At 53.0% G+C, this 138523-nt stretch overlaps 6 protein-coding genes and 2 pseudogenes across 9 annotated transcripts; 3 read left to right on the top strand and 5 right to left on the bottom strand.

Moving 5' to 3' along the window:
• Positions 1-21260: 21260 nt before the first annotated feature.
• LOC134389632 (transcription initiation factor IIA subunit 2-like) lies at positions 21261-21575 on the bottom strand (annotated as a pseudogene).
• Positions 21576-23116: 1541 nt separating this feature from the next.
• Positions 23117-24502, top strand: LOC134387679 (elongation factor 1-alpha 1-like; annotated as a pseudogene).
• A 3152-nt stretch (positions 24503-27654) lies between these two features.
• UPF1 (UPF1 RNA helicase and ATPase) lies at positions 27655-61522 on the top strand. 2 transcript variants are annotated; one of them, XM_063109382.1, is made up of 24 exons: positions 27655-28132; positions 40318-40457; positions 41906-41995; positions 44191-44358; positions 44793-44973; positions 46206-46367; positions 46978-47095; positions 47243-47341; positions 48062-48170; positions 48316-48475; positions 48571-48689; positions 49218-49382; positions 49461-49575; positions 50189-50332; positions 50710-50923; positions 53691-53808; positions 54277-54433; positions 55132-55274; positions 56127-56301; positions 56950-57031; positions 58533-58694; positions 58808-59025; positions 59305-59427; positions 59725-61522. In XM_063109382.1, the coding sequence occupies exons 1-23, from the start codon at positions 27905-27907 to the stop codon at positions 59422-59424; spliced, it is 3387 nt and encodes a 1128-aa protein (XP_062965452.1). In that variant the 5' UTR covers positions 27655-27904; the 3' UTR covers positions 59425-59427; positions 59725-61522. The 2 variants fall into 2 exon arrangements, with proteins under 2 accessions (XP_062965452.1, XP_062965453.1); XM_063109383.1 differs by having other exon boundaries at positions 27656-28132; positions 46978-47062.
• A 421-nt stretch (positions 61523-61943) lies between these two features.
• GDF1 (growth differentiation factor 1) lies at positions 61944-63605 on the bottom strand. The gene is made up of 2 exons (XM_063110659.1): positions 63260-63605; positions 61944-62722 (listed from the first exon to the last, which is right to left on the bottom strand). Exons 1-2 carry the CDS (start codon positions 63588-63590, stop codon positions 61953-61955), a joined length of 1101 nt encoding a protein of 366 aa, XP_062966729.1. The 5' UTR covers positions 63591-63605; the 3' UTR covers positions 61944-61952.
• Positions 63606-63868: 263 nt separating this feature from the next.
• On the bottom strand, positions 63869-81590 carry CERS1 (ceramide synthase 1). The gene is made up of 7 exons (XM_063110660.1): positions 81342-81590; positions 79402-79561; positions 74068-74248; positions 71785-71946; positions 71145-71292; positions 70822-70931; positions 63869-63959 (listed from the first exon to the last, which is right to left on the bottom strand). Exons 1-7 carry the CDS (start codon positions 81588-81590, stop codon positions 63917-63919), a joined length of 1053 nt encoding a protein of 350 aa, XP_062966730.1. The 3' UTR covers positions 63869-63916.
• Positions 81591-84459: 2869 nt separating this feature from the next.
• Positions 84460-100972, bottom strand: COPE (COPI coat complex subunit epsilon). Its single transcript, XM_063110261.1, has 10 exons — positions 100818-100972; positions 94720-94782; positions 93648-93748; positions 90374-90526; positions 89252-89305; positions 88574-88655; positions 87395-87550; positions 85642-85710; positions 84743-84817; positions 84460-84624 (listed from the first exon to the last, which is right to left on the bottom strand). The coding sequence occupies exons 1-10, from the start codon at positions 100929-100931 to the stop codon at positions 84577-84579; spliced, it is 915 nt and encodes a 304-aa protein (XP_062966331.1). The 5' UTR covers positions 100932-100972; the 3' UTR covers positions 84460-84576.
• A 334-nt stretch (positions 100973-101306) lies between these two features.
• Positions 101307-108868, top strand: DDX49 (DEAD-box helicase 49). The gene is made up of 13 exons (XM_063111970.1): positions 101307-101429; positions 102290-102413; positions 103449-103534; positions 103631-103752; positions 104070-104257; positions 104376-104516; positions 105422-105497; positions 105797-105873; positions 106075-106172; positions 107080-107154; positions 108018-108106; positions 108196-108267; positions 108356-108868. The coding sequence occupies exons 1-13, from the start codon at positions 101315-101317 to the stop codon at positions 108542-108544; spliced, it is 1452 nt and encodes a 483-aa protein (XP_062968040.1). The 5' UTR covers positions 101307-101314; the 3' UTR covers positions 108545-108868.
• A 602-nt stretch (positions 108869-109470) lies between these two features.
• On the bottom strand, positions 109471-117561 carry HOMER3 (homer scaffold protein 3). Of its 3 annotated transcripts, XM_063110176.1 has the most exons (11): positions 117452-117561; positions 116793-116882; positions 115615-115691; positions 115366-115522; positions 115002-115133; positions 113121-113228; positions 112113-112234; positions 111460-111616; positions 111000-111110; positions 110827-110913; positions 109471-109916 (listed from the first exon to the last, which is right to left on the bottom strand). In XM_063110176.1, the coding sequence occupies exons 3-11, from the start codon at positions 115626-115628 to the stop codon at positions 109725-109727; spliced, it is 1080 nt and encodes a 359-aa protein (XP_062966246.1). In that variant the 5' UTR covers positions 115629-115691; positions 116793-116882; positions 117452-117561; the 3' UTR covers positions 109471-109724. The 3 variants fall into 3 exon arrangements, with proteins under 3 accessions (XP_062966246.1, XP_062966245.1, XP_062966247.1); XM_063110175.1 differs by lacking the exon at positions 116793-116882; XM_063110177.1 differs by lacking the exons at positions 116793-116882; positions 117452-117561 and adding an exon at positions 116473-116768.
• Positions 117562-138523: the final 20962 nt, after the last annotated feature.

The raw sequence follows: 138523 nt of genomic DNA, 5'->3' as shown, positions 1-138523 counted from the left end.
CATCTCCCTGAGGCTCTGCTTTGAGTTATTTGGGGTTCATACCCGGGAGGGAAATTGCTGGATCACATGGTGACTCTATTTTTAACTGTGTGGGGAACCTCCCCACTGTTCTCCACAATGGCTGCACCGTGTTGGGTCCCCACTGGCTTTGCCCAAGGGCTCCAGTTTCCGCACATCCTCCCCAACAATTGTTCTCACCTGTGCGTTGAATTACAGCCATCCTCATGGGTGTGATGTGGTCAATCCCTTGCGGTCATTTTGTCGCCTTCTGACACACTGCACCAGGTTCTTGTTTCTGATGACTTTGCTTATTGTTCCTCTCCCTGCTGGAATGTCAGTTACAAAAGACCACACGGCCATCTCTGAATTAGGGACAGGGACATCCACCTCAGTTGTGTGTCTAGGGTGGGGGTCACAGAGACCACTGAGGTGTTATTTTGTTCCTTATCCTCACACCTTCTAAAGCAGCCACAGTGAAATTCCACCCAAATTATATACCAGCCCGAAACCTGGCTCAGGAACAGAAGGGGGTCCCCAGGGGCCACCTTCATCCCCAGACATGCTGGATGTCCTTAGCCACCCTCAATAGCAGCCTTGAATTTCTGTGAAAGCAGAAACTTTGAGGGCAAGCCAAAACCCACCTCCCCGACGCCCCAGCTGGTTCCCCCCAAAAAGCAACTTGTGGTTGTGGAATCAAGGTGGCTGTTGGCTGTTCCCCCGACCGAGGTCTGCATCGTCACCCTCAAAGAGGGCTGTTCAAAGAGAGGAGAGGAGGCTTTAAAACACACACACGCCTGTCTCCCCCCCGCCTGGCATGCCCGGGTGTGCCCAGGGCTTGGCCACATATGTACGTCCTACAAGGGCCTCCTTTGAAGCAAAAACCGGGCCACAGAGGAGGGGCCCAGAAAAGCCCAGAAAAGCCCACAGTACCCAATGTTCCTGGGGAGGGGGATTTCAACCAAAGGGTCCAGGGTCCACTCGGGCTGGCCACGTCTCAACAAGGGCAGTGATGGGGAGGGCCACGTCTGTGCAAGCCAGGAGCCCAACAAAGGGGGTTTCAAAGAGACCCAAGCCTGGGATGGGAAAAGCAGCCCCAGAAGCTAATGTCCTTTCCCCAAGCTGTGGAATTTCCCTGCTGCAGCCAGAATTGCTGCTTACCCTCGAGGGACCTCTCTTGGTATGAGAGAAAAGTTCCATTTTCCTGGCCCCAGAGAGGCTGGCATGGATCTCGATGGGGGCCAGGCTCAGGTGGAAACAGTCAGGACCTGGGACAGGTTGTGAGTTCAGGACTCGAGGTTCAGGGGTGTGAGCAGGCTGGGTTGGGTCACCAAGTGGGACAGGCCTGGGATTGGCCCTGTTCTCCCTGAAACCTGGCCTGGGCTGGGAGAGAGAGAGACGCCCACGGTGGAAGGCCATGGGGACTTCCACATGCACTGACAAATGTTTCGTTTGGGGTTTTTTTGTGGTTAGCTGATACGTGGATCCAAACCCTTGACCTTGGTGTTATAAGTCTGTGCTCTAACCAATTGAGCTAACTGGCCATTCTCACATGTTTTTTAATTTCAATAATGAGTTCTTAAAATGTTTGCTGCTGCCCTTTGTCCTTCATGTACCACACTATGGGGAGTTGGGGCCACTAGAATCTCATTTCACAGATGAGGCACAGAGATGACAAGACATTCAAGAGAAGTCACACAGCAGGCAGACGTGAAGCCAGAGCTTTTTTTTTTCTTTACCTTTTTTTTTCTTTTTTCCTACCTTTTCTTTTTTCTTGATTTTTTTCTATTATTTCAAGTTCTTTTTTTTTTTTTTAATTTTATTTTGTCGATATACAATGTGGTTGATTATTGTGGCCCATTACCGAAACCCCCCTCCCTCCTCCCTCTCGCCCCTCCCACCCCACAATGTCCTTTCTGTTTGCTTGTCATGTCAACTTCAAGGAATTGTAGTTGTTATGTCTTCTCCCCCCCCCCCAGTTTTTGTGTGTGTGTGTGTGTGAATTTTTTAAGTTCTTTTTTTAAAAAGTCTTTTTTCTTGGTTTTTTTCAGAACTATTTTAGTTAATCCAAACTCAGCAAGGTTCATTCTCTGTGGTTTGTTTCTTCCTTCATTATGGCAAGGATCTGAACCCTTGACTTTACTGTTATAACCTCGTGCTCTAACCAACTGAGCTAACCGGCCAGTCCCCCAATCCTCTGTGGTTTGAATACAGCCATGTGTCACATTTGTGGAGGACACATAGCTGGCTCCATCCATGAGGAACAGACCCTTATCGGACACCAAATCTGCTGGCACCTTGCTCTGGACTTCCAGCCTTCAGAACTGCGAGAAATACAGCAATAGAGCTCGGTTGGTTAGAGTGTGGTGCTGATAACACAAAGGTCCAGGGTTCCATCCCTGTATCAGGCAGCTGCCAAAAAAAAAAAATAATAATAATAAGGGTAACAACAGAACTGTGAGAAATAAATTTCTGTTGTTTATAAATTACCCGGTCTAAGGTATTTTGTTACAACCGCCTGACAGACCAAGATGCTCTCCATCCTTGCCAACACCTAGTGTGGTCAGTCTTTCTAATGTTAGCCATCCCAGTGGCAGGGCAGCAGTGGCAGACTCTGTCTTTTGGGTTGTGAGATTCTGGGTGGTTTTATTTTCTTTCGACTTTTCCTGTTTTGTTTGATTTTTTTCTTGCCCAGCATCAAGAACGTAATACTGAACAGTAAGAGCTTCCCCCATACACAGAAGTCTTTTCCCTGCCCCGCCCCCTGTAGAAAAAAATGAACAAAAATTATGTGCCAGTTTGAAATCTGCTTAGTTTTGCTCAAAAATTACATTAAGGGTGCATGGCTTCCTTTTGGGGTGATGCAAATGTTCTAGAACTAGGTAGAGGTGATGGCTGCACAGCATTGTGAATGTGCTGAATGTCACTGAATTATGCACTTTAAAATGGCCAGCATGTGAGTTTTGGTATGTAAATTTTGCCTCAATTAAAAGAAACTGTGTTAGAATCACCCGAGCACCTCAGTGAAGTACCACTGTGCATTGGTCAGTAGACACCAAGTCCTGAGTGAGGCCATGCCCACCCAGTGCTGGCTGGGAGGTGGCTCCCTGAGAGTCTCAGACACAGCCTGGGGTGGGGGTATGGTGGTGGCCACGTGGAAACCAGCCAGTTCCTCCTACTCGGGGTGAATATTCCCTAAGACACACCCAGGAGAAATCGCTGGACGTGTTCAAGGGTGATCAGAGCAGCAAAACCTGGATTCCTCCTGGATGCTGAATGGAGGTGGTGGAATAGTATACAGCCATCAAAAAGCAAGTGCCAGAGACACAGGCAACCACGTGACCACAGCTCATAAACAGAGTCACCATGAGAAAAAGAGTAAGTCCCCCCAAGATCACAGACAGCATGATGCCCTATTACAATAAATACCTCTGTGTACTCTTAGTAATTCATGGGGGTGTAATAAAAATATAGAGCAAGGAGTACAGGGTTGAGTGGGGGGTTGGAGGTGAGGGCCGCCTGGGTGGGGGTGTGAGCTTCCTGTGGTCACTGTCACAAGTTAACGCATCTGAGTGGCGTAAAGCAATGGAAATTTATTCTCTCGTAGTCCTGGAGGCCAGAGTCTGAAATCGAGGTGTTGACAGGCCATGCCCCCTCTGGAAGTGCTAGGGCAGAATCCTTCTGGCCTTTTCCAGCTTCTGGTGTCTCCTGGTGTTCCTTGGCGTGTGGCCGCATCACGCCAATCTCTGCCTCTGTCTCCACGTGACTTCTTCTTGTCTTCTCTTCTGTCTTTCAGAAGGACACTGGTCGTTGGATTTGGGGCCTACCCAAAATACAGGATGATCTCATCTCGAGAGCCTTCCCTTAATTACATCTGCAGAGACCCTTTTCCAGCAAAGATCACCTTCCAAGCTTCCTTGGGCCAGGATGTGGATATGCCTTTTCGGGGACACCATTCAACCTACTGCAGGGAGGTAAATGTTATTTACTTGTTAGGTTTTTAAAAATAGCTAGTGAGTTCTGGTCAAGATTGTGGAATAGATGGTCCCCAGTGTCACTCTCTCCCACAAATCAACCAATTTACAACTATAAAAATGCAACATCAGCCAAGCTGGGGCCCCTAGAGCTCAGAGGAAGAGGAGGAGAGACCTACGGAGTTCATGAAGGTGGAGAAACCACGATGAGAGAAAGAAAAAACTGCTCTGAATGTTTCGGGCTGTGGCCGCTTTAAGACTGGAACTGCTGAGCACATGGAGCAGGAGCTGGCAGAATCCACAGCTGTGCCCTTCATATGGAGTTACTTGGAGGCGGCAGGGAGAAGAGGACTTCGGTGGCCCCCAGGACAGCAAGACCACTAACAGGGTTCCCGTGGACCCACACAGGAGTAAGAACCAGAACAGCTGAAAAAGGGGACCATTCAGAGGCCAGTGAGTCATTGCAAGGGACCAGCGCAGGGCCTGTCCCATGGGAAGTGTTTGGAGCACAGGCGGTGGGGAGACAGGCCCACCGGGAGAACACTGGGACACAGCAAGGACAGATGACCTGCCCCCTACTCAGCACAGGCCCACTCAGAGGAGACTGGTGAGGAACGCAGAATTGCATGGGGTGCAGTTTGATGAGAAGACTCAGGCCCAGATCAGAGTTTCTACACAACCCAGGTGCACTGAGTCTCTGGAGAGCCAGAAGTACCTATAAGGTCAACTGTTAAACCCCAAGCTGCACAAAAAACCTTCCCTAGGGAAACAGCAGCAAAGCAGCAATTTAAACAACCACACAGCTCAAGTACTGGTTCCCACAGGAAGTTCCCCTGTGTTAGAAGTAAGCAAAGGACAAAAAATTAGTTCTGGCCCAGGCACACCACCAGCGCCTTCGGGCCCCCCAGGGGACATGAGGCATGGAGAAGGGGACCGGAGCCCCATCCCACAACCAGGCACACTGTGCCAGCACCTTGGGGCCCCCCTGAGGACCCAAGGCATGGAGATGGGGACCGGACCCCCCCCCCCACAACCAGGCACAGCGCCAGCACAAAGGAGCATGCCGAAAACATCACCTCCATGTGGGTGGCCCACCACAGCCACCACAATAACCACGGCTGCCGCGAAAGTGGCTGAACACCACAACCACCATGCAGATGGTCCACCAGCCACTGGAGTGCATTGACACAGGACAGTCACCAGCAGAGATAAAGAAAAGAAGAGGACGTCTCTCCCCACAAAGCCCATTTCAGAGTGACAGAAGACGCATCTGCTCTATGATAATATTGGGGAACCTGATCACACCTCTCAGCATTGGACAGATCATCTAGGCAACAAATTAAAAGAGTAACCATTATTCTTTCAGAAGGAGAGAAGAAATCTAGGGTGATTGGGGGGGGAGGGGGAGGGAATGGGGGAAGGGGAGAGATTGGACAAGGGGCATAAAGAATAATTATGATTTGTAACAATATATATGCTAGTAATATTGATTTGATCAACATATCTCAATGTTGAATCCTGAAAATATGTATAATCAATTTTGATTCAATAAAAATTAAAAAAATAAAATAATATAAAAAATAAAAATAACTAGTAACCAAGTAAACGAAAGTGGCCACAGACCCTCCAGTGATGAGTAACCATACCAAGAGTTCTTTTTATTCTCATTCTATGTAAAATCCTAAAAAGTCCTTCTGGAGTGGGATTTAAATGCAGATGCCTGGGTCTGCCCAGGATCTTCTCAAGCTTAGTGCCTAGGTGGGGCTGGAGGTAATCCTCAGAGACTGAGCCCCTTGAATCTGAGTTGCCTACATCCAGGCCCCCTTGAAAAGTCCCTTTGTCCATTTTGTGACAAATTATCCTAAATGATTTTTTAGAGTATCCATGTGAATCCCACCCTCACTCCCATACCAGATTGAAAGACAGCCCACTTCACTGTCACAAGTCTGAGTTTCCAGTCCTGGAGAATGGGCTGATACTTCCTGCTCTCAGAGTTGCTAGTGGCATTTGGCAATGGATGTTACCTCTGCATTTGTTTCACACTTAGGTTTCTCGTCCTCAGCCCTATTGACATTTTGGGCCAGATTATTTGTTTTTTGTGGGGGGCTGTCCTGTGCATTGCAGGATGCTTAACAGCATCTCTGGCCTCTACCCACTAGATGCCAGTATAGAGTTGCTGTATTCAGCAAATACAACTACAGGACACTCAGTTAAATTTGAATTTCAGTTAAATAAATGATCATTTTTCAGCATAAGTACATCTCAAATTTTGCATGGCACGTACTTATGCTAAATAGGCATTTGACAAGGGTGCTGAGATCATTCAATGGGGAAAGAACAGCCTTGTCCATAAAATGGTGCTGGGACAACCAAGTAGCTACGTGCAAAAGAATGAAGTTGGACCCCTGTCATATATAGGAATAAATCTCGTGACCTTGGGTTAGGCAATGTTTACTTAGATATGACACCAAAAGAGCAACAAAAGAAAAACAGATTAGTTAGATTTCATTAATATTAAAAAGTTTTCTGCTGAAAATGATACCATCAAAATAACAAAACAGGCAACCCACAGAATGGGAGAAAACATTTGCAAATCATATACCTGGCAAGGGAATTGTATGTAGAATAGAAAAAGAATTCTTCCAACTCAATAATAAAAAGATAAAGAACCCAGTGTAAAAGGTCAAAGGACTTGAACGGACCTTTCTCTGCCGGAAAACAATCTTGAAAAAGGACAAAGTTGGAGGTCACGTACTTCCCGATTTTGAAAATTACTCCAGAGCCACAGAAATTAAGACAGTGTAATTTTAGCACAAGGGAGACCACTATATCAATGGAAGAGAATTGAGAGTCCAGAAACAACACCTTACATTTTTCATGTTAGAATCCTAATGCCCAGGGTGACAATATTAGGAGGTGGGGCCTTTAGGAGGTGGTTAGGTCATGTAGGTGGAGCCTCATGAATGGGATTAGTGTCCTTATAAAAGGGACTCCAGAGAGCTGACTTTCCCCTTCCACCATGTAAGAACACAGCGAGAAGGTGCCATCTACAAACCTGGAAGTGGGCCCTCACCAGACACCAAATCTGTCAGAGCCTTGATCTTGGACTTCCCAACCTCCAGAACTGTGAGAAATAATTTCTGTTGTTTATAAGCTACCTGGGTTATGATATTTTGTTACAGAAGCCTGAATGGACTAAGACAGGTTGCTGTAACAAAGTACCATAGGCTGAGTAGCTTAAACAACAGACATTTATTTCTCACAGTTCAAGAGGGTGGGAAGTCCAAGATCAAGGTACCTACCAATTTGTTCCCTGGTGAGTGCTCTCTTCCTGACTTGCAGACTGCCATCTTCTGACTGTGTCCTCACACGGGGAGTGGGGGCAGAGGGAGAGAAAGAGAGAGAGCTCTTTGATTTCTTCTTATAAGGGCACTAATCCCATCATGAGGGCCCTACTTCATGACCATAGCTGACCCTAATTACCTACCAAAGGCCCCATCTCCTAATACCATGCCATTGGAGGGGTTAAGGCTTTAACATATCACTTTGGGGGCAACACAAACATTCAGTACATAACAGGTGCCAAGACCATTCAACAGAGAAATGAACATTCTTTTCAGCAAATAGTGCTAGAACAACTGGACATCCGCATGCCAAGGAATGAAGTTGGACCCCTACCTTACACCATACACGAAAATGACTGATCAACATTGGCAGTGACTAGGGTGCCATCAGAGGAAGTTCTTGGGGTGACAGGGAAGGGAGAGGTTAGGAATTATCCTGGGATTCTGGTTACCATGTCATTGGGGCAATGCTGGAAGGGCCTGGGGGCTCAGCTGGTCAGGACCATGTTCTGGGGCTCGCCTCCCTCCTGAGGCAACAAAGCTAGGGAACTGTGCAGGCTGGTTGCTTGCCCATGGGAGCCGAGGCTGCCCTGCTCTTAGGGGTGTGATCATGTGATCTGAGTTTGGGGTGAGACGTTTGTTATTAGTGGACACCTAGGTTGTTCCCAATCTTTAGCTTTTACAAACAAATCTGTAAGTAAAGCCCTCGTACGTTTATCTGTCTCAGTTATCTGTTGCTGCATGACAAATGGCTGTTGTCCCTCAGTATCCACGGGGATTGGTTCTAGGACTCCTTCGGATACCAAACCCTTGTATGCTTCAGTCCCTGAGATAAAATAGCACAGTATTTGCATACAACCTACGCACATCCTTCTGTGTACATTAAATCATCTCTAGGTTACCTGTCATACCTAATACAATGTAAATGCTGTGTAAATAGTTGTTATGCTGTATTGTTTACTTATTTATATTGTTTTTAATTGACATATTAATTTTATTGTTGAATATGAAGGTACTTTAAAAAGTTCATGAGGGCTGGCTGGTTAGCTCAGTTGGTGAGGGCGTGGTGCTGACAACACCAAGGTCCAGGGTGCGATCCCTGTACCAGCCAGTGCCAAAAAAAAAAAAAAAAAAAGTTCATGGAAAGATTTGTATTATCTTAATTCTATTTTTCCACAAACTTTTTGAAGTACCCTCATATTTTCAATCCATGATTGGTTGAACCCAGGGATGTGGGACCCATGGATATGGAGGGCTAACTGCATTCCAAAAATGAGTAGTTTAATAGACTCTTGTTTCCTCACCGTTTCTGTAGTGTGGAATTCGGCAGCAACTCAACCGGGAGAATCTGGCCTGGGGTCTCTTACAAGGTTATGGTCAAGAGGTCGAGGGGAGCCAGAGCCAGCTGGAGCTCTTTGGAGCTGGAGGATTTGATTCCAAGGTGGCTATTGGCATGGGTGACAGACAGGTGCTGGCTGGTGGTGAGAGGTCTCAGTTCCCCCCAACCAGGGCCCTTCCACGGGGATGCTTGAGTGTCCTCATGTCAAAGTGGCCTGTGTCCCCCGAGTATTAGTATCCAGGAGAGAGGGCCAGGTGGAGGCCACAGGGTCTCCAATCTCACACACTATCACCTTCTGTCATTAGATGCAACTCACTAAGTCCGGTCACACTCAAGGGGAGAACAATTGAAAAAGTGTCAGAGAATTTGAGGACATATTAATTAATTAATTTTTATTTTTATTAAAAAATTTTTTTTCTTTGAGGACATATTTAAAACCTCTACAATGTCAATTTTGGGGGGCAATTTTTTAATTAGGATAAAATTCCATGACATAAAGTCATCATTTTAAAATGTACAATCCAGGGTTGACCCGTGGCTCACTTCGGAGGGTGTGGTGCTGATAACACCAAGGCCACGGGTTCAGATCCCTATATAGGGATGGCCGGTTAGCTCACTTGGGAGAGCATGGTGCTGACAACACCAAGTCAAGGGTTAAGATCCCGTTACCGGTCATCTTTAAAAAAAAAAATTAAAAAATAGAGTGTACAATTCACAGCTTTTTAGTATATTCACAATGTCATGCAACTATCACTACCAATTCAGAACATTTTTGTCATCCCCCAAAAGAAACCCTGTACCTGTTACAATTCCCTGTCCCCCAGCACCTGGCAACCACTATTCTACTTTCTGTCTCTGTGAATTATCTATTCCAGGGACCTCATATCAGTGGAACTGTATGATGTCCATCCTTCTCTGTCTGGCTTATTTCACGTAGCATAATGTTTTCAAGGTCCATCTACGTTGTAGCACGTGTCAGAATTTTATTCCTTTTTAAGGCTGAATAATATTCCACTGTATGGATATACTACATTGCTTTTATCCACTCATCTGTTGACAGACACTTGGGTTGTTTCCGCCATTTGGCTATTGTGAATAACGCTGCCAGAAACACTGGCGTATAAGTATCTGTTTGAGACCCTGCTTTCAATTATTTCGAGTATCTACTGAAAAGTGGAATTCCCAGATCATACAGTAACTCTATGCTCAACTTTTTGATAAACCACCAAACTGTTTTCCACAGTTGCTGCAGCATCTTTTCCGGCAGCAGTGCACAGGGTCCCAATTTCTGCACCTCCTTGTGGACACTTGTTATTTTCTGTTCTGCGTGTTTTTTTTAAAAAAATAATAGCCATTCTAATGGGTGTAAGGTGGTATCTCGTTGTGGTTTTAATTTACTTTTTCTTTCTTTCTTTTTTTTTTTTTTAAAGATGACCGGTAAGGGGATCTTAACCCTTTTTTTTTTTTTTTTAAATTTTATTTTGTCGATATACATTGTAGCTGATTATTGCTCCCCATCACCAAGACCTCCCTCCCTTCTCCCTCCCCCCCTCCCCCCCAACAATGTCCTTTCTGTTTGCTTGTCGTATCAACTTCAAATAATTGTGGTTGTTATATCTTCTCCCCCCCCCCCGGTTTCTGTGTGTGTGTGTGTGTGTGTGTGTGTGTGTGTGTGTGTGTGTGTGAATTTATATATTAATTTTTAGCTCCCACCAATAAGTGAGAACATGTGGTATTTCTCTTTCTGTGCCTGACTTGTTTCACTTAATATAATTCTCTCAAGGTCCATCCATGTTGTTGCAAATGGCAGTATTTCATTCGTTTTTATAGCTGAGTAGTATTCCATTGTGTAGATGTACCACATTTTCCGTATCCACTCATCTGATGATGGGCATTTGGGCTGGTTCCAACTCTTGGCTATTGTAAAGAGTGCTGTGATAAACATTGGGGAACAGGTATACCTTCGACTTGATGATTTCCATTCCTCTGGGTATATTCCCAACAGTGGGATAGCTGGGTCGTATGTTAGATCTATCTGCAATTGTTTGAGGAACCTCCATACCATTTTCCATAGAGGCTGCACCATTTTGCAGTCCCACCAACAATGTATGAGAGTTCCTTTTTCTCCGCAGCCTCGCCAGCATTTATCGTTCAGAGTCTTTTGGATTTTAGCCATCCTAACTGGGGTTAGATGGTATCTCAGAGTGGTTTTGATTTGCATTTCCCGGATGCTGAGTGATGTTGAGCATTTTTTCATATGTCTGTTGGCCATTTGTATATCTCCCTTAGAGAAATGCCTACTTAGCTCTTTTGCCCATTTTTTAATTGGGTTGCTTGTTTTCTTCTTGTAAAGTTGTTTGAGTTCCTTATATATTCTGGATATTAATCCTTTGTCAGATGTATATTTTGCAAATATTTTCTCCCACTCTGTTGGTTGTCTTTTAACTCTGTTAATTGTTTCTTTTGCTGTGCAGAAGCTTTTTAGTTTGATATAATCCCATTTGTTTATTTTTCCTTTGGTTGCCCGTGCTTTTGGTGTCATATTCATGAAGTCTGTGCCCAGTCCTATTTCCTGAAGTGTTTCTCCTATGTTTTCTTTAAGAAGTTTTATTGTTTCAGGGTGTATATTTAAATCCTTAATCCATTTTGAGTTGATTTTAGTATATGGTGAGAGGTATGGATCTAGTTTCATTCTCCTGCATATGGATATCCAGTTATCCCAGCACCATTTGCTGAAGAGGCAGTCCCTTCCCCAGTGAATAGGCTTGGTGCCTTTGTCAAAGATCAGATGGCAGTAAGTGTGTGGGTTGATTTCTGGATTCTCTATTCTATTCCATTGGTCAGTGTGTCTGTTTTTATGCCAGTACCATACTGTTTTGGTTATTATAGCTTTGTAGTATAGCTTAAAGTCAGGTAGTGTTATGCCTCCAGCTTTATTTTTTTTGCTCAGCATTGCTTTGGCTATGCGTGGTCTTTTATTGTTCCATATAAATGTCTGAATAGTTTTTTCCATTTCTGAGAAAAATGTCTTTGGAATTTTGATGGGGATTGCATTGAATTTGTATATCACTTTGGGTAGTATGGACATTTTCAGTATGTTGATTCTTCCAATCCAAGAGCATGGAATATCTTTCCATCTTCTTGTATCCTCTCTAATTTCTCTCAGCAGTGGTTTGTAGTTCTCATTATAGAGATTTTTCACCTCCTTGGTTAACTCAATTCCTAAGTATTTTATTTTTTTGGTGGCTATTGTAAATGGGCAGGCTTTCTTGATTTCTCGTTCTGCATGTTCACTATTGGAGAAAAGAAATGCTACTGATTTTTGTGTGTTGATTTTGTATCCTGCTACTGTGCTGAAATCATTTATCAATTCCAACAGTTTTTTTGTAGAGGTTTTAGGCTGTTTGATATATAGGATCATGTCATCTGCAAACAGGGACAGTTTGACTTCATCTTTTCCGATCTGGATGCCCTTTATTTCCTTCTCTTCTCTGATTGCTCTGGCTAGTACTTCCAACACTATGTTGAATAGGAGTGGTGAGAGTGGGCATCCTTGTCTAGTTCCTGTTCTTAAAGGAAAAGCTTTCAGCTTTTCCCCATTCAGGATGATATTGGCAGTGGGTTTGGCATATATGGCTTTAATTATGTTGAGATACTTTCCCTCTAAACCTAACTTATAGAGGGTCTTTGTCATGAATGAGTGTTGAACTTTATCAAATGCTTTTTCAGCATCTATAGAGATGATCATATGGTCCTTGTGTTTGAGTTTATTAATATGGTGTATCACATTTATTGATTTGCGTATGTTGAACCAACCTTGCATCCCTGGGCTGAATCCCACTTGATCGTGATGAATAATTTTTCGTATGTGTTGCTGTATTCTGTTTGTTAGTATTTTAGTGAGGATTTTTGCATCTATATTCATCAAGGATATCGGCCTGTAGTTTTCTTTTTTGGTTATATCTTTACCTGGTTTTGGTATCAGGATGATGTTTGCTTCATAGAATGAGTTTGGGAGATTTGCGTCCGTTTCAATCTTTTGGAATAGTTTGTAAAGAATCGGTGTCAATTCCTCTTTGAATGTTTGGTAAAATTCTGCTGTGAATCCATCTGGTCCTGGGCTTTTCTTTGTTGGGAGCCTTCTGATAACAGCTTCAATCTCCTTTATTGTTATTGGTCTGTTCAAATTTTCTACGTCTTCACGGTTCAGTTTTGGGAGCTTGTGTGTGTCCAGAAATTTATCCATTTCCTCCAGATTTTCAAATTTGGTGGCATATAGTTGTTTATAGTAGTCTCGAATGATTCCTTGTATTTCAGATGAATCAGTTGTAATATCACCTTTTTCATTTCTAATTTTTGTTATTTGAGTCTTCTCTCTTCTTTTTTTTGTTAGCCATGCTAATGGTTTGTCAATTTTATTTATCTTTTCAAAAAACCAACTTTTTGATTCGTTGATCTTTTGAATTGTTTTTTGGTTTTCAATTTCATTCAGTTCTGCTCTGATCTTAATGATTTCTTTCCATCTGCTAACTTTAGGTTTGGATTGTTCTTGTTTTTCTAGTTCTTTAAGGTGAAGTGTTAGGTTGTTCACTTGCCATCTTTCTATTCTTCTGAAGTGAGCGTTTAATGCGATAAATTTTCCCCTCAATACTGCTTTTGCAGTATCCCACAGGTTTTGGTATGATGTATCATTGTTTTCATTAGTTTCAATAAATTTTTTGATTTCCTGCTTGATTTCTTCTTGGACCCATATGTCATTAAGTAGAATGCTGTTTAATTTCCATGTGTTTGTATAGTTTCCAGAGTTTCGTTTGTTATTAATTTCTAGTTTTAATCCATTGTGGTCTGAGAAGATACATGGGATAATTCCAATTTTTTTGAATTTATTGAGACTTGATTTGTGACCTAATATGTGATCTATCCTGGAGAATGATCCATGTGCTGATGAGAAGAATGAATATTCTGAGGTTGTTGGGTGGAATGTTCTGTAGATATCTGCCAATTCCAATTGGTCTAGAGTCTTGTTTAGATCTTGTGTTTCTCTACTGATTCTTTGCCTAGATGATCTGTCTAATATTGACAGTGGGGTGTTCAGGTCCCCTGCTATTATGGTATTAGTGTCTATTTCCTTCTTTAGGTCTAATCGAGTTTGTTTTATAAATCTGGCTGCTCCAACATTGGGTGCATACATATTTATGATTGTTATGTCTTCTTGATGGATCAGTCCTTTTATCATTAAGTAGTGTCCCTCATTGTCTCTTTTTATGGTTTTTAGTTTAAAGTCTATATTGTCAGATATAAGAATAGCTACTCCAGCTCGTTTTTCTTTTCTGTTTGCATGGTAAATCTTTTTCCATCCTTTCAGGGATCTTAACCCTTGACTTGGTGTTGTCAGCACCACGCTCAGCCAGTGGGTGAACCGGCCATCACTATATGGGATCCGAACCCGGGGCCTTGGTGTTATCAGCACTGCACTCTTCCGAGTGAGCCACGGGCCAGCCCTAATTTGCTTTTTCCTAATGGCTGGTGATGTTGAGCATCTTTTCCTGTGCTCATCGGCCATTTGTATACATTCTCTGGAGAACTGTGTATTCAAATATTTTGTCCTGGATGGCTGGTTAGCTAAGTGGTCAGAGTGTGATGTTGACAACACCAAGGTCAAGGGGTCAGATCCCCCTAGTGGCTAGCTGCCAAAAAAACCCACTTCTGTCCTTTCAAAATTTCATTGTCTTTTTATTGTTGAGTTTTAAGTTCTTCTCTTTACTATGACTATCAGTCCCTTATAAGATACATGATTTGCAAATTTTTTTTCCCAGTCTGTGAGCTGTCTATTGCTTTCTTGACAATGTTCTTTGATACACAAAAGTTTTCAATTTTGATCAAGTCTACTTCATCTATTTTTCCTTTGGTTACTTGGTCTTGTGTCATATCTAAGAAATCATTGCCTAATCCAAGGTCGTGAAGATTAACCCCCATGTTTATTTTAAGAATTTTATGGTACAGCTCTTACATTTAGGTCTTTGATCCTTTTTTTTTTTTTTTTTTGGCAGCTGGCCAGCATGGGGGAACTGAACCCTTGACCTTGGCATTTCAAGGCTGCCCTCTAACCAATGGGATAAATGGCCAGCCCCTGTTGATCCACTTTGAGCTAATTTTTGTATATGGTGTGAGGTCGGGTTCCAACTTCTTTTTTTAAAGGGAGGGGTTTAAATCACAGAAATTTATTTTCTCAAAGTTCCAAAGGCTTGTATAGCAAGGCAAATCATAATTAAAGGCAAAATGTTTTTGTTATTTTAGTTATTATTTTAGTTATACTAAGTTGCCATTTACATTCTCAGAGCTAGGACTCAGATCCTTCAAATGCATTGTACAGACTGGATCACCAGACTCCTCACATGCCAAGCTGGGTCCCCAGACCGCTCATACGCAGGTCCATGCTAGGTAATTGGGAAAGATTCCGGGAGCTGTTGGCAGATGACATGAGCTCGGTCCTCAGTTTCCTCACTGGCAGCAGCTTACAGGTCCGGTAGCTTATAGGTCAGGTGGTGGCAGTGGCCTTGTGGAGGGTCCCGGGACACTAGCAGCAGCAGCAACAGCAACAGCCTCCAGCAGCAGTAGTAGCCTCCACATGCCCCCCCCTCCAGGGACATCCCAGGGGTGGGAGGCAGCATGGATCAGAGCCACTCATCCTTTATACTTAAGTCCATAACCCAGGACACCTGGGTTCACATGCCCAATTACATTAGACGATAACCAAGGAACACCTGAGCACACGTGTCTATTTACATCAAATGCTCGGAAAGATTCTGAGCATCTGAGGGGCCCTGACCATTTTCCTATATTTTCCCAACAAGTCTAGCAGTCCAAGATCAAGGTGTCAGCAGGGTTGGTTTCATCTGAGGCCTCTCTCCTTGGCTTGTTGATGGCCATCTTCTCACTCTGTCTGGTCTTTGTCACATGCACCCCTAGTGTCTCCAAATTCATTCTTTTGCATGTGGATATACAGATGTCTTAGCACCATTTGTTGAAGAGACTTGTTTTCCTCAATGAATGGTGTATTAGTCAATTCTTCACAGAAACAACCAACAGAATGTGTGTGTGGAGAGAGAGACAGACAGAGATGAACAGAGAGATTTATTTTAAAGATTTTAATGATTATAGAGGCTGGCAAGTCCAAAATCTGCAGGGTAGGCAGGTAGGCTGGAGACCCAGAGAAGATTTGTAGTTTGAATCCAAAGACAGTCTACTGGCAGAATTCTTTCTTGCTTTGGGAGGTCAATCTTTTTCTATTAAGGCCTTTAACTGATTAAGTGAGGCTCACCCACATGCGGAGGGTGATTTGCTTTACTCCATCTGCTAATTTAAATGTTAATGGCATCTTAAAAACACCTTCACAGAAACATCTAGGATAATGTTTGACCAAATATCCGAATAACAAAAAAGGATAAAGGACACAAATTACAGTTTTTAGAAATATAACCACATATGTTTTACAGACATAAAAATAGACGCTCACCCTTACCAATAATTAAATTCAAATCAAAACTACAGTATAAGAATTTTCTTCCTCAGATGTGTAAAAGTTAGAAAAAAAAGTTTGACTATACACACTGTTAGGAAAACAGTTCAAAATTGGAGTTAAATTTGCCCATATCTTTCAGCATTTCAAACTCAAATACCCTTTTCACCCTGTATAAAGTTTCCACTGCTATAAAATCTGTGTCTTCAAAAGGCCATTCAATCATTCTATCAAGCCAATGCCTCACGATGGTGGGGAACATGAGAAGACCAGTAAGCCCCATAAGCATGGGCCCACTGTCCCGCTTCTTTGTCTGTGAAGTGAGCTCCTTGGTCAGAAGCAACACGGTGCGGATACCGTGATGGTGGATATGGCAATCTCTACGTCCACGGATGGTAGTTCTGGCAGAAGCATTTCATGCTGGGAAGGCAAATCCATGTCCGGAGTGAGTGTCTGTTCCAGGAAGGACAAAATGCTGCCTGTTCCGTGATGGAAGTGGTCCAATGTAATCAACCTGCCACCAGGTGTCTGGCTGATCACCCTGGAGAATGGCTATATTGGGGACTCAGTGTTGGTCTCTGCTCCTGGCAGATTGGGCACTCAGCGGTGGCCATAGCCAGGTCAGCCTTGGTGAGCAGAAGTCTGTGTTGCTGAGCCCATGCATAACCTCCATCCCTGCCACCATGGCCTCTGCGCTCATGAGCCCACTGAGCGATGACAGGGGTGGCAGATTGGCACTCAGCGGTGGCCATAGCCAGGTCAGCCTTGGTGAGCAGAAGTCTGTGTTGCTGAGCCCATGCATAACCTCCATCCCTGCCACCATGGCCTCTGCGCTCATGAGCCCACTGAGCGATGACAGGGGTGGCTGGAGAAAGAGGTAGACTAGTATTCACAAAACGGGTCATTCTATCTACCTGATTATAAAAGTCCTCTGCTAAGATCACCCTTTGGTGAGCATTCCTATGGGACGCAAATATCTTCATGGCCCCCCCCCCCCCTCGGAGAGGTCTATCCACATATCTCTTCCCCAAATTGCCTTCTCACTGATTTTCCGGTCAAGTTGCGTCCATGTCCCTGACCATCAGCCAGACAAATGGCCATAGTCCACGAATCAATATATGAGTACACATCTGGCCATTTTTTCCATCCAAACACAATGAACAACCAGGTGCACCACTCGAGGTTCTGCCCACTGGGAGGATTTCCCTCCACCACTGTCCTTCAGGGATGTTCTAGAAAGAGGCCAGAGTGATGCGGCTGTCCACTTTTGGGTGGTGCCTGCATATCATGCAGAACCATCTGTAAACCAGGCCGAGTCTTCTCTTCCTCTGTCAACCGACTGGAGGGGACTCCCCGTGAGGCCACAGATGCAGGCTGGGGAGAGAAGCCAGTGTAGCAGGAGTGGGAACCGTGGCATTTAGGCCACTTCTTCATGTAACTTACTTACACCTGCAGTATCTGCTCGGACCAGATCACGTATGTACCATTTCCATTTGATGATGGAATGCTGCTGTGTCCTGACCTTATGACCGGCTGGGTAAGACAACAGCCTGTTCATGATGGGCAGCTCAGGTCACGTGGTAGCCTGGTAGCCCATGATTAAGCATTTAGTATCTATTAAGGCCCAGTGGAAGGCTATGAGCTATTTCTCAAAGGAGAGGACTTATCTGCGGAGAATGGCAGGGCTTTGCTCCACATTCCTGAGTCTCGGCTGTAAGTCACCAGCAGGGGCCTGCCGAAGAAGGCTGCAGACAGCATCCCTCTCTGCACTGACACCTCAGGGAGGGACCTCTGGATCTGCAGGATCATATGACCCAAGGGGCAGAGCAGCCTGCACAGCAGCCTGGACCTGTTGCAGAGCCGTCTCCCATTCTGGGCCCCATTCAAAACTAGCAGCTTTTTGGGTCACTCGGTAGATGGGCCAGAGTGACCCACCACACCCAACTGAGGAATGTTTTGCCTCCAAAATCCAAAGAAGCCCATGAGGTGCTGTGCCTCATTCTTGGTTGTAGGAGGGGCCAGAGGCAATTTATCCTTCACCTTTGTAGGGGTATCTCAACTTACCCCAAATCACAAGAGGCCCAGAAATTTAACTGAGGTAGAAGGCCTCTGAAATTTTGCCAGATTTATTTCCCCTGCTCTGACACACAGATGTCTCACCAATAGGCCTAGAGTGGTTGCCACTTCATGCTTACTAGGTCCAATCAGCATAATGTCATCAATGTAACGGACCACTGTGATGTCTCATGGAAGGGAAAGGCAATCAAGATCCCTGTGAAGTAAATTGTGACATAGGGCTGGAGAGTTGATCTACACCTCAGCTAGGAAGTGCAAGTGTATTTCTGGCCTTGCCACCTGAAAGCAAACTGCTTCTGGTGGTCTTTACTAACAGGGACAGAGAAAAAAAGCATTTGCCAGGTTAATAGCTGCATACCAGGTACCGGAGGGTGTGTTACTTTGCTTAAGCAATGAAACTACATCTGGTAGAGCAGCTGCGATTGGAGTCACCCCCTGGTTAAACTTAAAACAATCCACTGTCATCCTCCAGGATCCATCTATCTTCTGCACAGGCCAAATAGGAGAGTTGAATGGGGATGTGGTGGGAATAACCACCCCCGCACTTTTCAAGTCTGTGATGGTGGCACTAATCTCTTAATCTCTTCAATTCCTCCAGGAATGTGGTATCCCTCCAGGCAGAGGCAGTTATAGTGGCTCCCAAGCTGGCTGGTTCACTCAGTTGGTTAGAGCGTGGTGCTGATGACACCAAAGTCCAGGGCTTCCCTGTACCGGCCAGCCACCCCCCCCAAAAAAAAATAAAAAATTCCGCCAGCCCCAGTGGCTTCCATTTGGCCTGTCCCATCAAGATTGTCCTCACTTCACAAGTCAGGGACTCAGACTGAGGATTCTAGCAGCTACCAAATATGTCTATTCCAATTGTGCATCCTGGAACTGGGGAAAGGACAATAGGAAGGGCTTGGGGACACATTGGGCCCACTGTGAGATGAACTTGAGCTAAACTTCTATTGATCACCTGACCTTCATAAGCCTCTCCTCTGACAGGAGGGTCACAGTGACATTTTGGGTCTCCTGGAATCAATGTCATTTCAGAGCCAGTGTCCAGTAGACCCGAAAGTTCCTGTTAGTTCCTTCTCTACAATACACAGTTACCTTAGTAAAAGCCTGTAGGTTCCTTCGGGGAAGAAGAAAGATTAACAGTATAAAATTTTTGGCTGTGTCCCAGGGTCCTTCCTCAAGGGGTCCCAGCCTCTCCATCCTTCCAGGGGTTCTAGGTCTGCCAACTGGTCCAAGTCCGGGAATTCATTGAGGGGCAGTGATTCTTTGTTCTTATGATTCATGTCAGGTTGTTTACTTGACCTAGAACTTTTCTGCTTTTACAAACCAAGTGAGAATTTAGTAGGCAACCTATCTATTTTACTTCTAGGAACACCATAATCAAGCAGCTGACACCACAGTCCTGTGCAGGTCCAACTGTTCTGAGATTGCTGCTTTGGCTCTGCTGTCCATTACAGTAACTGCATCCACCTTGTCTTTAGCAGTTCAGTGCCATCGCTTGGTTCCTGCTACCCCAGAATCCATTTACTCCCATGGCATTAAGGTTTCCCAGCTGAGTGGCCACAGTCCCTACAGAGAAGAGACTCAGTGACCAAGCTCTTCAAGGATGCCGGGGCTCCCCTCACAAATCTATTTCTCACAGTCGTGGTGAAATGCGTGTCTTCAGGACCCTCCCCGTGAGTGCGAGTAGGTCTCAAGTGACAAATCCACTCTAATATTGCAATCTCCCTGAGCCTTTGAATTCCTTCCTCTGCATTAATGCTGGTGCAGCATTTCCAGTTTACTCACAGTGGGCCGCCATGTTTGGTCCATGTTTCATTCAACCAGCTAAACAAATGATCAGAGCTCTTTGTTACTCCCTGAGCTGCAACATTAAATGCAAAATCTCTGCCTAGTGGGCCTAGATCAACAAATTCAGCCTGCTCCAACTTTGTGTCCTCTCCACCATTATCCCACACCCATAATATCCACTCTCACACATATCTCTGATATTACCATCTGGATAAATTGGAAAAATTAAGGGCTGGCCAGTTAGCTCAGTTGGTTAGAGTACAGCCTTACAACACCAAGGTCAAGAGTTTGGATCCCCACACCAGCCAGTCACCCCTCCCCGCTCCCCCAAAATTGGAAAAATCAATTGGATTTTGGACCATAGTGCACCTCTTCATGGGTCATACTTTGTACCTCCCTTAAGGGCCTGCTAGGACTGGAGTCTAGTTATAGGTTTAGAAGCAAAGAGGGCTGGTGGGGATGGGTCCTGCAAATAGATAGTTTCACTGTTTTCTTCTCTCTTCTTTCTAATTGTTCCGGCTAGAGTCCCTAATACAATGTTGAATAGAAATGGTAAGAGTGACATCCTCGCCTTTTTCTTGATCATAGGGGAAAAGTCTTCAGTCTGTCATTATTAAGTATCGTGTAAGTGTGGGTTTTTCATATATGCCCTTTATCAAGCTAAGTTCTCTTCTTTTAGTGTTTTGTTTTGTTTGTTAGTTTTGGCAGCTGGCCAGTAAGGGGACCCAGACCCTTGACCTGGTGTTATCAGCACCATGCTCTGCCAAGTGAGTTAGCTGGCCAGACCAGGCTGAGAAGCTCCCTTCTATATCTAGTTTATTGAGTGTTCTTATCTTGAAAGGATGTTGGATTTTGTCAAATTCTTTTTCTGTGTCTATTGGGACAATCATGTTTTTTCCCTTTATTTTATTAATATGATGTATGACATTGTTATTATTATTTTTTTAGTTTTAAAATGAGCTTATTAAAGAATGTTCTTAGGAAGGTAACATCTTTTGATTTGTCATTTAAAAAGCTATGTTTCTTCATGCTGTATAATAAAGGTAATGTAAAAGAGTACAGAGTTACAAATCTCTTTCTACTGGAATTCTCTAAGAGTATAGTACAGTGTAGTCATTTCAGCAATGCTAGAATACATTTTAAAAAGTCTCTTCTACATGTCTCTTCAAAAAGCGATGAATAATAACAGAAGATGACATTTGAAAAAGCTATTATTTTTCTATTCATTCAGTAGTATGGGAGCCAGTATTTTCACCATCACAGGCTACAATTTTTACTTTATCCCTGTTAACAAGTTCTGTCATCTGTCTGAATTCAACATCACCCAATACAAAAGTTGCAGAACCTATATGTATTTAGAGAGTCACTGAAATTGACTCTGTTCCTGACGCTCTGAGCCAGTGCTGACTTTTACAGCCTTATCAAACTGGAGAAGTTGAAGGGCAAGTTGGGGGCGTGATCTGCTGAGACTTAGGAGCTCATCTAGGCTCTCCTGAAGACTTTCTCAAAGCAGTATTTCTGTGTAGCTGATATGCCATGGCTTAGGAGGAAGAAATTGTTTTTCCTACTCAGGCTTGCATTGACATCCTGTGGGGAAGCTGCTTCCTGCCATGGAGTAGGCAAAGCGGTGTGGCTGGGAGCCCGGCAAGAGGTGCTACTTCCCCAACCACCCACACTGGTGGATTTTCATGTGTTGAACCAACCTTGGGTTCCTGGGGTGAATTTCACTTGGTCACTGTGTAATTTTTATTTATTTTTTTCTTAATATGATGCTGGATTTTTGTTTGCTGGTCTTTTGCTGGGAGTTTTTTCATCTATATTCATGAATGATATTGGTCTGGAGTTTTCTTTCCTCGTGATGCATTTGTTCAGCTTTGGATAGTAATAGCCTCACAGAATGAATTAGTGTGATTAGGGGTGATCCCTCCTCTTCTATTTTATTTATTTTTATTTTTAGAAGAGTTTGAGAAGGGTTGATGTTAATTCTTCTTTAAATGCTTGGTAGAATAGACCAGTGAAACCATCTGTTCCTGGGCTTCTCTTTGTTGGAAATTTTTCGATTACTAACTTTACTTGTTATAGGTCTATTCAGGTTTCCTATTTCTTCTGTAGTAAGTTTTGGTAGATTGTGGGGTTTCTAGAAATTGCCTGTTTCATTTACATTATCCAATTTGTTGTCATCCAGTTGCTCATACCATTTCCTTATACAGTCGTGTAGTGTGTAATGACATTTCCATCAATGACAGACTGCATATATGACAGTGATCCCCTAAGATTATAATGGCTATACCATATAGCGTAGGTGTTAGTCAGCTATACCAAGTAGATTGTGTAACTACCGTCTATAATGTTTGCACAATGACAAAATCACTTAATGATGCACTGCTAAGAACATATCCCATTGTTAAGAGACATATGACTATAATCCTTTTCATTTCTGTTAAGTGAGAAGTAATGCCCTCTCTTTAATTCTTGATTTTAATAATTTGAGTCTTTTCTCTTTTTTCTTTGGTCAGTCTCTTTTCCTTTGTCAGTTTTTTTGATCTTTTCAAAGGACCACCTATTCATTTTGTTGATTTTCTCTATTGTCTATCTATTCTCTATTTCATTTCTCTTTGCTCCAATATTTACTATTTCCTTCTTTCTCCTTGCTATGATTTTAATTTGCTTTTCTTCTCATTTCTTAATGGAGGAGGCTTAAGTTATTGATTTGAGATCCTCCCTCTGTTTCAATGTAGACATCTGCAGCTGTAAATTTCCCTCTGAGCACTGTTTTTGTTGTATCCTGTATATTTTGGTATGTTGTAATTTTATTTTCTCTCATTTCAAAGTACTTTCTAATTTCTCTTGTAATTTTTTTTTTTAACTCATTGGTTATTCAGGAGCATATCGTTTGATCCACATATTTGTGTATTTTCTAAATCTCCTTTGGTCATTAATTTCTAATTTCATGCCTTTGTGGTAAAAAAACATATTTAGCATGTTTTCAATCTTTTTAAATTTACTGGGCTTTTAAAAAATCTCAATGGGCTTTCCACCAGAACACAGGTGTTGTGAAAAACCCTAAATCAAAGCCAAAATGGGAAAGGAAAAGACTCATATTAACATCATCATCACTGGACGCATAGATTCAGGCAAGTCCACCACTATTGGCCATCTGATCTACAAATATGGGGGGATCGACAAAAGAATCACCAAAAAATTTGAGAATGAGGCTACTGAGATGGGAAAGGGCTCCTTCAAGTATGTCTGGGTCTTGGATAAACTGAAAGCTGAGTGTGAGTGTGCTATCACCATTGATATCTCCCCATGGAAGTTTGAGACTAGCAAGTATGATATGGCTATCATTGATGCTCCAGGACACAGAGACTTTATGAAAAACATGATTACAGGTACATCTCATGTTGACTGTGCTGTCATGATTGTTGCTGCTGGTGTTGGCAAGTTTGAAGTTGGTATCTCCAAGAATGGGCAGACCTGTGAACATGCTCTTCTGGCTTACACACTGGGTGTGAAGCAACTGATTGTTGGTGTTAACAAAATGAATTCCACTGAGCCACCCAACAGTCAGATGAGATATTAGGAAATCGTTAAGGAAGTCAGCACCCTCATTAAGAAAATTGGCCACAACCCCAACACAGTAGCATTTGTGCCAATTTCTGGTTGGAATGGTGACAACGTGCTGGAGCCAAGAGCTTAACATGCCTTGGTTCGAAGGATGTAAAATCACCCATAAAGGTGGCAATGCCAGTGGAACCATACTGCTTGAAGCTCTGGATTGCAGCTTGCCACCAACTTATCCAGCAGACAAGCCCTTGCATCTGCCCCTCCAGGTTGTCTACAAAATTGATGGTATTGGTACCGTCCCTGTGGGTGGAGCAGAGATTGGTGTTCTCAAACCTGGCATGGTGGTCACCTTCACCCCAGTCAACATTACAACTGAAGTAAAGTCTGTTGAAATGCACCATGAAGCTTTGAGTGAAGCTCTTCCTGGGGACAATGTGGGCTTCAACATTAAGAACGTGTCTGTCAAAGATGTTCATTGCAACACAATGTTGCTGGTGACAGCAAAAATATGACCCACCAATGGAAGCAGCTGGCTTCACTGCTCAGGTGATTATCCTGAACCATCCAGGCCAAATCAATGCTGGCTATGCCCTTGTCCTGGATTGTCACCCAGCTCACATTGCTTGCAAATGTGCTGAGCTGAAGAAAAATATCAATCACTGTTCTTGTAAGAAGCTGGAAGATGACCCTAAATTCTTGAAATCTGGTTATGCTGCTGTGGTTGATATGGTTCTTGGCTAGCCCATGTGTGTTAAGAGCTTCTCTGACTATCCTCCTCTGGGTCATTTTGCTGTTCGTGATATGAGACAGACAGTTGCCATGGTTGTTCATTATCAAAGCAGTGGGAAAAAAAGCTGTTGGAGTTGTCAAGGTCACCAAGCCTGCCCAGAAAGCTTAGAAGGCTAAGTGAATATTATCTAATACCTGCCACCCCAGTCTTAGTCAGCGGTGGAAGAACGGTCTCAGAATTGTTCATCTCAATTGGCCATTTAAGTTCAATAGTAAAAGATTAGTTAATGATAACAATGCACTGTAAAACCTTCGGAAGGAAAGGAAAATGTTTTGTGGATAATTTTGTTTCTTGTGTGGCAATTACAAGTTATTAATTTTTTAGTTTTTGGTGGCTGGCTGGTATGGGGATCCAAACCCTTTGACCTTGGTATTATAACACCATGCTCTAACCAACTGAGCCAACCATCCAGCCTAAGTTATTAATTTTTAAAATCAATACATTTTAATGGAAACAACTTGACCAAAAATCTGTCACAGAATTTTGAGACCCATTAAAACAAAATTTAATGAGAAAAGTATATTTTTATTGAGACTTGTGCCCTGATATTTGACCTATTCTGGAAAATGTTCCATGTGCACTTGAGAGGAATGTGTATTCTGCTGTTGTTGGGTGGAGTGTTCTATAGATGTCTGTTAGTTAAGTCCAGTTGGTTTATGTGTTGTTGAAGTTTTCCATCTTCTTGCTGATCTTCTGTTTAGTTCTATCCATGACTGAAAATGGGGTATTGAAGTAATATTGATTGTTTATTTCTCTTTTCTCTTCTCACTTTTTGCTTCATGTATCTTGGGGCTCAGTTGTTAGGTACATATATATTTATTTTTACTTATTTTTTGGAGGGTGGCTGGTGTGGGGAAACAAACCCTGGACCTTGGCGTTAACAAGGCCACACTCTAACCAACTGAACTAACCAGCCAGCCCCAAGTGCATATATATTTATAATTGTTATATGTCCCTGATAGGTTGAACTTTTGTCATGATATAATGTTCTTCTTTTTCAGTAACAATTTTAGTCTTAAGGTCTATTTTGTATGATATTAGTATAGCTGATTCAGCTCTTTTGGTTGTTTGCATGAACTATCTTTTTCTATCTTAATGTTTTTAGTCTATTTGTGTCTTTAAAGCTAAAGTGAGTCTCTTGTAGACAGCATACACTTGGGTTATAATTTCGTTTTGGGTTTTTTTGTTTGTTTGGTTTTTGGCAGATGGTCAGTAAGTGGATCGAGTTTTGTTTTGTTTTTGATGGCTGGCTGGTATGGGGATCCAAACCCTTAACCTTGGTGTTATCAACACTGACTCTAATCAACTGAGCTAACCAGCCAACCTATTTTGCTTTTTTAAAAATCCATTCTGGTGGCCGAGCCCGTGGCGCACTCGGTAGAGTGCGGTGCTGGGAGCGCGGCGACGCTCCCGCCGCGGGTTCGGATCCTATATGGGAATGACCGGTGCACTCACTGGCTGAGTGCCCGTCACGAAAACGACAAAAATAAATAAATAAATAAATAAATAAAAATAAAAATCCATTCTGACAATCTCTGCCTTCTAAGTAGTAAAGAGTTTAATCCACTTACATTTAATGTAATTACTAATGAAGACTTATTTCTACCAGTTTCCTATTTTTCTGTGCATCTATGTCTCTTTTGTTTAACTTCTCCATTACTAACTTCTATTGTGTTAAATATATTCTAGTGTACGATCCACAATGTCTTTTTACAAATATGAGTGTATGGAGGAAATGAGGAGATCCTTAGAAGTGCAGTTGCTGGGTGAAAGTGAGGGGTGGTGTGCAATTAAAACTCTGATAGGTGTTACCATATTGATTTCAAATTCTTCTGTCAAATCAAGTGGATGTTTTCCAAAGACGACTTTGTGTTTTATTGAAATGGTCTGTTGTCTTGTCAGGATTCTCCTCTAAACTGTGTGTTCCTAGAGAGGGGGACCTAATTTTATTCTTTTATTTTAAGGTTGTGCTCTAACCAACTGAGCTAACCAGCCAGCCTAATTTTATTCATTTTTTATATTTCCAGTTTAGTGCATGGTAAGAACCCTCAAAAAATGTGAAGAACGAAAACAGAACCTCTTTTCCTGTCAAGATAAACAGGAAAACTGGAAAGTAAGAACCATGGCAAGATTGGGAACTTTTAGTTCAGCCGCGCAAGACAGGTGTCCATAAACCAGTAGCTGGACTTGGATTTAAAGTGTCTGAAAATCAGGGCTGGCCAGTGAGCTCAGATGGTGAAAGCATGGTGCCGATACACCAAGGCCAGGGTTGGATCCTTGTACTGGCCAGCGGCCAAAAACCAAACAAAAATAAAGTCTCTGAAAACCTTTTATTGAATACCTACTGTATGCTGCATTATTCTCCCCATTGGGAAGACCATGATGAACAAGGTTATCTCCTGTCCTTAAGGAACTTTCCTTTATAAATACCAAATAATCAAGGCAGTGAGTAATGGCTCATTTATTCCTTATTCCTTCCTAATGGTTATTGTTTCCGTCTCAGCCGAGGAAACCCTAGGCTCAGAGACATGAAGTCACTTGCACAAGGTCACACAGCCAGTAGGTGATCAGGTCTTGATTGCACCCCAGGGCATGTGCTTTGCTATATAATTTTATATGTTTGGCGGCTGGCTGGCACAGGGATGAACCCTGGACCGTGCTGTTATCAGCACCATGCTCTCACCAGCTTTGCTTTGGTATGTACTGCCTCCAGATAAGAATGGCAACAGCAATACGGGTAACAGCGACAGGGGCACCAGGACCAGCAGCAACCATAATTTCCCGTGCCAGGCCTTGTGCTAAGGCCGTTCCCACTCGTTTATTCGACCAATGTACACTCCCATTGTGCAAGTGGGGAAACTGAGGCCTGAGGAGCCTCTCCCGCGGGTGGGGGCGCAGCGTCCCTGCGCAACCTCCCAGCTGGGCGTTCGGATACCAATTACGCGGTGCGTTCAGTCAGGTAGCGCTCAGTCGACCCGCACAGCGCTGCCGCTCCTACCGGCACACACTCCGCGCTCGCGCCGCCGGAGAGCCGCCAAGCAGTGGTCGCGGAGGGGTCGAGTCCCCGGGCGACCGCCGCGACGGCGGTTGGAAACCCCGCCCCCGCGCGTGCGCGTAGTGGATCCCATAGTCCCGCTCGGCCCGGGGCATCCGGGCGCGGTTGGCGGCGTCCAGAAGGAGCGCGCGCGCTTGCGCCAGCGTCGGGCTCGCGCACGCGTACCTGCGCCGGCGTCGGCTCGCGCACGCGCACGGCGGCGGCTGTGGCGGCGGTTCCTGACGGGGGCTGCGAGCGGCGGGCGGCTTCGTGGGGCTTGGCGGCGTTGAGGGGCGCGGCGGCGGCAGCGGCGGCTCGGCGCTCTAGGCCGTCGGCCCGGCTCTCTCCGGGGAGGGCAGGGCGGCCCGGGCGCGCGGGAGCGACGACGGCTGAGGCCTGCGGCCTAGGCCCCGGCGCGGCGGCGGAGTTGAGTGCGGCGCGCGGCCGGCCTGCGGGCGCTCCGCGGCAGCGGCGCCATGAGCGTGGAGGCGTACGGGCCTAGCTCGCAGACGCTCACCTTCCTGGACACCGAGGAGGCCGAGCTGCTCGGTGCCGACACACAGGGCTCCGAGTTCGAGTTCACCGACTTCACCCTCCCCAGCCAGACGCAGACGCCGCCCGGCGGCCCCGGCGGCGCGGGAGGCGGCGCGGGAGGCCCGGGAGGCGGGGGTGCGGGCGCTGCGGCCGGATCGCTCGACGCGCAGGTGAGCGGCACATGGCGGCACCGGAAGCCGGGCCGGGCCTCGGCCGCCGGGACCCGCCCCGGTCCCCCTCCGGCCCGTCCCGGGGTGACCTGCCCGGGCTTCTCCGTTTCGGCCGGGTCCCGGGTCCCCTGCCATGTCCCCCCAGGCCTGTCCCGGGATAACTCGCCCGAGTCCCTCCTCTGTGGCCGGGTCCCGGGTGACCTGCCCTGGCCCCCAGTACTGGCCTGTCCCTGGATAACTCGCCCGGGTCCCAGGTGACCTGCCCCAGCTCCTCTGCTCTGGCCGGATCCCAAGTGACCTGCCCGGCTCCCCCTCCCGCCTTTTCTGGTGGTCATTCTACGGCCAGGTCCGGGTCTTGCTCAAGCCGGAGCTTAAGGTGACTTGCTCCCTGTCTCTTTCCCGGTGTGCCCAGGGTGACCTGCTCTAGGTCGGTCTCTGGCCCGGTCCCGGGTGGCCTGCCCTGGTCTTGCCTCCGGCCGGTCTCCCTGTTCCACCCCCCGGCTGTGTTCGCAGCCGTCTGGGCAGCGAAGCCCCCACACCCCCCATTCACGCCCACCGAACCGTGGGTTCAGATTTCCCCTGGCGAATTTTTGCTTCCTATCTATGAACCACACACTGGCTGGCTGTTAAGATCATTAGAGAGGCAGGTTGCGTTTTGTTTTTCCTTCTTGCGTCGCCTGTTGCTGAAACCGACCTGTTATGTAACTCCATAGCCCTGCCTCGGAAAAGTTGGGTCTGAGTTTTGTTCCTCTGACGGGGCAGCGGTAGTATATTCTACATACATGGGTCTGCCACGTTGGAAACCTATTTTTACTGGCGTGGATGTTTAGCGGAGGTTACTTAGGTATTTTAAATGGAGGTTTGAGTTGTTAGAAGTATCAAGCATGCACTTCCTGGGCCTGGGTTCTTGCCCGGATGGGAGTGGGGTGGGCTGGGGGTCCTGGGGAGTGGAGTGGCTTCATCCTCTGGATCTCACATAGCTTTCACCGGAGGCTTGCTTTGTTCCTGGTACTTCCCTTAGGTTTATTTTCCTGAATTCTCCACCAGGGAGGAGCTGCGAGGCTCACCTTGTCACAGGTGTCCCTTGGCACATCCTTGTGTTCCGGGGCTGGGTGAGCACCCCATTCTCAGCCAGAGTGAGCTTAGACCCTGTCTTTGGGAGGGGGCTTACGTTCTAGTTGGTTGAGTCACTCCCGTGGGTAGACCACCCACTTGGGCTTTCTTTTAGCCCCTAATAGAAGCGGAAAACGTGAGTCATTCTAACTCCAGATCCCTTAAAATAGAAAGCTTGATGGGCGGGGCATCAGGGAGAACAGGTGTGGAAGTATGGATTTCTTTTTTCCAGCTTTGTTTACATTTGGTGAAGGGAGGTAGGGAGAGGGGAGAGTGCCTGCAGAAATGAGCTAGAGCTGTCTGAGGTCCGCCTCCTGGTAGTTGTCATACTCTGTTGACGATGCTTCCGCAGCTGTAACATGGAGGCAGCAGTTATATTTTTGTTCCCTTTAAGCATGAGGGAAAGCTGGATTCGTGTGTAAATCGACTAGGTAGTGCTGTTTCTAACTTGTGTTCAGTGTGTCGTGAAGGCTGAGGATAGAGATCTCTGTTGAGCAGTGTGCCATGATCTGGAGCACGGGGCAGCGGGGAGGGGTTGTGAAAGGTAATAGTTTTGTTGTGAGTGCTTTTAAGTGTAGCCAACATAAAATGGCAAACCTGGGGCAGCTTTCAGTTCTGGTTTTGTTCCTTGAGTTCTGTTTGTGATTAGTTGTGGGGCGTGTCCTCTTTCAGTTGAAATAATCAATTTGTTTTCCTGCACCTGAACACTGTGATGTACCGAGTAAGAGCATTAAAATGCTCCACTGGAGGTAAACATTGCAGTTGAGCTCATTTAATTCTGATGACATCAAAGGGTGTGTCCTAACTTACTTTTAATTAACTCTATGGCACACCCACCTAACTCTGGATTTGGATTTGAAGAAGGGGAGTGACATTTGTTTGTGTCGCAAAAGGACAACCTGAATTTGGGGCAGGAGAGTCTGTGAATATAATCGAAAAGTGAAAGAAAGTTATTTCCCATGCCAGTTGGTGGCATTGGCTGCCTAAAACATTTGAGAAGATATTCTTTTTTGTCCTCAGGAGTTGGCAGTATAACCAGCCGTTGGGGTCTTCTAGAAAGCCTCAGAAAGCCTCCCATTCTGCCTTTTTATTTTATGTTACTGGGTGAGCGGCCATCACCTGTCAAGTGCTGTGCCAGTCATCACAGCTTTACTGGAATAGGATTCACATGCCACACAATCACCAATGTGAAGTACACAGTTCAGTGGCTTTTAGCACATTCAGAGTTGTGCAGCTATCACCACAGTCAATTTTAGGACATTTTTATCACCCCAAAAAGAAACCCTGCACCTCTTAGTCTCTCAGTCCTCCCTCCCCCAACCCCAGGTAACCACTGATCTTCAGCTCTGTCTCTGTGGATTTGCCTGTTCTGGTCATTTCGCATGAATGGTATCATAGAATGTGTGGCGTTTTGTGTCTAGCTTCATGCACTTGGGGTACTGTTTTCAAGGTGCATCCAGGTTGTAGCATGTGTCAGAGCTTCACTCCTTTTTATGACTGAATGGTATTCCATTGTGTGGACGGACCACATTGTGTTTATCCATTTGTCTGTTGATGGGTGTTTGGGTTGTTTCCGCCTTCTGGTAATTGTGAATAGTGCTTCTGTGAACATCTGTGTACCGACTTCTGTGTTGCTGTGTGTTTTCAGTGAAATTGCGGCATTGTATGCTAACTGTGAGTGTAACCCTTTGAGGAACTGCCACATTGTTGTCCAGTGTGCTGCCACTTGTGGTAACTGCCAGTTTTGCACGGTTAATTTTACCCTAAAGTCTGTTTATCAGCACCGCACTCTACCGAGTGAGCCACGGGCCGGCCTAAAGTCTGTTTAAAGGCAGGTCGTGTGTCCCACAGCCAGGGTGGGAGAATGACAGCAGGGATGACTCCTGCTGAACTCGGCGCTGGTTCACATAACACTGAGTTTCTTGTTTATGAAATGAAACTGGTATTTATCAAAGCCCTAGAGGTCCTGGGATGAAAAGCACTGACACAGTCCTGCCAGGTCTCCTAAGATAAAACGACAGTTTTCTTTTCTTTTCGAGTATCTGACCCTTTCCTGGGCCCTTCTTCCAACCCCCAAGGGCGGTGAAAAGTAATTTCAGAAGTCCTTTGCATAATAGCTGGTGTTACAAACCTTTTGGTCTACCTAGTTGGAATATTGCCTCTTGACTGTTGCTAGGATTGTGTTTCCTCCACATGGTGGGATAATGGTAAAAATCTAAGAGTTGTAAATACTCAGTAATAAGTAGGAAGGAACTGTTGATAACACACAACAGCATGGATGCATCTCAAAATAATTATTCTCAGTGGAAGAAGCATTCAGACAAAAAAGTGTGTACTTTGATTTCTGTCATAAAATTCAAGTTTATTACAGAAAGCAGAAAGGGGGGAGGAATGGCAGAAAGCAGGAGGAGAATTGGAGGTGATGTGCTTGTTGTCTCGATTGTGGTGACAATTTTACAGGTGCTTACATATATTGATGTATGTCAGTATTAGCTCAGTGAAACTGTTAAGAGAAAGCCCAAATGGAGATACCACTACCCACACTTTCCAGTGTCTCGTTTTTTTAAAAGGCTGAAAGTGCCATTGGGAACTCCCATACACTGCTGGTTGGACAGTTCCATACACCTCCCTATGACCCAGCAAAGAAATGAAGGTGGGCGACCATGGAGGGCTCTGCCGAATGTTGACAGCAGCTCTGCTGAATGTGAGAGCCCCAAATTGGAAACAGCCCGGTGGCCAATAACAGGTGACAGATAAAGTATGTACATCTGGTAGGAAAAAGCATACCTATTGGTTTGGCTTTTCTTCATCTCTGCTCACCTGGAAATGTTAAGATTTGTGGATAGGTATGTTCCTTTAGGCAGGAGAGCAGGTGTTTTAGTGAAGGTGCCCCAGGTGAGCTTGTAGATGCTGCTTGAAATCTGGGGGATCCTGGTCCCACCTAGTTCCCTCATGATCAGATCAGGCCCCTCTTGACTCATGGTAGCCTGTGAACATGACAGCTGCTACAGTCGTCCCACACTCAGATTTCACTCCAAGTGCCAGAGTTGCTTCCTTACAAAAAACACGCCATCTTTCTCATTTGTACTGGACACCACCTAGCGAGAGCTCCTTGCTGACCTGTTGTTGCAGCCTAAACTCTTTTCCCGCCTGCCGGCCTCGTGTGTTTCCTCTCTAGTTCTTGAGTACATGAACGTGGGCTTTCTCTCCTCTTCAAGTGGCAAAACACTTGGGATAAAAAGTTGCTGCCTAGTTCTCAAAGCCACTGTCCTGACTGCCTTCAGAGTTCATGGATGGCTGTCCTGACCTGTCCTTGACCATCCAGGTGAACACACCATCTTCTGCCTACTGAGCCTTGCGACGGGGCAGGGGGGTGGGGGTGAGTTCCATAGTTCTGGTTCTTAAAAGGGGTGAGTTTAAAATTTGCATGAGACGGCCCATTTTTGCTTTGGGAATACTTGGGTAGTGCTGCTGCAGTTTCAGCGCATATGAGAACGTTGGAGGTGAGATGCTGCCAGCCCGAGGAGCCCTGGCAGGTGTTTGGTAAGCACCTCCCCCTTCTCAGACTTCCCGGGATTGCTTCCAAATTGCTAGGACCCTCCCAGCAACTAGAAGAGGAGAGCTAACATTTTATGCTTAGTGGTGAATGTATGAAATGACTTCTGTTTTTATCCCTTATTAATTTTCTTACCGAGATTCAGCATGATAAATAAATACTAATACTACACCAGCATTAAGTAAAAACAAAGTTCCCTCTCAACCCAGCTGCTACCACCAAAGGAGTGAAACGTCTTTCTCATGTCTTATTGAGGTCTGATTGCCTGTTGTGGAATCCTCGTGTTTTTAAGTTACAGTTAGTGTTTTGTTTTTGTTTTTGGTGGCTGGCTGGCATGGGGATCTGAACCCTTGACCTTGGTGTTACAGCACTGCACTCTGACCGAGTGAGCCAGTTAGCCAGCCCTTCATTGGCACTTTTTCAGTAAATTTACAGTGTTGTGCTGCTGTCACACCTCGCCGGCTTTGGTCTCCCCTCACTCGGCCTTCCTCCTCTTGGCTCTGGTTCCTGCTGATCTCTAGCCTTGTATCCATAGCTCCAGTGTAGGCACGTGGCTTCATGGTCTGACTGCCTCGTCAGGCCTCATGCTCATTGGTTCCTGGTCACACCTAAAGGAGCTGTCCCCACCTGAAGGCTGGGCCCTGCACTGGAAGTCAGAGACTGTGGACAAGCCCTGCCCAGTGCTTCCAGTTTCGGAGCCCTTCTGGGTCTGTTCATGTTTATTTCGTCCCCTCCACACGGTGGCTAGGCTGCCCTCTTTAGCCTGACCCTGGACTCCAGCCCCTCTGCACTTTTCTTACTTCCCAGCCTAGCTGTGCTTGGGGAGGGCCTTGACTGAGCCTGAGAGGAAGGGCCTTTAGATGGCAGGTGGAAGGGCCATGGCAGGGCGATCAGGCAGAGTGTGTCTGAGGTTGGACGACCCCATGAACACATGGAGGAGCCAGAAGAGGAGCTGAGGCAGAGGGTGCTGTGGTCAGGGCTGTGTGTGAACACTTGTATGTATATGTGAGTGTGTGTGCCTTTATGGAGACTGCCAGGGTCCCAGGTGTCCCTTCCCAGCACACCGAGGACCCCAAGTCCTCCCCACAAGGAGCTATAGACTAGAGGAGACCAAGCTCTTGTCTGTGGTTTCATCAGGGGCCATGACCTCCTCCCCGAGACTGCATCAGGACTCCCCTCTGCCAGGGAGCACTGCCCTGAGAGGGCCTGCAACATGGAGAGGCCTCCCAGAGTGGCCTGCAGTACAGCTGGAGGGGGCACATTCTGGGCAGTTGGTCATCGTTGTGGGGATGCTCGTGGTGGTGGAGACAGTCCAGCCTGGCAGAGAAGGGCCACAATGCCCAGCTTTCGACTGTGGGACCCAGAGCCGGGTGACCAGCCTGGAGGGGGCAGCGGGGGCAGTGAGTCTGGTCCCAGTCTACAGTGCTGTTCACAGCTCCACAGTCACACAAAGTTCATGACCTTGAACTCATCTTGCTGAGAGCTTCCCTTTGAGATCAGAACTCTGCTTGCTTCAATAAACGAAGTGCTGCTGGGCATTGGGATCCTGTGGCTGGCAACAGATCCTTGTCCCTTCTTATATGTGTTGGCCAAATAGCAGCTTGAGAGCTGGGTGACCGAGAGCGGGCTTCTCAGGATCCCTGCAGACTGTTGCCAGGACAGCATCTAGACATGCAGTGGGTTGAGGTTGCTTGCTGGGCTTCAGAGACTCCTTCCTTGCCTCAGCCGAAGGTGGCGCTTTCCTGCAGTATTAGTTCCTTGCCTGGGAGAGGTGGCTCCTGGTCCTGGGGCGGGGACGTTAGCCTCCTTTTGAGTGTGTGGCTCTATGGGGTGAACAAAAATTCTGGCCCAGCCACCTCATCCTCCATGTAAAAGCATTGGTGATGAATTTTCTAACAGATAAGAGAAAGCAAACTTCACGCATCTGTCTCCTTGGTTTAGCAGTTTTGAAGGTTTTCCTCTCCCTTTTTTCCTTTTCTTCACTGATGTGTCTCTAAAGCAAGTCCCCGTGTCATCTCACTCTTACTTCTGAGGTTGGGTCATAAGAGTTGGTGATACTCAACCATTTTGACCTGTGTTACATGGTATGAGTTTCTAGAAACCAGAAAGGGCACCTTTCCTTCATAGCTGCACTGCCATGGACGGATGAGCAGCATCAACAGCAGCTTTTGAGTATCATCCGATCTGTGCAGGGCTTCCCTCTCCATAGTCAGATTCTTCCCTGGACCCTGTTGAGATCCAGCACTGAGATGATTATTATATCTCCGGGTCCTACTCTCCAGAGCAGCCCCTTCTCCTCCTCATGCCACTGAACTGGGGTCTAGTCTGGGTCGTTGTTCTGTGAGGTGTCCACCTTCTGGACCCAGCCCCTTGACATACCCCATCTTCTACGGGCAAGTATGAGGGGGATGTCCTCTCAGTCTTTGCCTCCTTGGAGAGTGGCTGATCCCAGGGCTGGGCAGGCAGGGGCAGCCCAAGGCGAGATGGGGACATCTTAGGCTCTGCTGGCCACATCAGGGACACTGAGCATCAAAATGAACATCAGGGGTGGCCTGCAGCACACTAGGACAAGGATTTGAGGGTCCACGCAGGAGCCAGTGTTAAAGGGGGAGAGGAGAGAGGCTGGCTTTTAGTCACGAGTGATGTGCCTGGTGACTGCTCTCTTGGGTGGGACCATGTGAAGTTGCCCTCTTTGTAGGTCAAAAATGGTGAAATCCCAGTGATTTCATGTGTTTCAAACTAATAGATTAAAGGAGGCTAAAGAGACATCACAAGTTATGTGCAATCGTTAACTGGGTCTTGGATAGAAACAACTCTAAGGGACATTATCAGGACATTGGGGAGAGGTACGCGTGTGTATTAGACATATCCTTGTGTCACATCCTTGTGGAGTTTGGGAACGAGCTGCTGTGCTGTGAGGCTGTGGAGAACACCTTGTCCTGGGCCTCCAGCTTTGAGTGGGTCAGGAAGAGCAAAGTAGGCATTTGCAGAGCACGAGTGGGGTGGCATGTGATGGCAGGGGTATCCAGGTGAAGGGCACATGGGTGTGTGTTCACCATAGGTTTTGCATTTTTTCAAAATAAAAAGTTGGGAGAAGGGTCAGGGCAGAGTCCTTCTAGCTTGATCCACCCTTGTTGGGGGCGGCCAGTCCTCCCTGCAGTCCCCTCCCAAGGCAGGGCTCCGAGGCCTTGCAGCTCTCAGCAGCCAGGCACCCTGAGGGGCAGCAACTTCCTCCTTCTCTTTTATTTAAACCTTGGGAGAAGAGAGTCAGGGGTGCGTCACTTTGTATCTCTGCCTTTATGGTCTGGACAAGAAGACGCGCTCACTCAGCCAGTGCTGTCGAGGCCCTGTGTGCAGGTTCTGCTGTAGGTGCTTGCCTCAGGGAGCAGGACAGACAAGGTCCCCACTGGGCCCTGAGGTGGGATCAGAGGAGGCCGACCTGGGAGGTGTCGCGTGAACCAAGACCTGGAGGACATTGAGCCAGCCTTGCAGAGGCCACAGAAACTGCATGTGCAAAGGGCCCAGGGCGCTGATGAACGCAGAGACTGAGAGTTCATACCAGCACATTTGGGGTAACTTTTGATTGTCTGTGCTTCCCTCTGTGGGAATGAAGCAGCCCTTCTTCGTTCTGTAATGGGTTGTAAGTAACTGTCTCTGGGCAGAAAACCCCTGCAAGCCTGGATCAGCTCCACAGCTCTTAGATGGACTTCAGGGGTGTGGTTTTAGTCATAGCTGGATTCACATCCAGAGCGTGATAAAGGACTATGGAGGACAGGTACAGGGAATGGTAGGATAGGCCTTTAAACACCGAGTGTCAGAGCAGAGTGATGGGAACTCTTTCTTGGGTTTCCTGACTCGATGGCTGGGGGTGGCTACAGGGAGGCCCGCCCCTCCTGAGTCTCCTTAGTGAGATGAGGGCCAAAAGCCTCTGAGGGACTCAGTTAACAAGAGCCACAGTCCTGTGCCAGCCAAGGACAACAACCTTCCTCTCCTTCACCCATCATGTCACCTGGCACCGGCTGTGGGCCCTTTGTGTTCGAGGCACTGTCCCTAGTGCTTTGTTTTAACTCATTTCGTTAAAGTTTCTAAGGTCAAATGTATTTTTGAAATTCATGTTTATACTAAAACTTTTCAGAGAGTGGAGGGAGAAACTAACAATCCAGCTACAGAAGTCAGCTTGTGATTTAACACAGAAGTCAAAGAAAAATAAATAAAAGGAAAAAAGTTGGCTTGTGTTGTGGCCAGGGGCTGGAGGGACTGCTGGGCCTCTGGGGATCTATAGTCCTCTCTCTGGCTTTAGTGGGGATGGGGAGAGTCCCCCTGACTTTATATCTATACTGTGTGGTCTCCAAAGAATTCCCAGAGTGGACTTAGGTTTCCTGTCCCTTATTAAGCCTGAGGAGTAAGTGCAGTGCAGACAGAGACGAAGGCTTGCCACCCACTGGTCACACTCATGCTCCTGGTGTGCACTCCTGGGGAGTGGAAGGGAGACGTGGGGCGCGGCAGGAGTGGGCAGGACAAGGGTGCCTGGGTGGAAGGCAGATTTCTGTGCTGCTGCCCATACAGGAAGGTAAAGACTGAAATATAGGGCCGGCCTGTGGCTCACTTGGGAGAGTGTGGTGCTGATAACACCAAGGCCTTGGGTTCGGATCCCTATATAAGGGATGGCCGGTTAGCTCACTTGGGAGAGCGTGGTGCTGACAACACCAAGTCAAGGGTTAAGATCACCTTACTGGTCTTTTTTAAAAAAAACAAAGACTGAAATACCATCAGGGAAATTTCTTTGTATGTAAGAACCTATCCTGTGCAACCTGGTAAGAAATTGTAGGAACTCTTGTGGACTAAGAGTCAGCAAACATTTCCTTACAGGATTGGATAGTAAATATTCTAGGGTTTGTGGGACAAGGAGCAGAGTTGAGGATACTATGAGATGTGTAATCCAGCCATTTAAAATGCAACCATTTAAATTTAAACAGCACTCTGAGCCTGCTGGTCACCACTCTCAGCCATATCAGCCCTCTCCCTGCTGCATGTTTTATTTTGCCTCTTTCATTGCCCTGAAATCAAGGCACCTCACCTGCCTGCCTACTTCTCAGAAACCACATGTGTATCCAGACATAGGCACACCGAGATGGCTCGGGTGGCACCAAACCGGCAGTGCTTGTCCCATCTGTAGCCTAGCCGCATTGTCACCCCACCTGACACTGCTCAGTGTTGGGAGGAACATCATTATATGGAGAGAAGATATTTGAAGTGATGACCAGCTTCCAAAATTTCAAAAACACAACAAAAAGCAAACAACCTGATTCAAAAATGGGCAAAAAAGTTGAGTAAATATTTCTCCAAAGAAGATACAGAAATGGCCAACCATGTGACACTTTTCAGTGCTCCATCACTGATCGTCAGGGAAACGTGGATCAAAACCACTGTGAGATGTTGCCTCACACCCACGAGGACAGCTAGAGTCAGAAACCAGAAAATAAGTTTTGGTGAGGACATGCAGAAATGGAGTCCTGTGCACTGCTGATGGGAATGAAACACGATGCACCTGCTGTGGAGAAGAGTTTGCAGGTTCCTTGGAAGGTTCAAGGTAGAGTTACCCTCTGAGGCAGCAGTTCCCTTCCTCGGTACGTATCTGAAAGAATCGAAAACCTGCATCCACACACATTTTTGTGCACCCATGTTCCCAGCAGTTCTGTTCACAACAGCCACAAGTGTTCACCAGTGGATGAAAGGACTGACAAAATGTGGTGCGTCCATACAGTAATACTCAGCCTCAAAGGGAGGAAATTTCTGACACGTACTACAGCGTGGATGAACCTTGAGGACATGGTGCTGGGTGAAGTAAGCCAGTCACGAAAGGACAAATACTGTATGATGCCACTCATAGTAGGGCCCTGGCATAGTCAAGTTCATAGAGACAAAGAATGGTGGGAGATGGGACAGGGGAATGGGGGTTGGTTTTTAATGGGTGTGGAGTTTCAGTTTTGCAAGATGAAAAAGTTCTAGAGGTGGATAGAATGCCACTAAAGTGTACACTTAAAAATGATTAAGGTGGTGAATTTTGTTATGTGTATTTTACCACAATTTTAAAAGATCAGGGATTCACAGAGATACGTGGGGTAATTGATGTTAGAGTACTCTCTTTGCATTAAAGTCCAAGAGTTGATTCTGATTTTTCCTCTCTGAAAAAAATATTTCTTTTTTTCAAACAAAGTAAAGTGTGCAGTCTTCTTGCCATTAACCTGGTGGTTGCCTTCCTGAAAGAAGTATTTTAAAGCAGTTCCAGACACTGAGATAGGGTTGCAGTCTGGGCTGGAAGAACTGCATACAGGTGTTCCTAACCACCCAGACATACCTTTGTGATGTCTGTGATGTCCCCTAGCGGACTCCCCCTCCCAGGAGAACCCCTGACCCTCAGTTGGCGCAGGGGTCTGGTCAGCGACAGTGGGCAGGCCAAGTGCCTATGTGACCCGCACGGCCTCTGCCACCAGAATCAGGGCTGAGTTCTGACAGGTATCCCACATTCCTGAGGCAGGAGCACTGGGATGAGGGGCTTCCTTGGGTTCTGTGCCTGAGGATGGGGGTGTGGGGAGGCAGTGGACGAAGCCCTTCATTCACTTGACGGGCTTTGGTCCTCCAGCGCTGGGATGCAGGACCTCTGAGGGACAGGCCGGTACAGATAGACTCTGGGGGCTCCTGTCACTCATCCCTTCTCCTTCATTTTGACTGTGTTCTGTCACCATACGATGCTCTGCTGCCTGACCCAGCCTCATGTTGGGGTTAAGTGGCCTGTGGGAGCTATGATAGGGACTGTTGACCAAGTCATCTCAAGCTGTGGTTCCTGGGGGATGACATTAGGGTCTCCTGTTCCCCTTGGGCCAGCTGACTCTGCATTCCTGACTGGATGTGTGATCTCAGTGCAAGTGTCCCATCGGTTGGTTCCTTAACATATGCCTTTGCCGCCGTGATGTATAAAAGGTGATACCTTCAGCGAGATTATGGCCTGAATTAGGAAGGTTATCTTAACATTCGATTTCTACTTTATAATCTCATCCTTGTGGAGAAGGGGAGGTGTGAGTACACAAGGTTGGTGGCTTCTTCACATTTCCAGGGATGACAACCTTTACTTCTAGTACTTAAAGAACCTCTCACTGCAGTGAGACTCCAGTCCCCCTTGTCTGTTATTGGGCAGCTGTCTCCAGGGCGCACCATCATCAGTTTGTAAAAGTTGTCTTGCTCCTTGTGGTTGGTCCTCAGTCGTGGGAGCAGAGCGTTTTCCTCAGCATCCTTATTATGGGCCATGGATGTGGCTCAGTAACGAAGTGGAAGTGAGACTGGAACTGTGGTGGGTGGGGTGGATGCCCCAGGGCATCAATGCCCTGAGCAAGCTGAACTATCCGAAAGCAGAGAGTGGGCCACTGAACTGTGGCTACTTGTTTGGGGAGGAGCCATGGGCTGGGCTGAGTCCCGGGAGCTGCAGCTTTGCTTGGGTGACGCTGCCATTCCGCTGTAGGTTGGACCTGAGGGCATCCTGCAGAATGGGGCTGTGGATGACAGTGTGGCCAAGACCAGCCAGTTGTTGGCTGAGTTGAACTTCGAGGAGGATGAAGAAGACACCTATTACACGAAGGACCTCCCCATACATGCCTGCAGGTGAGCCTGGGCAGTGGGTACCTCTGGCAGGGGGGCTGGGACACTCACCTCCTGGGCAGAGGGCAGTGCCTCGCACTGTGACTGCCCACTGTGACACTGGGCAGCATTGTCCTTGGGCATGAGGAAGTTTCTCAGGCCCGTGTACACACGTCAAGTCCCTGTCACCCTCTCACACCCCAAATTCACCCAGCCGGTGAGGAGGGATTCCCCTTCCTCTGGCCCCAGGCCCCAGGCCTGTGTGCCTTCTCAGTCCTGGGGTCATCCCCTGATGCCTGCCTGCTCACTCATTAGAGAGAACCCATCACGTGGGGTGAGCATTTGGGGTTGGAGGGTGACCTGAGCAGCTAAGGTTCTCTTACAGTGGGATTGCGTAGGATTCTTTAACATTTTTGCCTCCCTGGTACAGTCACCATTTCTGGAAAACTGGAAGTGATTGGTCAGTGCCTAGACTGGCATGTTGACCAAGTTTGGAATTCTCATCTTGAGCAGGACCATTCCTTAAGTTTAGGCTTATTTTTGCTTTTTTGTTAAACACGTGAGAAATTGAGACCAAAAGAGGTGAAATGATCTTGCTCAGGGCACCCGGCAGGCAGGGCGTCTTTGGGCCTGGGCCTCGACTTAGCCCTCCTGCCTGTCTTTGACACTTGTTCCTCCCTGGTCTGTGCCCACCGTGGCCCCCCGCTTTGGATGGGCACTTTTTACTTCACTTTGGTTCTCTGTCCATTCTGATTTATAGAGGTTTTCCCATCTGTGATAGTGAAGCGCTTCTGTTATTTGCAGAGATGCCGTGACGTGGTCCTGAGGAAGCTGCAGGGGTAAACTGCACAGCCCCTTGCCCTCCCTGCTGTCCCTTGGTGTCGGGGGCGGGCGGAGAGTTCTCAGCTGAAGAAAATTCTGACTTGAGACTGAATCTTGACTTTGTACACAAGCAGAAGTCTGTGGAGAGCCAGTGTTTTTGTTTTTGGTGTGTTTTCCAGAAAACCAAAGCCAGGGGTAGGGGTGGGGCCTTCTTGCGGTGAAGCCCCCAGCACAAGTTTCAGCCGCTGAGCCCTAGGCCCCCTCCACTGCAGGATCAGCATTCCTTGGGTGCACAGTGCCCCCTGCTGGAGCCCGGAGCTCACCATGACCACCTGGTCACAAATCGGGGTTCCTGAAGCCTCAGGCTAATGGGGAGAGACTAGAGTAACCTCCAGGGTGTGAGGCCTCCCTGGCATCCTGCAGGGCTCTGCCGGAAGTGGCTTTGCCCACAGCAAACCTCTTTCCGTGCATTCTCGGGTTTAGGAAGCGTTGGTCCACTGGTTTGGTTTTGTTATTGAGATTGTTGGGTTTGAGGATGTGTTTAATGAAAAACTTAAAAATGTTGTAAGAGGGAAGAATCTTACATCCTGCTAAATTAAAACCAGAGAGCAACCTTTCAGCTTTAACTGTTGATGTTTTGACTTTTTTAGTTACTGTGGAATACACGATCCTGCTTGTGTAGTTTACTGTAACACCAGCAAGAAGTGGTTCTGTAACGGACGAGGAAATACTTCTGGCAGGTAGATAATCAAACCATGCATGTGTCTTTAATCAGTGGTGCGCTCAGATTTGTGTGTAAATTATGGAAATGTTGAAGCGGAGCGCAATATAAAATCACGCTAACAAACCTGGTTTTCTTCCTCCACTGTGACTGGTTTAACTTGAAACAGATGGTGGTGTGTGAATGCCTTCATGTATTTACCTTTGATTTATCCTCTGTGGCTCTTTTTATTATGCAAGGAGGGTTGACTTAATTCTCGTTCCCAGTTTTTATTTCTATTTTTCTGCAAGAGGAGCTCCTGGCATGCCTGCTGATCTTCATTACCAAGAGGATGTTCCCAAGGCAGTAGCTGGCACCCGGGGGAGCCAGTTCCTGAGAGGGCTCGCTCTGGCCTGAGCTCATCTGAGCAGTCCTGGGGCTAATTTGGGCCAGATACTGAATCATTAGATTAAATTAAGTGCACTTGACTATCAATACTAGGCTTCCCTTCCTGCTGTTGAGCAGCAGCAGCTATAACTGGGTACTTTGTTTTGTGTTTGGGACAAGACCAGCATTCTACTCGTGCCTGAGTTCCAGGAGAGAGGCCGATGGTCTTGCCGGAGTGCTGGGACTCCTGCGCGGGTAGCCCTGGACTGACAGCTCCCCTCTAGGCTGCCATGGACGTGCCTGTGGCTCACTCCACTGCTGAAGAGAAACAGCAGAGGCTCCCGAGGCAGAACTCCAACTTGCCAACGAGGAAGCAGACTATTTCTGAAGTTCACATTTTGGAGAAAGTGACAAAAGACCATTGGCAGTCTTATTTGCACAGAGCCCCTGACCTTCCTGTGCTTTCAGGGGTGCAAGGAAATGGATGGGATGGTGAGGTGTTTCCAAGTTAGTAACTTGAAGTGTGGTGCTCTGAGCAAGGCAAGAAAGGGGCTAAGGCTTTTACAAGATTTTAAAAGAAAAGTATCTTCAGGGTAATCAAAAGACATTTGTGTTCCATTTTCAGAATATTCTGGGTGATTTAAGTGTTGCTATGTTTGTATTAGTTCCTCTCATGCAGGAAAAGCAATTAAATAAAGCTTCTCTTTGCTGGCAATCCCAGCTTCCGGTCAGCACCGCCAAGAACAGGGAAGTGTGAGTAGAAGGGCCTCTGAGAGCAGACAGCCTTAAGCAGCCGCTGCTGCATGTTCTATGCAAGGCCCGGTAGAGAGGGCCACACAGCAGCCACCTGCCTTCAGGGAGCCGCGTGTGGGACAGAGTGAAGCTGGCGCAGAAGACACACAGGAAATCACTGACTCTGGTCCACTGCCCCCTGGTGGCTGCTCCAGAGAGGAGGTGGGGGCCCTGGGGATGCCCAGAGTGGGTTAGAAGTTTGGCATCTGAACTGAAGCTTGTGACAGAGGTGAAGAGAAGGCACAGCCAGGAAGGGTCCAGGCCCGGTGGGCATGTTCAGAGTCTGACCAGCCCGCTGCATCCAGTAATAAGATTCAGAGGAGCTGGAGCAGGGAGGCCGAAGGCAGAACAGTGCGTGGGCCTGGGGAGCCCTGTGGGTTCTGGTGGGCCCTGTGGGTGGCTGGGTTGACACAGGGCAGGTTCTGCACAAGCCCAGGCTCAGGCCAGCGGGGTCCTGGCCACACGGCAGCAAGGAAGGCACCGAGACAGCCAATTTCAGACCCGGCCCCTTGCTTCCGCCATGCAGCCCCAAGCCCCATTCAGTATTTTCTACTGTACTCGGGTTTCCAATTCTTTTAGAGATCAGGTTTCTTGGCCTGCAGCAAATTAGGAGGGGCCATTGCTCCTGGAAGTAGGCACAAGGCTGTGAGCAGTGACTTGGGAAGAAGCAGCGGAAGACAGCAGTGAGACTGCTTTGGGGAGAAAAGTAGGGGCGAAGGCCTTTCACAGCCGCCTGGCAGGAAACAGGGAAACATTGACTGTCCCCTGTGGCAGCCTCGGCCCCAGGGCCTGAGGATTGGGTTTTAAAAATCAGTAACTATATGAAGTGTGTTAAGGAAGTCTCCCTTAAAAGTGGTTAGAGTTGGGATTGATTTCTGTGCTCAGTGGGGAGCCAGTTCGGGGAGGGCAGATCCCCTGAGATGCCAGATGTATGAAGTGTGACTGCCTCTGCTAATGGACCGTGAGCGGTACCGGAACTTCTGACAGGGGCCCGAGAGTCAGGAGTGGTGAAAAGGCCCACTCTGGTGTTAACTATTTATCATTTCCTGGTTCCAGCCACATTGTAAATCACCTCGTGAGGGCGAAATGCAAAGAGGTGACTCTGCACAAGGACGGGCCCCTGGGGGAGACGGTCCTGGAGTGCTACAACTGTGGCTGTCGCAATGTCTTCCTCCTCGGCTTCATTCCTGCCAAGGCTGACTCAGTCGTGGTGCTGCTTTGCAGGTGAGGGTCGCCAAGGACGCCCCCTGCTCCGCTTGCCCCTAGGGATGGCCTTTCAGCTCTAGCTGTTTTCCTGAGCACCTCGCCCTGGCCATGGCTCTGACTTGTGGAACTGAGCTTTAAAGTGGTTTCTGCCAGCAGGCGAGGTGTGAAAACGTTTGGGGGCTGGGGCTTGTTAGAGAGCTGGGAATGTTGAAGAACTCTTTTGGGGTGTGTTCTGGTTAAACCATAAAAACAATTCTGTAAAAACAAAGTCTGTTCTGAGTTTTAAGAGTTCAGAGCTCAAGTGTGTGGGGAGATGCAATCTGTTACTAACAATTTAAAGGTAATGTGATCGCATAATAAAATGTAGCGGATGGCCTCTTTGGGTGCGAGGTCAAACTTCGGGCTGGGGTTTGTGCTCATTGTGGGTTCTCCCTGCCCTCTGGGTTCTGCAGGCAGCCCTGTGCCAGCCAGAGCAGCCTCAAGGACATCAACTGGGACAGCTCGCAGTGGCAGCCCCTGATCCAGGATCGCTGCTTCCTGTCCTGGCTGGTCAAGATCCCCTCTGAGCAGGAGCAGCTGAGAGCACGGCAGATCACTGCTCAGCAGATCAACAAGCTGGAGGAACTCTGGAAGGTGAGGGGCTGCTCAGGGGGCAGATCTGCCCCTAGCAGAAGAGCAGGGGAGTGTCTGCACAACCAAGTGGGACTTGGGAGATTCTGGAAGGAATGCCAAGGTTAGCCTCTGCAGCCTCTACCTAGAGTGGCTTCAGGGGCAGCTCCCAAGAGAGTTCCCTCAGCTCCCTCGTGTTCCTGGCAGGCAGCTTGGAGTGTTTAGGGAAGGTAGGGCCTCCCTTGTAAGCAGCATTACATACCTGACCTAGAAGAGCCTGGCCTTTGGGAAAGGACAGCTCTGGTTGTTGGGGTTTTTCTTTTCTTGCCAGGGTGGGGGTACGCTGTGGAGGGAGGAGGACCGGCCTGAGCAGACAGGCAGGACCTGAGTGCATGTGAGGGCGGGGGTTAGTGTTCTAGGGGAGAGGGCTCTGGGTTGGGTAGTGGGGTTCCTGCTCCCATCCACAGACCCACAGGTACCCCCACTCCTTCTCCATGGAAGCCCTTCTTTGGTCCTGGCTGTTTAGGATTTTGTGATAAAGTTCTAATAACTAGATGAGAAATTTGAATGCAGCACCTGTTCAATCAGAAATTTCTAATAGGAATTTATCTCACTTCAAGTGCAAGTCAAAATATTTTTCAAGCATTGTCTAGCTGGGTAAGTTTCCACGGTGAGCAGCTCAGGTGCTGTTCTGTCCCCCAGTGCAGAGCTCACTAAGGGGCATGAGCGCCAGGGGAAGAGCAGTGTGACTCCTGTTGGTCCAGCTCAGGGTCAGCAGAATGTGGCAGCTGGGCCTCCCCTGCTGTTGACACAGGAGCAAAACTGTGGTTTCTGGCAGCTGGGAAGAAGGGTTGGCTGCTCTCTTTCACGGGCCAGGCGTTCTCGGAGAAGGCAGCCAGGTCTGTGCGTTCCCTGTGTTGTGGATCTGTGTGTCAGGCTGTGTACTAGGGCTTTGTACCAGTTCGACCTGGCTGCTGGAACTCTGTCTGGGACAGGAGCAGCTGCTGAGGTGTGCAGGCATGGCTCAGGCTGTCGTCCAGCCCCTGTGTAGCGTGCAGTTCCTGTCACCAGGCTTCTCCTCGTGGGGTGGGCACTACTGACCACCTGGAGCGGCACCAGGCGCCCCTCTTCATAAAGCCATTGGCTTATTCCGGGAAGTGGTTTGTGTGCTTGTGACTTGGGCCTTCTAAGCCACTGTTCATTTGCATGTAGGTTAAAACAGGTTTGAGCATGATGCTGGTTTTCTTGTCTTCTAGGAAAATCCCTCTGCTACCTTGGAGGATCTGGAGAAGCCGGGGGTGGATGAGGAGCCGCAGCACGTGCTCCTGCGGTACGAAGACGCCTATCAGTACCAGAACATATTCGGCCCCCTGGTCAAGCTGGAGGCCGACTACGATAAGAAACTGAAAGAGTCACAGGTGATGTGGTGTGAGCAGGAGGCTTTGCAGTGGTCTGGGGCTTAACAGAGCATCTCTACTAAGGTTTGGGGGGACCGTTTTCTCTTCAGGCTGCAGAAGCTGATGGGGGTTGGACGTGGGAGTGATCTGTAGGCCCGTGCCCTGGTCACTATGAGCAAACATAGGCCTGGTGTTTTCTGGTTTTAAGTCCAATAAAATTCCCTCGTGGTCAGGTTCACAGCTTTTCCCACAGCTGCAAGAGTTAGACCTTATGCCAGCACCCATGAAGAGTGTGTCCAGGAAGCAGGAGGCCCGCAGCCGTCCATCCCCTTCTCTCCCTCCTACAGTCATGCTCGCCCCCATGGCCCACGGAGAAGCCGCCTGTCGTTTGCTGTGATGTCTCCAGTTGGAATCATCTTGTGGGGCTTTTGGGGTTCCTCCTTGATTCTCTCCCAGATGTGTCCTTGTTGGAATCCGAGGCTGTCAGGTGGTGCTCGCTGCACCCCAGTGTCATAGCGCAGCCTTCGCAGGCTCACAGCCGGGCATGTGCCTTGTGGGACCCACACGTGTGGTATCCAGGCCCAGGTCTGTGTTAAAGGCTAACCAGGGCTCTTATTTTTCATGTGCTCAGACTCAAGATAACATCACGGTCAGGTGGGACCTGGGCCTTAACAAGAAGAGAATCGCCTACTTCACTTTGCCCAAGACTGACTCTGGTAATGAGGATTTAGTCATAATTTGGTTAAGAGGTGATTTTAAGTTTTAAAATATTTGTGACCGTAGTAGCATAAAATTCCTAGTGCCACCCTGTAAAGTGTCCCTTGAATTGAACTCTTCGTGGTGGGAGCCATGATGTGTTGAAACGCTAACTCTCTTGCCATCTTTTCCACGGGAAGACATGCGGCTGATGCAGGGGGATGAGATCTGCCTGCGCTACAAAGGGGACCTGGCGCCCCTGTGGAAAGGGATCGGCCACGTCATCAAGGTCCCCGACAGTATCCTTCGTGTGTGGAGGGTGGGGCCAGCCTGGTGGCAGAGGAAGGACAGGCCTTCAATTCCCCTCATGGCAGCAGCTGGGCCAGAATCTCCTGCTTTTATGGTGGGTGCTGGTGACACGGCCCTTCACTGCTCTCAGGAAAACCCCAGGCTCTTAATCTTGGCAGGGAAAGGTGGTTGTACAGTTACTTTCCCTGTGCCCAAGTGGTGTACTGTTTGTGCCCGTGGTGGGAGCTGGCTCCCTTTCTCCATGTGCACATGTTCTGGGTGAGGAGCAGTGCCTCCTGCTAGGCTGAGGATGCACCCAGGACAGGGCTGCCTCTTTGAGTGGTGCTTGTTGAAGGCCTCTGAGCCCTCTGTTCAGTTTTACTTGGGGTGCATGGGTTGTATAGAACTGTTAAGAACATCTGCTGGACACAGCAGGGCACTCCCAGCTCCATGTCCTCTGGCGCATTTGTGGCTGCTCACAATCTGCAGCAGAGGAATGCGGGGGCTGACCAGGGAGCCAGGGCGTGGGTTTGTCGTGAAGGCAGAATCTACTGAGGACGCTGGTCTCTGGTCATGCGTTGGTCCTGCAAGTTTTTGGCATCCGTGTTTAGTGCAGAGGAGGGGTCTCTTAAGAAATGGGATGAGTGCTGTTTAAAGACCACGTACCCAGGGCTCCTTGGAAGGGTGAACATGGCTTCTGATGAGGATGCGGACTTAACTCGGCGGCGCAGATTATGGCGATGAGATTGCCATTGAGCTGCGGAGCAGCGTGGGTGCACCTGTGGAGGTGACTCACAACTTCCAGGTGGATTTCGTGTGGAAGTCGACCTCCTTTGACAGGTGCGTCTGCCCTCTGCCTTGGGGTTGGCGCTCACCCTCTGTCCTTGGGGGTCTCTGCCTGCTCCGTCGCAGCAGAATGGGTGTTCGCAGCTGGCCGAACCCAGGGCACCAGCTCTGCGTGTGGCTGACCATGCTCTCCTTACAGGATGCAGAGCGCGTTGAAAACATTCGCTGTGGATGAGACCTCTGTGTCTGGCTACATCTACCACAAATTGCTTGGCCATGAGGTAGAGGACGTCATCATCAAGTGCCAGCTGCCAAAGCGCTTCACAGCCCAAGGGCTGCCCGACCTTAACCACTCTCAGGTTCTCACCCTTGCCAGGCACTAGGGCCTCACCTGCATGGCCTGCGGGAGGGTGTGGGGAGGGACACCAACCCTAACAGCCACTTGTATCTGAAGGTTTATGCCGTGAAGACTGTGCTGCAGAGACCACTGAGCCTGATCCAGGGCCCGCCAGGCACGGGGAAGACAGTGACCTCAGCCACCATCGTCTACCACCTGGCTCGTCAAGGCAACGGGTAGGGCTCAGCACGGCTTCTGCAGTCGGGAGTTCTGTCTGTTGAGAGCCTCAGGCACTTGTGTGTCACCCCAGCCCTGTCACACTGAGGGAGAGCAGGTGGTGGGTAGCATCCCTGTGGGGCTTGGCGCTCTCCACTTTCTGTGATTTTTGTCAGATCCGGCAGTTGTGATTGCTTTTTATCAGCACCACACTCTCCCGAGTGAGCCACAGGCCAGCCCGGTGATTGCTTTTTAATAACCAAGTCTGCTGTCGTAAATGCAGCGCTGGGTTTGGCGTTATCTCAGAACTATGAGGGTACCTTATGTGTGGCCAGGAGGGAGAGGATGCAGAATTGAGTCGTTAGCATGACTTGTGGTGGGTAGAACTGTGAAAACTGGCTGGGGACATGGGAAGCTCTGGGCTGTCCGAGCTGCAGCTTCTTCAGCATTGAGAGCTGGCTCCCTGCCTGTGGAAAACGCAATCTGGGTTCTGTGGTTTTCACTTAATTTCCTCTGGACAGACACTGAGATGTTCGCTCGTGTTCTAGGCCTGTGCTGGTCTGTGCCCCAAGTAACATAGCTGTGGATCAGCTGACTGAGAAGATCCACCAGACGGGGCTGAAAGTCGTGCGCCTCTGTGCCAAGAGTCGTGAGGCCATTGATTCCCCGGTGTCCTTCCTGGCCCTGCACAACCAGATCAGGAACATGGACAGGTGGGTGTGGAACTGTCCCCACCCAGTTGGTCACGGGGCTGCTGTGTGTGGCGCCTGCTGACCACTGTGTGCTTACAGCATGCCAGAGTTGCAGAAGCTGCAGCAGCTGAAGGACGAGACTGGGGAGCTGTCGTCTGCCGACGAGAAGCGCTACCGTGCCCTGAAGCGCACTGCTGAGAGAGAGCTGCTCATGGTGAGCCCGCCTTGTGCTGCAGCTGGGACGGCCTGCGAGCCATGGGCATGTCTCTGGTTCCTCTGGGCCAGGGGACCTATTTGATATGTGAAGCGTACGATGGCATCTTCGGGTCAGTTTGTTTTGCATTTGGGAACTGTGATTCCTCTTCATCTGCCCTCTCCATGCTCCCACAGTTAGGGACATTTTGTTGCCTGGAACACGGTTTTCCAGGTAGTTTCCACTTCCACCAGCCTCGCTGTGGCTGGCACCTCTGGAACCTGGCGCACATGCCTGGGAGTGGGTCCAGAACATTCTCTCAACCCACCAAAAGTGGAATCTCTCGCCTGAGGTTAGGTTTCATGGACTCGGTGCTACCCTTTAGAGGCCATTACACAACAGGAGCCATTTCTGTGCAGAGAGGTTGCCTTAGACAAGCACAACCGTTTAGGAACTTAACGTGGTCCTAATTGTGGCCTGGACAGTGTATCTTGTCTGCATGGGATGGCTTGTTTTTATTGTTGTCAGGGCAGATGTGGCTCAGAAGAACCTCTGCCTCTCATCTTGCCTGCCCTCAGGGCCTGGTAACATTGACGGTGCAGGTGTCCTGATGCCTCTGTACCCCTTTCCCCAGAACGCAGATGTCATCTGCTGCACATGTGTGGGTGCTGGTGACCCAAGGCTGGCCAAGATGCAGTTCCGTTCCATTTTAATCGACGAAAGCACCCAGGCCACTGAGCCAGAGTGCATGGTTCCTGTGGTCCTCGGTGCCAAGCAGGTGGGCCGCAGCCTTGTTTGAAAATCAGTGCGTGTGATGCTTGAGGTTTGTTTTTACAAATGGGCTATGATGCTGTATGACGCCGCATAGAGCAAGGAGGAACACACAGTGGGCCCTCAGAGGGGGTCTTTAAAGGGTGGGATCACAGGGCGCTCATCTGTGCCTGTCACCCTCTGAGCACCTTGGTGCTGTGTCCTGAGTGCAGGTTTAGTGCTGTGACCTGCTGTTCATGTCACAGTGTGTGGGGAGCAGATGTTACCGCTTGAGTATGTGTGCCTGGGTGGTGATTTGTGGACCCAGTGTCTTTGGTCTCCTGCTAGTGGACACGCAGGCTGTGCCATACTTGAGCTTCTCTTTGTGTGGGCCTCTTCCCACAGCTGATCCTCGTGGGTGACCACTGCCAGCTGGGTCCGGTGGTGATGTGCAAGAAGGCGGCCAAAGCTGGGCTCTCACAGTCGCTCTTCGAGCGCCTGGTGGTGCTGGGCATCCGGCCCATCCGCCTGCAGGTTCAGTATCGCATGCACCCTGCACTGAGTGCCTTCCCGTCCAACATCTTCTATGAGGGCTCTCTCCAGAATGGCGTCACCGCAGGTAACGGCAGAGGCCTCTGTGGGGAAGGGGCATTAAGGGAACGTAGCCTGGGGAGGAGCCCTCCCATCAGTTTCTTCTTAAGTGGCTTTACGGAGCAATTACTCACGTCTGGGGGGATCTTTGTGCGAGGTCTTGGCAGTGTGGTCATGAGGGACCAAGGGTCTGCTCTGGAGTATAGGGCATCCCCAGGGTGTGGGCATGGGGAGCCTGTGTCCTCTCTATAATTCAGAGTCACTACCAGAGCTCCCACAGTCTTATGCACAGCAGCAAGGACAGGCGTCCCGGAGCACCCTCCCAGGCCTCACTTCATGATGGGCTTTAAGTGCTTTACAAAGTTATGAAGATCAGCTGTTCTCAAAACCTTCCCTGAGGTCAGACTACCCTGATAATAACACAGAGGCATTGTTTGCCCTTTTCACTGTGCTGCCGCTCATGCTGTTAGTGACCGGCTGGTGCCTCAGTGGGAGCCAGCACGGTGCCACCAGACTGCCAGGACCTGCGGCGTCATCACCACCACAGGCTGCAGTAAGAGATGCCCTGGAGGAGGAAGTGCAAGGTATTTCTTTTACTAAAGCCTGCAGCACGGCCTCTTCACATGCAGTGTGGCAAGACAGAAGCCAGAGTGAGACGCGAGGTGCCTGAAGCAAGGACTCGCACACGTGCCCGGCTGTGTGTGCTGGGGGACGCGCAGGTGGTGTCCTGAAAACGATCCAGGCAAACCTGTGGCGTCAAGGAAAACAGCTGGCAGTGTGTGTCGCCAGTGATAAAATCTGAGGATCCAAACGAAAATGAGAGTTCTGGAAAACTTAACATTGCCTACCATGAGTCTGGAGAATTCTCAGTGCTTAGTGACTTTTCTGATGAGATCTGTGGTGGTGACAAATGAGATGTTTTTATTGTCTGTGAGATCGGTCAGCCTTTAGAAGACCTGCTTGGCTAGTGGGAAGATATTGCCTGAGTGACCAACGTAGGGTGTTACAAAGTCATAACAGGGCCAGAGACTCCGCCTGTGGGTCAGAGGAGGAAGTGAGAAGGGTTGGAACTGGCCTGCAGGAAGCCCTGTGTTCAGCATCAGTGTGGCGTCAGGGACAGGGATCCACAGTCACCTGGACCTTCCCATTCTGTGGAGCCCGACTCTCCTCACCTTCGAGGGAGGTGCTACGGGAGACCAGCCAGTAGCAGACCCGAGGACCCCGGAGAGTAGAAGGAGGTGTGGGAGTGGGAAGCAGGACCAACCTGACTTGTTTTTTGGAAAATGTGGTTATTTTTCATAAAAGTTTAACATGTAATGAGTTTATTTTTAAATGAATTAATAGGTATTTAAATTTTCTTTGTTTTAAAATACTGCAATCCACATAAACAAAAGCTGTTTCAACCTTCAACTTTTAAGAGTGTTCAGTGTTGGTGAGCCACTGACATGGGGTGTTGTCGGCTCCAGCAACCTGCCGTGTCAGCGTTGGTGAGCCCCACTGATAGGAGGAAACAGGCCTGGAGCTCGCACCCCCATCTGGGGCCACGCTGCTGCCACATGGTGTGGGTCCTGGAGTCGCTGCTGCTGTTAACAGCACAGCAGCACTTGGAACACTGCTGTCACTGTTCCCTGGCGAGGCTAGAAAAGGCAAGGCCACAAAGGCCTGGCTTGTGACTGTGAGGCATCCAAGCACTGTTGGGAAAGGCCTGGCTCAGACCCTGGCCGCCATACCCTTCCTCCTCCATGGCTGCCCCCCAGGATGGGAACTCGCAGAGCTGTCTCATCAATGCGCAGCGCGAAGTTAGCACCCAGTGGGTATGTTTTACGAAATTTGTTATTGAAGTGTAAACGTGCTGGACCGCACCTGTGCAAGCAGTGCCTGAACCCCAAACCAGGACCTGACCAGCTCCCGGAGGCCACCTTCACCCCTGAGGGCACCCAGGTCTGTGTAGCATTGGAGCCACCATACCCACTGCTGAGGGCCTGGCGCCTGTGTTTGTCCAGGTATCTGCAGCAAGCCAGCCTGGCTTGAATTCCGTCCGTGTGTCTTGCTTCATTTTCAGCCCAACACCAGGGGTCACAATGTGCCCTCGTGCCTCTGGCTCCCTCTTGTTAGTGTTAGGCTAGTTCCCTGCAAAAACCCCACTTCACTCACAGTTTTTCTCGAAATTCCTGATGGGGTGGGTGTGGCACATGTCAGTTGACAGGCTGATTTTAAAATTATAAGAAGTGCACGGGACCAAGAACAGCCAGGACGAGCATGAGAAACCCTGCAATGGTGGCAGCTTACATCATGAGATGTCACCACTCCCCAGCTGCAGACACCGTGGCACTGTCTCACCCACAACGGAGTGCTGAGGCAGAGCCCTCTGTCCAGGTCCCTAATCGGTGACAGGCAAGGCTGCAGGGCAGCAGGATGGGGTCGGCTCAGCAATGTCATACACAAGTGAGCTCCAGGGGCTCATGGATACTTTATGGCGCAGCAGTGAAGCTCCTAGAAGAAAACAATATCTTTATGATCCTGGGGTAGGCAAGGATGTCTTAAACATACTGCAAGAAGTACTAGCCAACAAGTACTTGTTCAGTCAGTGAGCCAGCTTTGTGCCAGGCAGTGTGCTCGGAGTGGTCTCTGTACGCCCTTGCTCAATCCTGGGCGTATTGGGCTGGGAGACCCGCTCAAATGGCCTCGCCAGGCCCCACCCGCCTGGGTCTCCTGTCCCGGAGCCTCTACAAGGTGCACTGTGGTTTTAGTTCTCTAATGTGAAGTGTTGCCTGTTTGCCCTGCCCCAATGACAGCGGATCGTGTGAAGAAGGGGTTTGACTTCCAGTGGCCCCAGCCTGATAAGCCAATGTTCTTCTACGTGACCCAGGGCCAGGAGGAGATTGCCAGCTCAGGCACCTCCTACCTGAACAGGTGAGCAGGGTGTGCCCATAGCATCTGCTTCAGCATAGCTTGTTGAGTGGTCGCTGACCTGTTTTGTTTGTTTTTTAACATGGTACTGAAGTTTTTTTCTTGCCATCCTCATCCCCATTAGTTCAGACTCTAAACCAATAGCATGTGGTCTCCACCTCGTTTTTCCAGTGCATTTGTTCTCATATGGGGTGGGTATTTTCTACATCCACCTGTGAGCCTTTTCTGTTCCTCATGGCTCCCTAGTAAAGGATGAGGAAGCACAGCTGTGCACACACTGGGTGTGGGGCAAGCGATGCTGGCGGGGCTCCACGGTGTTGCCCTTATTCTGAGCTGTCACGGTGGCACTGTCACCCCTGGATTGTAGTACATTTACATCAGGCTGAAGAGGGAGCTACCCCAGCACCTCCTGCTGCCCCACCCTCAGGGCTCAGGGTCCCATGTGTGGAGCCCTGAAAGCCAATTTTTTAGGACGGAAGCTGCAAATGTGGAGAAGATCACCACAAAGCTACTGAAGGCAGGTGCCAAGCCGGACCAGATCGGCATCATCACACCCTATGAGGGTCAGCGCTCTTACCTGGTGCAGTACATGCAGTTCAGTGGCTCCCTGCACACCAAGCTCTACCAGGTGCGCCATGCTTGCCCGTGCACACGGTCGGGAGGCGTTTCTGGGTTGTGTGGTAGATGTTGACCTATAAGTTAGCTGACCTGAGGGCAGCCTGTCCCAGGTGGAGCCCATACCATGCCTGGGCAGCCTCTCAGGAGGACATAAGATAACACATTACCAGTATCCCTGCTAGGGTCTTGCATGGTCAAGAATATGTTCCAAGGGTCAGAAACTCGGTCTGAGATTCGTGCATAGAAGTGTTTTTCTTAGGATATTTGAAACAACCCCAAGGTCAAATAGGGAAACAGCTGTTGCCAGCTGTACAGTGGATGTTAGGCAGGTTGAAGATGGCGCTCACCCCTTTACTAAGACCTGGATGAGATGCCCACTGTGTGTGTTGCAAGGATGCGGGAGTCTGTTCTTTCTTCACATGGAATGAACCAGAATGCAAAGCCCGAGTGCCCACACTGCAAGTGGCTTCTTGTCTGCTCTTTGGCTGCTGTCTCGGTCTTTCTACATGAGCGTGTGTGTTGTTGGAAAACAGATCACCCTGGCTGTGAAGAAAACAGTGCAGGAAAGGGCGGGGGGGACAACAGCCTCCAGGCGCAGCGGGTGCACCAGGCCCTAGGCATCAGGGATGTACCCTGACACATTTCATGTGTTTTGGGGGGTCCTGGGAGCAGCCTGCTGGCTGATGACGATGCCGCTGCCCCCTTCAGGAGGTGGAGATCGCCAGCGTGGACGCCTTCCAGGGCCGCGAGAAGGACTTCATCATCCTCTCTTGCGTGCGGGCAAATGAGCACCAAGGAATCGGGTTTTTGAACGACCCCAGACGTCTCAACGTGGCCCTGACCAGAGCAAGGTATGCGGCTGCTCGCTGCCTAGTGCCACTGCCTCTTAATGTGTGTCCCACTTGGGCGGCACGAGCATTTATGAGTCTGATGTTTTTTGTCCTATCCACTTTCTCTGGTTCTGAAATACAACTTTCCTGAAATGATAATAGAAGGGACCCCAAGAACAAGGTGGGCACTGTGTAGGTCCCCACATAAAACCAGACAGCAGCTACCCCCTGACCAACTGGAAGCCTAGGGCCTAGCCCCGCGGCTCAACAGATCACACGGGAGAGAGCCGGTTGTTACTTCCTGCTCCTCCAGGTCCCAATTTGTTTTAGTTTTTTGCGCCCTTTCTAAGGCGCTCTCTTGTCTGGTGACTAATATTAGGTGGGGTCCCCAACACACAACCACGTGGGGGTGAGTTAGAGGAGCCAGTGCCCCATCCAGAGTTCTTAGGGGGCTGTTAATGCCCCAGTACCTGGGAAGCCAACCCTCAACTACAGGCGAGACTTTGTCTCTGGGTTCATCTGCTCAGGTGGATGTTTGAGGGTGGGCTGTTCAGAAGCCTCCATAAAACAAACCCAAGGCAGAGTCAGCAGCTCCCGAGCCAGAGCCCACCTGCCTCCCTGCTTACCTGGGCTGTGCCTCTCAGCATGTTGGCTGGAGTTCAGTGTTCTGGGCTGGGCCTGGCCTTTATGATGGGGCTGGTGGTCCCCCCAGAGCTCCATCTTGCTGTGCGGGTAGGGGACTGCATGCTTGCAGTGACAGGAGAGCTTCCTGGGCCTGGGCTTCTGTGGCTTTGGGTTTGGAGTTTGGGCGGTCTTGCCTCTGGCACAGTTGTACACGATGCTTAGCTCATTGTGCACCCTGCACTCTTGTAGGTACGGTGTCATCATTGTGGGCAACCCAAAGGCTCTGTCAAAGCAGCCACTCTGGAACCACCTGCTAAACTACTATAAGGAGCAGAAGGTGCTGGTGGAGGGGCCCCTAAACAACCTGCGTGAGAGCCTCATGCAGTTCAGCAAGCCCCGGAAGCTCGTCAACACCATCAACCCGGTGAGCGCCCGGCAACCACAGGGAGAAGGGCTGGCTTCTCACCTCCCTTGTTTCCGGGGCTCAGTGAGCCCGTAGGGGCCACGGAGGACACAACCCATGCACCCAGGAATTAGTGGTTGGGATCCTCTGGCCCCACCATTCCTGGCCAAGTGACTGCCCCTCTTGCTGCAGCCCTCATGTGAGCAGGGCAGAGCGGGGAGGGCTAGGACAGTGCCAGGACCCCTCTCCTCCAAGCCAGCGTTCTGGGAAGGCTGCTGTGAGCAGTGATGGTTGTGACTTGGGGGTGAGCACGAGCTGAGGGTGAGCCTGGCGCCAACATGAGTGGGCGTGATGGCATGTGGAGACCATCTCCCCCCAGATGACTCTCCTGGGGGAAGAGGTGGGAGCGCCAGCCTGAGCCCCCATTCCAAGTCTCCCAAGCCTTCTGCAGTGTTTTGACCTTGGGCTTCCTGGGAAGCAAAGTTGGGTGGCTGCACAGTGCTGCAGCAGGCAAGGATGTCTGGTATGCAGGGTGGCTGTGGGGGACTGGCAGGCAAGTCAGCAGACCCTAGGAGCCTGCATACCCGCCACCTCTGAGGCCACTGGCTCTGTGGAAAATTCCACCTCCTATTGAGATGACGAATTCCTCACCTATCTAAAACCTTGCAGGGAGCCCGCTTCATGACAACAGCGATGTATGATGCTCGGGAAGCCATTATCCCAGGATCGGTCTATGATCGCAGCAGCCAGGGTGAGTCCACATGGTGGGTGACCCAGCTGGCCTGTGTCCCTGGGCCGGGATGTTGACCTTTCCCACACCTGCAGCTTCTGCTATCCCTCCTTGGGTGGCTTCACAAGCTTTAGTGCACAGAAGCCTGCTTGACACAAGGAGCATTTCTCAATATGCCTTGTCTGCAGTCAAGTGATTGGTCTTTGATGGTTTCTAGAATCAAGACATTTCCCGAATGAGGCAGCTTTGTCTCGTCTGCCTCAGAGTGCCCTAGCCCACCACCCAGGTGGGGCACTGCTGGCTCTGGGTCTTCCTGGCCTCTGTCCCCGTCTTTGGTCACCCTCTTACCAGCAGGTCCCACCGCAGCCCTCCTGCAGATCTCTCTGCCTTCCCAGTGCTTCGTGTGCTCTGTTCTTGGGGAAACTGGCAGGCCTCGGGGTCTGCCGTCCTTCCTTCCTGAGGGGAATCTCTCTGCGTACCAAGGCAGAGCCCCTGCTGCCTGGACTAGTCAGTCTAGAAAGTTCCAGTACATCACCCACCGAGAGCCTTGCCCCAGTCCCTTGCCTCCTGGGGTGCCTTCTCCAACATCAGCACCATGCATGGTGTGTGTGCAACATATGGCCTTGTCATTGTCCATCCCACCGGATGGGGCCCCTTGAGGGCGGCTGCATCAGCTCCTCAAACACTTGCCCAAGTGGCAAGCCCCTTTCCTGGCCCCAGTGTTCCCCTGGGCTCATGCGGATTGTGCTCTTACCAGCAACAAAAAGTCTCTCGCAGCCCAAATCACTGAGTAGCCGAGGGTGACCCCCCCCGCCCCAGCTGCCCCGCTACTGCTTTTTGTTCCCCTCCCCTGCCCTCGAGGGCGGGGCCTGGCTCCCTCTGGCCTCCCCGGCCCTTGTGTCCCCCTAGACCCAGGAGTACCGGGGGCCTTTGCTGTTAGCCAGCACCCACCAGTTGCAGTTTCCTCATTACCAAGCTTGGGTGTGTTCTTGCTTTGGGGGAGCTTGGGGGCAGGGGGGGCGTGTGTGTAGTATGAATATAAAAATTGCTATAAAGGGCCGGCCCGTGGCTCACCTGGGAGAGTGTGATGCTGATAACACCAAGGCCACGGGTTTGGATCCCTATATAGGGGTGACCGGTTAGCTCACTTGGGAGAGAGCATGCTGTTGACAACACCAAGTCAAGGGTAAAGATCCCCTTACCGGTCATCTTTTTGTTTTAAAAGAAAAAAAAAAAAAAAGGTGGGTTTGTTTGGGGGGAGAGGGTTGGTTTGTTTTGGTAAATGCAGTGTGGTTTTCAATTTCTAGGCTCCTGTAAACCAGTGATTCTTGGTAGAGTCCCCTGGATACTCCTAGGCACTGGCCCAGGCAGGCTGCTGCAGGGTCAGGACTGAGGTGGAGAATTCTGCGTCTTTGACCCCAAGCAATGCCGGGCAGGCCCCACAGTGACAGGACAGACAGCCAACTGAGGCTGTCCCACCTTGTAGGAGGTGATGATGCCTGCCATCCTCTGTGTCTTGCAGGCCGGCCCTCGAACATGTACTTCCAGACCCACGACCAGATCGGCATGATCAGTGCCGGGCCCAGCCACGTGGCCGCCATGAACATTCCCATCCCCTTCAACCTGGTCATGCCACCCATGCCGCCGCCCGGCTATTTTGGACAAGCGAATGGGCCTGCTGCGGGTGAGCATGCCAGTGTTGGGGTAGTTCCCTGCCCAGCCCTGGCCCCAACTGAGGTTGTGCTCATCTGTGAGGCTCAGGCCTCCTTCAAGTGACACTGCATTGCTGTCTTTCAGGCCGGGGCACCCCTAAAGGCAAGACTGGTCGTGGGGGACGCCAGAAGAACCGCTTTGGGCTTCCTGGGCCAAGCCAGACCAACCTCCCCAACAGCCAGGCCAGCCAGGATGTGGCGTCGCAGCCCTTCTCCCAGGGCGCCCTGACGCAGGGCTACATTTCCATGAGCCAGCCCTCCCAGATGAGCCAGCCCGGTCTCTCTCAGCCTGAGCTCTCCCAGGTGGGCCCCCTTAATCACACAAAATGCTTAGCCATGGGGCCCAAAGTCTAGAACATTCCATATATGACACTGCTCTTCCTCAGAGCCTGGGCAGCTAGTCTAGCCCATGACCCCTGTCTCAGTTTTCTGTCCCTGTGCTGGGGTAACCAGGGTGGGTCTTCTACCACTTAGGCTTGAAGGATGGGTTTCTCCAGACTCTTCTATGGTACAGGTAGGGGCCGGGTGGCCGTGAATGCCCTGGGACTGTGGGTTGTTCACTTGCCCAACCTTGTCTTTCAGGACAGTTACCTTGGTGATGAGTTTAAATCACAGATTGATGTGGCGCTGTCACAAGACTCCACATACCAGGGAGAGCGGGCGTACCAGCATGGCGGGGTGACGGGGCTGTCCCAGTACTAGAAGGCAAGCCCACCATGGAGGGGGGTTTTCACCAAGGACCTGGAATCCTGGGGAAATTCTGCTGCAAACGTGTGCTGTGGGTGGTGGGGTCTCACGCCCCCAAGGGACCAGCTCGTCCTCTGACCACTGTGGGTCACAGTGGCTTCATGCACACCTCCCCAGTGGGATGCTGGGGTGGGCCTCAGTGCCACACTGCTGGGTGCAGGGGCAGCGCGATGACAACCTCAAGCTCCTGGCCTGTACTAGCTGGGAGCTCCCAGCCCTGTAGTCTGACAGCTTCCTGCCCTTCCTCCCTGACAGGTGGCGGTAGAAGAGCTAAGCTACCTGGCTTAGTCCATCAGCATCTTATTCTGGGTAATAAAAAATAAAAATAAATGGATACCTGTTTTCCACTGCTAAAACTGAAGCACCACTGTGTGAGCAACAGGAGAGGGAGAGGAGCGACCGAGGGAGAGAGGAGGAGCCGAGACGGCGAGCGCCCACTGCTGGCACGCGGCGGCGGCGGCGAGAAGGAGAAGGGAGAGCGGGAGGTGGGGCCGGCCCCCTGGAGCCCCTGCCCAGCCCGCTGCCTGCGAGGAGGCCCAGCGCTCGCTGCGCCCAGCCTGCGCTGCCACCAGGGTGGAGGGAGGAAGACCCTCATCTCAGAGTAGCCCTTTCCTCTGTTCTTTTGTTCTTTTTCTCTTTTATTGAAAGGGGACTACATTTTAGCAGGAAAAACTTCGCCTTTCTGTGCCCAAGTAGGCTCCTTATAGGCGGTGGCCGGCTGTGCCGGGCAGAGCCCCGAGCCAGTGCAGGTTCTGTCCACACCGAAACCGCCCAGGTCACGCTGCCTGTGTTCTACGACGGTTTTCATTTAAAGAAAATGTTTTGGGTCCTGTTTGTCTTTTTAAACATTCTGTCAAAGGAGTACTGAAAAATATACTTTCCTAAGTTTGTCTCTACATCTTAGTGGTGGACCTGGAAGATGCAAGAAGTTTCCAGAAACGAAGTTTAAGCAAGCCAGTGCAACTGGAGACTAGGATCAACACCTGTGATGCAATCTCGAGGAAGATTTTTGTTTTAAGTTTTAGTTTCCAGTGGCTTCACGCTGTAGGGCATCAGGCCGGTGAGGGAGTGGCCCCACTGGGATCAGAGGCTCCACGTTCTCCACTGGACTCTGAGAAGCAGAGCTGCTTTCTGCGCAGTGGACTTGGCGCCAGCTTCTGGCCACCCCATGAGGAAGGTGCTCGTGGCCCCACTGGGAGGGGCCTCAGCCAGGACTGGCCGTGAGGCCAGGGGTCGGGGAGGGGCTGGCAGCTTCTCCCCCCAGGTGGAATGCAGCATCTGAGAGTGCCTGTCTCCCTCCCCAGGAGGCACCCACAGTCCCTGTGGCTGGTAGCCACTCTGAGTGCCCCACACCCCACCCCCAAGCCCCTACCTTCCAGCACAGCTTTACTAATGTGGGGTGGTTGCTGCTTTTTTGGGGGAAGGGAACAAATCCAGAAATAAGTTGGCTTTGTGCTGAAGGGGCTTGGAAGAGAGTTTGTTGGATCAGTTGGTGGGGGGCATCTGCCTGGGTCTGGGTTTTTATTGGAGGAGTTGCTTTAGTAGGGAGAGCTGCTCCCAGCTCTTTGCATACCACAGGTTGGGGTGTCAGTCTCCCTGGCAACCACAAAGTTGAGGACTGTTCTCTGCCTACCCGGGCCCTGGTGACCCCCCCCCAGCTTTCCCCTCCCCATGCAGTAGTCACTGGCCCTTATGCCAAAGCCTCCAGATTTTGGCTTCTACATGGGACAGGGATGCACAGGCCACCTTCCTTCTGGCGAGGACTTATTTATTACCATTGCTGTAGGCCTTTCAGTTCCCCCCTTTCTTTGGTAGGCCGCATAGAGGCACAGGTGTGGTGGGTGTCCGCCGTGAGCCCTCCTGCAGCCCCGCCTGTCCGCGGGGCTGGGATGCTTTGCTTCTGCCTCGTGCCCTTGCTTTGTTCTCTGCCTTCCCAGCAGCGCTGCTCTGCGCTTCACAGATCGAGGAGCATCCACACCAAGGCAATGTAACTTCTGATTTTTGGTCAATTTGTTTTAAGCTTTTTTTGTCACCAATAAAATATTAAACAGTTCTTGTGTTCAGCAGGGATTGGATGAGTTGCAGGTGGGTGGGAGGGCACTGGTTGGACGGGGGCCCCCTGGCTGGTGGGGTTGTGGGGTTAAAGGAGGCTGGCAGGCATCTGGGGGCGCCTCCACGTCAAAGCTCAGAAAAGCCAGGGCACCTGAAGGGGGTGGGGCTGTGACTCTGGGTCCCTCCTGTGAGCAGCACCTGGGCCTGAGGGGTGGCTACGGGGGTGATGGCGCTACATGTTGGCAGGTAATCCTGGAGGGGTACTAGGGACCCGGCCCAGGGTGGGCTGGGCTGCTGATGCCACTCACCGCCTGCCCCACCCTCAGTCACAAATGAGGCCATGTCGTCCCCACCCCAAAGTGACAAGACGACCAGACCAGCAGAACAGACCACACGGTGTTTATTGTTGGGCCCATCCCGCCCACCCCGGGTCAGCGGCAGCCGCACTCGTCCACCACCATGTCCTCGTAGTGCCGCAGTACCACGTTGTCGCTGTTGTCAAAGAAGAGCACGGAGATGGGCGACAGGCGTGCGGGCACGCAGCAGGGCAGGCTGGCGGCGCCGGGGGCGGCTGCGTGCATGAGCGCGCGCAGCACGGCGTGGTTGAGCGCGGGCGGCCCTCCGGGACCCGGCAGCGTGGCGGGCAGCGAGCACTGGCCCTGGCAGAAGTTGGCCAGGAAGCCCCGCGGCGCGATGACCCAGCGGTGCCAGCCCACCTCGCGGAAGCTCACGTACAGCCGCCGCGCGCGACACGCGCCCCCGGCCGCGGCGGGCTCGGCCTCCCGCCGCGGCCGGGCCAGGGGGTGGCACAGGCGCGGGTCGAGGGTCACTAGCAGCAGCGCGGCCTCGGCCAGGCGTGCGCAGGAGGCGGGGGTCCGGGGTCGCAGCGCCAGCGACAGGCGGAGGCTGCGAGGCGCCGAGGCGTTGCGGGCCCAGGCGGCGCCCAGCAGCTCAGCGCGCACCGGCGGCCCCAGCGAGGACACCGCCTGGAGGAACAGCAGCGACCCGGGGCCCGCGCCCGCCCGCGCCACGCGCAGCTCCCAGCCGCCCGCCGGGGCCACCGCCGCCGCCGCGAAGCGCAGCTCCAGGCGGGCCCGGCTTGGGAGCTCGACGGGCTCCACCGCCGACAGGTCGAAGACGACGGTCCACTCGGGGCACTGGCCCGCGGCCGAGGCGGGCTCCGGGGGCCGGGAGGGTGCGCCTGGAAGGGCGAGAGCGCTCGGATAGCCTGCTCGCGAGGGGGTCTCGGTGGGGGCGGGGCGGGGGAGGTGAGCGCCAGGGGCTGGGGGCCGCCATCTGTTGGAAGGCGTCAAGTGCTGTGAAGCGGCGGGGTGGGGGCAGGGCATCCGTTGCATGGAAGCCGGGTGCAGGGGGCTGCCCTCGATTGGGGACACAGGCAGGGGGAGATGAGCAGGGCTTGTGGCCCCTGCGGCAGCGATGAGGGGGCGGGGTGTGCAGCGGCGGGCAGCGGTGTGGTGTGGGGGCAGGGCTACAGCCGCAGGCAAGGGCCCCGCCTGGTGCAAGGGGGCTTAGCCTCAGGAACTCCCCATCCCGTGGATGTCCCCAGCGTCCGGAGGAGGAGGGGTGCGGTGCGCTGGCCCGGGCTGCTAACGGGCGGGACTGGGAGAGTGAGGACCCTCGGGGCTGCTCTGGCCTCCCCCAGCGACACTCAAGGACACCCCCCCCCATCCTCCGTGAGGTCTCCAGGACCAATGCCCCCAGCGCAGGCCCCACTCACCGCGGTCCGCGATGTGGCGCACAATGTTTCCGGCGACCCCCAGCTCCTCCACGTGGCACGGTCGCAGGGTGGCCCCTGGGGGCGTCCGTCGGGGGCCTGCCCTGGCCTCCTGGGGGTCCCGGCGGCGGAATAGGCGCCACATAACCGGGGGCACGGGCCGGAGCATGGGGGCGCCCCGGGTCTCTTGGTGCAGCCCGAGAGCCTGGAGCAGAGCGGAGGCGGGGGCCGGGGGGGGCGCGAGGGCGCCGGCTGGGGGCGACAAGGGTAGCAGCAGGGCCGGGAGGAGGAGGCGGAGGACGTGGTGGCTGGGACGGCGACGCGGCGGTGGCATCTTTTCCCCCAGGCGATGGCCGGAGAGTGCGTAGGGTCCGCCGTAGCCCCGACCTGTGGTCTGGAGGCGGGTCCAAGGTCTCTGGAGGGGCCGGGGTCTTGGGGGGCGTGGCCGCGGTCCTGAGGCTGGACGGGGACGGGTCCGAGGGCGGGGTCTGAGGGGGCGGGGCGGAGTTCCCTGGGAGGTGGCCGGGGCCGGAGGGGCGGAGCTGGATGGGACCAGGATCCCAGGTGGTGTGGAGTGGCCGGGTCCTGGGGTTGGAGTGAGTTCCCCGGGGCGTGGTTGCGCTGGACGATTCACGGGTGGCAGGGCGGGGGCCAAGGGGGTCAGAAGCGCTTGCCCTTCACCAGGCCGTTCCTCAGCGACTTCCTGGGGGCCAAAACCGGGCGTGGGTTAGCCCGGGCACCCCAGGCCCCAGCAGACCCCTGTGCCTCCGCTCTCTCACAACCCAGCTGTCTCACCGTCCCTACCCACAAGGCCGTAAGACTCTGCCGTCCACCCTCTGGGCACATGGTCCCTGCACGCTGGCACCTCGCCTAGTCGCCCCCTCCCCAATTAAACCCTGTCTTACCCTACTCCACCACCTCGGCTGCTAGATCCGCACTGGATCAGGCTCCCCTCCCAGGGAGATAGAACTGCTAGAGCCCCCTGCCGCCTGCCGGCAAGCTCATTCCGCGCTCTGGTGGCCATGGGCTGCTCATATCCAAACAGTCCCTACCCGTTTCCGTCTGTTCATCTGTACTCTCTGCCTACATCCGCGGCCCCCTACTTTGCTTCCACGTTCTTAAAACAAGTTATGCGATGTCTTAAACCTCTAATCAATGCAGTGAGTGTACAGTTTGCAATCCCGAGAAAGACCCCTAGCCTGTAATCAATGTGCACGGTGTGAATATTTCAAACTGTAACTTGCAACTCATATTTTCCAAAAATGCAAAAATACCATTCGAGACCCCTCCCTGTGCACACTGCTGCTCTCAGGAAATTCCATTTTCCCTGCGAGAATTGGTGGCAGGACTCTGCGGATCCAACTGGGAAGGGATTGCGCCGGGAGTCTCTGTCCAGGCCACCTTGTGGGACACAATGGCGGGTCTGCCCCTGCACCTCACTGCCTTTGCCAACTCTTGGAGTCTCACCCTGTTTCACCGGGAGAGCATCTCACTGTGCTCTTGGCCACTGGACACTCTTGTTCCCAGGTGTGGACACTGCTTGCGCCTTGGCACATGTTCTATGGGTCTCTGTGCAGAAGCGCTTTCTGCAGTAGAGTTTACATACAAGCGTACTGAGGTTTTTGAACGGGTCCTCTAGTCTCGGTCTAGACGTCAGTAAGTGTAGAAAGCTCACAGTTCCTGGAGCAGATCCTGTGGGTCAGCCTTAGTCTTGTTGGGGGGTGGCCTCTCTTGGCGACAAGCTCACAGGTGTATTATTGTCCCCTTTTCCCCCTGGCTTTGTGGAGGACTCCCTCTCAGAGACCCTTCCTCGTAAGAATGTAAGGACTTCCCTGGGGAAGACGGTCTCAGTCACTTTCTTTCACTCTTCCCTGGGAAGCATGCTGTCCTATGGGTTGTCGGTCTTTATCTGTGGGAAGATCAGCCCTGCTGGGCCTCCCATCTGTCCCTTGTCTTCTAGCTTTGCCCATGATCCTTTAGGCTGAGGGTGTGGCCAAAGGATCCACCCCTGTGGCTTCTCGATTCTTCCCAGAGTTAAACAGGCCTCCCAATTCCTCGGTGACACAATCTCCCATTTCTACTGTAGGATAACTTTCCAGATTCCATTTCTGCACTGACATCTTTGGCCCTGGGGCTGAAGTGAGAAGGAGACACACCTTACATCTCTTCTCTGCAAGGTCCCTAAGTGTCCCACTGCCATTCTCACAACCTGCCTTCCCTCTGGGTAGTCTTTGGTATTTGCTGATGGTTTCACGGACTCTGGTCTGTTTCTGGACTCTGCTCCTACACTGTTCTGATTCTGTGCTTTTATAGTAAGTCTTCACGGACTAACATCCCCGTCCCATGCCTCATGTCCAGTACTGTCCAGAGGATTCTTTTTTTCCGCACAAGCTTCAAAGTGCCCCCTCCCTGTTCAAAAACAGCAGTCTATTTTCCTCCAGTGAGACGGCTCCTCTACATTATCAGATTTACGCCCACAGCTTCAGGCCACCATGGTGGTAGAAAGGATCCAAGCAAAGGTGGAAGCCTTGGTGGTAAAGTCCTCGAGCAGTTGAAGGGGTGGACATCCCTGGCCTGGGATCGTGGCCTTGGAGGGAATGGGAACGTCCACCATAGCAAATGGCCAGCAAAAACGCTGGTGGATGTCCTTACCCAGCCACTCTCCTCTCTTGGGGACATGGAGGCCAGGTCATTGGTGGAAGAGATGATGATGGGAACAGTTGGAGCTTGAGGACCTCCAGAGGGTTGGCACTGCCACCAGACGTGTAGATCACAGTTCTTTAGACACCAGCATGTGTAACAGAGGCAGAAATTGGCAGGCCAGTCCCCACAGCCCCTAAGAAGGCAATGGGGCTTTGGACCAACGTGCTGAATCATGATCAGGACGCAGGGGCAACCCCAGGAGGCTGAAGGCGTCAGTGCAGGAGAGCAGTTCACCAGCGACTGAGATCACAGGGGCCCCATGAAGGGGGATCAGGAGAATGGGGGGTGGCAGATGAGGAACCCAGAAGGCGAGGCCACTCAGGAAGATGGGAGTGAGAAAGGGATCGGTGCCACTGAAGTGCCATGTGATTAATGTTGTGACTCCTGAATTACTTATTTAATTAATTTATTTATTTGGTGGCTGGCCGGTAAGGGGATCTGAACCCTGGACCATGGTGTTACAACACCGCGCTCTAACCAGCTCAGCTCACCAGCCAGCCCCTCCTGTCCTTTCACTTGCAAACTTCATGTGTGCTGGACTTGAGTTCTTTTAACCAGTATAGAGGTGGGGTTTACAGGGGGAAAAAATAGCAGTCTCATCACTCTCATGACTATTCTATGTATTTTAGGCTTTTGTTTGTTTGTTTTGGTGGCTGGCCAGGACGGGGATCCAAACCCTTGATTGGTGTCACACCATGCTCTGACCAACTGAGCTAACCGGCTGGCCCCGCTATGTTTATTTTGATTCTTGCTACACTGTTATTTTGCATTATTTATCCTGCCTTTTCGGACCTTCTCTTCTTCCTTTCTTGCCTTTTATTTTGTTAAATTTGATTTTTGTTCCATTCTTCCCTCTACACCTTAAAACTTCCAACATCCATACTTAATCCCCGCCCTCTTGAAAAATACAAAGCACCCAATCCCACTTCAATTCTATTTTTTATTTTTTATTTATTTATTTATTTATTTTTTCTTTTTTCGTGACCGGCACTCAGCCAGTGAGTGCACCGGTCATTCCTATATAGGATCCGAACCCGCGGCGGGAGCGTCGCCGCGCTCCCAGCGCAGCACGCTACCGAGTGTGCCACGGGATTGGCCCCAATTCTATTTTTTAAATCTAATTAGGCATTTAAAATTTTTTTACTCATAAGCATGTCAATTTTTTTGCTGATCTCTACCTTTTGGGGTAGTTTTCCTGTTTTCTGAAACACACCCTGTAGACAATATCTGGTGATGGTGAAACCTTTTTAGTTTTGATTGCGTGGGTGTTCTTTCTCTGGAGTGATTTTTTTTTTTTTTTTTTTGACCGGTAAGGGGATTGCCACCCTTGGCCCGGTGCCGTCTGCACCACGCTCAGCCAGTGAGTGCACCGGCCATCCCTATATAGGATCCGAACCCGCGGCCTTGGCACTACCAGCGCCGCACTCTCCCGAGTGAGCCACAGGGTCGGCCCTCGAGTAATTGTTTTTAAAGTTGTTTGAAATTTTAAATTGGTTCAAATTTTGAATTGATACTTTCTTTCAGCACTTGAGGTGATACTTCATTCCACGGCCGTCTAGCTTCCCCGGTGGCTGTTTGTCCACATTGTTTGGTGGTTTGTCCTTTTTTTCCCCTGTGGCTGCTTTGCATTTTCACTATGGTGTGTTTGGGGCATGGATACCTTTTCACCTATTCTGCTTATGACTTATGTCTTGTCACTTCTGGAAAATTCTCAGCATTGCACCTTCTCATATTGCTCCTCATCTGTTTCCTGTTAGAACTCAGCTACACCAGGGCTGGCCAGTTAGCTGGTTGGTTAGTACATGGTGTTGTAACACCGAGGTCAGGGATTCAGATCCCCCTACTGGCCAGCCACCAAAAAAATTTAAAAAATAAAGAACTCAGCTAAACTAGATCATTCTTACAATTCTAGCTTCTATATTTTCCATCTATTTATGCTGCCTTCTGGGTAATTTCTTCACATCTTCCAAAGTGCTGATTTTCTCTTCAGCTGTATCTAATTGTTCCAGCTTTAACACTGGCAGTAGGTTGAATGGTGATCTCCAGAAAGACTACATGCTAATCTCCAGAACCTGTGACTGAGACCTTATTTGAAAAAAATTCTTTGCAGATGTCATTAAGTGAAAAATTTCAGGATGAGGTCATCCTGGATTTAGGGTGGACCATAAATCCAACGACAAGTGTCCTTATAAGAGAAGGCAAGAAAGCCATGTGACAACAGAGGCAAAGACTGGAGTGACATGGGCACAAGCCCCCAAGAAGCTGCAAGAGGTGAGGAAGGATCCTCCCCAGAACCTCCCAAGGGAATGCAGCCCTGTGACACCTGCATTTCAGAGTTCTGTCCTCTGAAAATGAGAGTAAGTTTCTGTTGCTTTAAGTTGCTCAGTTATGGTACATTGATACAACAGCCTCAGGAAAGTAATATAACATCCAAAGCCAATTTTAATGGTCTCTCAGGACTCTTTTTAACTTGTCAGTGACTTGAAGCTCATCTCATGTCTTTTTAAAAATTATTGGTTATGAATATTCATGAGGTACAAAGCTGATTGTCGCCCCTTGTGCCCAAGATGTGAAGGCCAGATTCAAACTGGCAGCATGCCCATTACCACAAATTGCGTTTGTACACCATGTCCCCCACCCATGCCTTTTTTTAAATAAACTTTTTATTATAGAGTAATTTTAGATTTGCTGTTACGTTGCAAAGATAGTCCAGAGAGCTCCCATAGGCCCTCACCCAGCTCCCCTAAAGTTACATCTTACATTTCCAGGGTACACCTGTCACAGCTAAGACATCAACATTGCTACAACAGTATGAGCTAAACCCTAGACCTTATTTAGATTTCCCCAGTTTTTCCACAGATGTCCTTTTCCTGGTCCCATATTGCATGCTGCATTTAGTCTGGTCAGGTCTCCTTAGCCTCCTCTGATCTGGGACCGGTGCTCAGCCTTTCCATTCTCATGATGGTGACATTTTTGAGGCATCCTCACCAGCTGTTTTGTGAGACATCCCTCGGTCTATTCCTTTGTATCCCACCCTGCTTTACGTACGTCTAACGCACTAACTCCAGCTGTCCTTGGAGGATCAACTTCTGTTGGTGGTGCCCAGGGGTTGGATCTTGGCAGGGTGTTGCCTGGTATGTCCCCTGGTCACTTCTGTGCTTTGCTGTCCTAGTGGAAATGCTCTCGTGGGGGGCGGGGGTGCCAGGCCCCACCCCACATTCTGGAGAAACATCCCCAGGGGAAATGGAGCTGGTGGAGCTGGGAGGTCCGGCTCTCTCTGGCCTTGGGCTCTTCACTTACAAGGACATCGCCACCAAGAGCTGCTGTCCTACAGCTAGAGGATCTTTCAGATGTTTAGATTTTGCCAAGCAGGTGACCCCCATTCTCTTTGGCTACTGCCTCTCTGGAAGCCTCTGGAAGCCTCCTCAGTGAGACCTCATAGATCTCTCCGCAGAATTCCCAAGTCACATTTGAGAGACAGTTACAGTCGAACACCTCCAAACAAGGTTCCCAACTGCCTCCATCCGCTGGCACACATGGCCCGGCCCCAAGCCCTGTCGGTAAACAGCAGCTTGAGCCAAAAGTCTTGAGTCATCTTTGATTCTTTAATTTCTGTTTCACCTACATCCAAAGCAAGTCTGGTTGGTTCTCCCTTCCAAAGAGCTGGGATGTGACCACATGCCTCCTCTTCCTGTCCACATGCCCGGAGGATGGTGACAGGCTATAGGTGGTCAGTCAGCACCTCAGCCTTGACCTTCTCTACTGCTCAGCCCTCCCTGCCAGGGCCTGTCCTCACGCACCTGGCTGGATCCCTCTCCACCCCTGGGTGCTGATTTTCTAGCCTTGACACCTCGTCTGTAGGTCACATGCTTGGCAGGTGCAAAAATGCTTCTGTCTATTTCGATGGATCCTAAGAGCACTCCTCTGACCCCACTCTCTGCTCTAACCACCCCCAGCTCTCTGCTGCCCTTTGCAGAGAATGTGTATGTCTCTGCACATCTTGCCCTCCTCCCCTCCCATGCCAACCCACCTCACCCAGCTCTGTGTCTGCTGCTTCCCTGAATCCATGGTACCCAGCAGAGTAATGAACCAGCAGGCCAGATCAGAGGGTCTGGCTGGTCACTACCTTCTGGAACCTTCTGCAGCCTTCTGCCCTCACTCTTGCTCAAACACTCCTCATGTTACCTCCAGGGTATATCAGGCCCTGGACCCTGCTCCTCACCCAAACCCACCTCCATTCACTCCTGGGTGCCCCTGCCTGGGACTGGGGCTTTGGATACCATCTGGCTCTCACCCCAGGGCTGGTGAGGCTCACAGGAACCACCTCCAGGAGGCTTGCTGAGGCCCCTGTGACTTTCCTTCGCCAGGACTCCCTCCTGGGCTGGACTGGGTCTGAGCCCCCAGCCCTATCTCCTGCTTGGCTGACCAATGGGCTACCCTACCCAACTCCGAGGCCAGCACGACTCAGCACGGGCAGAGTGTGGGCAATCTTTGCCACCCTGGACACTCTCTGATCCCCACCTCCACCTGCTCTGGCCAACAGCTACTCCTCATGCATGATCCTTGCCCACTATGGCCACACCAGCCACTGGCCCTGATTCTCACCGTTCTCCCATCCCTGCCTCCTGCTCCTGGCTGCCCAGCCCCCTGCCCAGACCTCCCTCCCCTTCCTCGCTGTTCTGTCCTTTGCCACAGTTAACTCTGTGGCTACATCGTTCACCCTTTATCACCATCTCTGTTTCAGACGTGGGCTCTGGTCCACCATGGCCTCATCTGCTGCCGTGTTTTGGGGCCCGCCCACGGAGTGCACTCAGAGAGATGTCCCTAAAGGAAGGAACGGGGCGGTGCCCCTCCACACTCACTCAGCTTTGCTGGGCTTGGGGCTCTGGGCCTCTGCTGTGTCGTATTCCCGTAGGTCTTTCAGCTCGCGCATCTGGCCTGTCAGCACCTTGACCGCCAAAGCCACGATGTACTGTGGAAGGGGAGGCTCGGTGAGGCAGAAGTCCCTCCTCGGCCGTGGGGTCTCCTGACGGCTGTGTACTGTGTCACGGGCCCTTTGCACATGCTGTTCCCTTTGCCTCACGTGCCCCTCACCAGGCCTGCCCGAGAAGGGCCTGAACTGCTACCTGGGGACAGGGACAAGAAGGGGACTGCTGGCTGAGCAAGAGGGGGCAGACCCACTCACCAGGAACCAGTAGAGGTTCATGAGGGTGAGCAGCAGCAGGAGGGCGTTGAAGAAGAAGTAGAAGGGAATGTCAGGCACGGAAAGCAGGCTGCAGTGGCATGTGGCGTACAGGACCTTGAGTGGGAACCAGTAGAGGCGGAACCAGAACCTGTGCGGGGAGGGGCAGGTCAGGGAAGCCTGTCCCCTCCCATCCACCTGTCCCTGTGCATCCCTACCCATCCCTGTCCCCTTGACCCATCCTTGCCCACCCTTGTCCCTCTCTGTCTCCACCACTGCCCTGTCCTCATCCACCCAGCCCCACCTTTTCCCCACCTGGGCCCTCCCCTGCCCACCCCTCCAAGGACCTACCCTCTTCCCTGCCAGGCCCCTCCCCTTCCTGTGTGCCCCCACCCCTTCTTTTAGGCCCCACCTACCTCACCAGGTCCCACCTTCTTTCTTGCCTGGCCCCACCCCTGCACTGCCTAGCCACGCCCCCACTCTGCTTGGCCCTACTCCTGTCCTACCCTCTCCCTCCCAGGATCTACCTCGTCAGGCCCCGCCTCCTTCTCTGCCTGGTCCCACCCACCTCACCAGGCCCTGCCTCCTTTCTGCCAGCCCCGCCCCCTTCCCTGCCTGGCCCCGCCCCTCCCTGTCCACTCACCAGCTGAAACAGAAGCTGAGGCAGCCCAGGTCTGCCACCAGGGCATGCAGCCGGTGGTGGGAGACACTGCAGGACTTGAAGTAGATGTTGAGCTTGGTGAACTCAAGCAGCACGTCGCTGATGTCATGCAGGAAGAACACAAGGATGCCCACATTGTGGTACCTGGGGGTGAGATGAGAGGAGGAGAGGGCGACTCACACCGGGGACCCCAGTCTGCACTCAAGCCCCCAGGCTCCCAGTGGGCCCCTTCGAAGCTCCCCTCTCTGGCTCACCTGCCCTGCCCACCTCCCCTTCCCAGGACCCCCTTTCCTCACTGACCCCTACCCTGGGCTGTACCTGCCCCACAGCAGCCCCAGAGGGTCCTTGCCCTCCCTACGTCACTGCCCCCTGTGGCCCAGAGCCTCTCTGGAAGTCCCTTCTCTGACCCCTCTTCATCTCTGTGACCCCTGACTCTCACAGGCTTGGGCCTTTCTGTGTTGACATGCCCCACGAGCTTGCTCCTCACTTTTAACATCACTGCCATGCTGACAGTTACAGCCTTATGTGTGCAGCCTGAACGTCACTGCAAGCCACAAAGTTTCCTAGTAAAGGCCTCTGCCATGTCCACACTAGTATCTTAAGAAGCCCAAAGGCCAGCATCTCCACCCAACAGTCACTTGGGCCAAGGGGCCTGGATTCAGCCTTGGCATGGCCAAGTGTCTCTATCTCATCACGTGTCTGTTCCTGCTCAGCCCTCCTGACAGCTCATGGGCTCCTGCCACAGGACCTTTGCACACCCCTCCCCGGCATTCGTGGTGCCTCCTTTCACCTCCTTTCAGTCTTTCCTCACCTGTCACCCCAGGCCACCCCATGTAAACCTTCAGTCTTTACTCATCTGTCACCCCAGGTCACCCCACGTAAACCTAATACCTGCTAAAGGCCTTATCCTTCAACTTGCTTTTGGTTTTTTTTTTGGGGGGGGTTGTGGCTGGCTGGCACAGGGATTGAACACTGGACCTTGGTGCTATCAGCACCATGGTCTAACCAACTGAGCTAACCGGCCAGCACTGATTTTTTTTGCCATAGTTCTTATCACCTTCAAACAAGTTGATAGTTCTTTTCTTTTCTTTCTCTCTTTCTTCTGATTTTTTTTTTGGTGGCTGACTGATATAGGTATCCAACCCTTGACCTGGGGGTTACACAACACTATTCCCCGACCAACTTAGCTAACCGACCAGTTCTCTTTCTTTCTGATTTTATCATCTGATTCTACTCTCTAGAGCAGTGCTGTCTCATAGAACTTTCTAGAACCATGTGAATTTTCTAAACCTGTATTGTCCAATATGAGAGCCACCAACTACATGTGGCCACTGAACACTTGAATCATGGCTAGTGTGGCTGAGGAATGGAATGTGTGCTTTTATTTACATTTAATTAAAGTTGAAATAGCCACTGTGACCAGTGGCTGGTCCCATAGGAATAGAATGTGAGTTTCTATCAGTCACATTTAAAAAAAAATAAACATATAAAAAGAAACATCTGGGCCAGCCCGTGGCTCACTCGGGAGAGTGTGGTGCTGATAACGCCAAGGCCACGGGTTCGGATCCCATATAGGGATGGCCGGTTGGCTCACTGGGAGAGCGTGGTGCTGACAACACCAAGTCAAGGGTTAAGATCCCCTTACCGGTCATCTTTTAAAAAAAATAATAATAAAAAAAATAAATAAATAAAATAAATAAAATAAAAAGAAACATCTAAGACTAATTTTAATAATGCATTCTAATTAACTCAGTATATGTAAAATATTGTCATTTTAATATGTAATGGAGACAAGAGGATCAGTGAGATATTTTCACTCTTGTCTGCATGGGAAGCCTTTGAAATCGGGGTGGATCTTACACACACAGCATGCTGAGCTTTGCACGGGCTCCATCCAAAAGGCACAGTGGCCACGTGAGCCGAGTGGTGGCTGCAGTGGGATCTGGAACGTCAGGGTGTGTCTGGTGTGTTCATGGCTCTGCCCCAGCATTCATGCATGGCAGGTGTTAGGAAACACTTGCTGTGTTACCCAGGCAAGGGTGTGTCCAGGCAGCGTCCCCAGGGGAGGTGGCTCTCTGGGCCTGTGTCACACCATCCCTCTGGAATCTCTCTCCAGAGTCTCCAGCCCCACAGCCTGCCCTTAGGCTTCCTCCCTCCAGCCCCAGTCCCAAGTACTCAGACATGATGTGACCCTCCTCCATGGCCTCCACCGTGGCCCTGGCCATGAGCCAGTGCCCCCCATCCACCACCCACTCCTGTGCTCACCGGAAGGCGTACGAGGAGACAATGAGGACCAGGGTGACCACGTGGTGGATGAGCATGACCACGGAGTCCTTGCGCCATGTGTCCATGTACAGCGTGGCATAGATGGAGTGGCTGTAGAAGCTTCCCTGCAGCAGGTAGGCGGCCGCGATGTCCCGTGGCACTGCCATGCCTGGCGTCCAATCTAGGGAGGGCCGAACTTCGTGGTCAGGAACCCGCGGGGCCTCCAAGCCCCTCAGCAACCCCGTGACACCCCCAAGCCAGGTGTGCAGCCTCCGAGCGCCGCAGTGGCCATGCATCTCTGGTTTTCCACACCCAATTCTGTTAGGTTTTATTAATAGGCCCTATTTTTTTTTAAGAACAGTTTTAGGTTTCTAGAAAAATCCGGCAGATAAGACAGAGTCCTTACATAACCCCTCCCGCAACACACACACAGATCCCCTGTCAGTAACATCTTGCATTCAGGTGGTACATTTGTTGCAAATGATGAGCCCACACAGATATATTGTTATTCAAGAATGCCCTGAGATCTCTCACTGGCAGGATTTCCATCTCTGTCTCAAATCCTGCCCCGGCTCCCCTTCCTTTTACCAGGCTCTCCAGCCAGCTCTTGCTGGCATCTTCCCCTGCCACACACCCCCAAATCCCCACCCTGATGGAGGCTGCCAGCTGCCTGCCATCCCCGGCCCACCACACGCTAGCGTGGGGTCTTCACCTTCCACCAAGCGGGGTCTGACTCATCTGCCCCCCCAGCCTCCCCCTGCCTCCTGGCACATCTCCCCACTGCATCCAGCAACTCTGACCCCCCAGCGCTCCCCACCACTTCCTCCTCCTCCTGTCCTCAGCCACAGTCCCAGGGGCCACCAGACACCAAGGCCAAGGGTCACACAATGTTCTCCCCACATCAACCTGGCACCCTCTGATTTGTCCCCGGCTCTCCAGTCACTCTTCCTCTGCCCACCCCCTAAACAGCCCCCAGGCTCCCCATCCCAGACACCCACAGCCACATCCTCATGTGCCCCCGGAGCCCAGTTGCCCCCACCTCAGTGACAGCCCTTCACCTACCATCCTGTCTACAACTCTGCCTCATTACCCCCTGCCCCTGCCACTCCCACTCTGGTCCTGTCTCCTGCCCAGCACTGCCCCAGTACTCCCTGGCTTCCCATGCCTGTCTGTTACCCTGTGCATGGCAGCCTCAATGGCTGTGAACACATGAACCATAACGTGGGACCCAGCAAGTCCACTCCTAGGTATGTGCCCAAGAGACATGAAAACAGAGAATCGAAGAGATACTTGTACACACGTGTCCACAGCAGCACTACTGGGCTGGCAATGGACAAATGGATAGATAGGGACCCACAATGGAATATTACGCAGCCATGAACAGGAATGAAGTGCTGACACATGCCACAACGTGGATGAACCTCAAAAACATGGCTCTGCATGAGAGAAGCCAGACACAAAAGGCCACACTGTGTATGATTCCATTGATATGAAATGTCCAGAACAGGCACATTCATAGGGACAGACAGCAGATTAGTGGTTGCCGGGGGCTGGGGGAGGGGAATGTGGAATGACTGCTCATGGGGACGGAGTCTCCTTTTGGAGTGATGAGAATGTTCTGGAACTAGATGGAGGTGGTGGTTGCACAACACTGTGAATGTACTGAATTGTACACTTTATTTACTTATTTTTAATTTTTTTGGTGGCTGGTACAGGATCTGAACCCTTGACCTTGGTGTTATCAGCACCATGCTCTAATCGAGTGAGCTAACTGGCCAGCCCAAAATGGTTAATTTTTTTTTTTTCTTTGCAGCTGGCTAGTACAGGGATCTGAACCCATGGCCTCAGTGTTATAAGGCTGTACTCTAACCAAATGAGCAAACCAGCCAGCCTACTGTACAGTTTTGTTTTGTTTTTGGCAGCTGGCCTGTAAGGGGATCCGAACCCTTGACCTTGCTGTTATAACACCACGCTCCAACCAACTGAGCCAACCAGCCAGACCAAAATGGTTAATTTTTAAAATTGTGGTGAGATATATGAGAATATTTCAAAAAGTTCATGGAGGGCTGGCCCGTGGCTCACTCGGGAGAGTGCGGTGCTGATAACACCAAGGCCACGGGTTCGGATCCCACATAGGGATGGCTGGTTCGCTCACTGGCTGAGCGTGGTGCTGACAACACCAAGCCATGGGTTAAGATCCCCTTACCGTTCATCTTTTATAAAAAAAAAAAAAAGTTCATGGAAAGATTCGTATTCTTTCAATTCCATCTGTCCTCAAATGTTTTGAAGTGCCCTCGTATATAGTGTAAAATTGACCATCTTAGCCAATTGTGAGTGTACAGATCAGTACGTTCATGCTGTTGTGCAACCGTCTTGCAAAACTGAAATCCTGTCTGCATTCAACACTGACTCCCCCTCCCCCAGCCCCTGGCACCCGCCACTCTACTTTCTGTCTCTGTGAATGTGACTCCTCTAGGGACATCCTATGAGTGATATATCCTACGTTATTCGTCTTTCTGTGACTGGTTAAAATGCTTAATTCTATGTTACGTAAACTTGGCCTCAGTAAACCAAATGCAAAACATCCCACCAATCAGATCTTATTTCCCTCACTCCACCCCCACTTAAACCATCCAGGGGCTCCTCAAGGCTTGGCAACAAAACTCACACTCCGGCTGGGCCCTGGACCTGTGCTCCATCCCAGGCGCTCAGCCTTCCATTCCCCCACCACACAGGCCGGGTGGCTTCATCCCTCTTCAGCCTTCAGCTTGGAGACTGATGCCGGAGCTGTGCCCACAGGCACCTGTGGGTCCTGGACCCTGCACCTCTGGCTCCCACTGGTCCATCCCGAAAATATGCCCGAGCCCCCTCTGCAGGGAGACCCAGCTCCAGGGCACCACGAGGCCCCTGGGGAGGGCTGTGTCCTGTAGACCCCCTACCCAGAGGTGGTGGGAGCTCCAGAGAGGAAGGAAGAAGCCCAGGTGGGGACCGAGGACAGCCATCCCTGCTGAAAACCATTAGGTACTGTCCACTGCCATCCCCAAGGGACCACATGCTCAGAGTCCCTGGAGCTCCAGTCTCCCCAACTAGCTCTGTGTCCTGTTACTGCAGAGGAGATTCCTCCTCCAGCCTTGAGCCCCAAATCTGGGGCGGTGGCAGGGGCTTGAAATTTACTCTCTAGACTGAGCCACTTCTGAGCATGACCGTCAACACTAGTGTTCAGTGACACCTTGGGGCATCCAGGATCAGAGTCACCTCCCCCAATCACAACCCATCTCTTACCTAGACCACTGTCCGGCCATCCCTGTGTGATCGGCCCTCGGATTGGAGTTGATTTCCTCCAGCCTAGAAAGCCCTGCCTGGATCTCACACCCACCTCAGACCACCTCCCTGTTGCAACCAAAATTGTCTGAAACTCGGAGGAGCAGCTGGCACCCCAGTTCCCTGCGCCTCTCCAACCTAACTCTCCAGAAATCTCCAACCCGCAGCTTTTGCCCACAACCACCAGAGTCACAAGATGTCCTTGACCGCTTGCCCCCACCCTCCCATATCTTTCTAGCTGTGGCCTCCCTGCTCCCTGCTCCTGCACCTCCTCACACGATGGAGGGGGGTCTGGGCTCGGACCAGGCGCCCCAAATCTCTTCTCCCTCCTCTCTGGACCCGAGCCACCTGTCGCTCTGGGTGATGGATGCCATCCCAGCCTTGACCCCCTCCCAACCTCCAGACTCAGGTGTCAGCTACCTGGGTGTCCCCAGTCCAGTTCCTGGTCTCTCACAAACTCTTCCCTTCCAGTTCCCATCTCATGTAGGGGCCCTGGACCCTGGCGTTGTCCCCATGCTCCTGCTCTCTTCCACCGACCGTTAGTTTGGCAGCAAATCCTGTCAGCTCTACCTTCTCCACGTTTCTCTATCAGCCATTTTTCTTCCCTCCCCATGTTGGGAGGCCCCTTGAGCCCCAGCCCCTGTCCTCAGCCCCCTCTTTGGCCCCCAGGGCAGATGGCCAAGCCGGCCAGGGGTCCTGCCACATCCCTCCTCTGCTCCCAGCCCTCAGGTAAGTACCAATCCCTCATGGTGGCCTCCTAGGCCTGAAAGCCATGGCCCTCACTGCCCTCACCCCAACCCGGCCATAGGACCTGCCTGCCCCAGACTCCCTAGGACCTCATCCAACATCACCTTCATTGGGTGGGGCCCTTCCTGTCCATGTTGAAAACTGCCCCCTCCCCACCTAGGTTGTGGCATCAGCACTTGTGGCTGTTAACAGACTGCCACTTCGCCATCTGTTGCCCCCCCAACCCACGGTCAGCCTCACCTGGGTCCAGCACAGCAGCTGGTACACAGTTGGTGCTCCACAGATGCACATTGAAAGAAGCAGCTAATGTACAAGCATAGTTGATAAGAAGAAGAAACCACCAAAGGCCACTGTATGCCCCAAACTTGAAGCTAGTTCAACTGAGGTTCACCCGCATGCAAGAGAACCAAACAGCGGCCCACAATTTTCCTCCAGGGATTCAGAAAACAGCAAAGTGGCCATGTGTGTGGCACATCCATGTGCTGCAGGCTCGGTGCCACCAGGAGCTTTCTCAGGCTGTTCCCGTCACATGGCAGGAAATACCATTCATGTGCATCCCTGACACATGGCCCAGGTGGTCAGCACAGGATAGAGAAGCCCGAGCTTCCCGCCGATGATGGGGTTTTCTATACTGACCTGCCCATCACCGGCGCCAGCCCCCACCCTGTCTCCTCAGTTGGGACAGGTCACATAGAGCACACTGCAGTCACCTTCCTGCCCATACCTCCCAGAGTTCAGGCCTTATGATGCTCACATCAAATCCAACCAATTAGATGCAGCCACTTCTCACCATCTTTACGTCCTCACCAAGAAGGTCCAAGCCATAGGGGACTGTTCTGTCTCTAAACAGCACCAGAGAAAGTGTTTTCTAATCCACAAAATTTGATCTTGTCTATCCCTCGCTTAAACCGATCTCATTTAGAATGACACTAAACCCATGCATCAGCTCTCAGCAGCCGCTCTCCTCTCCTCCTCATGCAACAACCTTGTGAGTGCCCCAGGGCCTTTGCACATCATGCTATTCTCGACACCTGGAAGGCTGCCTGGGCCCACACGTGGGTCACCTCCTTCAGGATGCCTCCCCTGAGCCCTAACAGGGCCAGATGCCCCCTTTACTGCCCCCAGGGCTCCATGATCACCCTTGTCTTGGAGTGGGCTTGACACCGAAGACATCCACCAGATTTCTGACAAGTGTCTGGCTTCCCTGTGCACCTGTCTTTGCGTCTTAAGCAGAGCCCTCCCCTCCCATCCCCACAGGGTTCTTACCATAGAAGACAGACGGTGGGTCATGAAAGAAGGGGTAGTTAGTGCCGAAGAGCAGGTAGGCACTGTAGCTCCAGGAGCCCAGGTAGAAGAGAAACTTCCAGGCGCTCTCAGGCATCTTGGCCGCGTCTCTAGGCTGGAGGCGGCACCGTTTGGCCAGGGGCTTTGGGTGAGAAGGCGGGCAGCTATCAGCGCTAGGGGCCACAGTGGGGAAACCGAGGCTCAGTAACTCCGCATGCCGGGCGCTGCAGGGGAAAGCCGAGCTCCCAGGCCGGCAACCTCCTGGAGCGTAACCAGAGCCCACACATGCCTGCCAAAGGCTAAACTTAGCACCCAGCTGTCTGTCACTAAGGTGCTGGGGAGCGGAGTGAGGGCGGGACCGTGAGGGGGAGGAGAAGAAGGGTCAGGAGGGGGCGCTCGGGCTTAAAGGAAGGCAGACCAATGGGGTCATCCCAGGGGAGTCGGGGGGGCCCAGAGGTCACAGGGGAGCTGGGGGTGTGACGAGGAGGGATTTGAAGGGTTGGGGCTGGGAGAGGGTGGCAGGCTTCTTGGGGGTAGGGCTCCCGGTCGCTGGGCTAAGCCCCGCCCCTTTACCCCAAGGCTGAGGGGGCCCCCCAGGCCAGAGCCAGGAGCGGTTGTCATAGAGACATCCAGAGCCTGCTCCGGTAACCCCTGGCAGCCAGACTGCTTCCAAGAAGATGAGCTTTGGAGAACGGGGCAGCCCCTCCGCCCATTTCTTGGGAAGGGTGAGCCTCGAATTGGGGCGAGCACCCCGCCCAGGCTGGGGAGGGCCTGGGGCAAGAGCTCGAGCTCCGAGGACTCCAAAAGCGAGGGGGCGCATGGCCGACTCCTTCCGGAACGTGGGGAAGGCGCTGCTAGGCCCTGGTAGTTCGAGAGAAGATACATCCCCCACCCCGGCCCCAGCGCCCTCTCCCTGCTGGGTCTCCAGCTCCCCAGCCAGAAACTGGAAAGGTGCAACGAAACCAGATGGGGACCAGGGTTGACCGATGGAGGGGGCCTTTTCACGCCTTTCTCTCTGTGGAGCAGAGTGGGGCCGGTTCTCTCCTCCATGCGGGTGATATGGAGACGGGGGTGGGGACAGTAGCAGCCAGACAACACCCCCATCCTCCACCTAACAAGGGCCAGTCTCTTCCCGGCCAGCAGAGAAAGGCCCCTTTGTTGGCCTCGGGCACTCTGTCCCAGCACCCTCTACCACCTCCAGCCAGCCTGGGGCGGGGTTGTCCACTCGGTGCACGGGGGAGTTGCAGCCAAGCTAGGGGCCTGAACGCCTTCCTACCAACTCTCCCAACAGCGACCCCTCCCCCGGGAAGGCAGTGGGGTCAGGTGCCAATGTCACCACTGCATTTACTCTCCAACCCGTGCGGTGGCCTCCCCAGACACTGGACAAATCGGCCGTCGCCCCGTGGAGGCAGCACAGACCAGCCCCAAAGACCCGGGCCATGTCACTTCCAAGAGAGCGACCACCTGCATGGCCAGGGCGCCCAGGCCATTGCCATCCCTGGTCGGAGGGTGGCACTGACCCAAGACAGGAGCAAGGCAGCGACAGGGCAGCATCTGCCTCTTCCCGATGGCAGCGAGCAAACCGGCCCCACCGCCGCCTCACGCACCCCGCTCCGGTCCTGGAGGCGCACATCGCAGGCGGCCTTGTGTGCGGAGCCCTCCTAGTCCGTTCTCGGCTCGGCCCTGCCCGAAAGAGCTCTCGGCGGCCCTAGCCCCCCTCCGCCGTGCCTCGGCTCCCCCACATCCCGAACACGCCACCCGCATGGGGGCCCATGCCAGCCAGGCCACAGCCCGCATGCAGCCCCGCCCCCGGCCCCGCACTGGCTGACAGGGTCGCGCGGCGGCCCAGGACCCCTCCGGTACCGGGCCCTCCCCGCGCCCGCCGCCCCCAGCGCGGACCCGCCCGGCCCCGCCGCACTGACCCGAAAGAGGCGCGCGGTGGCCGCCGAGCGCAGAGCCGTCCAGCCGAGCGCGCCGAGCGCCAGCAGCAGTAGCTCCGGCGGTGCCAGGCGCGCGTGCTCGGCCAGGCCGCGGCGCGCCAGCCCCCAGCCGCAGCCCGCGCAGCCCCGCGCCGCCGCCAGCGCGCTGCCCCAGCCGCGCCGCACCAGCTGCGCGTAGCTAGGCATGGGTTCGGGCCCGGGCGCCGCCGCCGCGCTCCCCGCCGCCGCCATCGCCCGCTCGCCGGCCGTTCCCCCGCGCCCCGCGTCACGCGCCGCAGCCTGGCCGGGGGCGGGGCGCGCGCAGGCTCCGCCCCAGAGGGGCGCGGGGGGGGCGGCCGGGGCAGCGGGGGAAACCGAGGCGCGGGGCGGCGGGGGCGGAGGTGGCAGTGCACCCGCGGAACCTGGACCCCAAGCACGCAGGCTCCGCGCGACCCTGTGTCGCTACTCCTGTCCCCGCCCCGCGTGCCCGTGCCGCACCAGGCTCCCCCCCACCACGTCGGCCGTGTCCAGGGCTTGCGGCACGGCGGGCACTAGACGGCAGTACACTCGGCCGCAACCCCCTCCCCTCCCGGCCCTCCGGCGTTCCTTTCCCGCCTCGTTTTCCCCCCTCTGCCCTTCGCCGTTCCCGGGAGCCCTCGCCTCTCATGGACCTGTGGTCTGGCACACTTTGGCACAGTTGGGACCATCCGCGTGGCGTTCTTGCATTCAGTAGGCGTAGTGTAAATGAAGGCTGTCATTCTCTAAAAGGGCACGGCGCACACGAGGGTGTGGGGCAAACGTACCTGCAGACACTCTGTCCCGCCCTGCCCAGCGCTGGGCAGTGCACCTGCAGCTGGATTGGGGACCGGCGACATCTCCCAGGCCTGCTCCTCTGAGCCTGCAGCAGGCTGCTGGGACTCAGAGGTGGGGCCACTGACTTTAGGGGGCTCCCTGGAGGAGAGGAAGGGCTGGGCACCCTGTGAGGGTCACCAGGAAAGCCTCCCCAGCATCAGATTAACACAGGCCTTACAAGGAGGTGGACAGAGTGGGTGCCATGGTGGGGGCCTGAGGGAGGCTGGATCAAGACCAGGATTTCACTGGGACCTTCCGTCTATTGTCCACTGACCAGATCCTGAGCTCAAACCCAACAACCATCAGTGAGGGTACTGGTCACCTTTGCTGGGAACACTGCCTCATCTCAGCCCCCAGGACTTCCCTCATCTGGCGTCCAAGGTGCAGGATGCAAGGATGAGCCCTGCAGGAACTGGGCTAAGTCCCATACACCCCCCAGCCCAACCTGACCTTCAGGTGCACAGGTGAGAAGGCGGCAGGCAAGGAGGGCTTCCCCTATCCCCCGGCCCCTCATCCCACATCGAGTTGACCCCACCTGGGGACGTCCCCCAGTCCAGCCACTTCTCACCACCTGCATGGCATCGAGCTGCCCTGGGGCCTCCTGTCGGGTAACCTGGCTTCCCACACCCCACACAGAGGCCAGAGGCAGCCGCTACCACTAAGTGGAGCCGCTCCCCCTCCTCCTCCACTCACAGCCCTCCACAGCTTCCGCCCATGCCCAGCAGTCATGCCTCAGGGCACTGGCTGTCCCCTCTCCCTGAAATACTGCTCCCCTAGCTACTTGGAGGGCTCTCCTCCACCCCCTTCAAGCTTCACACAGATGTCACCTACTCAGCGTGCCTCCCTGGCCATCTGAATCCCACACCCCCATCAGTCTGCTCCTTGGCGCTGTTGCCCTACTCGTTATACTTGAATGTACACTCTGCACAGGCAGGGGCTTATCTGTCCTGAGCTGGGCCAGGGTGTGACAGGCCTGGGGGCGGGAAGATGCAGCTGATGCCCCAGCCTACCTGGCAGGTGGAGAGGGGCCCAGGCCAGCTGCACATGCTCCTGTGGGGCAGGTGGGACCTTCAATCACCTCCCTCCGCCTCCCACCCACCACTATCTGGATACTATGGTGCCCATTGGTGATGGGAGAAGTGCTGCCCGCCCACCCACTGGCCTCGGCTCAGCCTTGAATTTCTTCTTGGTGGATCCAGTTGGCAGGTAGCCAACAGGTAGGTGCGGGTCAGGAATGTGAAGTGGCCCCTGTGCTGGCAGCTGGGGGCCAGGGCTCCCAGGCACCGAGGCCTGGTGGGGGTTGCTGCGGGTCAGTCCAGAGGCTGGTGCCTTCCCCACCCCCGAGAGATCAGCCAAGACCAACCATGGGGCCACTGATCCTGATACCCCTGCCCAGTGGGCAGGGAGGAGCTGGGAGCAAGGGGTGGAGGTAGCTTGCTGTCCTGGCACCAGGGCCAGGTGTTCGATTTCAGGCACCTGCCCCAAGGCAAGTGAGACCAGTCCCTGGCAGGATGATGGGAAACCAGGTGTCTGATCTCCTCCCTGAGAGATAAGCCGAGGACAAGTCCAGGCACAGGCCAGCAGATAAAGGGCACATGGCCCAGTCCAGCTTCCTGGGACCTCACAGCCCCGTGTGGCCTCAGGGCCTCTGCACTGCCTGTGCCTGCTGCCTGGGATGCTTGTACCCCAGAATCTGGCCTGGCAGCGCCTTGTTGTTGGGTGGATGCAGCCCAGTGGTGGCCCCAGCCATTCCTCCCTACACCCCCCACACCCGCCCACCTCCTGCTGTTGTCCTGCCTCCTCTGATCGCAGGCTGCTTGCTCACTATGGGGTTATCTATGGGAGGGCAGGGAACTCAGTGTCTTGGCCACAGCACGTAATTCATAGCGCAGCAGCCAGGAGCAAGGGCCTGGGGGGCTAATGATTACTGCACAAATACCCTGCTTGCCCCTCTGCTCTGCAGAGCCCAGGCCTGAACACTTCCTGCCTCCCCACCCCCACCCACCACCTCCAGACCATTTGGGGGCCCTGGGTTTGAATCTCAGAGCCCATCGTGATGTAATGGCTGCGTAACCCCTCTGTGCCTCAGTTTCCTTGGATGCTAACAAGGGCTGTGGCCATGTGAGCGGTGGGTGGAGGGTTCTGTGTGGCTGCTGCTCTCTCTTTAGACCCTAGCCTCCAGGAACAGCCCTAGGTGACGGTGTCCCAAAATCCTCCCCTCCCAGACTTGGTTCCCACAGGCCCCCACCGAAGTGGCCAGAGCACAAGGTCAGGTAGGAATAGCCTGGAGCTGAGACGTTTATTGGCAGATGGGGGGTGCTAGGGCCAGGCTTCCAGCCCAAATGGAGGAGTGGGGAGGGTGCCAGGCTAGCCTTGCCATCCTGCCTCAGGCACTGGGAGCGTACTGCAGCACCAGCCGGTCAAAGTCATTCTCCTTCAACAAAGAGGGGGGACAGAGAGAGAAACGTGAGTACCACCTGAGTTCCAGGCCTTGCCTGGTACAGGGGTTGGGGGATGTGGGGCTCGGGGACAGGCCACCTGCACAGAATCACCTTGGCCTGGTACTCCTTGATGAAGGGGTGGGACTTGTGAGCATCCTTAAGCTGTGACAGGTAGCGGTTTGTCACCTGTGAGGGAGGTGAGGCTGGATTAGCTGAATATAGGGACGCCACGGTGCTCTGCCCTGACCTCCCTCCGTGCATTCTCCGCCTCAGCCGGGGGGGGGGGGCTGCTCACCACACCCTGAAATCAGGCCGATCACGGACGAGCCTCAGGGTGCTGGTGGGGGACACCACCAGGAACAGCACCTGCCACAGAGCTGGTGCTTGACCCATGGTTGGCTGACACACCACGGGGTTCAGTGGAGTGGGGCAGGCAGGGCCTGGGCCCCAGGGGGAGGATGGCCAGGCCACGGACAGGAGGGGTGGGACAGGTTTGGGGGGCTGGAGTTGGTGAGGGAGGCAGTTTTACTGTAGGAGGTGGGTATGTTGTGGACACAGTGTATGGACATGTCCTGCAGGCCTGGGGATTAGAACCTGGCCTCCAGCCCAGGCAGTGTGCTATCTCCCCTGCACCAACCCTGTCCTGCACCTTCCTGGGCCCTCCTACAGGGACATAAGAACGACCACCATGCAGCCCTGGGCCGGCTAGGTCATGGCCACCTGCCCCAGCAGGGCCCAGCTCCCTCTTCCCCACCCTCAGATGAGGGGGGCTAGGCCAGGGTCCCAGCCCAGTCAACCATGGCTCAGGCTTCCTCTGGGTCCACTTGTCTGTTGGACTCTGAGGATAACAGGGGCTGCCTGCACAGTTGACTGCGGGGGCCCATCAAGCCAATGGTGACTGAGCCCTCAGGAGGAGTGGGTTTCTGTCCCAACCAAGGCCAACCCTGAAGTGCAGATGCTGAGGGCCCAGCCCCAGGGTGCCATTGTGGGGGCTGGGCTAGGGGACCTACCTCGGGGGGCTTGCCCAGGTGCTGGGACAGAACAATGAGGTTGATCAGCGTCTCTGGGTGGCCGCTGTCCTGGAAATGCAGGCAGAAGCGGGGTGGGCAGAGTCAGTTCCTCCAGGCCCCCCAAGCCCGCCTGCTCACCCCCATCCTGGGCAGGACAATGCCCCCTCCCTGCTGCCCCTCAGAGGTTGGGTGGGCCTGGGGCTGCCGGTCCCAGATCCCCCCATCCCCAGTCTCTGCAAGCTGGTGACCTCAAGGTGATGCAGTGGCAAGGGACCAGCAGCCCCAAGCCTCTGCACCTCCCCACATCAGCCACTTCCCCTCTGAGCCTCTTTCCTCATCCACAGACCAACCTGGGACCTTGCTGGTGGGGATTTGGGAGGGGCGTATTTATTGCACAAATCTCAGAGTAACGGAGTGCAGGCCAAGATGGTCTCAGCCTCTGCTGCAGGATGAGTCTGAGGCTGGGCGTGGACCCGCCACTCTGCTCCGGAGGGGCCTTGGCAGGAAATTACCAGAAACCTTTGGGCGGTGACCTCACCCAGCCCAGGCCTGCCCACACTGGGCTCTAAGGCACATGGAACACCAGTGGCTGCAAAGCAGGAACACACCACCCAGGACACACACGGACCCCGGCCCTGCCCATGGCTGCCTCTTGCTGCTGGGCACCTACATGGAAACCCAGCTTCTCGGTGCCTCAGTCTCCCTGACTGCAGCAGGGGACAATGGTGCATGCGCACAGCAGCAGCAGTAAAGTGGCTCCAAAGGGCGTGGGGAGGAGGGACACGAGCACCTCCAGAAGCCGAGCAAGAACATAGGCAAACACAGGTGTGGGGACCCCAAGGCCGCCAGGGCCAGGCACAGCAAGCCAGCCCGGTATGGCGTTTCAGGTGCCGAGGACAGACTGGAGTCAGTTAACTAACAAGTCATGTGACATGCCACCTGCGCAGTGTAACAAAAGCCGCGGGACACGGCCATGAACACTGACCCTGCACCAGAGTGCTCTTGGGTGCGGGGCTGGGACCCCATGAGCCTCATCTTTGGGAACAAGAAGGGACACACAGCCTGTATGAGATGCCACCCCAGTTAGGCAGGGTTCCTGACTGCACAGATCTGAGGACAGGCCCTGCCGAGGGGGACTGGGCCCAAAAGAGGGCTCCACTGACACCCCTCAACCTGTCCCGTTCCAAAACCTCCTGATTGTAACTTGCCCCCCACAGAACCAGCCAGGAAGAAGATTCCTACTGGTGTGTGTTTCTTGTTAGATTAAAAACATTTCCCCAATAGAAAAAACCTTGATATGCTTTCTGATTATAAAAATAACATAAACTTATCCTAAAGGCCTCTGATATCTCTCAGAAGGGGACTGTGGCACCCCGTGCAGGCTGCATTCAGTCCCTGTTCTCGCCAAGGACAGGCCTGGTGGCCCCCTGCACAGCCACTCACACTTGGTCTCTGCAGCACTGAGTACAGACCCATGTGAGGGACCACACCCAGAGACCCTGGGCCTGGCAGCTGAGGTGACAAGTGGGGAAAGCTGGAGCGCATGCGTCTGCTCAGCTCAGGAAAGGCCCAGGCCGTTTCCCAAGAAGGCAAAATCCGGATTTTCATTTGCAATCCCGATTTTTAGGTCTTGGCAGGTGACTGGGCATTGCAATCCCATGGGGCCACACAGCACGCCCACAGGATCACTGCCGGGCCCCTTCTGTCTTGACTCCTCAGGGCCAGGGGGCTGGCCAGGGCTGGCCAGGCCTACCTTGTCCAGCGCCTCTTGCAGCACGCCCTCAGCGGCCTCCCAGCGGCCCTGGGCCATGTGACAGGCTGCCTGTCCATTGAGCAGCAGCAGGGTGGACGAGCACTTGTCAGCCAGCTCTTGGAAGATGTAGTAGGCATCCTGCAGCTTTTCGCCACCCTGTGGGGATGGTTCTGACATCACTGCTGTCATAGGCTGCTCCATCCTACCCTGCCCGCTCCCTCATGCAGTGGGGGGACTCTGGCACTTGGTGTGGACAATCCTGGGGTGTCTGGCCCATGGCACAGCCACCTACTCTTCACAGACCCCCACACAGCCTGTGCTGTGCCGACCAGGCCTAAAACGGCACATGGCCACCTCATGCCCCACTGCACTCCAGCTCCCAAGCACTCGGTGCACAGAGGCAGAAACTGAGGCTTCCAGAGGGAGGCTCAGCACATAGGCGGCCGGGCTGGGGTCTGAGCCAGGACTTTCAGGTCACAGGCCTATTAGGGGTGACGTGAGCAGCAGCCCTAGCCTGCCCACCTGCTAAGGACACCATGGGACACTTCGGGGGGAACCTGAGACCAAGACGTGTTGTGAGAAAATGTAAAACCATAGGAGAGATCTGTCGGGGTCTGTGCTGCTACACAGGACGGTCCAGAAATCCATCTGGGTGAAGCTTTGGACCCCTGAAGGGCACAGACGGGCAGCACACTTTAAAAGGCCTGGACAAAAGTGCAACTCAGAAAGGAAGCAAGTCTCAAAGACCAGAAAAGGGGCCGTTGCCAGGAGGGGGTGCCCAGGGCTGGGGTGGGGGATGGAACTGGGCTGAGGGCACCTCCATGGCTGCTATGGGAACACTGGCCCCTCACTGGCCCAGTACCAGGCGCCTGGAGAGCAGAGCTGAGCCGAAACAAACCCCAGGGTGACCCTGAGGAAGGAAGTGCTGCCAGGTGGCCCAGCATGCCCATCCCAGGAAAGCCACGCCGCCTCTGGTTCTGGAGCCCCCACCAGTCCATTCCCTCTGGCTCTGGCCAAGTCGCTTGGCTGCAAGAAGCCCAGGACAGGGACAAGGCTGAGGGAAGGAGTTGTGTCAGGCAGGGGAGGGTCCTGGGCCTGTTCCTGGAGCGCTACAGGAGTGACCAGAGACCTGGGCACAGGTAGAGGGTACTAGGGAGCCTGCATGGCCGCGGGGCTCACCACAGCCAGGTTGACCCAGGCAGTGGCCAGCTGGGTGAGGGTGGCGTCCTCGTCCTGGTCCTGCATTCTCTTCAGTTCCTTCCTGGGGATAAGGGAGTGGGTGCTGAGTGGCCAAGGAGCCCGCCCAGTGCCCCCCTTGCTCCCTGCACACTCATCTCTCATGCCTGAGTGCCTGTCCTGCCACGTGCCGGCCCCAGCTGCTGTCCACCCCACCCCCAACGCCTGGCACGAGGTGGGTGCACAGGAGACTCTCACCGTGGATGGGGCTAAGGGGCCACAGAGTGAGGGTCCCTGGCAAAGGCTTTGGAAACTGCAGGAAGGAGCGTTGCAAGCAAGCACACACAGCCCCTGACTCAGTGACGCCACCTCTCGGCTCTGTTCTGAGGCCATCCCTCAGGGACACGGTTGCAGCCAGCCTCCTTTGTTCCCTCCACAAAGCCCACCTTGACCCTGCAGGGCAGGCCCTACAGCCAGCCTCACAGTGGGACACTGAGGCATGGACAGCAGGGAAGGGTTGAGTGAGGGTGGTGGTCACCCAATGGAATGGCGTGAAACAACTGCAGAAGTGGCCCAGCAGTAGGGGCTCTGGCCTGTGGGGTGGGGACATGGGGTCCCAACACCCCCCATGCACGGGTCTGAGCAGCAGCCCCAGGAAGACACAGACGAGGTGGGGCTCACCGGGCAAGGTCCAGGCGGTCTAGCTTCAGCAGGATCTGCACCGTCATGGCCATGCTGCGGGACAGGGTGGCAGGCAGTCAGCAGGTGGCTGCAGACACACTGTGGCCCCCCCCCAGGGGTTCATTCCATGTGGGCACCACCTTCTGGAACATTCCTAGTCCTGCTACAAGAGCTGGGGCCACCAGCCCCACCTCACAGAGGGGACCCCTCACTCCCACACATCACGGCTGAGCTCCCTCCGGCCCAGGAGCTCTGTGGGGTCCTGAGGAGGACAAAGGTTCCAGGTCCCTGCTTGCTGCCTACCCCAAGGAGGAACCTCTGTGGGCCACAGCTGCAGGTGGAGACCCCTGCCCTGGACTCGACCACACCACCTACAGCAGTGGGGACTCAGGAATGAGGCCCCAGAGAGGAAGGACATGCCACCACCCTCACCCCTGCCCTCTTCCGGCCCCCTCATGCCCTGCTCCCATCTCCACCGCAGATGCCCAGGACCACCAGTGCTTATGTGGCCGCCTGTTCCTGCATTTTCCCACCAGAACAAGAGCCAGTGCCTAGCCCAGACCAGCAACAGTCAGCTGTCGCATCTGCCACACACCATCCCTATCTCTAAACCACTGTACACACCTTCCTGGACAGCATGGGACGTGAACATGTACGTAAGCATCAATGATGATGGACTGATAGCTGACTGAGGGAAGGCAGGTGCCACAGAGCTTGCGGAGAGGACGGCTGCGCCCTGCACACAGTCACCTCCTAGGGTGGACAGTGGTGCTGACCGTGCTGCACTGGGCCCTAGCACCCCAAACCTGGGTGCCCTGAGGGAGGCTGGCTGGGGGGCCTGGGATGGAGGAGCAGAAGGCTACATGGGGGGTAAAGGCACAGAAACCGCAAGCAGACAGAGGTGCCTTCTGCTTTGCCCTTGGGAATGGAGGGTTTTCAGCCCTGGGCACCGTCTCCTTGGCGCAGTGGCCTGGCTGTGCAGATGGGAGCGTCTCCAGGACCGAGAATAGGAGCTGGAGCTTGAACAGGAGGCCTGGGCCCAGTGGCTGGGCCTCATTCACCGTCTCCACGACGATGGCCAGCAAGGCTGTGTGCAGCCTAGAGCCAGGAGGGGCCACTCACCACTCCAGGCTGTCCCCCTGGTGCAGGGTGCGCAGGGCGGCATCTGGGTTCTGGTCATGGAGGTAGACGGAGGCAGCCATGAGCAGGAAGGTGGTGTTGGTCACGTCCACGCTCCTGCTCATCTCCCGGTCCAGTCCAGCCACAACTGCATCCCTGCAAGACACGGCTGCTCAGGGCCCACAGCCAGAGGCAGGTGGAAGCCTAGCCTCTGCGTGACCTTGAAGGATCCCATTCCTTGGGGGCAGACAGGCCCAGAGAGGGGGAGCCAGGCCCCCAGGGGCACAGAACAGCAGCAGGCAGAGTGCCAAGCAGCCCTGACACGCCCCACCTCATCACCTTCCCAGAAAGCACATTTCACTCCTATACAGATGGGGAAACCGAGGCCAGGAGAAGTGGGGCTGGGTGCTCTAGGCCTCCTGGGGAGGATGTGGTGGGGGAGGGGCCACACCAGCTCTGCCTAGGAAACAGCACAATGACCGCTAGGGTCTTGAGTTCTCTGGCCCTCAGCATTCAGGGGCTGTGGAGTCCACACCACCCTGGACTCAGAGGGAACTGGCTGACCTGCCAGGGCACCCCTGTGGGGACAGGAGGGAGCACTGTGAGTCTCACATCAACATCAGCCACCTGCCAGGGAGGCCAGTAGAACCTCAGCACGGGTGCTAACGTGGGCGCCAGCGACCAAGGCCTGGCTCAAGTCCCAACGTGGTTGGGGACCAGCTGGGCACTCCCATAGGCCACGGGACACCTGAGCCTGTCTTTCTAACTGGAAAGCAGAGCTGAGACCCCTTGTTTCCAAGGGTTGCTGAGCAGCTGACTGAGAATGCAGCCAAAGGCCAGGACTGCAGTCACAGACCAGAGCTGTCGTTCCTCTGGGTCCACGTGAGTCTGGGACAGCGCAAGAGTCAACATGGTGACTGGGGGCTGCTTGCCAAGTGCCTGCCTGGTCTGAGGGCCCCTGAGGGTGGGACATGTCTGCCACTGTCTCGGCTCCCTGAGGACTAGCAGCAGTGCCAGGCCCTGAGGTTCAAGAGACTTCAGCTCTGAGCCTGTGTCTCCTCTGTGTGGAGGGACCACATACGGGGGTCACGCAGGGTTGGCATGAGGAGCTCCTGAGGCCACCCCATGAAGCTTTCTGAGGCTCCTGGCACACTGGGGTGTGTAAATGCCGCCTGCTGTTAGTACTGCAACACTGTCATTGTAAGGCGTCCTAATTACCGCCAGAAGCTCTGTGGGACAGTGGCTGTGAAACAGGCACCAGGAGCTGCTCTGCCATACCAGGCGCCTGCCGCACCACCCGCTTCATGGGGTTGTCTTCCGGAATGTGCACAGCAGCCACCGCTCCCAGAGGGCCTGGGGTCCCCACCTGTACCCCAGCTAGGGAAGCACAACGGGGAGAGACGGTGGCCTTGGGTGGACACCAGTCTGAAATTTCCAGGGCTGCCATCACGAAGTACTACAACCCGGGTAGCTGAAGACCACAGGACTTCGTCTTCCACCTCATGGTCCTGGCAGCCAGAGTCCAAAACCAAGGTGTCAGCAGGGCTGGGTCCCTCTGAGGCTGAGGAGTGTCTGCCCCAGGCCTCTCTCCTGGCTGCCAGTGGCTCCTGCAGTTCTTGGCGTTCCTGGGCCTGTGGTCACATAGGTCCAGTCTCTGCCTCTGTCACCACATGGGCTTCCCCTCGGTGTGTCTCCGGGCTGTCGTCTTCTTGTTTATAAAGACACTAGTCGTTGGCTTCAGGGCCCACCCTAATCCAGGACGCCCTCACCCTGAGACTCTTACCCTAACTGATCTGCAAAGAGCCTTTCTCCACATAATGCCATGTCCATAAGCGTCTGGGCCAGAACATGGACGTATCGTTTTGGGGACACCATTCGCCCCACCACTGCACATGAGTAAACTCCCTGGAGCCTGGGGGAAGGGGACAGAGCCCAGGCACTACCTCTGTGAGGCAGAGGGAGTGGGTCCACAGCAGAGAGCGTCACCCACGATGTGACCCTCAGACCACCGCAGTGGTCCACAAGGGAACATAAGTCACATCCTGGTCTACAAAGCTGCGCAGGGAGACCAGCGGGAAAAGGCCCCTCCCTGAGACATCAGGGTGCTGAGGATGGCCCAGGGTGGGCAGGGGAGTCCCTGGGGCTGAGACACGGGGTGGGGAGCATGGCCGGCAGGGAAGAGTGTCTGCCTCTCCTCCTCCTATCCTAGTTGCCCTCTGGGGGACATCTTACATCCGAGATCCCAGGGGCCCACAAGCAGCCCACCCCCTGTGGCAGGCGGGGGCCCTGAGCTCGAGCAGCACTTCCCATCACAGGCCCTGCTCCTGGCGCTGGCCGCCACTTGTCAGATGGCCTGACAGGAGGACTCTGAAGCGTGGTCACCTGCCTGGGTCACAGGGTGTGGCTGCCACTCATAATGGGGCCAGGGTGACCCCAGGGGTGTCGGGGGGGCACCCTGAATAAACGAAGCTTTGGCTGGTGCAGAGCGTGGACCTGAGCCTCCTCCCCAGAAGCTCCCAGCCCTCGGGGCAGGGACAGACGGCACCAAGACTGACAGCAGACGCCCAGACCAAAAGCTTCTTTTAAATAAAATGCGAAACTTAGGACCTGGAGTTGGGAAAGTCAGGTGCCTGGGCAAAGACCAGATGTGGCCCAGGGCAGGGGCAGCGACGCAGCACCCCATACCGCTCCCCGGGCACTGCCCTCAGTGCCTGGGGTCTGCCGGGCTGGGGATACACACTGAGCGACAAGCACAGGTAGGTCTGGCACATCCTGCCCTCCCTGTGTGGTGGCTGCACTGTCAGCAGGAGTGGGCGCTGCTCCTGGGTCCCCACAGCTCAGCCTCCCACCCGCCCCTCCCCACTGCCCATTGGTGGTTGACAAACGCTGGCCTGCAGCTCAGGGACAGGACTTGGGTGAGCAGCGCTGGTTAGAACCCTGACTGCAGAGCCCTGCCACCCCCGGGGTGGTCACAGCAGAGGCTCTCGAAGCACTGCGCAGTCATTCGGCTATGGACAGGTTCAGTTGTAAGGTCAGAGCACCTCGTGACCCTGAGGGCATCTGCACACACATCATCAGCCCCAGCCCTCCCTTTGAGAGCCCTCTGCATCAGGGTCCATTGCCACTCCCTGCCACACAGTTGCAGGAAACTGAGATACAGGGAAGTGAGACACCAAGGATTGTCACCATGCCCTCTGCCCACCCAAGTTCAGGACAAATGGGCCCTGGAAAAGACCCCACAGCCCCAACCTGCCCACCCCATGTGCTGGGGCCTCACCTCCGGCTCTCGCTGGCAAGGTACTCGGCGAACGTGCGCACGGCCTGGAGCTCGGGGGCTGAGGCGGCCTTGATCTCATCCAGGACCACGCCGTACTTCCTCTGCAGCGGACAAGCCCCATCAGCTGCGCCCGCCCACCCTGAGGGCTTGCCCTGCACTCAGCCAGGCAGCCAGCGTCACCCTGGCAGAGTCCCCAGACAGGAAACCCCTGCCCAGCCCAGGGGCCCCAAAGAAGCCAGCATGGTGCCACACGTCACAGGGAGCCAGGTGCGCCCTCACCTGTCAGGACACACTGCCCATTGCTCTAGCTGGGGACCCTGGCAGGTCACTGTCCCTCCCGAGCTGTCCACCCTGGTAGTGAGGTGACAGGCTGGGTGGGCCTGGGCATGTGCTTCTATAAAGCAGAACACTAACCAGCACCACCCCAGTACCAGTGACTGATGCCGGCGGTCACTTCTGGAGCCAGGAATCTCGTTCCTCACTCCACTCCTTCTAAGGTTTCCATGTTTTTATTGCCACATAACGTGGCTAATTTTTAAAAAGTACGTGTACATATACATGCACACACACACGTCAATGCATTTAAACCATCTGGAAGACGTCCCAAGGAGGTCCTGGGCCACACACACTCTCTGGGCCTGGATTTGACCCTCGAGGCCAAGCCCTGGGGTGGGCTGGGCAGGAATGGGGGTGACAAGCGCATGTCACCAACACACAGCGTTCATGAAAAAAGAAACGTGTGCGGGGGGGGGCAGAACTCTGTGTGCCATCTGCTCAGGTATTTTGTAAACCTAAAGCTGTGCTGAAAAAAATAAAATCCACTAATTTTTTTTTTAAATCAAGAAATCCTGACACAGGTCCTCTGGCCTGGAGGTGCAGGGCCTTGTGACACAGCTGCCTACTTGCGGTGGCCACACGGGGAGCTCATGGTGGCCAGGCTGGGTACTTGTGGTTGGTCAGCCCTGCAGCCTGGATCCCTCTGCTGTCTACTAACCCCACTGCCCGCCTGGTGACACCTTCCACTCTCCTGTCTCACAGCTTGTATCACCTGCAATCACGGGCCTACACTCACCTGTGCGAGGTATGCTCTGTACAGGAAGACGTCCCTTTCCACCTCTCTCTCTGGGCTTGACAGCTGTGAGAACAGAGGACGGGTCAGGATGCACAGGCTGTGGCACAGCAGCCACATGGCCCATGTGACAGGCCCTTGGAAGCTGGGGCAAGAGCTTCTCCAGTCTGAATTCCAGCCAGAGTCCTAGCCCTGGACCTGAGCAGCCCATGACCTTGGGTAGCACAAGAGTGGCCTCTGCCAAGGGTACACTAGGTGGACAGTGCCCGCTCTCATCCTGCCCCAACACCACACCAGGAAGGAGACTCGATGGTCACCCTGTTTGTCCCAAAGTGCAGTGCCTACTCCAGCACACAGCAGGGAGCCCGCACCTCTGACTGCCGTGCACAGGGCTGCTCGCAGCTTGCTCCTGGTTTGGTTTTTATTTCAAAACATTTTAAAAAAAACGACAAACATGGGGCTGGCCAGTTCACTCACTTGGGAGAGCATGGTGCTGGTGACACCAGGGTCATGGGTTCAGATTCCTGTACTAACCAGTTGCCAAAAAAACCAAAACAAAACAGACAAACAGAAATGATGAAGGAAGATTTGCCTCACTCAGATGACCTGCCCTGTCCCTGGCAAGAAGACCTTTCTGGGAACGCTCGGCCTGGCTGCCCCAGTGCAGTGATGCCTGCATCTAGGCTGGGCCAGGCAGGACCCTGGGCACCACCCTGTATCCAGGGATGCAGTCCCTGGGCCCAGACACTGCACCACAGAGTCAAAAATCAGGAATGAGACGGCCTCCTGAAACATTCACTTTGGGACTGTGAGGAAGGCCTCCGAGCCCTGGCCAGGTGGGGAGGCTGGGGACCTTTCCCCAGGAGAACAGCGCTGGATGATGCCGTGGGGTGCTGGCTGACTTCCCGGGAGGCCCTGTGGTGCTGGAGACAGGCAGGCACAGTACAGCTCAGCCCGTGGGGGCTGGAAAAGGAAAGTACAGGTGGGAAGGGGGCCTGGCCACCTTGGGGTCACCACTCTGACAGCATCCAAACCACGGGTTCTGGGAAAGCACATAGTGGGGCAATGACACCTGCCAAGGCACAGGGACAGAGATCCAGCTCCCTATAGTTGGCACACCAGCACTGCCCCATCCGTCCAGGTCCAGAACCACAGATTCCAAGCCACCATGCCCTCCTCTTCCTCCCCAGCCTGGGGAGGGGTGGATGTGCCAAGGGAGACCTGCCCCCACCCAACTCAGGCCATTGTTGCTGAGGGGCCCCTGTTCGGGTGACCAGGCTAGGCATCCGGTCATGATCTGGAACATGGCGTCTTCTAAATAAGTGACTCTCAAGTGACCCTTGAAGGTGGACATCAATGAGGATGACTAGCCAGGGGTCCCCACACCACTCTCAATCAAAAAAAAAAAAAGACAAATGCCGGCTGTCAGTGTCTTCAAGGTGAGGACACAGGGGATGCCATGAGGCCTCACCAGGGTGGCCTCAGTCCCCAGAAGCTCCTCTTGAGCCTCAGCTGCCTCTTCTGTAACATGGACAGTGCCATCAGCCCCGCAGACCCGCCAGGCATCAGCGAGACAATGAGTGAGGAAGTGCTCAGTGGCTGCTCAGCCAGCCCGAGAGGGGGGGACTGGGATGCGGGACAACAGGATGGGCATGCAGGCCAGCAGCCCCAACACCGGACACTGGCACCTCCACGGTTTCCTTCCGCGCTCACATCTGAACGATCCCACCATAATTGGCAGTGACTTGTGCGTCTCCCGGAGACAGCTTTGACAGGAGAGGCCAGCCTGCCACGTGTGTTGACATTGGAGCAGACACAGCAGTGGCAAGCTGGAAGCAACAGGGAGGGGCTAAGTAAACCTCAGCAGGTCCCCAATGGGGGACAGGATGCAGACAGTAAAAAGGCAGTGATTGACAGGTACAGACATGAAAAACTGCAGACAATCTGCACACAATGGCAGAGCAAGGTCTGGACCATCGGGGCCCTGGAAGGGCTGGAGCGGCCTCTGGCCTGCATTGGGCGTTTTCATTCCTGACCAGAGAATCATCAGTCCCTTAACTGGGAGATTGCAACCCACCACGTCTGGCCTGTGTCAGGTGTTTTCATTCCTGACCAGAGAATCATCAGTACCTTAACTGGGAGATCACAACCCACCGAGCTTTTCCAGTGTAAGCTGGTAAAGGAAGGAGGCTTATGGGGCCTCGGCGGAACCTGTGCGGCAGGCGCTAGGCACATGGAGTCAGGGTGGTACCATTCTGAACAAGCACATCTTGGCCACCACACACCTGGGGTGATCCTGCCACTGGTGGGCTGAAGACAGACAGCCAGGGCCTGTGCTTGGTCGGGGGCAGGCCCACGGCACTGCTCACCCCCCCACCCCCAGGGAGAGAGGCCACTTGCCTGGGCACACGCCTGGCCACCAACTCGAGGCTCAGAGGCAGGGCCCATCTTACCGCAGAGCCCTGCACAGTCTGACACCCAGCAGGCTGGTCATCAGCAGGCATCTGCTGGGCCTGACACTGCCTCTGGGGTGTGGCTTGGGAGAGGCCCTGCTTGAAACAGACTGCAGACCTACAGCCCTCCCTGCCAGCAAGGGACAGGAGGCACAGAGGGGGTCGCGGGGTGGCCTGTTAGATGGAAATATTCTGGAAGGAACTGGTGAAATCTGCTCTGGGAGCTTGACTGAGTCACAGCTGAAGACCTTTGCTGAGCACCCGTGACTTCCCTGAGGCTGCATTCTCCTCTCTGTAATTGGGGTGACCAACACCTGAGGCTGGTTGCTAGGTGAGTGCAGGGGGCCCCATGCATCATTCCTGTACCAGCAGCGGCACCACCCAGGAGCATGTTCAGGAGTCCAAGTCTTGGGCCCCATCCTGACCTGCTGACTCAGACCCTCTGGGGGTGGCCCCAGAGATCCCTGTTTAAAAAGCACCCCATGAGGTGAGCACAGTGGTCCTCAACCCCAGCAGCTCATCAGAATCACCTGGGAGCTTAGAAACGAGCAAAATCAGGAGGCCTACGCCCACCAACAACCACTGACCCTGGGGTGGTCCCAGCACTAACACGAGGTGGCTCAGAGGCACGGCCAGGGCTGAGGACTCAGGGTACTGTCAGGGGGGGCCATGCTGAGATGGGGCTCTGCGGCTGGAAACCTCAAGGGGTGGTGTCCCCTCCCCCTACTGTCCGTGAGTCATCTGACCACAGTGGACTGTCAGCAACTCAGGGCTCTGTTGGCTGCTTGGACTCCCAATATCTGGGCGGTACCTGCCACCTTGCGGACACTTGATAAACGCTTGACAAATGAGGAAATGTCATGCCAGTGTCCTCACGCTATCACCAATAAAGGCAACCACACACCAGGTGTTCTACCTGGGGCTACCTCAGGCGAGCCTGTCTGAGGTTGCTGGGGCGACTGTAAGGAACTGCCGCAAACTGGGTGACTTAACAGGAATTTACTCTCTCACAGTACTGGAAGCCAGAAGTCTGAAATCAAGGGGTCTTCAGGGCCATGCTCCCTCCAAAGGTTCTAGGGAAGGATCCTTCTTTCCTCATCCAGCTCCGGGCGGCTCCCGATGTTCCTTGGCTTGTGGCCGCATCACTTCAATCTCTGCCTTCACCTTCGCCGTCTGTGTCTCAAATCTCCCTCTGCTTTTTTCTTAGAAGGAACTCAGCATTGGATTTAGTGTCCATCCTAAATCTAGGATGATCTCATCTTGAGATCCTTCACTTAATTATATCTGCGAAGACCCTTTTTCCAAATAAGTCACATTCACACGTTGCAGGTGGACATATCTTTTGCAGGACACCACCGAACCCAGTTCAGGCAGTCCAAAAGGGTTTACGTGGCCCACAGATGAGAATTAAGTCACATCAAATGGCTCCGAAGGGACAGGACTCTCATTCTTCTGGATGTGTCAAGGAGAACATCTCAGGTTTTTGTGCCAGTGCATCTTTACCAGTCCTCAAAGTGGGCACAGGTCTCTGGTTCAGTCAGCGTGACCACTGGTCTGGTATCCATGTCTTTATTTTTGGTCCCTATCTGTGTAAAGCACGTAACACCACTTCTCTTTCAGCCACAATTTTGGCATTATGACATAAAATCTGAACAGCACATTGCTATGACGTAAGCAGAACACACTCACAGCAGGAGCTGAAAGGTGTAATTTGAGTATAATGCTGAATCTCACAATGACCCTAATGAGACAGGCGTCATGGGGAAACTGAGGCTCAGAGAGGTGCAGTGACTCACAGCCAGGGTCTGAGCCCTGGCCTGTCTGGCTATTCTCAGTCTGCAGTACCCTAGCGAGAGGCCACATACAACTGTGTTGGTGGCGGGCTGAGTAAATGCCTGCCCCCCTCATGTCCATGCCGTTGTCTCTGGAGCCTGAAACAACCTCAGACAGGGCCACCTAAGGTCAAACGCCTGATGTGTCACTTCCCTTGGTTGACTGTAGCGCTATGTCACTGTCGTGACATTTCCTGACATTTTCCCATTTTTCAGACATTTATCAAGTGTCCATAAGATGGCAGGCACCGCCCAGGTGTCGGGTCAACGCAGCAAACCTATGGACAGCTTATATTACATCACAAAAGGGACTTCACAGATGTGATGAAGATTACAGGTCCTAGGGGGCTAGCCAGTTAGTTCTTTGGTTAGAGCGTGGTGCTGATAACACCAAGGTACAGGGTTCAATCCTTGTACCTGCCAGCTGTCAAAGACTAAAAATAAAGATGATGGACCTAGGATGGGGAGACTACGCTGGGTTACCCAGGTGGCCCCGTCTAACACAAACGCCCTTAACAGCAGAGAACAGACAGAGGGAATGCAGCAAGAAGGGAAATTCGAGAGATTCTGCATATGAGAGGAATCAATGCCCTGTAGCTGGTTCTGAGATGGAGTGGCTAAGCGCGAGGTTGAGAATTAGAAGCTTCTAGGAGCTAAGGATGGCCCCCAGCCGAAAGGCAGCAACCTCAATGAGATTGGAAGCAGATTCTTCCCCAGAATCTCCAGAAAGGGCACAGCCTAGCCAGCACCTTGACTTTAGCCTGATGAGAGCCATGCTGCACTTCTGTCCTATAGAAATTGTGAGATAATAAATTTGCGTTGTCTTAATTTGTCATGGCAGCAACGAGACACTAATACAATCATGCAAACGTTGCTTCAACAAACCCTAACACCTTCCTGATGCCTGTTTGAGCTGTTATCCCAGTTACTTGCTCAGGGAAATCGGGTACACCGTCAAAAACCAGTAGCATGGAAAGCAAACCTTCTCTACCTCAGAATCCAAATTCCTCCCAACTGTCTGGCGTGAAGATGTCTACCACTCTTCAGCTTGGTGCTCCGTGGCTGCTTGCCCCCTTGGAATAACATCCAAACCCCTGCCATGGCCCCCAAGGCACTGGCCGTCGCCCTGCCTGTCCCATTCGCTGTCCTCTCCCTCCTACATCCCAGGTCCTGCAAGAAACCTCCCCAGCTGCCTCCTCTTCTCTGGCTGAGCCTTGCCATGCGGGACTATCTTCTAGTCCTCCAACAACCAAACTTCTTCTCCAGTACAGCCTCCCCTTATCACTTTCTGGACTCTTGTTTACTTGTGTACTGTGGGTCTCCGAGGTCAGGTCGAGGTTTCCCGGGGAGCAGGGAGTTTCGTCTACCTGTCACTCTCTGAGCCCAGCACACACACAGCGCCTAGCCCACAGAGACGCTCGTGAGGAATGAAAGAATGAATGGACGGGTGGATGAATGAATGAGCAAGTTCGGCAGGGTAACGTCGGGGAAGCCGTTTGGCGCTGTTATCTGTGAAATGAGGATAAGCAGCAGTCCCCACTTCACGGGGACGGAGGGAACAGAGGGGGCGGCTGCACAGATGACAATCAAGGTTGCCACAGCGGCCTCGACCCCTCCGGGCGCAGGGCGAGGGCTCTACCAGCGAGCGGCAACACAAACTGTCACTGCTTTGGGCTGTCAAGGGAAATCAGTTGTTCCTCGCCGCGCTCTGAAGAGGTGTGTGAAGAAACAGCGCCGGGAGGAGCACAGGGAAAGTTCTAGAAGCAGAGTACGCCCACGGCCACCCGGAAGAGTCCCCCGCCCCGCGCGGCCGCACCTTCACCCGCTGCGCCTCGTTGATACACTGCTGGTAGCTGCCGATGTAGAAGGCGTTCTTCACGTCAAACAGCTCGTCCACCTCCCCGGAGCCGGCGGTAGCCGGAGGCGTCATGTCGCTGCGGCCTCTCCCGCTCCTCTTCCGGAGAGACACGTCGGCCGGAAGCGGGGCCCCTGTAGGGCACGCTGGGAAATGTAGTTCTCTCTTCCGGGAGGCAGAGAAATGAGCCAATGGGAGCCCTTAAACGTCGAAAGAAGGCGGGAATCGCAGGTGCGTCCTGGGTATCTCGGGAGCTGTAGTTTGATCTGATTTTGCGAGCCAATGAGATTCGGGGAAACGTAACAAGTCTGCGGTCGAGGCTGGGACTGACAGAGCGAGCTGGAGAGGATGGGATTACGCACGGGGCGGGCGGACCCAATGAACGGGAAGGGTTTTCGTGACGGCATCGGCACGCGCCGGAAGCGTTGCTCAAACGCGCTCCACGGCTGGCGGCGAGGATGGCCGGGTTTGCGGAACTCGGGCTGTCGTCGTGGCTGGTGGAGCAATGTCGGCAGCTGGGTTTGAAGCAGCCCACGCCTGTGCAGCTCGGCTGCATCCCTGCCATCCTGGAGGGTGAGTGCGGCCCGGAGCTTCCCCAGGAGGCGTCCCCGCTCCTCTTGCTTCCCTTTCCTCCTCGTGGCCTCTGCCCGGGCCGGTCTCGCGGGGCGAGCGGCTGACTGGGCATCACGGGCCAGCCTGGGCTGCGGAGGCAGACTTGGCAGTGTAGGCTTTAGGACTGCGTGACTGACTCGCTGCATGTGCGCGCACGAGTGATGCACGCTCTGGAACTTACATAGCCGCAGAGCACAGGGAGGGCTTGGTAGACGACTAAACGGTAGTACTGCGAAAACTTGGCGGAGCTGGCGCTATTTTCCTTTTGCAAGTGAAAACAGGCTTTCAAAATCGCTGGTAAATCCAGGACCCCGTGCTCCTGTGACTGCTTTTCTCCTCGCTCTTCGGGCCCAACCCAGTTTTGCCATTAAAGAGATGCTCCCAGGAAGCCTGAGAGGTGACAAGCTGAGAGGTTAAACAAGCAGAAATGAAGGAGTCAACAGGGAGGTGCATCAGGAAAGAGAATTATGGGTTCCTCAAGCTCCCAGAGGGAGTCAGAAGAAGGTGGTGGTAGCAGCAGACATCTTGGGCCAGATGGATATGGGTTCTAGTCCATTCTGCTGCTCACTGGCTGTGCGTCCTGAACAAGTCTGTGAAGCTCAATTTCCCCTTCCGTTAAGTGGAAACAATAACAGTCTTTACTTTGTAGGATTTGCCACTTGCCACAATATAAAGTTGTCAGTGTTCCCAGAATGGAAAAGGTATAGGCCGGTACTGGGCACCCAGTAACTGCTCACTAAATGTTAGCTGTTGTAAACCAAGCCAGACGGGATAGCTGTCTATACCTAGAGTGTGTTGATACTGCTTTACCCTCTGCTCAGGTCGGGACTGCTTGGGCTGTGCCAAGACAGGTAGCGGCAAGACTGCGGCATTTGTCCTGCCCATCTTGCAGAAGCTGTCTGAGGATCCCTATGGCATCTTCTGCCTTGTGCTGACACCCACCAGGTGAGTTCCCCATAGGCCCCCTGGTGTTAGTTAACCAGCAGCATTCTCTTGGGCAAGCACCTTTTACCTCTCCGAGCCACACTATCCCCATGTGTGAGATGGGGACAAAAATTTTGCCCACCTCTTAGGGCTACTACAGAATTTAACAAGATGTATGAGAAAGGGTCTCACTGTAGGGCTTGACACAGGGCAAGTGCTGGCCAGATGGGAGCTGCCAGCAGTCGTGTAGCCCAAGAAATAGACAGGTCTTCTGTCGTTGGGTAGACAGGTATAGCAGTTGATGTGATATGTCATATAACAGCGATAGGAGAGGTAGGCACAGCATGCCATGAGGGTGTGGCTTGGGGAGTGGGGGATTGAAGAAGGCTTCATTCAGGGGGTACATTAAAGGATGAAAAGGACCTCTCAAGGGTCCAAATTTGGGGGAAAGTATCATAGATAGAGGGACCTGCTAATGCAGGCGTGCAAAGGAATGAAAGGCAGGGAGCAGAGAGGGTACAGGAGCCCGGCATGTTAGAGCTAGTTTGAGAAAGCCCTCAAATGTCAGGCAGAGTTTTAGAATTGATTCTGAGGGTGTGCGAGCAGGAGGGCAGGACAGGAAGCCAAAAAGCAGGGCTGTGGGCAAGGGAGAGGCCTAGGTGGAGCTGAGGCAGGGAGCTGACCAGCCCCAGAGGAGAGGAGGCTGATGGTTGGGTCTCTGGCTTGGGCAGCTGGATGATGTTGAGGCCATTGCTGAGCAAAAGCATGGGAGAAGGCACATGTTTGGGGTCAGGGAAGATGCTGAGGTCAGTTTGGGTCAGGTAGGTTGGATGGGGCCATGGGATGTTCCAGGGCCAAGACTGGTGAGGGGCAGGGGCCACAACAGGCCTCCAAGGCTCAGCCTCAGAGCCTTTGTTCAGCCAGTGGAGGGTGTGTGAACAAGAGAGGGTGAGTCAGGAAGCCTGAGGCTCAGGAAGGAGCCCCAGGGATGGAGATAGGCAGGAGAGGTGGGCACAGAACCACTGACTGACCCAGCCCAGCCCTTCATGCCCACAGGGAGCTGGCCTACCAGATTGCAGAGCAGTTCCGGGTTCTGGGGAAGCCTCTGGGCCTGAAAGACTGCATCATCGTCGGTGGCATGGGTATGGACTCTGGGAGGCTGGGTGGGGGGCACTGGGCGTGGTACCCTGCGGCATCAGACCACCCACCCAGCCCCACTTCTCGCCCTCCACCTCCAGACATGGTGGCCCAGGCACTGGAGCTCTCCCGGAAACCGCATGTAGTCATCGCCACACCAGGGCGCCTGGCTGACCACCTCCGCAGCTCCAATACCTTCAGCATAAAGAAGATCTGCTTCCTGGTGAGTTGGCCTGGCTCTGCCTGCACTAACCTCGGGGGCTGGGGCCGGGGCCCCCCCGGGCACAGTTTCAGAGCCTGGGCCTCTAACTATTGTATTTGGGAAACGTGTCCTGCTAGGAATAGTGATAAGGACAGCTCAGAGACCAACAAGAGGGGGCCTGTACTAGCAAAGGTGGTGTTGCAGTGTTGCTGCCTACACTTGGAGGGAGAGTGCTCCAGGGCCCATATCTAAGTCTCTGAATGCAGCATGCTGGGGGTGTTGGCCCAGGGCCACAGCTGGCACCCTCACCCTGGCTGGCATCCCCCCTGGCACTGCAGGTGATGGACGAGGCTGACCGGCTGCTGGAGCAGGGCTGCACCGACTTCACTGTGGACCTGGAAACCATCCTGGGGGCTGTGCCAGCCCGCAGGCAGACGCTGCTCTTCAGTGCCACGCTGACTGACACACTCAGGGAGCTGCAGGACCTGGCCACCAACCAGCCCTTCTTCTGGGAGGCACAAGCCCCGTGAGTCCACAGCCATAGACAGGGCAGGCAAGGGTGGGGTCACACCCATATGGGGCAGGGCAGTAGCCACATTTCCACAGAATGGGATACTGAGGCTCAGTGGCCTGCCTATCCCCAGGGTGCGCACTGTGGAGCAGCTGGACCAGCGCTACCTGCTAGTGCCCGAGAAGGTCAAGGATGCTTACCTGGTGCACCTGATCCAGAACTTCCAGGATGAGCACGAGGACTGGTCCATCATCATCTTCACCAACACATGCAAGTGAGTGTGGGTGGGCGGGGCCCACATCTCCTCTGACAGCCCTTTGTGAAGGTGGTCCAGTGTCGCTGGCCTGGGCCACAGAGACAGTCTCAGCACTCCCTGGCCTCTGCTCAGACCACAGATTCTGGAGGCCTCCCTCAAGGAGCCAAGGTCCCCCAGCCAAAGGTGGAACCAGGCTTCAGGGTTCCTCAGATCCACCCTTGATGGAAGGTCTGGGAAACCCCTGCAGCAGCTGTCTTAGCAGCCTCATCACTGTGGCCGGGGGTGTCACTAAGCTTTCGTAGGTCTGCAGTCCCATCTCACAGGAAGTCATGACTATAACTGAGGCCCAGTGTGCATTACCACCAACACAGAGACCCCTGAGGCAGTTCACATCGCTTTCTCCTTTGAGCTATTTTGGGAGGTTGTCAAGAAACTGTAGGCTATTTCAGCATGAGCCAGGATAGAAGAACAGAGATCAAGACAGTCCATATGTATCTGTTCCCAAAAGAGGAAAGGTTGGATGTAGGGTGGCTGTCAGACACAGCAGGATACAGCAGCCTACGTGATAGTACCAGTTATTTTTCTCTACCTATCCCTCAATCTGTTTTTCTCTACTGGTTCCTCCTCGGGAGGCCCACCCCTCCTGGTACAGCTCAGTTTCCAGCCTCTCAGCAGAAAGAACGGGACTCCGCCTGTTCAGAAGTGAGAGCAGCAGTCCCAGCGCTGAGTTTTGTGGGTTCAGCCTGGGCAGGGGGGGTCACTACAGAGGACGGCAGGAAGGCAGGACCATCGATACCCCACCCTCCTACTTCTCCTGAGCTGCACAGGGCCACCCCGTTTCGTGTCTTGGGGGTGGGTGGGGCAGGAACGCCCTCCCAGGAGCCCAGAGCTGGAGGGGCTGACAGGTGCATTCTTCCTGCCAGGACCTGCCAGATCCTGTGCATGATGCTGCGCAGGTTTGGCTTCCCCACCGTGGCCTTGCACTCCATGATGAAACAGGTGAGCAGCCCCGGGCCCGCCAGCCTCATGGCCTTTGCCCAGACTCTTCCCTCTGCCTTGAACCCTCTTCCTGCCACCTCCTCTTTCCTGGTCTCAAACATCACTTCTTGGTGAGGCCCTCCCTGACCACATCTCTTTCTCCCGTCATTCACTTGGCCCCCCTCTCGTGGCCACTTCCCTTGATGGACTGTGAGCCCCGTGAAGGCGGGGACTGTCCTGGCCTCTGCCCTGTCCCCAGACCTCACACAGTTAGCCCTCCTCTGACCACCTCCCCCAATTCTCTCCTCAACATGGCGCAGAAAGAACGCTTTGCTGCCCTGGCCAAGTTCAAGTCCAGCATCTACAGGATCCTGATTGCAACAGATGTGGCATCCAGGTGAGTGGCCCCCAGGTCCCACTTCCGTCCCTTGCCCAGGGTACTCCCTCCTCTATGACAGCCCCAAAGAGAGGTTGCAGGGGGAGGCTGGCCTTGGGTGTGGGTCAGGCAGCCCCGGCTGCTCTGCTGAGTGACCTTGTGTGAGTTCTAGTCCTGGTTTCCCCCACCTGGACAGTGGAGCTGACTGACCTCTGCCTTCAGGGGCCTGGACATCCCCACAGTGCAGGTAGTCATCAACCACAACACCCCTGGACTCCCCAAGATCTACATCCACCGCGTCGGCCGCACGGCCCGTGCAGGTGAGTGGGCAGGTGGCTTTGGGCACCTATCCCACCAGCCCGCCCAGACCTTGAGAAGCTAAAGTTGCGAGCTTTTGGGATGCAGGTGGATCTAGCCCACAGGTGAGAGATACTAGAGGCATTGTTTGCAAGTTGGGGAGATTGTCCTTCAAAAATGCAAAGGCAGGGGCTGTTCTGCCTTCTCCACACAACCCAGGCGGTGCTAACTGAGCAGTGTGTGGCTGTCCCCTGCAGATGTGACACACATTGCCCCCATCTCCACCACTCCCTGTTTCCTAACCCCAGCCCCACCAGGGAGGAGCACATTGTTCCTGAGATTTTCTCACACCTGCAGACAGGAGAGACATGGCTCCTGGAGTCAGACTGGATCTGGCCCTTCTGTTCTCACCCTGTGGCCTCGGGCAGGTCCACATCTGCTCTCTGGGCCCTGCTGCCTTGTCAAGCAGTGGATAACAAAAATGGTGATCCCTATCTGGGGCTGCTGCCAGGATCACAGACCTTGTCAGCCATCAGTACTGTTCCAGCCTTAGTCACCATCACAGAAACAGAGAGCAGAAAAACGGGTGCAGAGATCTGGGCTGAGGCTCTTTACGGCTGATTACTGACATAACTTAGCCTGGGCTCCCTGGCAGCCAAGCCAAAAAGGGAAACCAGCCTTGTCACCATCCAGGCTGGCAGGAGAGCTGCCTCTCCCTAGTGTCCTGTGGCTCCCCTGGGACAGATCCGCCCTGTATACAGAGGTCTGGCAGGGGGTTGAGCCCCATCATGCTGGGCTGGTCCCTTCCCCATCGAGCTTTCGTTCTGCACCTCTTGGGGGGAGCTCTGAGCTGCCTAGCTGTCGGATCTGCCTGTGTTGGCTTATGACCTGGCCCCCAGCACATAGCAGGTAACTGGTGTGTCCCCACAGGACGGCAGGGACAGGCCATCACGCTGGTGACGCAGTATGACATCCATTTGGTACACGCCATTGAAGAGCAGATCAGTGAGTGGGCCTGAGGTTGGGGGCGGCAGAGGTGGGCTCCTTTCAGTGGGACACCCATTTGCCCCCTCTGACACCAGCTGGCCTGTTCATATGGGCCGATTCAAGTTGTGCTTCCCTCCCATGCAACCCCCGAGAAGTTTCTTTTGCCCTGTCATCGAAACAGAACCTCCTCCCAGTGGCTAGCAGCAGCCGATAGCCACATCTGGAGGGAAGGGACTTTGGTTTCTAGACTAAGGTGTGTGGACGGTCCCTGAGGCTGACCATCTGCCATGACATCAGAAGCCCCAGCGATGGACCTGGGAATCTTAGAAACCCCTTCAAGTGGTTTTATATGTAGCTGAGATGGAGAAACACTAACTGGAGCATCTGCAATCACTGCACAGACTGTCCTAAAATTCAGAAACATCTTGACTTTAAAGGACCTTATTGGGCTGGCCGGTTAGCTCGCTTAGTTAGAGCATGGGGTTGGTAACACCAAGGTCAAGGGTTCAGATCCCTGTATTGGCCAGCTGCCAAAAAGTAATTTTAAAAAAATGACATTGTCTCTAAAAAATAAATATTCATAGTCAGGCTTATAGTATTGCTAACACCAAAAAATACCAAAAGACTGGCCGGTTAGTACAGCCTTATAACACCAAGGTCACAGATTCAGATCCCATGTTGGCCAGCCGCCAAAAAAAAAAAAAAGGAAAGCAGCCTATATCTTCCTTGGGTCTGAAATCCCTGATCTGGGTCACCTGACTCTTAAGATGACCCTGGATGGCCTCGCATGTCCCATCTCTTGGGGAACTCACTGCATGGCTAAGATCCCTCCCTGTGGTGTCTCTTCCCCACCCCCACCCTGGGCTCCATGGTCCCCACAGAGAAGAAGCTGGAGGAATTTTCCATAGAGGAGGCCCAAGTGCTGCAGATCCTCACGCAGGTCAACGTGGTGCGGAGGGAGTGCGAGATTGTGAGTGTCGGGGCGGGGCCGAGGCTGGGCTGCTCCTCAGGGTGCTCCCTTCAAGGTGGAGACCCCCTGACTGGCCTCTCTCCCCCCAGAAACTGGAGGCGGCCAACTTTGATGAAAAGAAGGAGATCAACAAGCGGAAGCGGCTGATCCTGGAGGGGAAGGTGAGGGCCAAGCTGCAGGTGGTGGGTGGGGAGCTCATCCCTGGGGGGGATGCCTGGCTCAGCCACCCCCTGGTCCTCCCTGTGCCAGGACCCCGACCTGGAGGCCAAGCGCAAGGCTGAGCTGGCCAAGATCAAGCAGAAGAACCGGAGCTTCAAGGAGAAGGTGGAGCAGACATTGCAGCGGCAGAAAGCCGGCAGGGCTGGCTGCAAGGGGCACCCACCCAGCTCCCCACCTGAGTCCTGCTGTGGCCCGGCACCCACCCAGGGCCCAGCCTGAGTTCCACACGGCCCCCACCTGCCCAGTCTAGGACTCCTTCATTGAGCTGAGGGTCTCAGGGACCTCCTGCGGGGGCAGTTGTCCTCCCGGGGCCTGCCCACGGAACCCGAGGACGCACCAGCCCCTCCACCCCATAGCACCCACTGGCCCATTCCTGGAGCCTCAGCTGAGAGTGAGGCTGCTGAGGAAAGAACACAGTTGCGAGGCTGGACCCAGCTCATGTGCACTGACCCTCGCACAGCGTCACCTCCCAGGGGTACCATGGAGCCCTGGGGGCAGCATGCTGTGTACGGGAGGTGCTCAATAAAGGGGACTTACAACTTCCTCAGTCTTATTCTCTGGAAGTGCAAGCGGGAGAGGAGGCTGTGGCCACCTGTGCTTTTCAAGCCCCCCAGAACATTGTGTCACCCAACCCCAGCCTCACTTCACCCTTCCCATCAGGCAGGCCCAAAACTCTGTGGACAAATTGCCAGCTCGAAGCTGGCCATTGCAGCCACATGACCTTGGATTGGTGAAGCCCCTTCTCTGGGCCTCAGTTTCCTCATCCGGAAATTGGGCATAGCAGCCACATCACTCTGCAGATGCCGTCCTGAGGTTACTGTGCCTAGTGAACACAGCTGTGTTCCAGGAGCTTCCCTTCCCACCCACCTGGTTATGTCCAGGGGTTGTGGCCAGAGTGAAGGGGATTTAACCAGGAGCCACTTAAGCCCAAAGTTGGCCAGACAATACAGGCTAAGCCCAGGGGGACAGAGGCAGAGGCACCTGTGCCCTCAGGCTCTCTGAGCCTTGTTTCTCACGGGCAGGTGGCTTCCAACTGCTACTCGGATGCAGGGTGCTCCAGGGTGCATCCAAGAGGAGGAAGGAAAAGGGGTCGGTGACAGATGTTAGGTGTCTGGGTGCCCATACACCACACACACACACACAGCCACGCTTAGAAATGTAATCTGGGCATCAGCACGCACCCTGGGTATTCTAGAAATTCTACACAATGAGAAGCTCAGAAACAGCCCTCGAGCCATGAGTGGCCAGGGCCAGCTGAAGATCTGTGGCCAGGCCAGCCCCAGGCTGAATTGGGCCCCCAGTCCTGCCAAGGCAAATGGGCCCAACTGTGCCGCCTGCGGCATAGCCCAGGTTGTGGGCAGGAGTTGTCCATGTAAAACTGGCCCCTGAGGGCCCTGGCTCAGGGTGCTGCCTCGGCCAGGCGGGCCAGGCCCTCACGCAGCTCGCTCAGCTCGAACAGCCTGACATCCAGTAGCTGTGCGGCCCTGCCCACCTCGGCCCGTGCGCGCTCCCGCTCAGCTCGTGCTTCCTCCAGGCTGCGCTCCGTCGCCCGCAGCTGGTGCTCCAGCTCTGCGTTGCGGGTCTCCAGGTCCTGCAGGGAGAGGGTGGGCAGGGTTAAGGGTCCAACAAGTCTCAAGGGTCACTAGCCCCACCTGGTGTGTCTGGCATCTGAGTGCCATCCCCACAGCCCTTGCTCTGGGTCAAGCCCCACCTGCCCCCCCCGTCTCCCAGCCTCCTCCCTGAATCTCCGTTCTGCCCAAGACACTCCTTGTTTCCCTAGCTGTTTTGAACATCAGAACTGATCAGGTCCCTCATCTGCTCAAGACCCTGCTGTAGCTCCCTTCATGCTGGGAATGAGACGCACAACTCAGTGGTCTGGCTTTTGCCCTCCTCTCCTTGCTCAACCCACTCAGCCTCACTGGTCTCCATGCAGTTCCTCGAAAACCCTGATTTCTTTCCCACCTCAAGGCCTTTGCACGTGCTGTGCCCTCTGCCCAGGAGACAACAAGGAGTTTCCCTAACTTTTCTCTCCCTGGGATCCTTTTGGGGGCATCAGATCCTTTAACACTTCTATGTGTTGGGCTCACGGGAAGTGCCCCTTGAACATTTCTTGGTTAAAAGCTTCGGTGAAAGCCAAGCCAGCCAGACCTGGGCTCAAATTCAGACTGTGACCTGAGGCTGGGGACATGTGAGGATTTGATGGGGTCCAGCACAAGAATTCAATAGGAACTCAAAAGTTACTTATCGAATGAATGGATGGATATGAAAGAGTATGAATATCCACCATTTACAAGGCACCTACTGGGCAGCAGGTCTTCTATGGGCCTGGCCTTCCCAATCTTTCACAAGTCCAGGCAAGGATTGTTCTGACTGTTTACAGGTGGACAAACTGAGGCATGGAGCTCCACGGGACTGGCCAGGAAGGCAGCTCTCAGATCTTCCCTGCTCCAGGGGCTGGCCACCCATCCTCAGTCACCCCGGGCCCTGGCCCCAACACATACCTGCACCTTCTGCTGCGTGTCCTCGCGCTCGGCAGTGTCTGGGGCCTCGCGGGGCCCACCAGTCTGACTCTTCAGTGTCTGAATCTCCTAAGGGAGAAGGGTTCGCAGGATTTGTCAGGGCTCCCCATGGGAGGGGAGGGGAGGGAGGCCCAGGGACCATGCCCAGTACTCACCTGGTCCCTGGTTTGCACTAGTGCCTCCAGCTGCTCCAGCGACTGGCCTGGCACTTCCTTCTCGCTGGCTGGGGGCGGCTCAGCAGCTGCCTGGGCCTCCAACTCAGACAGCTGCAGGGACAGAAAGCTCAGCCCCTGCCACTCCAGCCGGCACTCCCCTTTGGCTCCCCAGACGCCTGGGGACTCTGCCTCCTGCTCAGCCACGTCCATGACTGGGCACTCACCCCTTGGTGCCACCACCCACCTCTGGGAAGCTTGGAGGATGACCCTCTGAGGATGGCGTTGTCTCAGACCCATTTTACAGAGCAAGACACTGAGGCTTGGGGAAGTGACCTGCTGAGGTCACACAGACAGTCTGTGAGCCCAGGGCAGATGGTACTCTGATGAGACTCAGATGAGACTGAGGGGTCCAGAGCGGCCAGGGCTGGATGGGGTCTCTGGGAGGGAGAGCTGCTCTCACCCGCTGCCGCAGCCGTTCGGCCTCTGCACGCTGGGCCTCCAGCTGCTGCCTCCACTGAGCGGCGGCGGCGTTGGCTTCTCGCAGGGCGCCCGCCAGTTTGTTGTTACTGTCCTGCAGAGCGAAGAACTCGGCCTCCCACTGCACCTCGCCCACCGACCTGCCGGGACGTAGGGGTTGGCAGGGGCGACACGGGCTGGGGGCGGGGCCAGGGACAGCGCAGGGGGCTTGGGCGGAGCGACGCCGATCTAGGGGCGGAGCGTTGCTGGGCCGGGGGCCGGCGGCACTGTGGTAGGTGCGGGGCCAAAGTGTGGTGGCGGTGCCAGGGGCGGGGCGTCGCTGGGCCAGAGGCGGGGCCAAAAGAGCGCTGAGCTGGGGGGGCGGCTCGGGGAGGCGCGGTCTTGTCGGGAAGCGGGAGCGGAGCGGTGGGGAGGTGCACCCGGTTTACCAGGAGCCGGAGGAGGCGTGCACGGGCGGGGATGGCCCAGAGAAGAGGGGAAGGGGCGTAGTGAGCCCTGGAGGCGTGGGAGGGCGGGTTAAGGGGCGATCCAGCAGGACCGCGGTCCGCCTCCGGCCCTAGTTTGGGTGTTGGGGCAAGCTTCACCCTCTGGGCTCCTGAGAACCTCCGCGCCCGCCCGCCCGCCCTCGCCCCGCACCCTTCCGACAGCATCTTCTTGAGCCTTTCCCGCTCGGTGGGGCCGGGGGCGTCTGCGCTCTGGCTTCGGAACAGCTTCTCCTCGCCCGGGCCGTTGGCACTGACGAGGGGGCTCGGGGGCACCTGCAAGGGGGGGCCAGGGCGGGGTCACAGTGAGCGGTGGTTTAAGTCAAGGACGGGTTAGAAGATCATGGTTGGGGGTCAGAGCTGATGTCACTGGGGTGGCGACAGAGGTCAGGAGGTCCCAATTGACCTACGGACCCAGCAGGTCCTTCCCAGCACTGGGATCCCCGCCCTGCCTCACCCACCCTCCATGGCTCCCCTTGGCCTCTGGGCCGGAGTTCCCCCCACCTTGACTGCCATAGCTTTTACCAACCCCCCAGGAGCAAATCCGATGCAAGTTAGTCTACACCCACAGATACTCGAAATCTGCAAGGGGTGGGGGGAGGGAACAGTCTGAAAGCTCAGCGCTGTTTCCTCAAAGCAATTTCAACATCTCATTTAGATCCCTGCAGGAAGCCCTTACCAGGCTGAATTCGTGATTTATGATGCACCTCACTGCCTGGACCCCGGGCCAGGGGGCAGAGGCCAGCCTGCTTTCTCATCTCTGTAGCCCTTGTGCCCAGCCCTGGACCTGGCATACAGCAGGTGCTCAATGAATGATGCTGGATAAATTAATGGGGAAAACACCCAGGGACAGTCCAAGGCTCTGCCCCCCACTTAGCCATTTCAACATCCAGTCTTCAGTTCTGCCATCTGAGCTGGTTTTGTCACTGGCATCTACAGTGTGCCCTCCCTGACCCTGGGCTAAGCCAGATCCTCTATGACACGCTTCCAATGCACCCACATCCCTCTTCTGTGGTCTCTGCCATGGGTCTAATTGTACATCATCTGTGAGCATTTGGTCCTGGGTATCAGCACAGAACCCAGATCCCCCAATATCAGTTGAGTGCCTGGCTGACCCAGGGGTGCCCGGGTGGGCATGGGGGGAAGGGCAGGGGATGCTGACCTGGTGGGAAGCGAGCCCCAGGGCTGGACTGGTGAGCTCCCCGCCATCCTGAGATTTCTCCCGAGCCAGCCTTGCTGCTTCCTTCACTTCCTGGAACTTCTCAGCAAACTGGGGGAGGAGGGAGGACATAAACAGTCAACAAATCCCCAGCCCTTTCTCCCCCTTCCACCAAGTCACCCTCACCCGGCACCAGCTCCGTCACTGCTATGTGACAAATCTCATGTTAAAACTTAATCCCCATTGTAGCAGTATTAAGAGGGTGGGAAATCTAACTGTCGCATTTGAAAGGTCAGGCCTTTAAGAGTGATTGGATCATAAAGATCCTGCCCTCATGAATGGATTCAGCCATTCAAGGACTAATGGGTTATAATGGGAGTTGACCGGTTGATTTATAAGGAGAGCATGTGAGTACACTCCTGCCCTCTTGCCATATGATGTCCTGGGCTGCCTCGGGACTCCACAGAGAGTCCCCACCAAGAAGACGGCCCTCACCAGATGCACCCCTTTGACCTTGGACTTTCCAGCCTCCAAAGCTGTAAGACATGGGGCCGGCCCGTGGCTCACTCGGTAGAGTGCGGTGCTGATAACACCAAGGCCCCGGGTTCGGATCCCATATACGGATGGCCGGTTCACTCACTGGCTGAGTGTGGTGCTGACAACACCAAGTCAAGGGTTAAGATCCCCTTACCGGTCATCTTTTAAAAAAAAAAAAAAAAAAAAGCTGTAAGAAATGAATTTCTTTTCTTTGTAAATTACCCAGTTTCAGGTATTCTGCCATAAGTGGGAAAACAGACTGATACAGTCACTTTGGAAGCAACCATAAGCAGTGCCCATCTCCCTATCTCACAAACTGGAAGACAGGGGAGAAGGTTTGGGAAAGGACATTCCCAGCGAGCAGAGTGGGTATCACAGCAGGCGGGCAGGATGTTCAGAGAGGTGGCATTAAATACGTTGAGCTACATCAGAAAAGGGATTGATTTTTCGTCTGTATAAGGCTTATTTCAACAAGGAGAGCCTCAGGTTGGTGCTAATCTGTCTTTAACGCCTGTTAACATCCCTATATAACAGAGAGTGGGTCTTGGGCTCTGAGCCTCTGAGAGGCATTTGTAGTCAGTGAGAAAGGAATCACCTGCTCTTGTTCATCATGCTAGATGTTTATATTTACCACCTATCTATAGCAAGCAATACCAGTCTTCCAGTAAGGGTAGGATACTTTTTTTTTTTTTCATTTTAAAATAAATGTCCTCAGTTTAAAAATAATTTTTTTAAAGAAAATATTAACAGCCAAAAAGCCACTTGTTTTATGCAAAGGCATTGGTGTAATTCAGCCGGGGGAGGATGGCCTTTTCAAAAAGCCCAAAAGCAACTGAATACTCATGTGGGGGAAAAAAAATGAACCTTGACCAATACCTTATACTATACACAGAAATTAATTCAAGGCATAAATTTGAAAGGAAAATTATAAAGCCTCCGGAAGAAAATAGAGGAGAAAATCTACATGACCTCAGCAAGACAGAGAAAGCATTTATCATCAAAGGAAACACAGGCTCCAGACGACATCGAAGTCTAGAGACTGCACAGGGTGGAGAGAGACTGCTGGGCTGTGTGGGGAAGCGCCTGGCCCAGCCCAGGCACCCATTTGATGCCCTAGAGAGGCGCAGGGTGTGTCCAAAATTGGAGCAAGTGGCCAGTGGAGCTGGGACTCAAACCAGGGAACCTGGAAGGCATTTCTGGCTGGTCTCATTCTAAGTACTCATTCTGCAGTGGAGGAGATGGAGGCCCAGGATTTGCCTAAGGTCCTCCCCACCATGCACCCAGGAGAAGACCTCAGCCCAGCCCTGTCCCTCCCCTCCACCCCACCCCTATCCCATGCAGGCCCACCTGGGTCAGATGCTGCTCAGAGGCAAAGCCAAGGCCATAGACGGTGTTGGCACGACTGTCTGCCCACTGCCCAAACTTCTGAGAGGTTTTAGTGAAGGTCATGTTGGGGGTGACAGTACTGTTGATGATGGCCTGAGGAGTGGGAGCAAAGTTGAAGGCTGATGGGATTGATAACAAACATGAAACCTGCTTGTATCACCTTGTATTAGGGTCTCGGTGGTCTTGCTCTGATGCATTTATTTTAGGAGGCCCAGAAAGGTTCAGGGTTCCCTGTCCCCTGGTACACACACCAAGGCAGTATCCAGACCATGGCCTGTGCTAGGACTCCTGGCACCTACCACCCCAACCCAGGCCTTGCCCGGACCTTGGCGCCCCCAATGCTGATGATCCGGTAGACATTGCGGGTGGCATCGTAGAAATAGGAGACAGTGAGCGCATGCTTGCCCGCAGGGATCCAGTTCCGCTTGGTGGCCGGGTCAATCTGGAACACGTGGGCCCGTGTGCTGAAGATGGGCTGCTCCCTGCGTGGGGAGAGGGCACTCAGTGGGTACCAGGTGCTCCCTGGGGTGGGGTGCTCCATGCCAGGCTGAAGGTGGAGGGAGGTGGAACTCACCTGGCTGTGGACATTGGTCAGGCTGGGAGGGCTCTAAGGGGCAACCAGAGGGGTGACAGGAGCTTCTGGTTTGGTCTCTGGGAAGAGAGGGTGCCTGTGAGTGTCCTTCAGGCTAAGGGAAGCCAAGCAGGTCCAATCTCAGGACCCACCGCAGGGCGTACTGTTCACAGAATTTCAATCAAAAAGGCAAGAGTTATCAGGCCATGATTGCTGCAAAAATAAAAATAAAAAATAAAAAAGGCAAGAAAAGCAGTGTAGATCCCTCAGAGCAAGAGGAGCCCATCTTTTGCTGTCTGGGGGAAGCCCCCACCACACCCTGGGCAGGAGATGGCTCTCTGAGAGGAAGCAGGTGGCCCCTGACACCCCGAGGTGAATCTCCCATCTTCCTGGTTAGTGGATCCCCAGTGCAGCCCCTCAATCTTGGGGCTGGGCCTGGAGGCAAGGCCCATTCCGCTCAGTACTTTCCAGTACATTCACCCATCATTCCCCAAACCATGGCCTCCCATCAGAAAGTGGGGCACTGCCAGGTGCCTACTGGGAGACCAGTTCCCCACGAGACCCACAGAGGGACCCGTCAGATCCCAGCTGAGCCAGAGGCACACTTTGCAGTCAGAGTCCACATCCCCAGGGAGCCCCCAGCCTATTTAAAAAGACAGGATGTAACCGAACAGCCCATCCCGGTGCCCTCCTAGGTCAGGCACCAGCCATTCAATCAGAACACTGTGGGGGGCAGGGCAGGATCCAGGAGTGGGAGACAGGGACTCCCCAACCTCCCTGCACCTTCCTGCAGCTGCCACCCCAGAAAGCCAGGAACCCTCTGGGAGGAAACTTCCTGATCCTCCCCCTGTGTCCCCAAACCTGCATCAGGGGTTCTGCAGGGGACCCAGGAGGGGCTTGGAGGAGAGGAAAGAGAGAAGGGGAAGGGGAGGCCCTGGCCCAGCGGCCTCCGTGGTCAGAGCGGGGGATGCCCCCCCATTTTGTCCTGGGCAGCTGCTGTCCTGGTCACAGGGTCTGAAACTGGAGCCCCTGGGTGGGGGAGGGGAGGCAGTTCTGACCCAGATTGGGGGCGGGTCCTGGGCCCCACCTAGGCTGGGGGCGCCGGGGTCCCCGGAACCCAGGCCCTTCCGGCACAGTAGCTCCTGCCGCGACTCTTTCGGCCTTTGGGGAAAGTTACTCACCAACGAGTCATGCGCTCCGGGCGCCTCCGGCTTCGGAGCTCCCTGGGGCGAGGGCGGGGGGAGTCCGACACCGCCCGGTGCCCGGGATCCCTGATGGGGTGGGGGGCGGTGAGGCCCCATCCCATTGTCCCCGACGGGAAGGGGCTCGTATTCATTCAGAATCCAGTCCCAACCCGTGTCAGGAAGACACCCCTTGTGCTCCCCGACTTCGCGACGCGACTCCCCGACCCTGGAACTTCCGAGATCCCCGGGGTGCCCCCCGACTCCAGGTCCAGAGCTTCGGGGACACCCCCTCTGCCTCCTCCAAACCCAGGTCCAGAGCTTCGGGGACCTCCGTGCTGTCCCAGACTCCTGAACTTCGGAGACCCCCCCTCGCGCCGCTTCCCCACTCCAGGTCCGGAACTTCGTTGACTCCCTGGCAGCCTCCTCCAAAAACGCGTCCGGAACTTGGGGAGCCTTCCACGCCGTCCCCTGCCTGACCCCCTAACTTCGGGACTGCCTCGCCCCCAGCCCTGGAACTTCGGGGTCCCCGCGCCCTCAGTCCTGGAACTTCGGGGTCCCCCGCGGCCCCCCAGACCTGGAACTTCGGGGCCCCCGGTGTCCCCCGGCCCTGGGACTGCGCCCCCCGCGCCCCGGCGCAGGCCGGCCGCCGCGCTCACCCTGCCGGGTCGGCCCCCGTGGCACTGACTCCGCGCAGCCGGGCGCCCGCTCGCTCCCGGCTCCCGGCCCGCGCCCTCCGCGCCGCCCGCGCCTTTGTCTGCGCCGCCGCCGCCGCCTGCGCCGCCTCCGGTCCCATCGTGGCCGGTCCCGACGCGGCCGCCGCCCGCCCCGCCTCCCGGGGCCGCCGAGGCCGCCCCGCTGCGCCCCCTGCCGGCCCGGGGCGGCGGGCGCGGGGAGGGACGGGGGGAGGGGCACGGGCCGGTGGTGGGGCGGCCAAGGTGTCAGCGAAGACCCTGGGAGGGTCCGGGGCGGCGGGCGCGGGAAGGGACGGGGGGGAGGGGCTTGGGCCGGGGTTGGGTGGGGGGTCCGGGGTGTCAGCGAAGACCCCGGGAGGGTCCGGGGGCGCGGAGGGGGAGGGGACAGAGGATTGGGGAAGGGGGCGGAGCAGGGAGCAGGGCAGGGATGGGGACAGAGAGATGAGAAACAGACCCAGAGACAGAGAGACAGAGGAGACAGGCAGGGACAGAGGAAGCAGATGAAGAACAAACAGACTTGGACGGACAGCCATGTGGCCTCACCCTCCTGTCACATTCCCATGGGCAGCCCTGATCCTTCAGGTCGCTGCTGTCTCTGCCCTGGCTGCCTCGGGTCCTGACCTCAGAGGGTCAGGTCCCTTCCCGCCTGACAGGGGTGCAGTGTGGGCTTGACGAGAATGGAGGAGGGTGCTAGTGGACCCCAGGGTCTGCATACAGCAGGTGCTCAATGGGTGTGACCAGGAAATGGAAGAGACCAGGGCTGGGAGGGATCTGGAAGCAGGACAAAGAGAGAGGAGCCTTCCTGTCTGTCCTCCTGCCCAACCCTGGTCCCCAGTCAGGGCCATCTGTCCACCTCTGTCACCCCCAAGACAGTGTGAAAATGAGACCATGGCTGCACCAAGGTTATTATTGCTGTTGTTAGCGGGTCCGAATCCCAGGGCTGAGGGGATGTCACTGTTCAGTTCCCACCAAACAGGTGGATCCCCTCAAGCTGAGCTGGGACCCACCTCCTGGGCTGAAGCCTGCCTGTTTGTCCCACTTGTCCATCCTGTTGCTGCCCTTTTTGTGGAAACTTCTCCAAAGTCATACAGTGCCATTGGGTTCGTGACCAGCAGCCCCACTGCTCGTCAGATCCCAAGCCCGTGGTTCCTTGAAGCTCTGAGCCTCACGTTTGAATTTTCCAACAACCTCAGAGGTTTCTGCTTTTTCTTTCCCTGTCCTTTTATTTCTGTTCCTTCCTGACAAGAATCACACTTCTGAGATGGCAGATACCTTCATTTCTTTAGGTGAGTTCCAGGTCATGCTGTCTCTGGGGGCTTAGTCCCAGGCCACGATCTGAGTTTCCTCCCTCCAGGGCTTGGCCAAAGCTGTTCCCTCCACCTGGAATACCCTCTCTGTAGGCATCTATTCTGCCTTCCAGGCACAGCTCCGCTGCCCCACCCCCTCCTCCTACAGGCCTCTCTGACTACCCCACTTGGAGGGGATATTCTGCTCTCCTGCACAATGTCCCCATTCCTTTCTGTGGCTCTGGTCTGTGTGACCTGTTTATTACGTGGGTCATGGCGAGGTCTGGATGCTCCTCGAGAGCTGGCCCATCCTGGGATCCCAGACTTACCCAGTACAAGAGCTACTGTTCATCCCAGCTAGGGAAACTGAGGTGCAGACTCAGTTTCCACAACTGCTTTTAACTTCATGAGGCATCTGCACAAGCAAAGAATTTGGCTTCGCTCTCAGGCCTGAAGCCATGAAACGCTAGAATACTGTAGGGAACAAAGAAAATACCGTCTGTTCTGTGCAAAGAGTGACTTTTCCTTATTACCAACAAAATAACTAAAAAAAAAAAAAGTATCTGAGAAAGGTGCTGGCAGGGCTGAAGCTTCTGGAAGCCATTCAGGGTTTGCCAAGTGCAGGGCTGGCTGCAGAGCTGGGGCCATGTGGCTATTCTAGGGGGAAGCTGAGCTCAGGCAGACTTTGCTCCTTGTGTACCTAGAAACCTCAGAAAGCCACAGCATGAGAGGGCGGAGAGTTGTCATTTCCTTGGTCCCTCTCTTGGACCTCTGGGGGGGCTGGGACAGAGCTGGCCTTGAGCAACCCTGACCTGAAGCTGCCCAGCCAAGTCCAGGCTGGGGGAGTAGCTTCCTTAGTGTGGACCTCAGTTTTCTCACCTGAAGAATGGGCTGATGCTTGCACGGCTGGATGTGGGGGGAGGGGCAAAAAGGATCCAGGCAAAACCAGCAGCTTCTCTGCCCCTTGGGTGTGAGAGAATGAGCTTCCTTGTTCAGCACTAGGGTTTTTTGGTCGGGGGAGGACAGGGCTGGCCAGTACAGCGAGCCAAACCCGCACTAGGGAAGCTACATTTGCAGAATGGCTCTTTTGGGTCAGGCTCTGGTCTCTGCCTAGTCAAATCAGACCCAATCTTTGGACTGAAGCTAAATTGTCTCTTCTCTTCTCCAGAGGTTTCCCGTCCCACCAGAGCAGGGGTAGTCCAGTTAGTCTTTCCCAAAGCTGCATGCTCAACCTCCCAGTGCGGGTCTTGGTGACCACTTTAAATCTGTTTATGGCACAATGTGGTTACTGTTCATGTCTTACAGGGCTCTGTCCCAGCACCTAGAAACAAGCCTGGCCTCCAGTAGTCTCCACAAATGCTTTCAGAAAAAGGGAATCACCAGGCCCCAGACTCGGACCTCAGTGGCCTCAGAGTCATATGAACCTGGGAGTGAATTCCAGCCCTGCCTCTTACCACTAGTCACTTTCCCTCGTGTGCCTCAGTTTCCCTATCCATAAAATGGGTATATGGAAGGTGCATACTTGTGAGGTTTACTGTAAGGATCCAATGAGTTCTTATGTGAAGAGAGCATGACCCTAGGTACTTAATAAATGCTTGCTGTTATAAACTTTATATTTATTCTTGGTGTATGGTTTTGATTCTGAACCAAGTTCTTAAGATTTTCTTTTTCAGGGGTTGAAAGACCCCAACCAGGCATGAGCTCTTGAAGACAGCAATGGGTCCAACCTAGCATGATAGCCTCTAAATCTTTAGCTCAGGCCCCTTCATGTGCCCCTCCTGCCAGTCCTCTTCTCATTTCTCCAGCTGTAGCTAGTTGGGCCAGCCTCCATATCTTATTCTTTTTTTTTTTGGTGGCTGTCCAGTAAGGGGGTCTGAACCCTTGACCTTGGTGTTATCAGCACCATGCTTTTTTTTTTTTTTTAAGATGACTGGTAAGGGGATCTTAACCCTTGACTTGGTGTTGTCAGCACCACGCTCTCCCGAGTGAGCCACGGGCTGGCCCTCAGCACCATGCTTTAACCAAGTAAGATAAGCGGCCATCCTCCAGACCTTATACTCCTGGTGAATGCCTATTCATCCCTCACAGCCCTACCTCCAATGTCCTCCTCCCCAAGAAGGACTCCTTCCTTTCACTCTAGACCTTCCCCAGCTTCCCTTCTTTTTTCTGGCCCAGCCCTGACCCCTCGGCACTGGGAGTGTCTTTGTCCAGCTCTAAGTCCCCCAGACTGAGTGCACCTCGAGGGCTGATACCAGGGCTGAGGCTTCCCAGGGCTCGTCACCTCCTAGCACAGGGTGCACACATGGGAGTCAGGATGAAGAGGAGTTTGATGACTCAATAATATTGGTAATTTTGCATCACTTGAAGGAGACCCGGCCTTGACTTCTGCCCAAGGCCAAATTTAATTCATTCGACAAGCAGCCCCCAGGAAGCAGCAGAGCCAGGCTCCCTCAGGCCCAGGCAAGAAGCGGTTGGGGGAGTGGTTGGCCCTAGGTTGTAGACTTGAGGGCCCAGGACCAGGGTGAGTTGGGGGTGGGAGGAGAAACTGCTCAAGCCCCTCCTGAGCACCAAACCTGGAGCCAAGTTCAGTTCCTGCAGACCTAATTGTCTTAATTTGCCACATGCACTAATTACCTCCTGGGTGCCAGGTGGCTGGGCGGGGCTGTCCCATTTTCCAGAGGTAGGTCGGGGCCTGATTATTTTTGGCTCTGTTGTCCTTGAAGGCTCTGACATCCATGCACCGTGAAGGGCAGAAAGTGGGGCAGAGAAGTTGTGGCCACATCAGGAGGGATGCTGGGGACGTGGGGGTCAGGTGGCCTTGGAGCTCTCTGAGCAGAGGCTTGGGAGGCCTGAGGGTCTTTGACATCCAGCCAGAGGTGGCAAGATATGTAAGGGCTGATTGTCAGCCACATCCATGGTGCATTGGTCTGAAGGTCTGTTTTAAACATGGCATCGTTGGTGGGAGACGGGTTGGGGAGGGGGTTAATCAGAAGAGCCTGGATTCCAATCCTGACTCCCCACCAGCATGATGTGTGTTCCTGGGCATGTGACCTTTCATGACTTCTCTGTACCTTTCCTAAGGGATGAAATAGGCATAATAATTCACAAAGCGTGCTCTGGGCAGAGAGCACAGCATGTGCAAAGGCCCCAAGGTGAGGACAAACTGGGCATGCTGGAGGAACAGTGGGGAGGCTGGGGTGGCCAGAGTGGAGTGAATGGGTGGAAAGTTGTGGGGTGCTGAGGCCTCGGGGAGGGTCACAGGAGCCAAGAGGAGCCTTGGGGGCCATGGTGAGGTATGTGGATTTTGTTCTGAGGGAGCAGGGGAGCCATGGGAGAGTTTGGAGCCAGGGAGGGAGGGACTTGATCAGATTCACACTGCAGGCCCGGGCAGGGTTTCAGCTCTTAGGAGAGAACGAGGTTTCTGCACATGTACAGAATGGGGACAGCCCTGCCTTTTTCTGAGCCTCAGCTTCCCCATCCCAGGCAAAGTCTGGAGACTTGGGCAGCCCCAGGACACGCTGGACCCTCAGCCAAGGAAGCCCAATCCCACCCCACCCCAAAGCTCCCGAATTCTGGCCCAGCAGCCTATGCGGCCTGCTCTCTGCCTGCCTCCCCCTCCCACGCTCCTTCTGTGGCCTTGAGGGAACAGCTGTGGGAACAGAGAGCGGGAGACCGTGGGGAAGGCAGCTCGGAGGGGCTCTGGGGGCCGTGTTCCTGCTTGGTGACAGCCCACGCGGGGCCACCGGGCGCCGAATGTTCTCGCAGCAGCCGTGTGACTCAGATGTTGCAGCCTCTTCCCTCGGTCTGCTAGAGGGAGGCCATTCTTGGACCCCAGGCACAGGCCGGAGTCTGGATTGGGCTCCTGCAGCCTGGCTGCACCCTCTGGGATCCCCCCGCAGGCCCTCCCATTCCTCAAACCTGCTGTGTTGCTCACCCCGCTTCTCCAGCTCCTTCCCTGTCTCTCCTGGAGGCTTCAGAGGGAGAACCAAGCTCCTCATGGCCTGCTGGCTCAGTCCCACCTGTGGCTTGGAATGCCAGTTCCAAGACCCCCTCCTCCAGGAAGCCTTCCCAGCCTTCCTTCCCACTGGGCCAGCCCTGATCCCCCAGGACAGGGGTGTCTGTGTCTGGCTCTGCCTCTACCCCATACTGGGGTTCCCTTAGAGTCCAGTCCCAGGCCTCTCAGGACCCCATCATTGTCCAGCATGTGGGTACACAGAGTGGGTGCTGGAGGAGAATACCTGCTGTGGCAGCCCAAAGCCCAACCCCACGGGCAGCTCATTTGGCCTGACCTTTTTTCTTTTTTTTTAAAAAATGACCTGTAAGGGGATCTTAACCCTTGGCTTGGGTGTAAGGGGATCTTAACCCTTGGCGTGGTGTTGTCAGCACCACACTCTCCCAAGTGAGCTAACTGGCCATCCCTATATAGGATCCAAACCTGTGGCCTTGGTGTTATCAGCACCACACTCTCCTGAGTGAGCCACGGGCCGGCCCTTCAGCCTGACCTTTAACCCATTTTTATCGAAGAGGAAACTGAGGCTCAGGGAGTTTAAGTCAGTTCCCCAAAGTAAAAGTAAGCCGAGAGGGAAAGCTGGGCCTCGAACCGTGTCTGAAAGGCCAGGCCCTCCTCCTGCAGCCTTTGGACTCTCATTTATCTGAGAGGCAGAATGGGGTGGGAGGTTCATTCACCCACATGCAGTTAGATTTGGTGCAATCTGAGCTCAAGCTCAAGGAGCCCAGCAGCCCACCTCTGTGGACGCACTGGGAGACCCTCCCTGGACCTCTGTTTCCCCCTCTGTAAAGGGGAGATCGTGCATTTTAAGTCATGTTTACTGAGCACCTACTATGTGCCAGCGCTGCTAGGAACCCCCACCCTCTGAGAACTCACATCTGGTGAACAAGACAGACAGCACACAAAGGAACAAGTAGGATGATTTCTAACGCTAACAGAATTTTGTCAGCTCAGTTGGTTAGAGTGCAGCCTTATAACACCAGTGTCATGGGTTCGGATCCCTGTACTGACCAGCCGCCAAAAAACCAAAAACAGAACAAAAAGCAGGCAAAGCAACAGGTCAAGACTGGGATGGTCACTGAAGGCTGCTTCGAGGAGGTGGTGATTCTGAAGGACAGCATGTACAAAGGCCCTGAGGTGGGAACGTGTTCAGACCCTTGGAGTGGCATTGAGGAGCTGGGTATATGGCCAGAGCAGAATGAGTTAGGGGAGAGTGGGGATGGGGTGGGGTGCTGTGTAGGCAAGGAGACTCACAGGCTGGGGCACAAGGGGCCTTGTGGGGCTTTAAAGGAATGTGGACTTTATACTCAGAGCACTGGGGAGCCACAGAAGGCTTTTGAGCAGTAGGGGGCCATGATCTGCTGTTACACATTTAGATAAGATTTGCCAGGCAGCCACATGGTAAATGGACTGAGGAGGATGAGTCTCACACTTTCCTGGTAGGTTCTCTCGATGAACAGGGTACCCTGCCATGAACAAGTGACATTGTTATGATCACTGTCATTATTTCTTTGGGAATGACACAGGCTCTGAGCTCCTATCCATCCCAGGGCCTCGCGGAGGAAGCCCATCTCCATAACCCCCTTCCTGCCCTGTCCTGCCTTCCTCTGTCTCTCTCTCTCTCTCTCTCCCTCCCTTCCCCTCCCTCCCTCCCTCCCCCTCCCTCCCTCCCTCCCCCTCCCTCCCTCCCTCTCCCCTCCCTCCCTCTCTCTCTCACAAGGCCCTGGATGCTGGCCCCTGGGTCTTATCACTGAAACCCCAGGCACCAACAAGAGGAAAACATCTGCTTCCTGGAGTGCGGAGATCCTCCAGCCCCGAGGGGAGTCACAGAGGAGCCTGTTATCTCAGGCCAGGGAAGGGGGAACACTGAAGGAAAGAGAGTCACACATTGGGCACCAACTACATACACAGGGGAGACTCTATGCTCAAGCTGTGGGCAGGGTCCTGGGTTCAATCCTGCTCTGTCTCATTCTGGCTGGGAGGCTTCCAAGCTGCGGCCATATCTCCCAGGCCTGAGATTACTCTGGGAGGGGACTCAGAGCCGGTCCCCACTCACATTCACGTGGTGCTTGATAAAGGCTTATGAGGGACAGAGTAGGAGCAGTATAGCCCATATAATCTGCAGGACCTGGAGCAAAAGGAAAACACAGGCCCCTCATTTAAAACTTATTAAAAGCTCTAAGACACTGACATTGGCGCAATAAACTCAGAAGTCGACCCTGGGTGAGAGCTTTTGCTGTGACCTTTTACAGCTGGGGAAACTGAGGCTGAGAGTGGGAAAGGGCATGCCCAAGAGCTGAGGGACCCACAGGAATCCTCTCACCCCCTGAAATGGTGACAGGTGTGTTGAATTGGGAGGGACAGTGTTGGAACTCAGCCTCCCTGTCACATCTTGAGGAACCCCAAAAGTTGGGATCCCAGAATTCTGGAACTGTGGTCTCCAGTTCTCAAAACCCTTGAACTTTCTGTTATAACACATCCCAAGGTAAACAGGACCAGAAGGCTAGGGTCTGGGGAAAGGGAATCTGTACCGCCACATCTTGGGACTGAGGAGGGATGCAGCTGATGGCTGGGCTGAACCCTTGTGGGTGTCCCTGCTGTTCTGTGGGGCACCTTCCAGAGCAGTGATGAACAGGGGCTGAGGATCCTCCCCAGGACCTGGCCAGGTGGTGAGCGCTCAGGAGTTGGCAGTTAGCATCATTGGGGGCAGGGGGATGGGGGCATTCTCAGGGACCCGGGTGTCAGGGTGCATGTGTCCCTGTGCTGGGCTGCAGCTCAGTAGAGTGAGGAATGAGAAGGCAAACACAGATGCACAGAACTTAGAGAGCAGCCATTCATGGGGGGGCCCCAGTGGCTTGCTCCTCACTTCTGGATGACACCCTTTCCCAGCGGGGAACCAGAGCCCAGCTGGGACACTGCAGTGGTGTGCACATCCAAGACAGACATTATGTAGCAGGCCATGATGACCTGCAAGTCACACCAGTCGAAACCCTCTGCCAACTGGCAGTCATGAATCCAGCACGGGTCTCTGTGGTATTGAGCAGCATCAGGCCCTGGCTGGACAGCAGGTGTCTGGAGTGGTGCAGGAGGAGGGGCCGGCCCTTGAAAAAGCACCTGTGGAAGCCAGGTTGGAGAAGAGACTGCTGGGTTCTCTGGGGGGGGGGTAGGAGGGACGCTTAGAGAGTGTGAGGGTCTGAGCTCCACCTTTCCTCCACACCTGTTTGTCCACCCACCCATTCATCCATCCATCCCCCATTCATCATCCATCCATCATCCATCCATCATTCATCCATCATCCATCCATCCATCATTCATCCATCCATCATCCACCCACCCTCCATCCATCATCCATCTATCATCCATCCATCATCCATCCATCATCCATCCATCATTCATCCATCCGTCATTCATTCACCCTCCATCCATCATCCATCCATCATCCATCCATCATCCATCTATCCATCATCCATCTATCATCCATCCATCATCAATCCGTCTATCATCCATCCATCATTCATCCATCCATCATCCATCCATCCATCATCCATCTATCATCCATTCATCATCCATCCATCCATCAGTCACCCATCTATCATCCATCCATCATTCATCCATCCACCCTCCATCCATCATCCATCCATCATCCATCCATCCATCATCCATCCATCTATCATCCATCCATCATCCATCCACCCTCCATCCATCATCCATCTATCATCCATCCATCATCCATCTATCATCCATTCATCATCCATCCATCCATCAGTCACCCATCTATCATCCATCCATCATTCATCCATCATTCATCCATCCACCCTCCATCCATCATCCATCCATCATCCATCCATCATCCATCTATCATCCATCCATTATCCATCCATCATCCATCCATCGTCCATCCATCATCCATCCATCCTCCATCCATCATGCATCTATCATCCATCATTCGTCCATCCATCATCCATCTCTCAACCATTCATCATCCATCCATCTATCATCCATCCATCATCCATCCATCATTCTTCCATCATCCATCCATCCTCCATCCATCACCCATCATTCATCCATCCATCCTCCATCTATCATCCATCCATCCATCATTCATCCATCTGTCCTCCATCCATCCATCCATCATCCTTCCATCCTCCATCCATCATTCATCTATCATCCATCCATCATTCATCCATCCGTCCTCCATCCATCCATCCATCATCCATCCATCCATCATCCATCCATCATCCATCCATCATCCATCATCCATCATTCATCCATCCATCATCCATCCATCATCCATCTATCATCAATCCATCATCCATCCACCATTCACCCGTCATCCATCCACCCATTCTCCCGCATATGCAGGCATCGTTTATGATTCACTCCCAGGTCCTTTATCCATGTGTCCACTCAGCTATACAGTCCACTTCTCAGCCCAGCGTACTTCTACTTATTCTTCAAGCCCCAACACCTTGTCCCCTTCTCTGGACTCTTCAGATGGAGCCCCATTCCTCCCTCTGGCCCAGGCCTGCCCCTATGGAATTAAGAATGAATGCATCTGGCTCAGCCTCCAGACCAGGAGCTCTTCGAGGGCCAGCACTGGAGCTGAGGCTTCTTGGGGTCCAGTAGCACCAGTGTGAGTTGGGTACCGAGAAGAAGACAAGCAATTTCTGCCGGGGACCTGTTGAGGAATCAAACAGGCCTCTAGGTGTGTGTGTGTGGGGGGGTAGGCAGTGACCTCCACACTCACCAGTAATAAAGCCACCATCATTTAAGCCAGATAAAAGGCTCCAGGAAAGGAATACAGAATTGTCCTGAGTCTACCCCATGGGGCAGTAAGGAGCTCCAGGGGCAGAGAGACCTGAGTTTCTGCCCCAGTCTGTCACTTTTGTGCTGTGTGGCATTGGACAGATCATTTCGCCTCTCTGAGCCTCAGCTTCCCTCATCTGTCTCATCTTAATCACGCATTTGTCAGGAGCCAAGCCTCACATCAGGCCACATGAGCTGGGAGGTATCAATCCCCCTCTTGTTGACAGGCCGGGAGGAGTTAGGGCTGGAGGGACAGGAAAAGAGCTGGGGAGGCAGATAGCACTGATGAGGGGCAGGGGACATGCATTCACGCATACTCTGATGGATGCAGCTCTTTACATGTTTTCTTTTCTGATTGCCAAAGTAATATGTGCTCATTGTAAAAATGGTTTCAGAAAATACAGATGCACATAATGTACATAATCTAAATAGGTCCTTGTCATAGCATTTAACTCCCTCGATGAATTTTTATTACTTATCTACTTTGTGCCTGGTACTCACTGGTAAATTTTTTAAAAAAACATTGGCACAGGAAACTAACTAAATTCAGATGCCGTCCCGCCCTTGGCGCAGGCTGGAACACACCAGGTGCTCTGTAAATATCTGTTGAGTGAATGAAATTTTAAAAATAAAATCAGTGCTCGGGCCGAGCCCGTGGCGCACTTGGTAGAGTGCTGCGCTGGGAGCGCAGCGACGCTCCTGCTGCGGGTTCGGATCCTATATAGGACTGACCGGTGCACTCACTGGCTGGGTGCCGGGTGAGTGCCGGTCACGAAAAAACGCCAAAAAAAAAATAAAAATAAAAAAAAATAAAAAAAATAAAAAATAAAATCAGTGCTCATAAATAACTAACATGATGGTCTATTTCCTTCTAGAATTTTTTTTTCTTTCTTCTGTCTTAGCCCAAATGGAATCCTACTATATACATGATTTTTCAGTCAAAGCTGATAAATTCCAGTCCACCTTCTTATGTTTAGAGACTTCGGCATCATCTATGTTGGGGCTTTTCCATGATTGATTAAACTGATCCCCTATGGTTGGGCATCTTGCTTGCTTCCTGGACGGCACACTCTGGGAAGAGCCTGACAAGCAGAATCACACATCATCAGCACTTCTGATGGATACTTAGGGCCATACTACCTTCCATAAGGGGGATCTCACCCTCTGCCTGGCAGCGATGGGTGAGTGTGTCCATTTCTCTGAATGTCTGACATTTGCAAGTAAATATTAGAGACATTTGCTTTGCAAGATGTGGCTTAAAATCAGAGGCCCCCAAGGTGGGGAACGGGGAGTGACTGCTTAGTGGGGATGGGGTTTCCTTTTGGGGAGATAAAAATGTTCTGGAACTGGACAGAGGTGACGGGTGAACAACACTGTGAAAGTGCCGAATGCCATCGACTCGTACACTTTAAAATGGTAACTTTTATGTTATGTGAATTTTACCTCAATAAAAAAATCAGAGAGGATCTTTGGCTTCCAGACAGTCCCCCAAAACTCTGCTCAAATGTCACTTCCTGGGGATGGGGTAAAAAAAAGGGGGGGGGAGAAAGAAAATGTCACCTCTTTCAGGAAGCTTCCCTTCATTACCACACCCAGCCCCCCATACCCCTTCCGGCACTTTCCATGTCTCCTTTTATTTGTGTTCATAGCTCTCATCTGTCCCTGGCAGTTTTGTTCATTCATTTACATGTTTACTAGCATGCTGGGCACACATGGGTCCTTAGTAAATATTTGTTGAATAAATGAATGTTTATAAAATAATAGCCACAACCCAATCATTGCTATGATGTCAAGCAAAAAGGCCAAGTGTGATATAGAACAGACAGCAGGATCGGGCAGGCAAGAAAAAGGAAAATCCTGTAAATGGTGGGGGTGGGGTGGGGTGAGACAGAACATCTGTCACCCTTCTCTGTGTGTCTGTTTCTCCCCCAATATCTTTAGGAAAAACAGGAGGATAAATGAATCGTGTGTATTTAACCAAATAGAGTGTGTAAAGTGGACAGAAACATTTTCAGACAGGTTCTCCCCAAGGCAAAGGAAGAGAAAAAGATGGTGTCATCATAGATGACACGTTGGGTGCCTGCGGCTTCACTGAGAGCCAGCCTGGCCCATGGAGACCCCTTAGGGGGAACCCAGGCCCAGAGAGCAGACAGAGGCAGGCACACACCCTGGATTCACCGAGATGCTGTGTGAGGAGCAGCCACTGTTGGGGACCCTCCCTTCCCCTCAAATCTGCTCCCAATGCCATTCAGTGACTCCCAGAGCAGCCATGGCCAGATGTGTGTGTGCCAAGTGGCGGGGTTTCCTGCAGCCCTGCCCACTGTGGGATGTCATCCCTTGCGGGACCACTCTGAGGTGCAAGCTCTGTGGTATCTGCCTGAGATCCCCAGGCGGGGCCCCCAGCTGCCCATGGTGGCCTGCTCATTGGCGCCCCCTGAAGGGCCCATTTCCTCCCTGTCTCATGTCCCACCCCATCCCAAGCTTTCTGGGGTCAGAACCCAAGTAAACCACAAGCCCTTGAGTCCTCATCCTGAGGTCAGCTTCTGTGGACCCCCAACTAAGATGAGCCCCAAAGCTACAATGACCAAATTGAAAGCTACATTAACTGGATTCGGTTTTTCTCTCTACATCCCGGATGAGGCTGTGGAGAAACAGTACTCTCATTCATCGCTGGAGGTAATGTAAAACCATAGCACGGGGATGGAGGTGGATGTTAAAGCAGCCACCCTACTTCTAGGGATCTATTCCAAATATGTGTAAAATGCCTTATAATAACAGAAACCGGAAACAACCGAGATCAGAGGGCAGGGTAGAGTGAACCACCCATATGTCCACACAGTGGAGGACCACACAGCTGTAAGCAGCAGAGAGTATGAGCTCTATATAACCAGAATCATCTCTAGGGTTTGTTATTAGGTGCAAAGAGCAAGACACAGAAAAGTGCATGCAATATGCTAGCATTTATCTAAGGAAGAATATGAATGTATATTTATTTGCTTATATTTAAAATGGAAGAATAAACCTCAAGATTTTAAAGAAAAAATGGGACAAAAAGGATGGACTAAAACCTGGATGTCTCTGAGTTTATCTTGCTCTGTAAATGTGCCTCTGGGACCATGTAAATGTTTTACATGGTTACAAAACAAAATTAAATGAGATAAGAAAAGAGAACACCCAAAAAAACCTTGAAATCAAAATTAGACAAATAAACCTAATCGTGTTTTTGAGTTGGTGGCTTAACCATACAAACAGGAACTATTTCAGATGACTTTAAAACACAGTAATCTGAACACAGTACATTCCCTGGTGGGATTTACTCCAACAACAAAAAGAGTTGCAAAGAAATCTTAAGCTGTTTTTGACAATCACAGTGTTAGTAATAATACTGGTATTGCTATTCTGAAACTATTATATATTTTATTGGATAAAGCAAATCAGTAATGTTGTCAGGAACCAAGATTCTCAGGGTCAGAGGAAAAGCTGTACAAATATAAAAGTAAGGATGTTAAATAAAATGCTGTGATCCTAAATGATGAGATTGGAAATATCCAAGAAGAAAAAGCATGTCCTTGCTCTGTCCACTGAAAAGTCCTAGAAACAGGGACCAGCCCAGTAGCACTGAGCACTCCTTACACCAACTATGGTCTCTAAATACCACTTCCCACAAAAAGAGCCAGGGCCCCTGGAGGAATGGCCAATTCTAGGTCTGGGCAGAAAATGGGCCAGAGGAGCTGGGGGCATCTAGTGAGACCAGGAAGCAAGGAAGCTTATAAAGACCATTGGGGTCCTGTCAAAGGACTCCAGAGCAAACCCTAAGGGGTTCCTACTGTCCAAAGATGGAGGAGTGAGCATGAGTGAGCGTAAGGAGCCGACAGGTGGAAGCACATAGAATGTGTTAAAAATCCACAAGTTCATGTTGATGCTCGAAGGAAGGAAGGAAAGAAGGAAGGAAGGAAGGAAGAAGAGAAGGGAAGGGGAGATTTCCTGGGTCACCTTGGGAAGGTGCTGGAATCATCCCACTTTTGCACAATCTGGGCTGCACAACCTGACACTTGCAAGCTTTCAGAAGCAGGAGTGTGGGGGGTGCTGTTGCTGTTGGCTCCCCCCCCCAGCAGAAACCCGTGGCGTCCCCGGCCTCTGGGTGGGCAAGACCATGCCCCTGAGCGCCAGCCCCCCAGCCCCCCAACCCCCCTCCTGCCACATCCTCGGCCTGTACTGGAGAGGTCCGCCTGGAACGTGGGCAGGAGACCTAGCCTCCGCTCCCTTCTCTGGGCCTTGGATCCCCCACGTGGGGCTTCTGTGAACTTCAGGACCTGGTGGACGCTCCCTCATTGGGGCAAGGTGGGTGTGGGGTCCTTAGGCCCAAATTTCCTACCTTCTGTCCAATGTGGGGGTTCAGGAAGGGTAGTGTAGGTCAGAGAGATGAAGCATCTCTCTCAGGGAAGGTAGAATCACTTAGATCTCTGCAAACTAAGAACAAGAAGAGGGCATGGGGTGTAACTGTGGCTCCATTCAGCACTGATTTGTGCCAGCTGTGCCCCCCCGCGATGACAGTGGCTGACACGCCCGTACACCGCTCTGGCCTGAGCCAGATGGAGGCAGCACTGGAGGCCGCAATTATTACCGTGCCTGTTCTCCAGGGAAGGAAGTGGGCTCGAAGAGCCGGGGGTGCCCAGGGCACCAAGCCAGCTGAACGCAGGGCTAAATCCAGCTGAGCTGGGGCCTGAACTGCCTCCCCACCTGCCACATCCTCCCCGGCCACTTTTGGAGATGCCCAGTGGCCACAGCCAGGGTCTCCTCTTAGTTGGTATACATAGTCCACCCTGTGGCTGGGCCTCAGAAGGGGTTCTTGTTATTTCTGGCCCCTTACCTACTTCAGTCGAGTCATTCATTCATTCAGTTCTCCATTTACTCAGTCATGCTACAAAGATATGTTGAGCCCTAACTATGCTCTGAACCCTGGGCTGGGTGTGGGGGGTACAGTAAACAGAAAAGACAAACATAAAAACCAAGAAGAGCTCCATGACAATAGGTGGTAAGAAGGAAATCAGACAGGAAACAGGAAAGGGCCTGGAGAGCATGGGGGAGGATGGCTACTGTCCCCAGGATGGGCAGAGAGGGCCCTTTGAGGGGTGACATTTGAGCTGAGACCTCAAAGAGGAGAAAGAGCCAGGCATGCAGAGATGAAGAAGAAAGGCATGCCAGGTGGCGAGCACAGCATGTGCAAAGGCCCTGAGGTGAGAGGAGCTGAGTGTGTTTCAGAAAGACGGAGGAGGCTGGTGTGGCTGGAGCAGGGGATGCGAGGGGAGAGGGAGGGAGAGGAGCTCATGGACACGGGCAGGGGCTGGACTTCGGGGGGCTGCAGGGAGTTGGGGAGATTCTATTCTGGGATGCTGGAGCCACAGGTGGGTTTGGAACTTGGTGTGGTTTCTAAGTTCTGGAATATTCCCTGCGGCTGCCGTAGGGAGAGGGGACTAGAGGATGGTGGTATCAGGCAGACCAAGGATGAGTTGGGGCAGCCTCCAGGGAGTGATAACCTACCTGGGGTGGGGAGTGTGAGAAATTGGCCAAGTGGGGGAATATTCTGGAGGCCGAGGAGCCTAGGGAGACTCCTGGAGTTTCTGGGTGTTTGATGAAACCTCTCCCTGATTTGGGGAGACTTGGGAGCGGGCATTGGGCAGGTTCAAGGGTGGCCTGGGAGCCTGACCATGCCCTGCAATCCTGACCCTTTGGGGCAAGCAGGGGGTTTGTTGGTCCAGGCCTGAGGTTGGGGCTGTTCTTCCTGGAACATCTCCCAGTGGACAAGGGTGCTGGACGTGGGTGTGAGTTTGAGTGTCCCGTTGTTGGAGGAGACCTCCTGCATGGGGAACGCACACATGGCTGGGATGTCCACCTTCCCCCTCGGAAGAAGGCAGGAAAAGGAAAAGATATAAAAAGGTGGGGGGCGGTGGGGGCGGTGGACAGAAGACCGAACGGGACATTTCGCCATCCCTGCAGGAAGGAAGCGTGTTGGAGCTGGCCTGCGCCTCCCCATCCTGCTTCCTTTGGCAAATACTCATGGCCTTAAACATACTCCATTTTGCTGACAGGGCAAAGCTTGCTCAGCTGGGTGTGAGGACAGGCCCGCTGGGGAATTGTTGAGTTGGGTGGAAGCGGGTTAGAATTCCTGCTCTGCCTCTGGTTACCTGTATGAGCACTGGCAAGCTTAGGCTTTTCACTGAGTTGTTCTGGAGCGACTGGATAGCCACACGGGACAAAATGAACCTGGATTCCTGCCTCACACCATATACAAAAATTCAACTTGGGGAAAGCTCTTTCTCACTGTAAGCCTCCTCTGGGAAATGATCCCCAATTCACAGAGCTGCCGTGGGAATGGGTCCCAGCAGGCCTGGCGAATGCCTGGCAAACAACTACCATTATTATTATTTCTTTAAAATTCTATAGCCACACACATACGTGCATGTAAAACTGGAGAAATCCAAATAAAGTCTGTAGATTGTACCAATGTCAATTTCCTTGTTGTGATCATGTACAGTTGTCCCCCCGTATCCATGGGTTCTGTGTCTGTGGATTCAACTGACCACGAATTGAAAATATTCAGAAAAAAACAAATTGTGTCTGTACTAAACACATACAGACTTTTTTTCTTGTCATTATTCCTAAATGGTACAGTATAATAATTATTTTACGTAGCATTTATATTGTACGAAGTACTATAAGTAATCTGAAGATGATTTAAAGTATATGTGAGAATGCGGGTAGGTTATATGCAAATAGTACATTTTATAAAAGGGACTTTAGCACCTGCAGAGTTTGGTACCTGTGGGAGGTCCTGGCACCAGTCCCCCGCGGATACAGAGAGGTGACTGTAGTGTAGTCACACGAGATGTTACTGTCGGGGAAAGCTGGGTGAAGGGTACTCGGGATCTCTCTGTATCATTTCTTACAACTGCATGTGAATCTACAGTTATTTCAAAATAAAAAGGTTTAATAAAAGGAAAAAAGAGACTTGCAATGTTGAGGGTTAAGACTGCATATTGAAAATAACAAAAAACAAGAAATATATATATATATATATATATATATATATTTTTTTTTTTTTTTTTTTTAAATAAAGATGACCGGTAGGGGGATCTCAACCCTTGGCTTGGTGTTGTCAACACTGCGCTCAGCCAGTGAGCTAACCGGCCATCCCTATATAGGGATCCGAACCTGTGGCCTTGGTGTTATCAGCACCACACTCTCCCGAGTGAGCCACGGGCTGGCCCAAAAACAAGAAATATTTTAAAGAGGAAAACCACGATGAGGATAATGGAACACATGCAGCTATTTGAAATGAGATGATATACAGGGAGGGACACAAGGGGACCTTCCGGGTGACCTAAGTGGTGGTTACCCAGGTGTACACATATATCAACATTAACCAAACTGCACACGTGAAATTAATGCACTTTAGGTGTGTTTCTGGGTGTATGCCACACTGCAGCAACAGGGACAAAATGAAAAATAGAAATTTACGTTTCATAACAAAGCTGAAAAAACATTACCAAATATGCTAATAGATGGGTTGAGGCGGTTCACTTAAGGAAAAAAACGAGGTGCATCTATGTATGCAGATGTCCACTCATGTTCACAGCACAAGCTGGTGAACAAGACAGTTTAGCAGATTAACGTGTAGAGTAGAATCACCTTTAATATATATATATATACACACACAGATACCTTTCTGTATCTGGCAGGTATAAAATATCTGGAAGGATGCTGTCTTAATCTATTTATGCTGCTATAACGAAATACCACAGACTAGGTAATTTATAAACAGAAATGTATTTCTCACAGTTCTGGAGGCTGGAAGTCCAAGATCAAGGTGCTGGAAGGTTCGGTATCTGATGAGGGCCCATGTGCTCCAGAAGGGAGGAATGCTGTGTCCTCACATGGTGGCAGGGTCAGAGGGTAAAAGGGCCCCAGCAGTTCCCTGGAACCTTTTTTAAAAAATTTATTTTTATTAGCATATTCATTGTTACAAATAATTCCTTATCCAATCCCTCTCCCCCTCCCCTCTCCTCCCCTCTCTAATAACCATAGGTCTGTCCTCTCCATCTGCTAGATGAACTGTTCCTCTGTTGGTTCGTTGTCTAGATGATCGGTCCAGCACTGAGACAGGTGTGATCAGGTGTCCTCCCTTGTTATTGTAAAGCAGATGCTGCTTCTGTTACTCTGGTGTGTGCTTTGTGGAGAGAGAGGAACTCTTCTATTTTGGGGGGGGAGGGGTCTCCGCTGATGCCTCTCCTTGTGTCAGTGCAGTTGAGAGTCTGGCATGCCATCTGCACGGTGGCTGTGACTGCTGCTGTAGAGACTAGCCGCTTTTGTGGCAGTCATGGCAGTTGCGGTGGCTGTGGTGGGCTACCCGTGTGGAAATGGTGTTTTTGGTGTGTTCTCTACCTGGTGGCGGCTGGGTTCAGCTTCCCCTGCCTTCATGACTTAATCACCTTCTCAGGGCCCCACCTCTTCATACTGTCCCCCTGGGTCTCAGGTTTCAACATATGAATTTCGGGGGGACACATACATTCAAACAAAGGGGTGGGGGTGGGGCTCTTTATTCTGTATGACTATAAATTTGAATTTTTCACAAAGAGCGTGTATTATTTTTTATCTTTAAAATAAAATAGCAAAAGGAGAATTTTTTAAATAATTCTTTTTTTTCCCCTAATAACTGGACTCTTATGTCCATGTCGTGGATAGAGTCTGGACTCTGGACGAGCCACCTACCCCTTTCTGTGCCTTGGTTTCTTCTTCTGTAAAATAAAGAGAAATAATAGCTCCTGTGAGGGTGGATTCGGATATAATAGCTCAGCCCGCCCCCTGCCCCTGGCCAAGACAAGCTCAGACATACTGTTCAGGCTTCAGGGCTCTCCTGGGACCAGGTGAACTTGAAGTGTTTCCCATCCTAACCCACCTCAGGCAGGGCTCTGCAGGGTGGAGCTGCCGACCTTTCCCTTTCTACATTAGCTTTGCTATGTGTGTGTGGTGTATGTGGTATGCATGTCGTATTTTTGTCAGCAGAGAAAAGAAGTATAAACATTAAGTTTTTTAAAAATGTAAAAAAAATTAGTTCAAATTCAAAATAGGTGCTGCAATTTGAATTTTTTTAAAAAAGATGTTCTGGGCACAGTAAGTGCATTATGTCAGTCCTCACAAGGCACTTGGAAGTTGGCACAATTATCATCCTGTCGTACAGGACAAAGAAACAGGCTCAGAAAGGGAAAGCCACTTGTCCAAGGTCACACAGCCAGCAGGCAGCAGAGCTGGGACTTGGACCTGGGCTGTCTGGGGCTAGGGTCTATGCTCCTAACCTCCTGCTGTTTCTCACCTTGTGAGTATTCATAGTCTGGAAAACTGTGTACTAGAGCTTAGCAGGCTCAAGTTGGGTGGAGGAATGAAAATAAATTGCCCCGCCTTTGACGTACCTGTCTTTTCTAAACCGTCTGCAGTAGACATGAAGTGGTGGATACCAAGAAAAACAAATACTTTGCTCTAAAAGATTGACAGTTCTTGTTTTGGAATGATAAGTAATTTCTGTTTATTATTTCTTCCTGCTTATCGTGTGGGTTGCTTTTTCTCCAAAAGCATCACATTACTTGGATAACAACAAAAAAGGAATAAAATCATTTTTAAAAACACAGGCAAATAAATGCTGGAAGGCAATTTGTGCACATGCCAAGGCAGATTATCTCTGCTGAGCGATTATGGGAGAGGCTGTGGGTTTTTTATTTTGATTATTTTTTTTTCTGCTTCTTTGATTTTCCCTCAGGAAATTCCCCAACATTTTAAAAATTAGGGTAAAACCCTGGGGTGCGGCAGTTACCCCGGGTGCACCCCTTGGCGGGACTGCCCTTGAGGGTGGGTCCTGGCCCCTCGCCCAGTCTGAGTTCCCATGGGGCATTTTCTCTGGCCGTCTGGGGAGGCCCCCAGGAGGCTTCAGCGCTGGGAATCCTTGAGCCGGGCTCCACTCTCTTGGAGGCTCAGCAAGTGGAGCTCAGACCCCCTCCCTCCCCTGAGTGCTGGAATGAAGAAGAGAAGCGATGCAGGAACAGTCCGTCCCGCCTGACCCAGAAGCAGGTAAGAGCCTCCCCCACCTGCAGCCAAAAGTTCAAATCCAAAATCCTGAACCTCCCTGAGCAGCTGTTTTGGCCTCTGGTGTTGACACGGGGCTGGCATGCAGTGGTGCCATATTATTGCTCTCCAGAGGCACAACCGGTCTTACTACTGTGGCATAAAGACCTAGTAAGAGGGCTGGCTGGTTAGCTCAGTTGTAGAGCGTGGTGCTGATAGCACCAAGGTCCAGGGTTTGATCCCTGTACAGGCCAGCCACCAAAAAATAAAGAAATGGGGAGGAGGGAGGGAGGTTTCAGTAATGGGCCACAATAATCAACCACATTATATATCAACAAAATAAAATTTAAAAAATAAATAAAGAAATGAAAACCCCATAAGAGACAGTTTCTCTCTGGTCTTCAGTCTTGAGTATGAAGATGTCTTGCAGGATGTTGAAGTGGAAGCTGGTTCCAGAGATGGAGCAGATCTGTCTGATCTTGAGGAAGGCCGTGGCCCCTTCTGCAGGTGCTGCTTTCCCATGAGGTCGCCCTACAACAAGGATGCCTGAGCAGCATCCCTGGACACCACTTTGTGCCCACCTTGCTCAAGGCTCTCAGACTCTTGCAGATTCTTTCTGCCGGGGCCATCCCCAACATCTCCCCCCCGCTGAACTCCTATTCATCCTTCAACGCCCAGCATCATTACCCTCTCCCCAGGAAGCCTTCTCTAAACTTCCAGGCAGAGCCCAGATCCCCACTCTGGGGTCCCCCAGCTCTGATCTCACGGGGTTGAGGGCATCTGTGCTTGACTCTGCTCCCCAGCCTGGGGGGACCTTGAGGA

Source organism: Cynocephalus volans, chromosome 10 (genome assembly GCF_027409185.1).
Source record: "Cynocephalus volans isolate mCynVol1 chromosome 10, mCynVol1.pri, whole genome shotgun sequence".
NCBI lineage: Eukaryota > Metazoa > Chordata > Mammalia > Dermoptera > Cynocephalidae > Cynocephalus > Cynocephalus volans.
Note: the sequence above shows the minus strand (reverse complement) of the source record. Positions and strands in the feature narration are given on the sequence as shown.

Excerpts from the sequence above, each read along its gene's own strand:
- CERS1 (XM_063110660.1), bottom strand. The coding sequence starts at position 81,590 with ATGGCGGCGGCGGGGAGCGCGGCGGCGGCGCCCGGGCCCGAACCCATG. Across the intron at positions 74,249-79,401 it reads CCCACCGTCTGTCTTCTATG|ATTGGACGCCAGGCATGGCA; the intron begins GTAAGAACCCTG and ends GGCCCTCCCTAG. Across the intron at positions 71,947-74,067 it reads GTCTCCTCGTACGCCTTCCG|GTACCACAATGTGGGCATCC; the intron begins GTGAGCACAGGA and ends TCTCACCCCCAG.
- GDF1 (XM_063110659.1), bottom strand. The coding sequence starts at position 63,590 with ATGCCACCGCCGCGTCGCCGTCCCAGCCACCACGTCCTCCGCCTCCTC. Across the intron at positions 62,723-63,259 it reads GCGCCACATCGCGGACCGCG|GCGCACCCTCCCGGCCCCCG; the intron begins GTGAGTGGGGCC and ends TCGCCCTTCCAG.
- DDX49 (XM_063111970.1), top strand. The coding sequence starts at position 101,315 with ATGGCCGGGTTTGCGGAACTCGGGCTGTCGTCGTGGCTGGTGGAGCAA. Across the intron at positions 106,173-107,079 it reads CGGCCGCACGGCCCGTGCAG|GACGGCAGGGACAGGCCATC; the intron begins GTGAGTGGGCAG and ends GTGTCCCCACAG. Across the intron at positions 107,155-108,017 it reads CGCCATTGAAGAGCAGATCA|AGAAGAAGCTGGAGGAATTT; the intron begins GTGAGTGGGCCT and ends TGGTCCCCACAG.
- COPE (XM_063110261.1), bottom strand. The coding sequence starts at position 100,931 with ATGACGCCTCCGGCTACCGCCGGCTCCGGGGAGGTGGACGAGCTGTTT. Across the intron at positions 88,656-89,251 it reads GACCGCCTGGACCTTGCCCG|GAAGGAACTGAAGAGAATGC; the intron begins GTGAGCCCCACC and ends CCTTATCCCCAG. Across the intron at positions 87,551-88,573 it reads CCTGGGTCAACCTGGCTGTG|GGTGGCGAAAAGCTGCAGGA; the intron begins GTGAGCCCCGCG and ends CCATCCCCACAG.
- HOMER3 (XM_063110176.1), bottom strand. Across the intron at positions 111,617-112,112 it reads AAGAAGATGCTGTCGGAAGG|GTCGGTGGGCGAGGTGCAGT; the intron begins GTGCGGGGCGAG and ends ACGTCCCGGCAG. Across the intron at positions 111,111-111,459 it reads CCGAACGGCTGCGGCAGCGG|CTGTCTGAGTTGGAGGCCCA; the intron begins GTGAGAGCAGCT and ends CTGTCCCTGCAG.
- UPF1 (XM_063109382.1), top strand. The coding sequence starts at position 27,905 with ATGAGCGTGGAGGCGTACGGGCCTAGCTCGCAGACGCTCACCTTCCTG. Across the intron at positions 40,458-41,905 it reads CTCCCCATACATGCCTGCAG|TTACTGTGGAATACACGATC; the intron begins GTGAGCCTGGGC and ends TGACTTTTTTAG. Across the intron at positions 46,368-46,977 it reads AGAAACTGAAAGAGTCACAG|ACTCAAGATAACATCACGGT; the intron begins GTGATGTGGTGT and ends TCATGTGCTCAG.